This window comes from Phaethon aethereus (genome assembly GCF_964289735.1).
Source record: "Phaethon aethereus genome assembly, chromosome: 3".
NCBI classification, from domain to species: Eukaryota; Metazoa; Chordata; class Aves; order Phaethontiformes; family Phaethontidae; genus Phaethon; species Phaethon aethereus.
The window spans coordinates 119,180,407-119,324,585 of NC_138576.1; the positions used below are offsets into that span (position 1 = coordinate 119,180,407).

Below are 144,179 nucleotides of genomic sequence, written 5' to 3' on the forward strand. Positions count from 1 at the left end.
AAAACCAAAAGAGATCTCCCTGACAGCACAATGCCAGTAGAAATTTCCCCTCCATGCCTTTACTGTAGCCTAGAAAAAGCAAGTTGGCTGACTTGAATTCTCAGCCGCTTGGGATTCCCAGTAGGTTACCACAGCCCTCAGACTTTGCTGTCCTGCACGGGCTCGGCACAGCACTGTGGCTACGTCAGGGATGCCGACATGAACTCGATGCACCACGGTGTCAGTGGCATCTCTGTCAGGAGCAAGGGCCCAATGGTATGACCTTGCCTCTGCTCCCACCCGCTGTGCTGGGCATTCCCATTTGTTCTTGCTCCCGTAATTTTCTGTCTCGGGAAAATGCTTTTTCAAACCCAATTCTGCCTTTGCATAATTCCACCAACCACGGTGCCCACCACCTGATTCTGCCCAGTTGTGGTTTCTGAGCCAGGCTTTGAGGCAAGAAGGGCTGCGAACCCACTTCTTATAGGTTGGGGTTTGGCTGAGAGCTCAGGAAAGGGCAGAAAGTCACAGTTAAGGCTCCCACATCTATTTGTCTAACACCAGTTTGGAAGCCTTTTTATTTTTCTTTTGCTCTTGGGCAGTACAAGGCTATGGCAGGTGAAAGAAGGATGATGTCTATGGAACCAAGGGCTGTTCCACGCATGCTTGGCTTACGCTGGCTGATCACATTCAGAAGCAACTGCTGAACGCTTGTGTGCTGTAAGTCAGAGAAAGCTGAAGCCTTAAATGTTTCTGTTCAGTTGGACTTTGAGCCAAATCCAAATGTTTAAGATGGGACACTGTGCTGCCAAATTTATATCTGAATTTTTTGGTTTCCACAATTTGGGGATTATTCAGATCTTCATTTTGGATATAAGCCCTACCAGACCTGAAGTAAGACTATTTCCAAATTGGGCCAGGTTTTCAAAATGTTTTTCAGTAGGGACAAGTAGTCTCTGAGCTTTTTGGAAGCTGCAATTCTTCAGGACTAAGTGAGTGTGTGAACCAACTTCTGAAATCTGCTAGAATTTCTTAGTTGAACATTTCCGTGGTTTCCTCTGAATGAGGAAATGAAAGAAGCCTTGAATGGGTAAAAACCCATATGGAGTGGAATCCCTCAATTTAGCATAGCTTTATTTTTTCCAAAGAGGAAAAAGCAAAAAAAAAAAACAACCAAAAAAACACAACCAAATTAGTTATGTTTGGAATTGGCTGTGATAAAGCTGATTTAATTAAAAAAAAAAAGAGGTTATTGCCTATTCAGAAAAAGCCTTGAAATACTTCAGTATCTTGTGAGATAGTATGTGTCTAAACATATTTCACATAAACGCTTTTTCACAGCCAAGTTGTTAAAAATGTTACAAAATACCTTCTTTTTGTGTCACAATTAGAAATGTTTGCCCCACCTTGAAAGAACATTTTGTATTAAATATTCATATGTTGTCTATGTGAACTCGCACTAACATATATTATATTCTCCCTCCCCTCCTTGACTAGCTTGAGAAGAAATAGGCGTAATATTGCTAAACCGGTTGAATGTGACATCTGCTTGAGGCATAGCATCTTTCTCAAGGGCTGTTTTGAGTAAACAGCCTGAAAACCAAAGGGAGAGCCTGATTCACCATTCTGCTGTGCCAGCTTTCCACCCCTGTAACTCTCCTGCTGTGAGGCTGCGACTGAAGCCCTGAAATTTTCATGTAAGGGAGCAGCACTGAGATGTTTATCTTCTGGGATTTAAAACTATTCCCTGTGGAGGAAACAAGAACAGAGTAGCCACAGCGCTCTCAAGCTTGGTAGTAGTGTTGGGGTGGCAGGATGTGCTGTAGTCCTAACGGAGTGTGAGTTCAGAGGGAGGTAGTGGGCATTTCAGAGCCAGCCAAGAGCACAGGCTGTGGAGCTGCATGACAGTTTCCCAAGGATGGGCATTTGCCACATTGTTAGCCGCCACTTTCTGCAACCCCATGCCAGGAGACACGGCAAAAAACAGCACTGCTTACAAGTTTGGAAAGCATGAACAGGTTCATGTTCCTACCTGCCTTCTTTGAAAGAGGCTCCCAAATAAAAAATATGAATAGCCATGCCACTGAGGTATTTTTTTCCCCACAGACATTCAAGCAATGTATCTGATGTGGGGCTCATCTTGCATCCCATCCAGGAGAGGTGCTGCCTGCAGAAATCCAAAGCGCTGCTTTCCACACCACAGCTGGTTATAGTGACCTTTTAATGCAGAAAACTGCAGAAAACTGCAGAACTGCAATTCTGCTGAGCCAGTTAGTGGTGGCTCTAAGCAACCTCCCAGCACCCCTGGAATTGATGGGACCGTATGAGGAACAAGAGTCAGACTGAGGGCAGCCCTAAATACTCACTGTGATAAGCACCGAGTTAGGAAGAAAAGCTAGGAACAGTTGGTGACCTGGTGAGATTTTTTGTAATCGGGGTATTGTTCTGATTTTCTCAGGTGGATCAGAAAGCGTACAGGTAAAAGTCACTTTGCAATGAATGGTGTGTGGGGTTAGAACCAAGACCAACCCAAACAGGGAGAAAAAATGAGTTGCAGATGCTTTATCTGGCTTTGATACACCCTCCCAGCTCCTCCCCGCAATCACTGCTGTTATGAACATACACGATTACTACAACAAGGAGATTCAGCAGCATGTGCAAGATCAAAATAATAAACTCACACTTTGCCACAGGTCCTCCCTAGCTTCTGTTGCTAGACCTCTCCATCTGTCTGTCAAAAAGTAACTATACCCTGCTGCTTTTAAAATCCATGGCAAAAATCCCTTTGACTTTAATGGAAATAGGTCCATTAAAAAAAGGGGTATTTCTAGCTCTCCCTCTCCAGTTATTTTCAGCTGGGGCATACTCTAAAAATCTGTTCTTTCATTCTCGTGAATTTATTCTGAAGTATGAATAGGGGACTATTTCTGTCTGCATTATCCATTGGAGTAGAGTCAACAGAAAGCACAGCCTCTCTCTGCTGCAGTAACACTGGTTTCGCAGTTAGCTGATGAAATGTCTTCTATTTGTTACCTTCTGATTTTAAAAGTGAGGGTGTGCACAAAATGACGGGGAAGTAATAGCAATATGTATCATTCACCACAGATCTATTTTTATGTGCTGTGCCAATTTCATAATGAACTTTTAATAACAATAAAACGTGAAATCTTCACTAGGTTGTTCTGTCTTTTATCTGAATTATTAATGCTCATTACACACCCTTTTGACTTCTTTAACCTCTGGCTTCTGGCTTCTTTTATCTTCTGCCTGTTTTTCAGATGTAGCTAACTCTTGCCCTCATAAAACTGTAGTGTGAAATTTTGGAATGAGATGTGCAGCTTTGGCAGCAGCTTGTGCAAAACTCCTTTACAGTTTAAACATACTTTCCAGAACAATCAAATAACTTCATTACAGGAAAGAATAGCTTGCTTACTCATGCAAGACTCCAGCTGACATCACTGGGCAGTGTAAGCCTCAGAAGTTAACAGGCACGACTCAGACCTTACGGCTAGGATGTGAGACACCAATGGCTGATCACTTTTGCATAGGATAAAACAGCCCATCAGCAGTGTAACTCACACAGGCACAGGTGCTCAAATTCACTCCGGTGGGACTGGGTTCATGGGTGAGAGTTACGTGGTGAGTAGAACCACAAGATCAGCTCTAGATACATGTTATTATGAGATCCAGTGTTTCCCTTGTTGACATGATCCTAACTAAAGTTCATATTGACCTCAGGAAGCTTCTTCCAGTTAAAGCTATTGGAAGAATTCTGCATGACCCAAACGGGAAAGGGTTATGCCCTAAATCCAGTTGTGACTGTAAAAAATGAGTGAGGTTTCTGAGGGAAACCTCAAAATCCAAACAGTGCTGAAGCAGCAGATGAAGAGGATTTGAACACACCCAGTTCTGTGTGTTTTCTCCCAATAAAATGATAATTAATCAGATGTTCTCCACACAGTTCATACTACCTCTAAAGCATGGATCTGTGGCCATCCCTGCTCAAAGACACACTGAAATTGGCCCTTTGTTTTCTATACACAATCCTAAAAGGGGGTATGTTAAGACATTTAGAGATTCCTAGCTAAAACACAGAAATAAGTAACCTAGATGCAAAACAGAAGTGAGGAGGACAGAGGTAAATGCACACAACAGTCAGAAATGACAGTAAATGGTGTAAAGGCAGCATCTATTCCCCACCAAATGGCAAAACAACAGCAGCCGCATAACTACCTGGGGGGATTTTCAAAAGGGGGAATATATACATCCAATTTCACCACTTGCATCAGCTAACTCCAATAGAGGCCCTTGAAAAGCTCTTGTTTGACCTGCAACACTGAGTAAACTACAGGCATGAGTTTTTGGGGGGAAGGAAGGGAAGTGGTCACCCACCCCATTGAGACCATCTGATGTAGCAAGTACCATGTGTACATGTCTCCCATTCAGATCAGTACTACAGACGCCTCACAGCTGAGCCTTATTTTGGTGGAGTGTTTCTGAGCTTGAAGACAAGGCAATTCATGTTGAGGGATTTACTCAAGGAATACCATGAATATGACTTTCCTACCACTGCACTGGATCCTATTTTTAAATTATGACTTTCACCACTCTTCTAAGAATAGAGGCTGGCCCTGAAACATCACATTGGCTCCAGCATTCTCCAAAGGTTACACATTTCTCATCCTGTTCAGGTTTTAAGGCTTCAGCTTCCACACTAGCGCCTTGCTAGACCAGGGCTGTGATGCTGGGGGGTCATTCTGTGAAAGATCCTGAGAAGAAGGTGTCTTTCAGCAGCTCTCTTCCCAGCTGGCAGAAGACCTGCAAGTCTCCCTCAGCAGTCAGAAGCAACAGCAAAAACAGAGCTATGCTGACTCCTGGTTTGCAGAACAGGGCTTCCTTGCAACACTGAAAGGTAGGAAAAAAAGCCTGCTTAATTAGAAAAACTTCACTGAAGCTGAATGGTAAATCTCAGCAGCAAAGAGGAGGATTTCAGTACTAGGCAATCTGATACTAACAGCAGAGCCATGCTCCCGTGGTGACCAGAGGCTGTGGGCAGGTGTTGCTTCGATTGAACAGAGAGGCAGAGCTCCATGCCATGGAGCAGCCTGTTGCCAAGTGCTGATGGAGATGCTGGAGGCTTCCGAGTGGCTCTGCCTTTGCCTGGCTCCAAAAACCCTTGTGGTGGGAGAAAAGCCAGCACTGACAGTATTGTAATGTATGACAAGCTACAGTAGCAGCTCCACCACTGCATGCTCAAAGAGGCAAAGAGGATTCTTTCCTGGCTGCTCTCTAAGAAATTTTCTGTTCAATAGGAAAGATAACCACTGTCTAGAAGAGATCCAGACCAGAACTAAGGACAGAACATGGCTCTAGGTAGAAGAAACATTCTTGGGAAACCAACAGATTCACTACAACCTCCAGGGGAAAATTAAATATTTTAATTTAAAAGTACAAAAGCCACAACAAGGGTAGTGGGATTCCTTTTACACCCCAGCTTTGGAAGAAAGATACAATGAGCTGCAATGGCTAGAAACAGACTCTGAGGGGCAAAGCTGGGAGCAGCTGTGGATTATTGCATGGGTGCAGAATTCAGCTTCCACATCCACTCACCTCCATTTCCACTGCCTTTTCTCAGGGGTGGCAGGTCCTCTCCACAAGAGAGAACTGCTGCTGGAAACCTCACAGCCAGAGGAATTCTCCTGTTGCTTCAGAGCTTTCTGTGTCCTCTACAAACACCAACCAAGGTGTACTTTATTTAGCGCCACTCACTGAAGAACTTCAAAGCACTGACAAACTTTACAATTCATGTTAATTCATGAATGCTCCTTGCGACTTCTAGTACTAATGCTGTTATTCTATGGGCAGGGGAAGAACAGAGATGTAAGAACAGTTTCTCATGAATCAGTGCTGTAATTTGGAATATAGTGATTTGCACATGCCTAATGTCTCATCACTGTGACTTTTGGCTACAACATTGAAGCTCAGACTCCCAGGCCCCCTCTTTCATTCACCAGGCAGACATGTTGTTTTGGATCAGAATATCCAACAGTAAGATCGAGTAATGCCATACATTGTGAGTAGCTCCTCTGAGATCAGAGGGGCTATTTGTAATGCAAAATCCTTCCAAAATAGGATTTTTTAAATACTAAAAATTGAATGGCATTCTGTCATTTTTTTGCAGCCTTCACCGACTCACGGTGCTTTCACCTGCAATTTAAATAATGCAGAAGAGAAGCTGGAACATGGAGGATCAGGTTTCTTAGCAGGGAGTTGTTTGCTTCAATTCAAAATGCACACACATTTTCCTAGACAAAATACAGCAATCACATCCTGAGTGATGCAAACAGGTAGATCTCTCTCAATGTCAAGGTGGAAGTACACTGACTGATAGCAACTGAGACCTGCTGGAGTATGAACTGGCTTAGGGTTCCCATAATAAACCTAACCTCTTCGAGCTATTCAAAAGATGCTCTCAGGCAAAATAACGGGATTCTATTTAGCAAAGGGAAGCACATGATTGTTTAAATGCATTGTACAGCTGAAGCTGTGATAATGTAGGCGAAAAGATGATGTTTTTAAGTGAAAGGGAAATCAGTTGTAATGATAATTGCTGTTGTCTTTGTGTATTACCAGCTGTATTGATTACCTTCATCCTGTGTGTCGCTGGCAACTAGGGAACATGATATGTTATGCTAGTGCTGGAGAGCAGCAGAGATTGGTGTATTTTTAGAACCAAGATTCCCACAGTGTAATTGTAGCAACTGGATGATCGTACACATGCATATTAAAATGCCAACAGATGAATTCCTGGACAGTGTCAGCAAACATTTCACTGTTTGGGGTAGGAGGAAAGGGCAGGAATGAACAGCTCAGAAGTTCAACAACTGACAACCACAGCATTTTTAGCTCTAAGAGTGTCCTCCAAGAGCTGTGTGGCTCACATTGGCCAGCATGAAAGGGAAGCTGGTAAAAAGCAGAATCTCACTTTCCAGGATGAAGAGATAATGCACTTGCAGGTCAGAGTGTCCATATCTCTCTTGCCTTACCTGGTCCCATAACACATGAAATTACATCTCTGTACCAGTAAAGAGAACTGGTGGCCATCTATAGACATTCTTCAAGAGCTCCGTTCTGGGTCTCAGCTGCCAGCGGGCAGTGTTTGGAGTGCCTGTGTTGCACAACCGGGCATGGTGCAGATGTCCTGACTCACTAGATCTCATCAAGATTGCAGATACGAAAGGCTTACTGCTGGTCACAAAACTGTACAGATGTGGGCACACAGTTGGTAGGGACAAGTTGCCTTAAGCAAAGTCGACTGGGAGGTAACCAGGAGTTGCCTGTGCAGAGCAGATGTGCAGCGGCATTTGTTGGGAACTTATATATCTTGTAAAGCATCTATGTCTCGTAAAGCAGAAGATGTTGTTTCAGACTCTACGGGAATAATATCAGCCAGGTTAACAGTCCTGTCATAGGGCTGGTTTAGACAGGAGTTGTACAGGACCAGTCAAGGTCTGAACCTTTCCACTAAAAGCCAACCCAAGTTTCCGTAAGTGGAGCACAATATGGGTTCACCTGTAGCAGAAATAACCAATGTACACTTGAAGCTTTCAGCAGCCATTCAGGTAGGTGTCAGAACGCCAGATACCTTCCAGTAGACTGTTGCTGTATTCAATATAAATAAACTGATGATCACAGACCATCACAGGAGTATGATGACTATTACACTTGATAAAACTGGCAGTCCAAATAGTTCACAGTCTTTGGCTGTGCTAACTGAAGTGTGTTTTGGAGGACAGCACAAGGGATGCTGTGGCAGACAGGTATAGCATAGCCTGCCCCAGATAGATTTTTCTTTCAATTCTCTTTAAGTAGAATTGGCCTGAAACCTATTCAGTAGTCTTAAATTTTATGTATTTATCACTGCAATAGGACATGTTGTTGGACATTATTAAATGCCTAATCTTTTTCAGAATCCTGTTATGTTTACACATGCTGATATTGTTCATGGATGGTATACTCCATGCAAAGAAAATTCCTCTCTCTCTGCCTTCAATGTACCTTTCTTCTGTCTCATTATATCCCCTTTTATCCTTTGATAGGTGGATGAATTTGGGAAGGAGACCCTAAACTACCTTCGCAGTGTCCTTTAGCTTTCCATATACTTTCATCATGTTTATTATCACCTTCTTCAAGGTACACAGTCCTTTTCAACCTAACGATCAAATACCAGACTGGAAACTTTTCTAGAATGTTTTTGCACATGGCTTCAATCCAGACTGTAAGAATTAACAGTCACCACAGTCAAAGTAAATTGCAGGTGGTGGTACATTGCCTAACATCCTGATGTAAATGTAAGATAAATTGCACTACACCCTACTCCAGGGGGTGTAGTGCAACATGAAATCCAAGTGTACAGACTTTGTACATCAAGTTATATCTTCATTTCAGAAAGCCTCTAATTATGCTGAAATGTGCACTTTCAAATGTGTGCTACACCTGGCCTCCAGGACCTCCCCCCCGCCCGTTAACTGCAGGCAATGACTCCCTCCATGTCATTCTTTCCCCACAAAAGATTTTAGACGCTGAATCTACATAGCCACAGCACCAGACCAAACGGACCTCCATCTCCTCAGCCTGTTCCTGCCTGCCTCTGGCCAGCCTCCAAATAATTTTTGTAGCTTCCTTTATGTTCAAGCCATCTTTTTCTACTTGCAGTGCTGGAAGGGAGTAGCTAGATCTGGCCCCTCAGAGCATACCACTCCACAGGGAACATCTTGTTCTGGAGAGGGCATGGCAGGAAGAAACGTCCTTCACGGCATTCAGGGTGACATGAGCCAGGTTTCAACAGGAGGCCATAATTTTCACTGCCAAAGACTGCCACCCATCTCGGGCACATAGCAGCTCCACTTGCCCTCTTCTGAGCTGCTTGGTTTAGACCTCAAACAGATCCAAGGGGAAATTCTGGATACCTTCATAGGTGAACTTCCATATACGGCCATGAAGCCACAGGCTGTGACGGCTGGCATGCAGATACATATCAGCATGCCAAAACTTCCACAGCAACATGTAACTAGTATACACAAATACAATTACACACACATTTATTGGGAGAAGGTGGTAGAGTGACTCGAACATGTGTCAACAGCTTCCCAGGGTGAGGATTTAAAAGAGCTATTTGGTGCAATAAAGACTGATGCTTAATACACAATTTTCCGCAAAGACAGCTTTTTTTGCTTAGGCCAGCTGAGTGGCTACATTAATGGGAAAACTGGAAGCCTTTTAGTGGGTGAGTAGTAGCTGAAACTGCAGGGGTATTCATGCCACCTTCTGCAGCATCTAATTTCAGCTGTAGTAATTCAGTCTCGTCTCTGTGGGTTCCCTATATAGGCAGTGGAAAGAGAGACACTTCTCCAGAGGATGATTTAGCAGAGACAATTTTGATGCCCTGAATGGTCTTCCAGAGGCCTTAGCTCCAGTGTTTATAAAGGGACCTTGAGGACACTCACCTTCTCCCAAACACCCAAATGTAGATGCCTGATCTCCCCTTCACACACATACACACCCCAAACCACTGGCCACAGATAGGTGACTCCAGATGCTTCCTTAAGTGCCTGCTAATAGGAAGGAAACTACCACCCTAAGAAGGTGAAAAACAGCAAAGGTTTTCAGTGCTGAAGGCAGAGAGTTATGCATCACTCACACAACAAAGATGACACTTGCAATTCTGCTTCCACAGGGGTTCAGCTGTCTTGCCAGGCTTGAAAAAAAAAGCTCTGGAAGGAGATGAGGTACTTAGGGTAGCACCTGCACTACATCCATCCTCAGCATTGCACAGGTGATGCAAGTATCTTCTACGTGTAGGAGTATGAAACGCAATATACTCCATCAACTAGAAATGCTAAATGATGTGGAAGGGGCTCTATAAACATGTGACTTTCATTTATTTTTAATTACTTTCCATATTGCTGAAAGCATAGTTTCCCATTAGCCAGATCCAAAGTAATTATGGGAACTTTCAGTTGCTTTCAAGCAGGTCCTGCATTGCTAGAAACAGGTGGCAATAGGAAAACACCAAGTGCCTCTCCTTCCACCAAAAGTAAAACTACATAAAGCAGAATCGCATTTCAAGAGAGCAGATTTATCAATTTGCTTAGACTGAACAGGGTAATTTTTTTATCTCTGTCCTTTCTGAACTGTTCAGCACTGGCATGCAAAGGAAGATAGAGAACAGCGCCTTCTCAGAATCCAAGCTACCACATAGCTCTTGACCAGTGTGTTTCTTTGCAAACAGCACTGGGAATGTTAAATGTTTCAGTATTCAGCCTTCATTCTTTGGTGGTCTCCTACTCTTGAATGTAGAGGAAACAATGCTGGTACTCTACTGATGTCAAAGAGGTTACAGCAGCAAACAAATCTGACCTGAGCTGTTTTGGGTTGCCAGTTTTGTGCATAGCTTACATTTTATCACTCAGAAATGGCTGAATGCCAGAGATGGGTGAATGATCATAGGCTACACAAAGTCCAAGTCAGCCCGACAGGTGTTTTGGAGTGCTCTACCAAAAGGTAGGCATTAATAATTAAGTGACTGCCTCTGGGGGAATGGGACAGAAACAATTTGTTGAGCGCAGTCTCAGCTAGTGCCAACGCTATGATGCATGTGAATGTGCTCACCCTCCCATAAGGCTGCAACCTCTACAACAGAGGGGGAATGGGCAGAGCGCCTGAAAACAGAGAGGGAACAGGCCCGTGTCTCTGCACAGAGATAACAGCCCTCCAGCTGCTTATTTAGCTACAGTCAGAATGCATGCATTTTGTGAATCTGCCAGCACACTAGAAAAAAAAACACATGGGCATGAAACCCCTTGCTCAGCAGATGCAGGACACAGGCTTTTCATTTTCTAGGACAATATTATTTTTCTATGCAGTCTTAGCTAAACTCAGGAGTCCTGACGTGTTCTTACTCACTTCAAATTCCTTGTCTACTTTGCCCAACTAAAGACTGAGCAAAGATTTGGGGCTAAAGACTCTGATGGACTGCAGAAACAGAGGGACAATGATATGTTCACCTATTTTGTTAAACCCAAAGATTTCAGAGATACAAGATACTGCATTTACAGGCATTTTTTTATTGCCAGTGGGGTTCAAGGACAGTGAGGTCTTCGGAGCTTAGAGATTCAGAGTTTGAGTATTTTTTTTTTCCTTTTTACTTCTGCCTATTTTATACTCTTCATATCAGGATAATCCATTTTAATACGCCCCAAGGAAATGAGGAGAAAACCCTCAGATTCCTTTCTAGTTTAGGGCTATACTAAACCTTTCATGGGCAAAGATCTAGGCAAGGGTGGTCCTACTCTGACAGAGTTACAGCACTACAGATGTAATTTGAAAATAACAGAAGTCAAAGAAGGAGGTGACAAAAAAGGGCTGGCACAGCGTCTTCTAGGTTTTAATTGCAGCTGGTTCCTCTGGAGTATCCTCTGAAAGAATTTTACACAGGAGCAGCCCATCAGCTATAAAAGACCATGTACAAAAGCCTCAGATAAAACAATTTTCATGCAGACAAACAATATTAATCACCAAAAAAAGCAAGCATCACTTGCTTTGATTTTGTCCTTTGCAAGAAAAGTATAAATACATATAGGCAGTCACACACAGCTTTATTCCTGACCTTCAAATTGTTTTTAATGCCAATGAGTCCAAAGCCTACATAGGTGTGTTGGGTAGATATCACTGCAGCTCACTGCATTCTGCCAACAGAGCAACTTACCACCTATAATCTCTTGGGAGACTCCTTTCTTCTAGCAAACCATTGCCTTGGTAAAACAGTGATTCTGTTTTTTCATAGCTGAGCGATACCAATGCAATAGGAAATGCAAACAGCACAAAAGCGCACTGGAGAAGGTCGTGTAGTGGTGATGTTTGCTTCCTGGGATGCAAAATGGTTGAATTCAACATCAAGTTGTTAGATCAGCCAAAAAGAATCATGGGAATAAAACCAGTATTCAAACACTCACACAAATGCTTGTGTATTTTCCACACACTAGCACTAGCTGCCACAAAAGTAGAGATTATTTCCTGTTCTTCATGGGATTTATTCATCCACCACCATATTTACTTTCACCAAATTATGACTTCCAAGGGAAACTTACAGACTGCTGCACAGCCTTACCTAGGGCCAGCATTAGACTAGGGTCCAACACAGCTCTGACCTACTGCTTTCTGCCCTCTCATATCAGTCCCAGTGCAGAAAAAGAAACATTCATCTTTCAGCTCAGGATGTAACAGTCCAACCTATCCCACAGAAAGCAAGACTTGACATTTTTCACGCATGAAGCTTTCCCACAGGCAAGAATGAGCCTGGAGAAGCTGTAAAGATAAGTTTATAATGCAGTGATGACTCCTTCTACAGAATCAGGAGAGAAAAAACACACCACGGACACTTACTGCACCGGGCCCCAGGGCATGCTTGTAGCTGTGCAATGCTTCCAGAATACACATTAACAAACAGAGCAATAACAAGGTAATAATTGTGAAGGGAGAAGAAACCTATCTGATCCACTCTTGAACTGAATTAAAGGCACCACACTAGCTTGCATAAAACAGAATCTGACTTGGGAGAAACTGATCCAGCTCTGTAAAAGCAAACCACCCCCAAGGCAAACCTGAGCATGATATGACTCTGTTATGCTTTGTAGAGGGTTATCACCCTGGGTTTTTTTAGGCAGCACAGAGTTGTAGCTCTGTCTGCCTGCATCTCTATCAGATTGAGAAAGGGGGACTCTCCAGAGAAGTGGCCTAGCTAGTAACAGAATATAAATCGTCAGCCAAAACTAGAGATGTGTACGTCACACGGGCCTCTCTGAAGGCGCAGCTTGTAGGATAACTTAAGCATGTCTTGATGGCATAGAATTGCAGAGTGGAAAAAATTTTCTCAGTGTAACATGCTGTCAAACTGCATCTGAAGACATTTACACAGGAAAAAAAATCAGAAGACTCATGGCTCTGCAGCCACAAAGTAGATACACCATCCATCCCTGACTGGCTATCTACAAGGAAGAGAATAGGTCAGCTCGCAACAGCTTCTGCAGCCCGTTCAGTCTACATCTTCCTCATCCCTGAAGCCACTCTGCAAAGGGCCATCTGATAGCAATTGAGTTCCATCAGCACAATTCAGATAAAATGATCCCAGAAGGTACGAGAGGACCTGCTAGACGGGGGGCAGTCATGTGCTAAGATGCCTACATTATTTTTGAACAAAAGCTGGTTCACACCTCACCATCTCTTTGAATAAGAAGAACAAGCAGCTGACTGGTGAGAGATCTCTACAGTGCTCCTGAAACTCCCTCCTGCTCCACGTGATGATATGCACAGGAATCTTTGCTCCTCGAAAAATCCAGGCTATTACCAACAGGTTTTGTATCAAGAATTAGTTGCTGCTCAGAGAACTGTGAATGATCTCATAAGCTGCAACATTTCCTAAGTGAGACAAGCTGCTGAGGAGATAGAGACCTGATTTTGGGAGATAGCTGCATTACTAGCAAGGATCATGCATCTTGGCTACTCCACAGAGGAGAATTTGTTGGAAACTCCACCCAGCATAGAGTAAACACTGAGTTACTGAGGATATGCTCTCTGCCCATGGGATTTCTTGCCAAAGGAGACAAGCCCCTTTTCAGCAAAATATGGATAAATATGGATAAAATATGGAGTGTGGCCAAATTTGGAAATAATTATATCTGCTCTGCTCATATAACATTCCACAACTGGGCAATTGGCCCAATGCCATTTCCAGGCAAACCAATTACAAGTCATGATTTGTCTTTCGTTTAAATCCACTGAACTGCTGACTACATACATCTGACTGAGCAAATAGCAAGTATCCTGTGGCTTACAATAGAAACAAATCCATAAATGCAGGGAAATTGAGACAAAGTTGCCCCTTTGAAACATCTGGCAATCAGCTTGTGTTGGGAAGATGGGTCTTGGTGCTTTTGGTGCTGTTTGGAGCCATGTTTCCAACTCAGTAGCACTGCATACGTGGAAGAATGGGGGTATGAGAATTCCTCAACATCTAGGTTTGATCTCAGATCCCTCTTTGGCCAGTTGAGGGTACAGAGCCCAAGCTGGTGCTCTGAAAATAGCCCTCTCCGCTATGATGGGAATTGAGGCTCCTTGCAATAAGCACTGGACTCTCTAAATTGATAGGTTTATTGTGCTTATTAAACTTTTTTTCAGTTCAATGGTTAAGAACTGAAAACCATGAGCCAAATTCACAACTAATGCACACCCCTTGAGTTCAATAAGGTTCAATGAGGTGGCTGCAGCTCACTGCTAAGATGCACGTTATCTCTTTTGAAATGACACAGGCTGCGCTTAGACTCTATGGTTGGTGCAGGGAGATGCAGGGAATGGCAAGGTGAAGTGCTCCCTGGCAAGGGCTCCTGCAGAGCACATCGTAATATACCACGTAAACCTGCTTGGGATTGTATTTGCTTACTAGAACCAAGGAGCTAGCTCAGAGGCAGCACCCTTTCCCAGTGCTGAAACCCAGTTAGCCATGATTCAGACAGAGGGTCCTACTTAGAGCCTGGTGAATTTAAACAGATTTCTCAGGCACCTGGGTTTACCTAATCTCATCTTTTCTAGCTCTCCTTGTGGTAACAGAGCTGATTCAGCTGCTCTCAAGAGATCTCTGACTGACCCTGGATATTGAAGGGGTGGGGGTTGGACCTCATCTCTTCATTTCCCCCTCTGTCTTTGTGCTTGCCTTTGTCATCCTGCTGTTTCCCTCCCTGACCAGCTCTCCACACTCACTTCTGCTTGCTCCTTCCCACATTCTGCCTGTTCTTGGTACAAATGTCAGGGGTTCAGTCTTGCTCCTTTCTGCTTGTGAGACAACAGCAGGGGATCACATGGAGACCAACAGACCCCTCTGTCTGAGGGTCTCATCCTGACTGCTGGTACAGCCAAAGGCCATTGCACGCTAGACTCCAGGGTAGCTGGGGCAGATAGTACTTCTGTTAGCATTCAAAAACATTTTGGCTATTTGGAGCATGGTGTTTTCTCTCTAGGTTCTGTCTTGTTTATAATTTACCTATGACAACAACCCTGTCAGGTAGTTTAGGACCAGATATGCCCAATCTCACATATTTCTCCTATAAGAGCTTTCCAGAAAGCAATCCCATTTTTCTGAGATCTACTCTTGCTATGTGCCTACATTCCAGATGCTTTGCATCTCAATGAACATAGATCAAGGAAGCAAACACATTGTAGAAAAATATGACAGAGGATAAAGTTGACATATGTGGTATTGAAAACAAGCATCAGGTATGAGTCTGAAAGACAATGAGAAGGATTTTGACAAATACCTGCAAAAGGAACCACCGTCCCTTGCATGGCAGTTGCATTTGAGACAGAAGTTGCCATTAACCCAGAAAAACCTCAGCCATTTCCATTTTAAAGCCTGGAACTGAATCCTACTTTCACTTACATTTCATGGATATTTTGCCGTTCACTGTAAAGAGAAAAGGGCATGATCTTCAGAAAAAAAAATCTCAAATTATTTTTATTGATATGCGTCACTGCCAGACACACAACATTGGTTCATGAGGAGAACTTGTCCAAAACATCCAGACCAGGCACCTGAATTTCACTGACTGTGTGAAATGTGAAATAGATGTGAAATGAACTCAAGTGATTACAACAGGTCTTCATATCCTGGTCTTCAGGTGTTCATATCCATCAAGCAGGTCTTCATATATATATATATATATAAAAATAAACATATGTAGAGGTAAGTTTCAGTGTTCCTAAGCCTCAAAAAAACCCCAAAAAATCCAAACCACAACCCCCTTTGAAATGCCTTAAAAATTAACAAGCCTTAAAATAGATGTTAATAGAGATTACATATATTTTATGGGCATATATTTTATTACCCTGAACAGCTCAGGATGCAAGAGACTGCTGTAATAGTGCCCATCACATACACAGTTAGCAGTTTGTACCTCAGAATTTCCTACCAGCTGATCTACAAGAGAGTTTGGAGGGTCTGGACTCCTGTCATCAGAGAGAGGAGCTGACGCACATGGAAAAAGGATGGCTATGGAAATCAACTCACCTTTGTCCAATAAATAAATTGGATCTTTAAAAGACAATAATGGTCTTCACCCATTTTTAGCACTCTTCATCTTAAATGCACAAAACTCACAAGCCATGCCTCTTAAAGGCAAGGGACTGTCTTTAAATTAATAGTTTTAATATCTTTTCTTATTGGCTTTCTGCATTTAGAGCCTGTATTTAAAAAAAAAAATAAAACCCCCAATTAGTCACACTGGAAAGCTTTGCTCTGCTACCGAAAGAGCTAGAAATCTTGCTTTCCTGCTGACAGTTGAGGTACTCATGCAATATCATCTCCTAGGAGAAGGAAATATTGTCAGTCCTGGGAGGAAACAGTATGTGTTTGCCTGTACATCATTTTGGCTGTCCATAGCTATACTTGTCAGCTGTTTTTTCCTCGCAGCTTGCCTGAGTTACACAGTTAAATTAAAGCTGAAGTCAGATTGTTTTCAGTCTGCACTCATCTTAAAGTTTGTTATATCTCCTTCACACCTGAACATGCCAGCACTGCCAACAGCTTGCCATTTTTTGCCAGATACATTGGTTCGTCTATTGCCTCTTCTGACAAGTCTTACTGTCATTAAAATGTACATACACTAAAATACACTTTGCACACACTGCTGCTGAGTTACATATAAAAATATGTTGAAGCCAGGTGTACGCATAGTATAGCCACACTGAAGTCATTAACTTCTGACACTTCGAGGATGTGGTCTAGACCACATCAGGAAAAATGGGGCTGTTTTGACATTCATGAGCTGGTTAATCCACTGGGTAGCTCTCATATGGCAAGAATGTGAGCATGCGTGTTCATTAGAGGCTCCAAATCAGCTGCAAACATGGTTGAGACTCAGAAAGGAGTTCCTTAGAAGAAAAACAAACAAAACCAAAACACCCTCCCAACAAATAGTGTTGAGTGTCAGCAATCTTATCCTTGCCCAAATAAGCCTGAGCCAAAAATCAAAGAACCTGCCTGCTCTTCAGATGTAGATTTCTAAGACCCACCTAAAATAACTGCCATTTCATCTGTTTTCTGTAACTACATTAACTTTGTATTTAACACATTCGGGATTGTTTAAGGACAATTTTGGGATTTTTAACAGCTTGTGAATCACATGAGAATGGGCTGCTGATGCAGTAATGCCTTCTAGCTTTCCTAACTATGACTCCAGTAAAGACAGCTAGGGAGATTTGTATAAAACAGTAACAAACTTCTACTCCAAACAGAAGATCTATTTGTTGCATCTAAAACATATGTTACAATGTTTTATTTTTTTATATGCCATTACAACTAGAAGACATGAAGACAGTTCCTTCCTTGAAGAGCTGGGAAAAGCTAAGACACCTTTGCTGGACCCCCAAAACAAGAGAAACCAGTGCCTGGTCATTTTGCATGCCCAGAGATCAATGCTAATGGACATAGCAGAGATGCAGAAGATGTGGGCATTTAAGATGTTCAGAAGAGAACCTTAGTGTCTCTGAATAGATTTGAGAGGAAATGGGGATCACCACATAGGGCTTATCATAACAGTTAACACCTAGCATGGGGAGGCCAGGCTCAGCAAGTTCCTTTCATTGTCAGCAGAAAGACATATGAAAACCACAGAACAGGAATTAATTCAGATGCGGAGAATGGGGATCCTCAGGATCATTGCTGCACAGCCAGCTCACAGACCCAGATGGGCTCTTCAAAAGGGGGTGCCCAATGCGGCTGGGGAATGCCCTGGGGCCCAGAGGCACTCCTGGCTCCCTCAACTCTAACACAGATGAGAGCTCTGCAGAGTCCTGTGGAAGAGCCAGGCAGTCTGCACCGATTCTGGATGGAGCTCAGGGCACCAACCACTGCTCAAAGAAAAAAGCATCAGCTGCTCATAGATCTGTTTTACCACCTTGTGATGCCAAAGGACATATCAGCAGTGGAGTTTAGTTCATTCTTTGCCCAGCTGCAGCTTTGTTTAACTTAACTAAGAGTAACTGCATAATTTTTCTTTTACTAGCCCTTGCCCATTTAGAAGCCAGCGGAAAGCACATATTACTCATTCAGCCCACCTTATTTTGATAATGCCCACCTTATGAAACTACAGCCACAAACAATTTTCATGTAGAGCTTTTGAGGTTGATTGGTGAATTCAGTCAGACAAGCTCTTTCTGCATAATAATGCAGCAGTAGGGGTTATTTCAGCTGTAACGGTAGAAGATAAATGCACTTTTACCGAATTAAAAACACTTCAGGGAAATGTGCTAATTCAGTTTCGTGTCAGGATGGGAAAAATTCAAAACGTTCAGTGAAGATAAACTGCAATGGTTTTATTTCCTGTTTTCAATTTGCTTGATTTTTTTATACTTTATTTCCACAGAAAAATTTAAATTAGTTAGCATTGCATTGACAATAGCACAAATGAAAGCCTTTGGCATTAGTGAAATGAAATGATCTGGTAGGTCCAAAGACTAAATTGATTCTACGGATAATTTCAAATCTTGAAATGTCCGATTCAATTGTAAATTTAAAAAAAAAAAAAGGAAGAAAAATCAAGCATCACAATTTCTCAGGAAAGAGACTATCTAGTTTCTGATCAGCAGCGTTGCCAGACACAGCAGAGGGAAGCAGACTGCCTGAAGTTTGAAGATTTATCTAGTCTTTGATTACAGCAAGGCTATTCCCCATACACTGATCGGGGAAGCCAGAAAAAGCTTGCACTGCCAGGAGCCATGTTGTACTGTACATATTTTGGAAATTAAAAAAGGGAAAAAAGAAAAAGAACGGCACTATTCACTGCTAGCAATCAAACATCTTTCAGAAGATATTCTGCTTTACACTACACAATATATGGTACAGCTTATAGTATAACTAAAAGTTACATTCAGGAACCACGCTGTAAACTCCAAAATAAGAAATAAAAAGTTAAATTGTTTCCCTGTAAATACTCAATTTTCTTGAGAATTATGAATGACTAAGTTTTATGAAAGACATGGACCATAACAAGTTCTTCGTGCCATCCTCAACTCCCAAACCAGGAGAGTCTGAGCCTCCTGACCACGGGAGACAGCCTTTCTGAATTATCTTGACACACCACGATACCTTTCCATTCGAGACTTCTAGGAAGGCTGCGCCCTCTCCTGACAGATTAGGACTCGGCAGCAGTGACTCATAACAAGTCAAGGCTGGACCTCGGAGTTACCAGGACCAGTCCTGCTTGACTTAAAACCTCTATTGCACTATGCAGAGGGGCTTCACATTGAGAAGGATGGCTCAAAATTACAACGTTTTTTCATCATGCTGTAAGAAAAGAAATTTCTTGGAAGCATACACTTTAAAAACAAACAAACAAACAAACCACCCTATGTTTGAAAATGGATAGACCACCACTCTAGAGTCGTCTCCAAATAGCATACAGAATTTACAATCCATGCAATTCTGTAAAGGAAGCTTTCATATGTTGAAAATATAACCTTGAAATTAGTGTTGTAACCCAGGGCTTCCATTTCACAGAACTAATACATAATATGGCTAATGCTATTATAAAGAGTCAGTCTGCCTTCGTAAGCAAATGTAATCCCCTTCAACCAGCAAAGCTTATGCAGGAATGACTAAAGAAATCCCACACATCTTGCCTGTCATTCACGCTATGCCTAAGTGAAGATCATTTTTTTTATGTGGAACACTTCTCACCTGATCCTGCATTCAAGTTAAATGAATTTTACAGACTCACAACTGCATACTGATTAAAGTTTCTGGTCCTAGGAACTACTGAATACCACCAAGAAAGAGAAGGAAACTTCCCCCTGGTCAAACTGGCAGGGATCATTTGGAGGGATTTTCTGCCTTTCTTTGTAGCTTAGGATATGAGTCACTTCCTCAAATCATCTGGGAATTTTAATTAACAAATTTGCTTCTACTCTAGGACCTAATTACTGATACTGTCGATCGTTTGGCTATCTTCCTGTGGTACATTTTTAGGGTGCTGGGGGCTCAGGTTGCTCGCTGGGGAGTTTACGGGCAGTGTGTTTATTCCACATGTTCATTCAAATCCTTGATACCTCAGCTATATAAGAGAAGATAATTATTAAATTACCGCCTCTAATAATATTATTTACAATGCTGCTGTAAGGATGATTAACACTCACAGGCAGTGCCCATGAGCCCAACACCTGGTTTGAAAAACAGTTCTTCATGGACTAACACTACACACTGAGGTGTATTTTGGGCCCCTGGAACTTAACGGCTACTGCCAGATACCGGAGGAAACAATCTAGTATGTCTGCTGCTTTACAACAAAGTATTTCACTGCTTTTACAGATTGTTCTGTGCATGCTTACGATTTGTAAAACAAGTACATTGGGTGAAGATCAAAGATCTTTGACTGCTAAATTGCCCTACCTTCCAGTTCCCTCACTGCTGCTTCTGTCCTGCCAGGTCAGCACAAGCTTTACGCTGCATTTCTGACACTAAGCTGAAAAAAAGAAAACAGCCACCAGGCGGCGAAATGTAATACTCATACGACCTCATTAATGGTCACCTATGATTACCTTCAGCTACTCTAACAGGATTCCTAACATAACAGAAACATTGTATTAACAATGTAATTTCCCCGTGCTTCACAAAAGCCTTATATTTCTTATTAATTAGCAGATTAATTATAATTACTCTTAAATGCATTTGAGGCATTTTTACTCCACAAACCTCTCAGACATGAAAAGTTGTACGAATAGCCTTGTTTTAAGCCTTCCTCAGACAAACTACCATGTGTTTAAACATACGCTAAGCCTTTATAGGAACAAAGCTTTAATATTACACTTTGATCACTATTTTAGTATTGTAATTTGCCAACATGTTGTAACTGCTGTACAGTGTTCAGTTCACTACTGTGAAAGGACGCATGGCAGCCTTTGCATGTTATTTAAAACCATATTATGCATTTTTAAAGACCTAATGTGCTGGTAGTACTGACAATATTCACCAGTACAGTGTAAACAGGTATTAGAAAACAAAAAAATAAAAATATTTGAAAAACAGAAGCATGCACATGTTGTTATTTCTCATGATTTCATTTAGTAGTTTCGCTGTAAATGTTCTTTCACCTATGAGGTCAAACTATTGTCTACTTGTGCTCCTTGGGAAAAAGGGCAAATAAGATACATATAAAAATATTATTTTTTAAATAGAGTATGTATGCTTTTTTGACAGTCTTTCTACTCCTTTTTACAGAATTTGCACAACCAACAAACAAAACAATAAAAAGCCACTTCAGCTAAAGCGTGAATTGGCTGGTGTTGCACTTGCAACTAGCTTATATACATAGGTGCTATATGTGTCCTTATGAAGCACAGGCACGTATGTATCTCCTTCTCCAGAAACACATTTGTACCAAGCTACTATATCCGGCAGTCCCTGATGCTGAGGAGCCGAGGTTTCAGCGTGATGCACAGGCCCCCAGGGACTCGACATGGACTAAGCAGTTTGCAAACTCTGAAGTTGAAGGAACTTACCCCCTTGGTCACAACGAGACATAAAAGGTGGAATAGTGGTATGGCAGCCTGTTCCAGAGGTGGGTGGACAGATCATAACATACGGCATCAGACTACTCCTCCTAAACTTCAAAGGGGAGAAACTCTGTAGTAAACAATTCTCTATGCAGAAATGTTAGCCTCGCCCTCAAGACCTGGAAATGAAACCCTCCCACAATGTGGGCATAACCGCGATCGTGCTGCCGGCGGATCTTCTCCGCCGGAGTCCTCACCCTGGTACTAGCGGTACCACAGCACCGCTCCCACCCGCGGAGTGCGGTCCTTCGGCCGGCTCTTCTCCCACCGCCTCCCCGCGCCGCCGGCCAGTTGCGAGAAGGGATTCGCCTCACATTCCCCATTGCTATTTTGGATGAGTTTTTTTACGTCACCGCCTGTTTTCGGCGCCTCTCCGCAGGCAAGCAAACGCCCGCCCGGCCCTGCTCACGGGATCCCTGACAGGATCCCTGAGGGCACAGAGCGCAGGCAGCCCCACATCGGGGCTTCACCTGGCGCAGTTCACACGACACCCCTAGGGGAGAAGGAAAAAAAAAAATTGACAAAAAAAATTTAAAACACTTCATACTGCCTACGCCAGGGCACGAAAAACACCGCAACCCAGCACTACCCTCTTCCTCCCGAGCTCAACATGGCGGCCGCGGCGTCCCCCACGGCATCGTCTACACTCCTCGCCCAAGATGGCCGCCATGCCGCGGTGGAGGCGGCTTGCCAGCACTTAAGATGGCGGCTGCGCGGTGAAACCACTGCCTACCTTACCCGGCACGGGGTAGGTATCACCGCGGCAGCGTTAGTCCCTCGTTTGTTTATTTTTTTATTTATTTACGTGCCCGTCCCGCCGGCCGCTGCTGGAAGTGACGCGGCTGCGGGGGCGGCGGCGCGGTGCCTGCCGGGAGGCCAAGTGGGCGGTGGCGGGGCAGGAGGCGGTGGCCGCCGGGAGGGGGCCGGGCTGGAGCGACGCGGTTCCTGTCGCCGTGACATGGGTTCCCCCTCGATGGCGGTTGCCGCGGGAGGCCTCAGATAACCGGCCGCGTCTCCTCTCCCCTTCCCTCCCCCCTCCCCGCCCGCCACCATGCCTGCCCGGGCCCCACCGCCTCCCCCCGCTCAGCCCGCAGGTAAGTGACGGCGCCGTCGCTACCGCCGAGCGGGGGGTGGCTCATTTCCTCCGGGCCTGGCCGGGGAAGGGCATCCCCTGCCCCGTGGTGGCGGGCGGGGACCCCTCGGGGCTTCACCTGCGGGCCTGCAGCGGCCAGGGCCTGTCAGGGTATCGCGCTCTCCGTCCTTCCCCCTCCATCCTCGGGAGAGGGCGGCGGGGCCGGGCCGCCCTGCCGGGTGGGAGGGCTGGGCAGGGGGGTGAAGCCCCGCAGTGCTGCCCCTGTCTGAGGCGGCTCCCCCTCGGCTCGTCCCGCCGCGGCCGGAGTCAGGGGATGGGCCGCGGCAGGGCCGGCCTCGGAGCCGGGCGGCTTTGTCCTTCGGCGGCGGGCCCTGGGGGTCGAGAGCCGCTGTGCCGCTCCTCCCCGCGGGCAGTTTCCTGTAGCGGCTCCAGCCGGGGTGGCCCCCGCCTGGGGCGAGTGCCCTGCGTTTGTGTGGAGTTCAGTGGGGCCGCAGCTGACAGAGAGGGCACAGTGGCGTGGGACCCAAAGTTAAGCTGTCCTGCGTGTTTGGTTTTTCCTGATAAGCTTTCTTTTTTAAGGGGTATAAAGCGTGTCAGTTGCTAAATGCATCTGAAGATGACAGGATGAAGTAGAGTGATGATTTTATTTTCTTAGAAGTAATGCCATTCTAAAATGGGACAAAATTGCTGAAATGCTTATTAGGTGCTGGCATTTCAATTTGCTATTAGAAGTGTCTACCTGATGAACCAAAATATTCTTTTTCCTTAGAGAAGGCAGTTCCTTAAACCAAGGGTTAAACCTTGGGATTCCTGCAAAGAGTCAGTAAGTTGGCTTCTTGATGGTGACAGCCCCTTCCTTTCAGCTTCAGCATCGAAATTGAAACCTTCAGAAGTTCGATGCTCCTTTTAAAGCAAACATCTGTTCACAAGTGAAGGGAGTGAGTAAAAGCAGCATCGTTGACAAGAGCTGTACTGCATTGGTCAGCTGAGTTTTGGTTTTGTTTTCGTGCATGGTTTACAGCGTGATGTGCTTTGTTAGAACTGATTTCTTCAGCTGTTGAGTTCATGGTAAAGTGAGTTTGATGAATGCTGGTTTTTAACTGGGCTGGTCCTTTGAGGTTGAACAAAATTAAAAGTCTTTCTTGTTTTAGTCTCTGGACATAGGAGCTAGACTTGGAAAACCAATTAGCCTACTTTAAGCATGAAAACGTTAGGTTGTATTGTCAGCGCATGCAGAAGTTTGTGCGTGTGATAATGCATGGTGATTCCTTTTCCTGAATTTGGAGTTGTACCTGGGGGAATATAACAATTGGGGGAGCTGAGGGAAAAGGTGAAGTACCTGTGGCTACTGAGGGGTTGTTTGTTTTGGTTTGGTTTTGTGGGGTTTTTTTTAAACATTCCTTTCAAATCTGTGAAAACAAATAGCATAGATTTGAGGATATGAGAACTTAAACTTAAAATATGAATTAATTGTATAATAAAGGTATTTCAGAAAAGCTAATATGGCTATGGTTTCCATTCCACATGATGTTTGCATAAAGTACACGTTGTATGACCTTCTAAGGTCATGTGAAAGTATGACCTTTTCTTTTTACTTCCTTAATTTGTTTATAAGTAAGCAGTTGAAGGATCTTGGCCTCAATAGATCAGTTCATGCTGTCTGATTATTTTATTTTTTATTTACTTTATTTTTTGCTCAGATCATTGTTTTGTTTAGCAAAGAATTTAATAGTCTATAAAATTCAGAGTTGTACACAGTGAATCATACTTGTGTTACATATTTCTGTTGATGAAGGCAGTGCGTGATCTTACATTTATACGTAAAAATTTCTTCAGTGACTTACTAGGTTAATGCAAGCATTTTAACAATTTAACAATTACATTAAATAATACTCTGAAACTTTCAGTACTTTGAAAAGACTTGTCTTTCACAGTGAAAATAATAGAGCAGCTTAGATGGACTTCTGTCAAGTCTTTTCCCTTTCCTCTTGAAATATTCATAGCGCTCTCCTTGCAGAGATGTAGTGGTATCAGTTGGAAACCCAGCGGTAAAGAAATTGATGCTGGATCTGGTTGTTTTCACTATACTCAGTGGCATAATCTTCTTTCAGATACTCATCTCTTCCGACAAAATGTTCATTCCTTTCTGTGCTATTGTACTGTTTTACGACTTAAACTTCGTCTTTGTGAATGTTTCAGTGTAATGACATGCTAAACCTTTCATGGGGATATAAAACACTCATAACTTTTCTGGATAGTCCTCTTAAGAGAAGTGTCTTAGATCCTACTCATTGCTAGGTTTCAGAAGTTTTGCCTGTTAATTTTATTTTTCCTTTGTGCAGAAAACACACTGTGTAAGCTGCTCCTGTGCACACAAAAAAAGGTCTTGAAATGTGCCTTGTTTGAAAACTGACAGTCTGATTTCCAGTAGACTTTCTTCCATGCTAATATCTTTAGCAATTAAAGTTTTGGATTGATACTTCAAGGAGTGTTTCTGTATTGGTATCAGTTGCAAGGTGATGTAATGAGTCTGCTTCTGTAAGGGAAATAATTTGGGTTTTTCAAATCCAAAAGTCCTGTCTTGGAAGGGCAAATCTTGTCTTTGCTTTAATATGTTTGAAAGTAGGTACCGGGGGAAGGAAGTGTGAAACCTCAAGTTCATATGTCTATTGAAAAGTGATGTAAAATCGATTTTATTCTTTGGAGCATTAGGTGTCCCTCCTGTATTGTGTTTTTAGTATGAGATAACGTCTGTAGGTGGGGTAAATGATGAATAATGTAAGCCTGTTCTTGCGAAGTGTGTTTAACTTGTTGAAACATTTTGTTTGTTTGTTGAAACATTTCTCACCTACTTGTTCTCTGCATGTTTGAAGAAAATATTTGTTCACTTAAAAACAAGTAAAAGTTTGCAATAGTGGAAAGAAGACCTATGGTTGTTCTCCCTGTGCAACTGTTTATCCTCTGCCAAGCTGTGGGAGAACTTCTCAGATGAGTGCACCTCTGGGCAGTTGTAATCTGCTCTTTACTGTAGTCTGTGTGAAGCTTGAAGGGTTTATATGTGATGGAGAACATACCGCTATGTAAATAAATCTCAGAGAACAGTTGACCTTAGGTAATCTAGTTCTAATACTTTCTAATCCAGCATCTTTTTGTCTTAATTTAGAACAGGTTCTCAGCTAACATGTTTCAGGGTAACATCCAGAAATAGATTTTCTCACTGAGTTGACGACTGTTTTAAAAGGAATTTAAGAAATGTTAAGAATGAAAACATCCCAGTTATGTGTTACTCAAAACATCTGTCTTTACACATTGTATGCATGTGTGCTGTACATTGGGCACAAATACTGTGTTCCCACAGAGCCAGATCTTAAACCTGATTGACTTTCCCAGCCAGATGTGTTTGCCTATAGAAATTAAAAACATGCTTTTTCTTACAACATTTTTCCCCACTGTCTGTTCATAGATTTAGCGACAGTGTCTTTATCTGCAGTTGTTAAAGCAAGTCAGTAGATTTTGAAGTGAAACATTAACTTTTTTTGCGTGTAGTAACTTTGTAAAAATAGCCTGGTCTTTTGGTTTTGGGGAAGTGATACTATTCTTGGTTAAAAAGTTTTGTGAACTAACACAACATTTAGATTCATATTTTTCAAATGTTCCTCTGATTCCACAGTTAAGCCAAAATTAAGTGAAACAACACAACTACTGAAAGTATGTGTTTGATTGCTTCTTTATATAATCTAACAAGTAGGATTTAAAGGAAGACATCTTTGTCCAAGGTCTGTTTAAATTTCACACTTGTGCCACCTAACTTAGTCTTCCTCTATTGTCAATGACGAGAGGAAGAGGAGCACTGTCAGAGAGGTTTGAATCTTGTATAGGCTGGATTGTCTGAGGATGCCTGGTGTTTACTGCTGCCTGGGGAGGGCAGGAGGACAGGAAGACTGAGCTGCCTGAGATAAGTGCCTGAATCTTGATGGCAGTCTCCTGAGTTTTGTTACTTTAATGTTAGTTTTATATATAACGCTTTCTAACAGAAGGTGTCCAGCTTATTTGGTGTTTGTGGAAACCACAGTAATGTATAGTGGTATTGATTAATTCCAAATGGCAGGTAATGAGAAATAAGGCTTAGATAAATCAGCCTTATTGGAACTGGAGAACATTGTTTTCTTCAACTTATATATGACCAAGCAAAAAAAAGTGCTCTGAAATTCTTGCTTTGGGTAATGGATCTTCTGACTGTAACAGCATTAGATTCAAAATTGAAAACATTGATTTCTTGGAGGCTTTATGAAGTAAACATTTTCTTGCTGTATTTTGTTTAGTGGTAACTTATTCCAAAGATAAAAGTAAGCTTGTTAAACCAATTTAAGAACACACTGACTTCAACCTGGACAGTGACTCTCTCTAGAGTACACTTGGGTTGTAGAAATGCTATTTTAACAGAAGGGTTTTCTTCATTTACAATGGGCCTTCTAGAAATACTCTCTCAGATGCAGAAAGACTGTAAATCCATTTTCCATTGTTCATAAGACAATGAAAAGGCAAAGTTATAACAGAAGAGGGCAGCTTTTCCTACCGGAAGCCAATGTTTTGCTGTAATGAGAAGTCTAAATCTGGTCATTACTGTGGTATTTTTGGAATTCCTCAAGGAGATACCATTGCAGTAGAAGAGTTAAATGTTCTTGGAAAGATCAGATGCTAGCAGCTAATGACTTGAATCCATCTCCTTGCCATTGCAAGGCTTTTACTGTAGGGCATTTCAGTAACATTGTCATTTCTGTCATGGAGATTTTGATCATGCCATTTCTGATTATTTTGTTTTCTTTATGCTTTAACTGATGGGTTGCTTAACTCAGCTTTGCTTTCAGAATCATCCACAGTTGAGAGGTTATCCATTGCTTTGCTAATGTTCATCTTGAGTTAAAGGGAACGTTCTGCTCTACAAGGAGTTTCTTCTTTTGAATTTACATGTCTCAAATACTGCTTTAGAGACAGTCTTTGTGGCCTCCCAGTTTTTTAGGTCTTAGGTAAGAACCAAACATGCTATTTCAAGTTTTGCCTTAGAAGATACGCAGAGAAGGAACTATTTATACCTGCTTTTGTGTATTGTAATTACATTGTTCTCTTTGTTCCTATGTCTATGTTACTGTTGCTATTATTCTACAAAAAGGTAATGAACAAGGATGTGATCTGTGTAGGAGGAAAGCAGATATTGTTCCCTATTTACTGCGAGCAAATAATAAAATACCCTGATTTGATAGTAAATGTTTTAGAAATGTAGTGACTTGAGATAAAAGAAGGGTATGCACTTTGTCTTTCTGAATCCTTGCCCTATCAAAACTCAAGTCAACTACTACTCTTATCTTTTCCAGCAGTACTGATTTCTGTTTTATCTCTTCTTTTGAGCGTTTTGAATTAACCTGAGCTACATTCTTAAATTATTGTGACGTTAGAAAAAAGGTTTAAGCCAAGAGCTGCAGTAAAAGAATTTAATCTTACCAAATCAATTAGCAATTTTTTTTCTTCAAAGTAAAATGTCGATATTTACTCATAAGTGAATTGGTGAATTAAATTTATAGTATGACTTTAACAATGATCTTCTATTTATGATACTGAAATTTGTTTGTGAAATTCCTTCATAATGAATATCAAAGTATGAATATCAAAAACACATGGAAGCAAGAAGTTAACTAATGTTTTCAGCTTTTTTAAAAAAAAGACAGATAAAAGACTGCAGAAAATGCCATCTGAAAGAGAACACAATGCTTTAATGGTTTGGGGATTTTCTCTGGAAAATGTTGGGCAACTTGCATGTCATGAGGAATTGATGGAAATCCATCATCAGTCTAATATTAAACTATTGTGATCTGAAAAACTTGTTGACACTTGTCAGTATAAATCTGTGAGATTCTGTGATTGTGGCTAAAATAATCCAGTCTAAACACTAACACTTAAACTCTGCCAGATTCTTCAAGGTGTAAGGTCTGATGCCAGAAACCTCGGCTGTTGCGTATTACAAATAGTAGAGGTAGCTGCTCTATTGTGTGCAAGTAAAAACTGTTATAATTCCTTCAAAGAAAAATCCTTACTATATATAGTGTGCTGGAAAAATTGGTGGATTACATTTGTTTAAAATTTTTCAAGAATTTTTAAATGAACAAATAATTGCAAAAGTGCGTGTTAACTTCATAGCTGACTTAAATTTGGGAGCAAATTCCCCCAGAAATATGGGGAAGATAAATAATCTGCATATCAGTCATAAACTTGATCAAATTCTGCTTTGACTTAAATCACGTTTTGGGTTAATCACTTGAAATACCAGGTTTACAAAATTATATAGTCTAATGTCTTGCCCAAGAATATGTCTGAGTTGGGTATAAAGTACTACAAAAGATGAAGCCACAGTTCCAGCTCTTAGTCCCTATTTGAGATGCCAGACAAAGCAGGGATTAACTAAATGGATTAATGAACAAAGTTGTTGTTCTGTCAGACCTGTGGGTTTTCACCATGTTGATGTTCCAGTGGACAATAATGAATTTGGTTCAGTAGTTTATGGTTGGCAGGTAGAACACTTCTGGAAGTTGAGAAAGGGGATCATGATGAAATTCTTTCTGAAGAAAACTACATTAAGGCCAAAAATTCCTGTGCTGTTTTTTATGTTGCAAGGATAATTGAGATTATGTTCCATTTTAAAAAAAAACGTACTAATCAGTCAGTCAATGGGAGGGCGAACACTGGTATGACTTTTTTTCATTCTGTTTCACTTTGAGTATGATAGTCTTTTGAGTTCTGTAAACAACAATTAAATTGTGTTAACATAACAACCTTACACTCATACAGTTTCATACATTTTGGAGTTCTTTGGTTTTTAAAATGCTGCTATAACATAATTAGAAATAACCAACATTTAAAAAGAAAATACACAAGTTCATACATTTAATTATGCAGTTGGTTCTTATTGGTTAAACTGATTAAACATGTAGTAGACTATCAAACCTATGATCAGATTTTTAAATGCACAATTGATGCTCCTTGCAAATCCTGTTTTGGCAACTGTTATTGAAACATATCTGGAGGAGAGTGTTGTGCTACTGGACTGCTGCTGTGTAAATGATCCTTGTGATGTTTTAAAAGTGCTTTGAAATGAAAAATTGAAGGAAGTTTCTTCTTCGCTATGACAGAAATTGCAGGGGAGAAAATATTTAGGTAGTCAGAGATCTTCCTACATGTTTGATTGGGCTTTGTCAGTCTGCTTCACCTCCCATGCAGCCTTTTCATGTTACCTTTGTCCTGTGCCTGTTCCTACTATTCTTGTTCCTTCCCTCTTTTCATGTTAGCTGGAAAGAAAAGGAGTCTTGTAGGTAAATTCCTTTTGTCTGTGATGCTTGCTGCTCTCACGTTACTAATTTTGATTTCTGAATGCTGTGTCTCAGGGTTTGTTTGTTTTTTGGGCGTTTTTTTTAAGACCATCCTTGTCCCTAAGGATTTTCTCAACTCTATTATGATTTATTTTTAGCTGAGGTTAAGATAATAATACAGTAAATGGTCAACAACAAATGGACCATTGGTAGAGTTGTTATGATAGATAATATATGGAAGTATGTCCAGTGCAGGTTAAGAATTAATTTTTGTTGGCATTTCTTGCATGAGATCTTCTGATGTCAAGTGATGCAGCAGTTACTAATACAGAGCTGAATGTGATATTTCAGATAACTCAAGTGAAGATCGACTTATACAAGCCTATAAATCTGAAAAGACTTAAAAATAAAACAAAACGTGTCTTTTGATGAAACATACAGACAAATTTTCTTTTTAATGGGAAAGTTCAGAAGTTTTTTTCAAGGCGTCTGATTCATAGTGTTAGGATATATCTTTGAGATACAGTAAAAAAGAAAAACCTTTTTGGTTAGGCTTTGTTGTTTAGTCTGAGTCGTGATGATTACAATGTTGTCATTTATTGTTTAAGTAATATTGGCCTATATGATGCATAAATTAGGAGGCTCATCAGCATCCTCCTGCATCTATTTCCTACCCATAAAGCTATGATAATCTAGGTAGGCAACTGAGCTGGCAGCATTTTTTAGCCAAGGAAAAGAGTTGCAGCTGATCAAAGTACTTTACAAGGTTTTAGAAAACTTTAGGCTGTAGGAGTACAGTGTGGATTTGTTTTATTACTGAACCAGCAAAACTATACTTTAATGTCATTCTCTGTGTACAGGGCTGGAAGTTTATGTATTTGCCAGTTGGAAACAAATTTGAGAGAGCTTCTGTCTTCAGCTGTTTCTTCCCCTTCTCATGACTTTTCATCAGTAAAAACAAAGTTTCTGGCAGAGGGGAGGTTGGTCTACCTAGATTTAGTCTCCTTTTTACTTGAATATAATTGCTTGAATAACTTGATTATTCTAAAACCGTTTCAAAAGAAGAAAAAAATCTGATCTGTGCTCATTTGGAATTATTTTATATATAGTATACTTTTGTGTTAAACTTGATCTTTATCACTCATCCTGCACGGAAAGCTTCAAGGTTGGATCTTGTGGGCTTCAGAAATCTTGGTTTCAAACTAAAATGTGTTAAGTTCCTAGCTTTGACTTGTGTCAGCACGCAAGCATTTGACTTTCTTAAGCATGTTATGTTTTGTAGTCTACCTGTTTGAGAGTAACTGAAATATTAGGGATTTTAATTGGGTTTCTGCTTCAAATCTCTATATGGGTTTAGCTATATGGCTTTTTCTTTTCAATGTAAATCAACAAGCTGTAGAACTGTCATTTTCTATTTTAAAATCTTTTCTTTCTAAACAGCTTTAGAGGGGTGTTTTATAGGACCTGTACATCTCTGCCTAATAAAGAATAAAACATTTAATCATGTGATAAAGTTACTGTTGAGGTTGCAGTGGCTTCAATCATAGTACTTGGTCTTGGTCAAGGAGCTGCTTATCCCACCCTCCAGTACTATTGCCCAGAAGCTGATCAGGTGTGGTTTTTGAATGACTCTTGTTTTCATCTTCCTTCTTTCCAGCCATTTCATTGTTTCTGTTCAAGCTCCTTTTTCTTCTGGGGTGATGAAGGGTTATATCCTGTCAGTGCTGTCCTTGAAATGTTGTTGAGGGTTTTTTGTTTCTTTCACAAAATAGTTTCTTGGCTTTACAGTCTCTTCAGCTTTTGTCACATGGGGTAAGATAATAAACACAGTGTCGACTGAATTTTCCAAATAGGTGTAACAATTCCTGTTAAATTTCAGGAGGTTTAATAATAAGTTTATGCTACTGTCTACTAAGATTCATCTGGAGACTTGTGAACTCAAATTTAGTTACAAGAGATGATTTGTTATAACCAAATAAACCCACTTTTTTAATTTGAAGAAAGACACTAATAAATCCTTTCCCTTTTTGGGAAGGGGGGGGGTGGAGTTCCATCACAATTGAATCTATTTTCTTTGTGCTTTCTCTTAAATGTCATGTGTTAGTAAAGAGCTACTGATGCATGACACCAGGAGTCATGAATTCCACACTCAGTGCCATTCACTGTTTAACCAACTCTCCTCTAGCTTAAATAGTGCTATCCCCAGGATACGGTACCTTGAGATGAGCATAGCTAATGCATACCAATACCTACCTAACTGGTCTTTTTTCTATAAAAGAGCAACCAGCACTTCTACCTACCAGGGCATATCTTTGCATATAGCATATGGGTCATCTTCTGCAGTAAAACATTCAGAAAGCAGTTGTAGTCTGGATATATTGGGTGTTTAATCTTAGCGTTGGTGGTTGACTGCAGTAAATCTTGGAAATCTGGATATAAAGAAGGAATGGCTGCTCTGATAGTTACAAAGAAGGAACGCTAATATCATATTTAGTGGGTTAAAAACCCAGAAGCTTGGAAGGTAAACAGGGTGGAGTAATCTCAGTGGGAACTCGAAGTCGTATTTTACAGACATCTTGGAAAGGATCTTTACGTTCACGTATGATATGAAACAGCAATTGCTAGACCTTGATGTAAAAGGGAGAGTGCTCTTGAGAGTCGAGGCCTCTGAGATAAGAGTGACGCTCTTCTCTCAAATACCTTGTTAAGCAGCTGGTGCTGAGTAAGCCTATGTGGGAGCTTGTTGACAACTTACTCTTTATTCTAAACAAATTCCTTTGCAGTCATCTTCAGTTTGCATGTGATGTTACAAATTACTTCATGGTTTCATCTGATAAGCATGATGTTCTTTTATATCTGCAAAATATGCTTTTATTTAAAAAAAAAAAATTGTAGGTATGTTAGTCACCTTAAAGATGCCAGACTTCCCTGGCAGATATCAAGAGTTATTTGGCTCAAGTGCTGTGGTATGTTGTGCTTGAGAACTGCAGAGCTTCATTTGTGGTTGTTATATCCTTTGTGTGCTGTCGTTTGGGTGCACATACAAAGTTGTTTGCTAAAGACGTTGGAGTTAAGGATCATGTTTTATCTGTGTTTCAGAACTAGTATTGTTAAGTCTGCACTTACTCTGGTGGTTAGAAATTCAAATATTTTCTAATATGTATAGATTGTTTCCACTCTTTTTCTGCAGATAATGCTTAGTATGTTGTTACAGTTGGCAAGTGTTACATGGCAAGTGTCATTTGAAATGGAAAGAGCTCAGTTGTAGCACTCACTTTAAGCCTCTAAGGTATGAACTAGTTAAGTGATGTGTACAATTGTGAATCTAATAAATAGTAGCAGTTATTGCTTCATGAATTACACACAATATTGAAAAAAATGAAGATCACTCTTCAGGAAAGAAAATTCTCCATCCATACTTTGCTTTTATTGTAAAGGTTTGCAATGTTAAGATGGAGTCCTTAATCTGTTTCTATCTAGGCCATGGGAATACTTTCTTCTTTCTTTTTAGCCTTTGATTTGTGTTTAAATATTTTATGGGTAATCTTGTTCTGTTGTGCTTTTGGGAATAAGCTTTGAAGAAGTTTTGCTGTAGGCTTTGCTGGTGCCCATAATGGCATTTCCCAACTGGCAGTTCATAAGACAAAAGCAGGCTGGTGGCAGCAGCTGTGGAGACAGCGTGTTGGCTCACAGTTATGAAAACCAAAGAACAGGGAGACCTAACAGAAACCCTGAAAGAAACTTAAACAGTAGGGCAGGAGATCGTAGCTAGCAATTACAACAGCAGTTCCTTCCTCCACTCTTTCAGTTTCAAAACTTATGGAAAACTCTTTTGAAGTCTTTGGTGCTGCTGAAGGTGCCTTACCTACATGACTGTTGTGGCATAGTCCATCAAGTGTCTTAACTTCTGTCACACAGTCAGCTGAGCACACAAATGAGCCTGGCAAAAGATGGACCAGGGTCGTTGGCTATTTTATGAATTGTTGGTGATGGGAGGTAGAGAACTGACTGGTTAAAACGGAGTTTAGTTGTGTCAGTGTGTTGCACAACAGCTCAAGACAAATGTGTTTTGTGTTCTGTCTGCTGAGAATATGATCATGTAGTAGTTTGCAAGAGACTTGAACTGTCCCCAGTAGATTCTCTGTGACTTCTAAAACAAAAGAATTGGTTAGAAAATGGGTTTGGGGAATGTTCCTTTCTCATATCTAATATGGACATTGACCTATATGCACACTTTAAAAATAAAGCATGAAACAGTAGAAGTAAAAAATAAGAGGTGGCAAAAGCTAACCAATTTCTAATAGACTTCTTTTTTTCCCTATTATAGAAATACATTAACTTTGAAGTGGAACTAAACAATGGAACCAGATATTATTCGAATGTACTCCTCATCCCCTCCACCACTAGACAATGGAGCTGATGATGATGATGAAGATGAATTTGGAGAATTTGGAGGATTTTCTGGTGTAAGCACTGCTGGTGTAGCTTTTGCTGATTTTGATACACCGGACTACGGTCATACAAAGGAAGAGTTTATGCCCACAAATCATTTCATCCCACTTCATGATTATTCTGACAATGTAGCTAGCATTGCAACTTTCACATCTGTTAAAAATGTTAAAGATAAAGACTGCATTGCAGAGCTTCCTACTTTTACTAAGGAACTTTCTGATATGTCAGCTACTAGTACCAGCAAAGAAAAATCTAAGTTTAGAAGTTCAGGTACTGCTTTAGGAGATGTAAACAAAAAAGGGGAACAAAGAGACAACACTGGGAAATTGGAGGGTTTTTCTTCTCGTGTTGTTAAAACTGGTATAGCAGTTGAGAGCCAGGATGAGCAAATAGATGCTTGTAATGGTGAGAAAATTCCATGTCTAGAAATTCTAACAAATGGATTTGCAGCATTGGACCCTGTAAATCCTCAGGGAACAGAAGAACTAGACGGTATCAGTGACTCAAAGGGACTTAAAACTGTTAGCACCCATAGTACTGAGCAAAAATTGAACTCAATGCCTAGCTCAGGTGAAGACTTTGCAGATTTTGCTACATTCTCAAACAAAAAAACCATCCATTTAGAAGGAACAGGACCTACAATATGCAGTGTTCTTGATGAAAGAGACTTTCTGAGCATTCAGGAGAAGAACAGAATAAACAGAGTAACTCGTATCGAAGAAGAGGTTTGCATTTCAGAAATTAGTTTTGAACAGGGTCCCTCAGCACTGGAAGAAAATAAATTTACAGTTTCTAGTACATCTCAAACAACTGGAAGTTCAATATGCACTACTGAAAATGGAGAACACAGTGGGAGAAGACAACATGGCACGGAGAATGGCAAAGATTTTACTAGGCCTGATGACTCTTCAGAAACAGAGGACATCAAGCTTGATAAGACCCAAAGCCTAAGCTGTGATCTTGCAGGAGAAAAATTGTGTCATTCTGAAGATCTTAAGAATGGCGGAAGTAGTACTGAAGTTGTAGCTTGCAGTGACACACATGATGATGATTTTGGTGATTTTGGTTCAGTCAGCAGTGCATCTCCCACCTTCATTAATGCTCAAGAGTCGATAAATGCTTTAGATCTAGAAGGAACTTCCAAACAGCCCGCACAGATTAGCGAACGTAATGATGAATTTGGTGAATTCAGGGACACGAGTACTGTTTCTCAGCAGCCAGCAAGGTTGGATCAAGCTGAACTAAATCAGACTGCTGACACTTTAGAATGTGATACTACCAGTAACACTTCTGGCTTAGACTTCCAGCATACTACTGAGGTAGAAAATGGTGATGATAGTGAATTTGGAGACTTTGATTCGGTGCCAAAACCTCAAGATGAGAGTGTTGCTTTTCAGGACTCTGATGACTTTGCAGACTTCAGTTCAGCAGGTTGTAACCAGGCTACAGACTGGAATGCTTTTGAAGATGAACAAAAAGACAGCTGTTCTTGGGCTGCCTTTGGAGATGAGCAAGCTGGTGAATCTCATCACAGAAAAGAGTTGTGGCAGTCACATAGGACAGATGCATCTGCCAGGATTGATGGTCCAGTATTACACAAGACTGACAGTTCTGCTTTAGCATCTTTCCAAGGAACTACCAGTAAGCAATCTCAAGAGCCAGCACCTTCAGTTCAGGTAAGGGTGTTCTTGACTTTGTTCAGTCTTGTTCTGCTCTTGTGCATACAGCTCTTCCTGGTTCCTGCTTCTGTGTACAACAAATGTTTGAATAGTCCTTGTTTGTCTTGTGGGAGAGATTTAATTTGGTGGGTGAGATGGCCTGGTATGAAATAGTATGCTGTGTTTGCATCTTGTATCACTTGCGCTGTTCTTCCCACAGAAAAATGAGTGGGGTATACTGGAACTTGTTTTTGACAGTTATATGTGGTCCTTTACATAAACCGATCAAAGGAAAACATAAACATTTCAGAGCCTGTGATAGTTCTTCCTTTGCTTCATAGTTTACTGCCTTTGGTGATGGCACTGATGTTCCCTTTTCATAAAATAGTGGTGAGACTGGAAGCTGAGATTACTGGTTCCCAAAATTTTTCATCACCATTCTCTATCATGTTTTCAAAATCTGATTAAAAATGATGACTCTATTTGTAAATAGCTGTACTCATTTGCTTAGAGCAGAGAGCATGATAAAATATGACCTATAGAGTTCTGCCCCTGGTATTCCAACTCCTGGCAAGTTAACCATTTAAGATATTTAAAAATAAGTCTTTGTTATACATTAATTGTGGGAAGCACCATGTTATAGCAACATCACAAGTACAGGACTGATGATATCTTAAAGGTTCTGCTATTTCTAATTAGGGGTTTTGGGGAGGGTGAAATAGATGGGTTTATTTCTTACCCCCACCTCCTAGGTTTTCTGCCTTAGTTGCCAAGTATGTATTAATTCCTTCTTAAGTCTTTTTGCCAGTCATCTTTGTGATCTCTGCCTGTTCATACATAGATAATTTTTTACTAAGTATTTAGTTTTACAAAAATCAGAACAATTTGAGTTTAAAATAATCTTCAGTGCTTCTTTTTCATCATGTCATCCCATGTGAGTAGTTTAGAGTATGCTCTTTTTGAAGCATGCAGCAACACCAACAATGAAGGGTGTTAGTGGTAATATGTCTGAACGGTTTGGATCTTCTCTGACAATAAAAGGAAATGAGGTAAGTCAGGACCTTGCATAGGCTTTGTGACAGCCCTGCCTCTTTCCGTTTCCTACTGTGGCAGGTGAAGTGGCTTTTCAGAAGAAGGTTGTGCCAGCTGGCACTTTGCAGCAAATGGAATGGAGCTCTGGGGGTTTGGCGCTGATTTCTTGTCACGTTTAAAGGGTGTGAGCCTCAGCTCCTGATGCTTCCTTCTTGCTGTTTTGTGCAGTGACTAACACACCAAATTTCAAAGTGGCTTCATGAGCCAAAAAAAGTCTTGCATGTGAACCTGCAGGTGGATTTTTGTGCCTATGCAAAATGTTGCTCATCATCATCTGAATGTGTGCGTCCATTTCTCAAGTTGAAAGCACAAATCTATTGTTACCTATTCTGTTGGTCATTCACCCGTGAAATTGAAGAATGTTAAGGTCATTAGTGCGATTAATCTGAATTGTTCCTGTTGCCACTTGAAAGACTGTCCAGAATCTGACAAAGAAATGGGATGGGGAGAGGATTCTAGTAAATCATCTGTTTTTCTAGGTAATCTTGCTATTAAGGTATAGTCTGAAGGTTTAAAACTTTTACTTTTACTTGAATTTTCAGTAATTTTATGATGGAATTTCAATAGAAAACACTTCTGAATGTAGATGTTTATAAAAGCAGAACCTACAGAGGTTCTGTAATTTTTTTTCCCTCCCCAAGTCTGCTTTAACAAAAGGTAAAAGCCAAGTTACAGTGGAAGTTCTTCAGTGATCTGTCATGAAGTCATACAGTAGTTTGGTTAGATTGTAAAGCAGGTTTTAAGACTCCAAATATTTTTTTCCATTCCTTCTCTTTATACTACAGCCAGTTGTGACTGCTTGGATATAACCTGATGTTCTGCCTCCTCTGCCAATGAGGAAGTACAACCCAAAGAATGTTTTACACAAATAAGCTCTAGAGGAAATTGAGCTGGATATGTTTTCTCTGTTGCAATAGTTTCCTTAGCCTTGTAATGACTGCTACATTATTTTTTTTTCCCCAGTTAACTCTTAAAACAATAGTTACACGTTTTCAAAACTTACTTTGTATTTTGTAAGCGCTTTAAGTTTTTGAAGGATCTATTGAAACCTTTTTATATTTAGAAAAAAATGCTTTGTTTTAAGATTAAGTAGTAATTGTTTTTAATCCATTGAGCCACAGTTTAGTAAGTTGCAATTAGAAATACTGAGATAAGCTGAGTCAATGTCAGCCAGCAGACAGTCCCAGTACTTTGAGTGCAGAATCTTAGTAAAATTAATCTCAGATTTTGGTCGGCTTCCTTTTGCTTAAGAGGATATCACCGAAGTCAAACCACAGAATGTAACATTTTAAAGTACTTGCCGATCTTCTGTTTCCCATGTATTGAAGTGGAGTTCTGGAGCTGTTGGAGGCAAAAGCAGAAACACTTGCATGCAAAATAAAGCTAGGGAGAGGTAAGCGAACAAAGGGTTTTTATTACCCTAACCAAAGAAGGCTAGGGAGAAGTAAATCACTTGCATCAATGTATTGCTGGCAGACCTAAAAAGCACTTGCTGTAGCAACTTAAGGGGAGCAGGCTGTGCAAGAGAGAAGTACTACATTTTAGACACTTCAGATGTGAAAATTGAGACCACAGCATAGGCTAAAGGTGAACTGGGATCATTTAGAAGATACTGTATACACTTGATCTGTAATGTTGAGGCTAGGAGAGACACCATAATGTGGTGGTGAAATAATTTTGAATAGTGTATAAACAAAATAACCCTAATGTAATTCGTTACAGCTTTCTGCTTTTGTATAGTTAGCCAGCAGCATTACTGTTTAAATGTGGAAATGATGTGTATGGCAATATTCATCCATCCAGAATGCAGCATGAAAAGAACGTTATTTACCAGTAGTTCAAGTTCTCTTGCCAATGGTCTCTGTATGTTTTCCTTTCTGTTTGCTTAGTCTGTGTATTCTGGATGTGGAGGTGGCAGCAAAATTTTGTGCTTTCTGCACGTGGCCTTGATTGTAAGGTATATGTCAGGCAAACTGTTTTAAAGATTGTGGATTTGGTATAATGTTTAATTAAAAGTGACACTTTGCTTGAATTCAACCAATTAATCCAGTTTTTCTTAAAAAATACAGAATATAAAAGTAGTAAGGGGGGAAAAGTCAAAAAAACGATCTTATATAGTGACATGTAGTGGCAAAAAGATATTTATGTCTTTTCTCCTTTGCCTTTGGTCTTAGGCTCTCTGAATCCTGCACACTGAATCGTAAGATTTGTAACATGGTGACCTCTTCTTTTCAGCAGTGTTGGGTGGAGGGTAGAAGAAAAAGGGCATGGTATATAATATTCAGGTAAATTTACTGAAAGAATTTGTAATCCCTTAGAAGATGTTCCAGTTTCAAAGCCAGATGGACACAGGTACACAAACTGTTACTTGAAACCCATATTAATACTATCATATAACTTAATCATTTCATGTCTGTCTTCAGCTGAAAAATATGTAATAGTTGGTTTCAGTATAGCTGCAGGTTTGCGTTAGATATAGATGTCCCTTTGTGTTCACTAAAACTGATTTAGGATATAGTGGTGGGTGAACTGGTTGATCTAAGAAGTTTTGAGCAAACCTGCACTGTACCATGTGCATTAATCCCCTTATGTGGCCACAGCATGCTATTAAGTTATGCTTGTAAGGAATATAGCTCAGAGCACAGCTTTTTCCATGAGATAGTGTTGAACATTAGTCAGCTGAGGGGGTTACTCTGCTGTATTGTGCATTAAGAATGTATATAGGACTTGACTGCTCTTGTGCTTTGCCTATTACCTGTGGTAATCTTGTGGGTGGGTAATATGGCAGTGCATAGCTGTGTTCAAGGAGTATTGGCATCTCTAGAGGAGGAGGAGATGAGCAGTGGCTTGGTTGGAAGGCCAAAACTCTTACTTGATTTAGATGAGAGTTGACAAAACCTGGCAAGGGAGGAAGGGAAACCTGAACAGCCCTCCAAGTGGGTTTTAAGATCCTCTGCTTATTAGAAGGCCTGTACTTGCAGACTGCACCTCTTCAGGTTAATCAGACAGTTTGGGTGATGTGTAGTTACTAAGCCACAAGTATGCATCAAGACAAAGAAAACCCTGGATCCCTGACACTTAAGAGTACTTTGTCTTGGGCAATGAATGAAGTCATGCCCTTGGAAAAAAGTAATTATGACCATAAAGACTTCAGCCTCCCAGTTCACTAAGATAAATTAAGATAGTGTTGGCTAAATTAAGTTCAGACAGTTGGGTAATAACTTGCAGTGTAAATATATCTGTCTGGAAAGGTGTGGGTTTTTTTTTTTTTCAAGTCCATAGCACAGCTTTTAAGTATGTGCAGCCAAATAAGAATATTAAACAGACCATTAAAAGTAGCCCATAATTGCTGTATTTCAGAACAGGCTGGTTAAGGGGTTCTTATAGAATAGTTTGGGAGGGGGTTGTTTTAGTATTTCTGTTTATATATCACAGAACAAAATTATTTTCCATTTTGTACACATAAGTTTTGTCTACTGTACTTCTTCACAGAGCCTGACTGAAAAGTTAGTACAACACCACTTGGTAATAATTACATGACAGACTTTAAATTACTCTAGAAATTTTTACTCTTCATTTCTCATTAGTGAGGGCTTTTAGCTCTTGTGGCATCATAGTTTTTTGCATAACTACATAGCATCCTCTTGCTGGCTTGTAAATCTCAGTTTAGGACCAATGTTTCCTTTAAAAATTACCTGCAGGAATAAAAATGAAACAATTCACTTTTTTACCCCCAAGAAATTTATGTCACCATCTTAAATGTAACTGCTTGGGGCGGGCAGGGGAAGCCATCATATTTGGATCATGAGCAGTTAAACTAGTGTCTTTGTAAGCTTTGCTTCTCCTCTTTACTTGTGAGGTTTTCTGCCTTCAGCTCTTCCCCCATTGCTTCTGGGAAGGTGCTCTGTTTGCTAAGCAGAGCCTGCACAGCAGAGAAAGAAATAAATTGTTGCTATGCAGAAGGTAAACTGATTCTTGGTTTAAGCAGCCCATAAACCTTTCCAAAGGAAAAACTGCCCACATTTAACTAGTAACTTAGTGATTTGTTTGTGTGCATTAAGTTAACTGTTCAGATTTGTTTCTTCATGCTTGAGCACAAAAGATTTTTGAGACCCACTGAAGTTGATTAGTGTGTTCCGCATGGTGAGTTGTGTCCATTGAAATCAGTTTCTCAGCTCATCTATATTAACTGCATGGTAATGTAGTCTAGTTCTTAAAGAAACAACAAATGAAAAAGAACCAAACCCCCACGTGTGGTGAAGGTACAGGAGCATATGCTGACTTAGCTTCACACAGGCGAAGGTGTGGCTGGAAAATATGGTTTGGTTGTTAGAAAACGCAGCCAAGGGAGTTTCTCATTTAACCTCTGCTTTATTTTGTTAAAATGGTCATAAATACCTGTGTTAGGCACTGTCCAGAGCAGTGGGTTCATGATTTGAAATAAATAAAATCTGTCTGGTTAATCAGTTTCATTTCTTGGCTTCTATCCACTGAGCTTTGTTCTGCTGGTTTTTGAGAGCCTTCACTCAGCTTCTGAATTCTAACTAGAAGCCGATCATGTCCATATGGACTTTATTCCTTTCCTAAATTATACATTTAGCATCTTGGATCCTTCATATGCTCACTTCTGTCTCCTTCCTTATGTTTTTCTGTCGGATAAGACTTGAATATCTAAATATTCTCAATAATTTAACTGTTACACTGGTTTTATTTACACTTAGGTCTTCTAGTTTTGTGTTCAATAGATGCAAGCAGCCCAGAGCTTGAGTGCTGCTTCCTTCATAGCCTCTTTTCCTGGTAGCAGGAAAAAGGGGGGCTGAAGGTGACCTCTGCTTTTGACTCTCTCCCTTCTTAAGCCTCTGAAGGCTGCCAGAGCAGAGATGCTGAGCCTGTAAGTGAGAGTGGGATGGGGGAAATGAGGGATTGTGTTGAGGAATGGGGCTGGCCCCTGCAATGGAAAGTGGGGAGGAAGGAGGGACGAAGTGCCACTCCACTCTTGAGCTTCCAGCATGAGGAGAAGCTCACTGCATGAGCTTGTGTGTCTGCTCGGCAGCTCATGTGTGATTGGGACTGTGGAGAGAAGCAAGAAGTCTTTTTTTTTTCCCCCCCATTGCACACAGAGTTACCTGAAACTTGACCCAGAGAAGCTTTACAGCAGTCATAGAGTGAAAACTTCAATTCTTATCAACTATTTCTGTAGTGTAGCCCAAGTATGTTGTCTTTATGGCAAGTTTTAATATCTCCTTTTCATAGCTCTGAAGAGAGGCAGTGACCTGTCACCTGTTGAATTCATGTGGAGACAGCTGGAGAGGATTTAGTGTGCTGGATGGGCAGCATAGATCTGCTGTGTTGAAAGAGTTCATTGATTCTATAGTCTCCTGGTGGAGGAGAAAAACAAATTCTGCAAAGAAAGTACTTTGGCTTTTCAGCTCTGAGGGCTAGATCTTGCCCTCCATTTAAACAGCCAAGGAGATAAATTCTAATCCAGTGGTTATCATTCTCACTTGAAAGTCTGTTACATCTCTGATATTTTTGTTGTTTCAGGTGATGATTGCCGTGTATCTTAAGTGTTTATCAAAAACTTTATGCTTTCCCATAAACTATGGGGCTTTGAGTTTGTCACTGATTGGAGATTCACTGTTAATCTTTATTTAGAATGGCAGCTGTAGCTTCCTTTCACATCTTCAGTAAGTGCCTTTTAAAAATTACTCTTAAATGGCAGTTTAGAACACTCAGTTGTCAAATATTTTTAGTGACATGAAAAGTGGAGAAAAGTTCTTGTTTTCTTTTGTGCCTTTTTTATTTCCCCAGGATTTTTCACCCTGAAAGACATGACACTACTGTGTGTGATGGATGTAACATTTTCTTACAGTCTGTTTTGTACAAACAATAGATTAAGGTTTCTAACAGATGGGCATCTACACTGATTTTAAAAATCTTAGTAATGCCCTTTATACCTGGGAGATGTGACCATAGGATTTCATTACCAATTAGAAGAACAAGTTCAGCTGCTTCCTTTAGGGGCATTGCCACTGCCTGGGAGATGCGCGTTTGTACGCTCATCGCTGTGTCCGTTTGCACACAGAGAATTAATTACTCTGGTTTGCTATGGAAACCGTTCTTCTCTATCATATATAAATAAGGGCTAAGCATTTCTGGGAATTTAGAAAAGATGAAAGGAAGTGTAAAGAATGCTATAATTAAACTGTTCCTGAAATTTTGGCACAATTCTTAAGCTCAAATTTTAAATTGGATGCTAACTGAGATGCTGCTTGGTTCTTAGAGACTTTCTGTTAATTCTTTCATTGCCTGAGTGAGCATATTCTTAGTCACTAGCATGCTCTCAAATGTTGATCCTTTTCAAGAAACATGATGCCTTGCTGTTTTCATGATCCAGTGCCTTTTGTCTGCCTCTTCCTTTTCACTGGAGATATGTATTCCTGCTGTATTACAGAAATAAGTATCACCTGTTCATGTAAGATAAGGGCAAGTGATATATTGTAGGCGAAGTTAAGTTTTAAAACTTAAGTAGAGCATGGTTTTATATGCTGAAACGTTAGGGTAGAACCTGGAATACTGTTTAGTTTTACTTCCTAAAAATGTAAATTAGTGTCTTAGTTCTGGTCAACAAATACAAAACAGCCTACAAGTAATATGACAAGTATTGTGACTTACTGTATGGCCAAAATGATTGGGCATTAAGAGATGATTAAAAGGAAAATTAGATACTGTGGAACATGACTCTATGGTCAGAAGATACCAGTGAGGTAATGAAGAGGAAAAGAAAAAAAAAGTGTGAGTCCGGTATTCTGTGTAATTCAGATTCTTTGATAGTATGATAATTATGGCATTTTGACATTACATGCTTTGCAAATAAATGAACCTGTCAGACATTTATTTCACAGGTAGCAAAACTGAAGGGCTGATGTTCTAAGCAAGTTCGTTTTCCTGCTTTTTGCAGTTGGCAGCTGAATAGGGACAATCGAGTGAACAGACTTGGTACCCAGTTCCCAACACATCATCCTGACTCCAATACAGAATCAAGATACTCTGATAACATGGTGTTTGCCTCTGTTATGTTTCGTGTACTATGTTTGCTGATGTACATGGTCAGTGCTTTGCTTAATTGAGAGAATTCTGAGACGAGGCAAATTTTTAGGTAAAAATTCAAATGAGAAATGTTGTAGACAATTATTACAATTGTGAAGCAGATATTCTGGTGCATAAAGGTTGGTCCCAACTGTATTGGTTGGTCTAATTAAAATATGTAACTTCCACCTACCTGCCTTGCTTCTCTGAACCTTAAATCATTTCAGTTGTAACCAAAAACCTCTGTCTGAGGTTTATATTTGTAAATTCAGCATTGCTGCTGGAATATGCTGCATCTCCACAGGAGGGCTCTGCTGGCATAGCTATACTAGCACACACTGTGGGATGCTCATGGGACTTTCACCTACTCAGTTTCTTTTCCATTTCCCCAGTAGAAAAGCAGGTGTTGGAGTTGCTGGACGCTGCCCTGTGTGTGGTGCAGCAGAGCATTGGAAAGGTGGCTGCTGAAGAACTCCAAACTAGAAAGACAGAAGTCCTGCTTTTGTGCCAGGCTTGTGTCTCCTTCCTCTAGCAAGAAGAGAGATACAGGTGTTTCTGGTAAAAAATGAGTACATTAAAAAAGGCTTTAATTTCATTTTTATGAGCATGCCTTTCAATTGGTACTTTTTAATAAATGTTAAGAGCTTGCCAGTTACCTGTTTTTAATGGGTTGAACTGGGGCAAAAATATGTTCTATGTCAGTGGTACATCTGATGTCTGAGACAGTTCATAGAGCTATAATAAAGCTGAAATTCTGTGTCTATATGGAAATACAACAGAGAGAAGAGAGAGAAATGTAAGGCAAAAACTTAAAAAATAAGAAAGCATAGTATGGTTGTCAAAAAAAAGGGGGGGGGGGTTGGGGCAGGAGGTTGTTTGAGGGTGATTTTTTTTGTTTTGTTTTTTAATATTAAATCCATTTCCCAAGGCCCAGTGCACGCTGTGGAGTTAAAATGCCTTGAAACCATTAGTACCAATATGTGCTGTTTATGTTGCTGAGACCTTATGCTACCCAATAGCAACAATCATGGCACTGGTAGAGAAAAAAGCAAGAAACATTTGCTGTGTTGTGAAACTTAAGAACCCTGTCTGCCTCCCTAAGATGCTGAAGTTTCCTTTCTGCCAAGGGATGCTGAAGTAATGGTGACATCAAGGCACAGTTGCAACCACTTTGACAAACAGGAAATCCTGCCTAGTTTTTCAAAACCGTGGAATAGATCTGTAGGCCTCCTGCAAAACTTCTGAGCTTTGACACGGTACCCCACAACATCCGTGTCTCTAAATTGGAGAGATGGGGATTTGATGGGTGGATGGTCACATCCGAAGGGTAGTAGTTAACAGCTCAATGTCCAGATGGAGATCAGTGATGAGTGGTGTCCCTCAGCGGTCTGTATTGGGACCAGTACTGTTTAGTATCTTCATCAGTGACATAGACAGTGGGATTGAGTGCACCCTCAGCAAGGTTGCAGATGACACCAAGCTGAGGGGTGCGGTTGACACACTTGAGGGATGGGATGCCATCCAGAGGGCCCTCGACCAGCTTGAGGAATGGGCCTGTGTGAACCTCATGAGATTCAACAAGGCCAAGTGCAGGGTCTTGCACTTGGGTAGGAGCAGCCTCCAGTATGAATACAGGCTGGGGGGATGACGGGATCGAGAGCAGCCCTGCCAAGAAGGAGTCGGGGGTACTGGTGGATGAAAAGCTGGACATGAGCCGGCAATGTGCGCTCTCAGCCTAGAAGGCCAACTGTATCCTGGACCACATTCAAAGAAGTGTGTCCAGAAGGTTGAGGAAGGGGATTCTGCCCCTCTGCTCCACTCTGGTGAGGCCTGTGTCCAGCTCTGGAGCCCTCAGCACAAGACAGACCTGTTGGAGCAGGTCCAGAGGAGGGCCACCAAAATGATCAGAGGGATGGAACTCACCTCTGCTGTGAGGACAGGCTGAGAGAGTTTGAGGTTGTTCAGGCTGGAGAAGAGAAGGCTCCGGAGAGACCTTATTGCAGCCTTTCAGTACTTAAAGGGGGCTTATAAGAAAAACGGGGACAGACTTTTTAGCAGGGCCTGTAGTGATAGGACAAGGGGTAATGGTTTTAAACTAAGAGGGGGTAGATTCAGACTAGATCTAAGGAAGAAATTTTTCACAGTGAGGGTGGTGAAACACTGTCACAGGTTGCCCGGAGAGGTGGTGGATGCCCCATCCCTGGAAGGATTCAAGGTCAGGTTGGACAGGGCTCTGAGCAACCTGATCTAGTTGAAGATATCCCTCCTCATTGCAGGGGCTTGGACTAGATGACCTTCAAAGGTCCCTTCCAACCCAAACTATTCTATGATTTATACTTACATATTCTTGGTATGAGTTTATAATGTAAGGCAGCAGAAAGAAGGTCAGACGAGTAACATTGATAAAGTTGTGGTTATGCAAACCATGCTGCTATCTAGCTGGCTTCTTATGCAGCCGAAATAAAAGTTTTTGCAGTTCTTGGTTTTTTTTAAGGTATTTGGCTAGCATAGAAACACTCCCAAGGTTGGCTTTTAACCACTGAAGGATCACAGCATTCAGCATCAACTGTCTCACTCACGAATAGGGGAAAGGGAAATTGCTTGGAGGAAAGCCTATTTATGTAAGCAATCTATAATGTGTAAAACAGGCAAATAGGTTTTGGGGCAAGAAATTAAGGCATTAAGTAATTCATTTTCTTCTTTGTTTTTTTGGTCTGGAGAAGTACAAAACAAATCCTACAAATACTTTTTGATAAACAGTAAGTTTAAATGCCTTAGTCTTGGCTCTTCTACACTGTCACATGAACCATAGCAAATCAAGCTGGGGATTATAGCTTTCCTACGTCTGAGTCATTGATACTAACAGTTTTTTAGGAAGTGTGCAGTCTTTGGGCTATAAATAGTTTTTCTTTATCATTTTCAAAGTTGTTACCACACCATGAGCATGTTGCCATCAGGATAAGTTTTGTGAGACCTTTAATTGCATACGTCTTATAACAAGTGAAGCTGTCTTCTGAATCAATGTTATGTCTCAAATTTGGATTGAAGTGCATTGTCATTAAGTGAAATTATGTTGTTCAATACTAAGCTTGCTGAAAAAACATGTTCAGTAAAACCCTTAGGATGCGTAGATTTGGAGACTTTAACACATTAAGTAAGTATAGCATAATACTTGCACGTATTTTCTGCTAATTTATAAACAAAGAACAACTCTAGTAAGAACTGTTCAGGACTCTTCTGTAAGAACTCATTTCGCAAAGGGCAAGATCCTTACTGTTTCTGAGTAGCTAGCAGCCTGCATTTGGTGCTTATAAAAAGTCTTGTGATCCTCTGACAGTTAGATAATTTGTGGTAAGTGAAACTTTGTATCAGCTACGTGTTTCCCATCTTAACTTTTTTTATAATTTTGGACTCCTTTTCTTTAAAGCAGTTAACAAAACTTGACTTAAATATTTTCTCTTTGATATAGACAACATTGCTAAGTCGTCTGGAACGAGTATTTGAAGTCTGTTTTCCTTCCATGCCTGTTCTTGAAATTGAAGAAGAAATAAGTTCCTTGAATCATTTGTTGGAAGCAGGTGAAAAGCAGATGACAACTGAGGATAACTTAGCAAATACTGGGTAAGAAGTCACAATACAACAAAATTAAAATGAAGTAGAAGCATATCTTCTTTGGGAACTTAAAACATATAGCAAAAATTCAAAATTAGTTGTTTGCTTTAAGTGTTTTGAAAAACTATTGAGTAAATTTAGCTATCTAGCAGAATGCTTGTTTTCAGTGACTACATATACCAGGAGTATTTCACTTTAGCATATCAACTTAGTCAGCAACATATCATCTTCTTTTAAGTGATATCTCTGAGTTAATCAGAATATGTCCTATTAGTTACACTTGATACAAATTGCTGTATTTATTCATGTGATGATGAAGTCTAAGTAGGCCTTGTCCTGTCTGCTGTGGACATCATTTTCCAATAATAAGCCTGAACTATAATTGTTCTGAGAACACTGCAGTTTTAGTTCCCCTGGGTGTTGTGCTTGGGCGTAATTTTAATTGGAATGTATAATAAGTCACTTGCATTAAAAAATAGAATAAATATTCAAGGCTGCTAAGCTGTTATTCCTGTTGATAACTTGATTTATGATGGGTTGTTTAGGGAACTGATGAATGTGTGGACAGAGCTGCAGGATATCCATGATGCATATGGACTGAGATACCAGTGGGGTGGCTCCCACAGCAACAAAAAGCTTTTGTGCTCCCTGGGAATCGACACAAGAAATATTGTAAGTCTGTTGATAAAACTTGTTTTCTAGATAATGGAGCTGCTTTAAATGTAGAATCAGGTGGAAGTCTTTTTCTATGAATGCTTGTCTCTTAATTTCATAGCTGCACTGAACATGGCTTTTCATGACAGACCATTTGACAACTTTTTATAAGCCCTATTAATAATAAAAGTTGCATTAATTTTAACCATTGCATTATATTTAACATAATATTTACTCTTTGATATTAACCTTATTCAAGTTATATAACATTGCGAGAATATTATCATCACTGACACAGAAACTCTTAAGTAAATTTTTTTGTTGTTTTATCAGCTCTTTACAGGCAACAAGAAACAGCCTGTTATAGTACCCATGTATGCAGCAGGACTGGTAAGCTTTTTTTAGTGTTATTTTTTGTTGTAGTTCCAACAACATTATACAATGAAATACATTAAATGACATTAAGCACAAAGTATGCTGAAAGATATTTTTGTAAGCAGGGTTATGGCTTAGGCATCAGGATAAATGCTAGAAAAGAATCATCAAATACACAATTTTCATTATGTGTGCAAGAAGATAATTTATTTTAAATGAGAAAAGTATTGATTTATTCATTTCATAAAGCAAACTATTTATCTAATAAGGTGGGCTAACTAGTCTAAGCTCAGTTTGAGGCATTTTTCTAAAAAAAAAGAAAAAAATTGAAGTGTATTGATGTGTATGCAGCAATAAGAAGTTCTTTTTGAATTTTAACTATTAAATATAAGGTATAGATTAAAAATACCAACTAAAACTTGACACAAGAAACTAGATCATTACATAGTTGTCAAAAATGACAAAGGAACATCAAAATTAATCAAAACATCAGTTTGCATCGGCACTTGTGGGAAGCCTTGGCACTAAGACTGGATGCTTCAAAGGAAAGTTAAGAACTGCTGGATAGTTACAGTATTCCATGAAACATGTGTAGGATGTTTTCTCAGCTCTCTTGAGCATTCCTGTTTGTGCAACTGTTTCTGTGACAGATTGTTTATTAATTATTTGATTGTATCTCAATAACCCTAGGTAAAGAGAGATGCATGGTAATGCTTTGCAGTGTTATTGGCATATTAATAAAGGATTTACATATACATATTAGGCTATTTATGCGTACAAAAAGCATTGTATAGCCAGTATTGTTGTATTGCCCCAAGTGCTAGGTAAAAATAGCAAGCATAATTTAGATTTCTGTAGATGGAAGGAAACTCAAATAACCTAGTGCAGTAGGATCAACTGTTTTCACTTAAGCTGTTATTCTGTAATTCTTGTTTGGCATTTCAGACTCTGCAATGTCTGTAGTAGTAAAAACACTGAGAAGATAAGATTTGCCATTTTTGCTAGTCTGAGCAGAATAAATACGTTCTTTTTTTCTGGAAACCTACGTATATTTATACGCATACAAACACACATACACTTTTATATGGTCATTCACAAATTAAATGTAAAAGTATTACAGTTTTCTTTGGTATATATATTAAGCCAATTTAATCTGTATGTTAGTTTTGTAGAGTGACTTTTACAGTCAGCTTCTAGAGATGTTGTTTTGTGATGCATCAAGGTCAGCTCATGTGCTTCTCTGGATGTAAGCGTGGTATTCTGATTTAAAGAGATAAAAAGTCTCATACCAATTGCTGTTTTCTTCCTGTAACATATTTGTGAGCAGGGTTACGTTTGTATGCAACACATGAGTTATTTTTTTCAAACAGATTGTTGTTGCTGATTAATTATCTCCTAAATTTTTTTATATACTTGTGCACATAATAAGCTGGATAGAGATGATGGTACAAGTAAAGTGACGTGCTGCTTTCTGTTGCCGCACTGCTTCATGCATGTCTCTGCTTTCCAAAAGACTTGATTTAACTGGTGGTTAAATTTGAAACTCCTCTAACATGGTGTAGAAACATTTGTGGGACAGCTGATCTTGGTGGCTGACTTCCTGAAATTATTTTAAAATATGCTAGTTGTAAATGCAATGGTTTTATTTGGGGGTTTCTTTTCTCATACCTCATTGTCTGAGGTGGTTTGCATGTCTCGGTGTAAACTTTGGTCTTTCTGTAGATCTCTTTCTCACCCTCAGTTTTATTCAGAAACACCAGGGATTTCAGACATTTTTTCATAGCACTGTTTAGCTTTGAACAGTTTATTTAAAATTAAAAGTGTGGTTTTAATTATTTTCTTAATGCTTTTTAGTGCATTAATTTCCATGTCAATAATTACTGGGTTTGGTATAATTCTGCAAACTGATAATTTGACTTGTTTCTTCTGAATTACTTAATTGTTGAAATGGAATGAATGCACTTGAACCTTTCTGAGGGGCCATTTGGTATTTCTGGAATAGTCTACAAACAAGTGGGAGGAGAAGGTGCTACTTTAGCAAGTAACTGTTTCCTCCACCTTAAATTACATAATTGAAAGTTGAAAGCAAGCTCCAGCTTAGCACTTGGGATTTCTGTTATTGGCTCTAAAATGTTTCTTAGGCCTAAGGAACCAGGATGATTCTCTCCCCTGCCCATCTCCTTCTGCCCCCCACACTGAAAGTGTCCCAGAGATACATGGTTACTACGGAGCCTGTAGTTGAGGATAGTACTACCTAGTGTGTTTTCTATTTTTTTGCGTCTGCAGTTTTTGGAATATGTATAAAAATGTGTGTGTCTGTGTGCACATGTGATTTTTTTTTAATTGATTTCTTTATTTAGGGTATGTTAGAGCCTACCAAGGAACCTTTGAAACCAGTATCTGCAGCAGAAAAAATAGCTTCAATAGGACAGACGCCTCCTGTATCACCAGAGATGAACACATGTACATCTGATCAGTTCCAGGTAAAAAATAGAGAGAGAAGGGGGAGGAGAGGAAAAGAAAGAATGAGGAAAACCATGGGATGCCTTGCCTCTACCTTCATATTTAAAATACCTAGATGGTGTGTTCAAAGAGACCTGCATGTAAAGGGCAGGTGTTCCTTGTGTCAGACTGAAGTCCTGCTCTTGGATCTACTTTCCATGTGTGACTGGAAGGGAGTCCCTATGATAAGACTGTAGCAGTTGGTGGCCAGCATTTAAGAGTCCTGATGATAGCTGCAATTTGCTTTAAAAGGCAGTGGACAGTTACTTTGACAAATTATATGTAACTTTACAGTTGTCCTTCCTCTGGCTAATGTTTTTCATCTTTGCTTTTTCTGAAGCTTATTGTAGGAGTCTGATAGAAAATGAGTTCAGGGGAGTTTAGGACTGAGCTCTTGAATTCCATTAATTCTGTTTTGTTGTTGTTGTTTTGATATTATGATGTTAGAAAACCACTATAATGCCACGCATGTTGCAAAGTGTGTGGCTGGCAACTAGCTAATGGGATATGCAGAGACATTTCATTTTCAGTGTCACTACAGTGCTACTCGACACATATTCAGAGAGTCAGCTGTGTCCCTCCTTAGTGCAGGTCTTGTTTAAGCAGTCTAGCATCTTTTGTTACCTGTTGTGCTTGTGACTTCTGATTGAAGGCATTCCAAAATGAATTATCCTTGTGTTACACCTAGCCTTAACACTAGGTACTTCTGGGTACAGTGGTTTCCTTGTGCTCTGCCATAGTGCAGAGCTCTAACTGTGTCAAGCTTGTATCAGAGGAGAATTTTTTTCATTGTGGAATAGCAGTATGTTAGTGGGCTCAGAACTGAGGTTGTTTTATATAGTAATATACATGTTTGGTGATGCTTCCTCTGCTGCTTCTCACAAATACTGTAGTGGAACTGAGCAGCTGAACTGGATATTAGAAGAGGTAACAATAACGATTATTGCAACCAGTCTGAGCCGAAGAAATCACTTATGTGATTTCTATGTATGAAAAAAAAAGTAGGAGAATTTCACTGGCTTTCTGCAGCATTCAAAGTTCCCTTTTTTTTTTACAAGGGGGAAAACAGATGAAACCATACACTAAACATAGTGTAGAGAGCTGCAAGATCCTGACGTAGCAGCATTTCTGGCATGTGCCGTTTTCTCAGTTGCTCGGCAGTTGTAGTGCTGAGTTCTGAAAATAAGAACCTCTATTTATCAAAGTGTCCTATTTTTTTTTCCATGCTAATTATGAATTTGTACTTTTGGGTACTCCTGCAGCAGAATTTCCCATTATTTGTCACAGTTTGATAATCCCTTCCTATAGCTTGTTTTGACAAGGCCATCTCAGTTCAATAGTTGTGGTCCATAAGTACATAAGCTTCTATGCTGTCTGTCTGCACTGCTGGCCCTAGGTTATTTTTTCCAAAAATACAAATACTAAAATAACCTTTTGGGAAAGAGATGAGTTAGACCTCTAACCATTAAGAATGCTAAGAGGCCAGAGTTAAGTGACATTCAGAAAGTTTAAGGGCATGAACGATCAATTATCTACCACAGAGACCTTCTTTCTTTCTTGGTCTCATCTTCTGTTAATATTTGGTGGCTTCTGTTTGCTTTTGGGAAAATCCAGCTTCACTTCACACTGTGCACACTGCCTCTTAGGAATATACAAGATTGTAATGGTATTAAGATGATGTGCTCGAACTTTGTTAAACATTTCATTAGGAGCTGTGCTATAAACGTTGGTAAATATGCAATGGAAATATTATAGGCAATTTTAGTGGACCCTGAAACTTCTTATTCTAAACACAGGTAATTTAGGTACAACAACATAGGTATCTTTAAGCTTAACTAAGTAATTACACGTTAACTGGGTAAAACTACTAAATTCCTCCATTTTCAGATGGCAATTGACATGATTGGCCTTTCTTATATTCAGAAACTTCAGCATATTGGCTTTCTTGAAAAGAGAGGCTCTAGTTAATAGATTCTTATGCTTTCCTTAAGGAAAGGAGAAGAGTTTTCCTCTGGAAGCCTGGCATTTATGCCACTTGTATACAAATCGGTGTCTGTGTGTGCGCATGTATGATTTCCTGCTGAGAGAATAACATTTTGGAAGAAAGACTATGATGATGCAAAAATAGGAGTGGAAAGAACGTTTGTAAAAACACCTTAGTTTTTTGGTTGTGGGCGAATAGGGGAAAGCATGCAGAGATGTAAAATAGAGAGAATTAGAAATCAAAAAAAAGGAGGGAGGGGAAGCAGCAAATGAGCTGTAATAATTTTTCCTAGTTATTATATAAACTCTGTGTGTTTTGGCTTCCTTCCCTGCAGAGGATCTCACTGGGTTGGTTAAGCTATGGAAATACAGTGGACAAATTTCCATATGAGCTGTTTAAGCTGTAAGGACAAGGTTTTCAAAATTATGATTTCTCCTCTCAAGCAAGTTAAGTTACTGACTGATCTATCACATTAGTTTATTATATAAAGATGACTTTTGTAGACTTGTTCTGTTTTATGTTTGAAGGTAGCGTCTAAATTCTTCTTTGATCTGTTGTTTATCTCGACAATTGGAGGGCTTATTTCTCTGTTTCTCTGTGCTCAAAACTGTAAGGCGGTAAACAGAATATGAAATAATCCCCTGATTACTGTTGCCTGTATCTAAGTATGATGTCTCAAAGGCTTCACAGGTCTGAAGTAAAACACTCTATCAGGGCACATCAGGTGTAAGAAAGAGTGGCTGCTCAAACAGGCAACCTTTGCTTGTGAAACCTGAGATAGGTACCCTTCTCTTCCACTTTACAGCATCTGCTATATTGGGCTTCTACACCATGGCCAAGTCATCAGGAAGTGGGATTAAAATATATTCCAGTGCTTGTTAAAAAGATTGCTGTCTGGAGTTAATGTTGACTGCTTCCTCTTGATTTGATACTGTTCTCTGGCTACCATAGTTTAAAAGTTTATTTACGTTTTACTCTTTGGCTTTTTTTGCAAAAAAGTTCTCTAGATATTTCTGCTCTTTTGATATTCCTTCAAAGCATCCTCTTCTGTCTACTTGGGACTATGTTTCTTTGGTAGAGCCTAGTGGTAGCTTTGTCACAGCATGCAGGATAACTTTGGGATTTCTTACCTGCCTAGTTTTGCTTAGTAAGTTTTATATTGGAATAGAAATCTACAGTGACCCAGACCTTTCTAGAAGAAAACTGCCAGTAATTCTTTTCTGCGGGTGCCTTATTACGGCACATCTGCATGCATGTAAGGTACTGAATTAGAGATCAGGTTATAATAGAAATGTGTACCTTGCACTTGCTGGCTATTAGGGACTGAACCTTAATTAAACCCCATGGGGTGACAGTCTTTAAAAACACTTTTAATTACATAAGGGACCATCAGGACTTCTAACAATGACAGATGCAAACTACCATATTATTGGCCACCAGCCAAAGGCTCCATCATGGAACTGCTCTCCAGTTATACATACAAGAAAGATCCAAGAATATATGTAGCTTTGTTGACAGAGTAAGAGAGAAAGATTTGCAGGTAAGAGATATTGCAGAACTTGCTATTCTGTCAGATGTGGCGGTCGCTTAAAGGTGGTGTCCAAGAAAAAATAATTTTCAGAACTGTTGTAATTTTGCCAATTAATATATGCAATAAAATGTATTAATTACTTCCACATAAACCTTTTTCTGAAGTGTTTATGATGCTCACTTGTGGGATCTATCTAAATTTTGATATTATATTTGTATTACAGGCCCTTCTGTTTTTCCCCCAGCTTTAAGACAGCAAAATAATTCCTTTTTTTTTTTCTTTGTTTAATTTTCTTTGGGTAATTATTGGCACAGACACAAACATTTACATTTTACTGCTTTAGATTATAAAAGCTTTTATATAATACCATTCTAAAATTACTGTGTGAAAACATCTCTCACTTTTATCAAAGTGAAATACGATGCAGTAAAACCAGCAGGCCTTTTAGTGTCCTCTTTCTCACTTCCTTAACATTCAGAGTAGTACTCTGAGAGCTGAGTATACTTTTTCATTTCTGTACTGTATCCTGTAATCTAAGATGGAGGGAGGAGTGAGAGCAGTTTGCCCTGTTTCTCAATATCCTTTTAGACTGGGTGCTTTTCCTTAAAGCATGTTATTAAAATACTGGTTGTAAATGCAGTAGTCTAGAAACCTTGCAATCTCTGAAAGACAAAACACTATATTCCCATCTGCAGGGCACATTCCCATTGTCTGAGATTTCAATGCTGTGTTCGGGTGTCCCAGTATAGTTAGTTTTCTTAGAGCCAAAGTCACTAGAAACAGAAGACTTTTCCTTTCTGTTTAATTGTCTTTTGCCTTTGCTCTCTCCTTTCACTTTGCTGTTGCACAGAGCAGGGCTTACCAGGATCCTGTGCAGATGGGGACTGATTTACTTGCCACCCCTCTCTTCTGCAAGTGGTTGAAGTCAGCAGAATGGCCTCGTTGCACAGAGCAGACTAATATACTTAGTATACTCTTACTGACTTGGAGTCAGATTCACACACACACCATTTTAGGAAGAATTCATCGCATCCTTTGTCCTCTCCTTGGCAAATCTGAGAATCAAGTTGTCATTAAAGGGAAAAGCTTACCCAGCCATTGGTATCACCTTTTCCGTGTGATTCTGTCACACTCATCAGTCCTGATTCAGTCTTTTGACACAAAACGTTGTGGGCATTTTCCTCAGTAAGTGAGAGTTGGTTAGAAGGTACTTTGTTTCAATTTGAGTTATTTTCCTCAGGGCAGAAAGCTACTGCATTGTCATACTGGCCTCTTTTTTTTTTTTTTTTTTTGTTTACAAATCTTTTTTAATGTTAATATATATTTAGATGTGACAAACTTTAAACAAGCTACTGATGATAGCGATCATTACTTCATCGGGTGTAGCTTCCACACTGTTAACATTGTGCTTCCATGCAAATCATTTCAATGCCAGTAATTTCATTACCAAAGTAAAAAGTGTAGCATCAGCTCCTTAAGCTCCATGGAGTGAATACTGTTCTAGTTGTGCTCAGTATTGGAAATATTTCCAAGTCATTAGGTAGGAAAGATTTTTCTAGGCAAGGCATTTACTATAAGGAAATACAGAAGTCTCCATCTCCCTTCATTTTTCTTTCTGTAAACATCTATCACCTAGCAGAAGCCTCTTACAGTTAGCTTAATTGTACAAAGGTTGCTACAGTCTTGATTTATGAATCTGCATATTTCTTCAGTGTTGGATAGTTGAAAGTTCTAAAACAAAAAAATTGAAGTCTGACTTTCTACAAAAGCAAAGACAAGGTATGTCTTGGCCACTGGAAGCTTGACAACTAGTGATGCATTTTGAATAAAGCTGCAGAGAACTTCCGCTGCTTTTCTTCCAGAAGTGTGATTGCTCTGTTAGAAGCTGAAGGCACATCCTTTCCCTGTGCTTCTTGATAATTGACTTCACTGGGGAGAGAGCAGAAACGTAATGCACAGAAGTAGAAAGATCAACCTATTTCAGACATTTCTGATACTGTCCCATCACTTTGTGTCCTGAGGATACGGAAGGACAGCACTTGCAAGTTACATTGCACCTGAACACGCTCTCTCTATAAAGCATGGACCCTGCTGCTTGCTTGATTTACCTGTCTGTGTGCAAAAGACATATTAAGAGGAAATGAAAAGGCAGCAAGGATGGGCTCCCAGAAGGAGTCAACGTTTCCATGCTCCTCTTATTCAAGCATTGTTACCTATGGTTTGTTTATATATTGGAATAAGTTAATTGTTAAAGGGTAAGAAGTCACAGGATTATTTTTTAAAGGGAGTGGAGTGAAGAGGGTGTTGATAGATTGTCCCTCACATGTAGCGATTATGTCTCCTAAAAGCAAAACAAACCACAAGAATGATGGGCTCTTTGATGGTTAATAACTGATTTTTATATATAATCAGGACAAAGCATGGATGTACAGACAGCTTTCACTAATAATCCTATTCTCAATTTGCCCTATAACTATGTATACATAACTTTTTATGCAAAATGCCTCATCTTCCATGAGAGTAATAGTAGTTTAACTTTCAACTATGCCTTAAGGTTTTTTTATCCAATTGGTATGTTTTAGTTAATTTGCAAATCCTGTTTGAGTTAGAAGCTACCTAATCTGTACTGTTCAGAATTTAATGAGACTTCCTGTGGTAGAACAAATCTAGTTTGAATTTTTAGTGCATATTATGAAAATACACACCTCCCAAAAGTTGGGGCTTGCTCATTTAGTTGTCTTTTTAGTATTTAGATGCTAAAGAATCTGTTGTTTGAACTGCTTTGCATTGTTGTAACCTGAACTGACTATAAAATCTGATTTCTGACTTTTCAACTCTAGGAATCTCTACCACCTGTCCAGTTTGACTGGAGTAGCAGTGGCCTTACTAACCCTTTAGATGGTACGTCTCTCCGTAGAGCCTCTAGCACCAGAGCTAGAGATAAGAAAGCTACAAAGTTCAGACAAACATCTATCTGCTGATTTATTTATTTTTTAAATATATACACACACACACACATATATATCTATAAAAAAATATATATAGTATTTATTTCTTACTCCTAACTTTGGAAATTCAGGCTTTCTTTCTGATTAACTGTGCCCCTGAAGTATTATGTAGTCTGAAAAATACTAAGTTGTTTATTATTTTAGATTCCTGCCATATGCTAGTGACACAGTGGCAATATTAACACTTCATTATATACACAACTGCAGATTATAATGAAACTCTGAACAAATGAGCATTTTAGATTGACAAGTTTTACTTGTTAAAAGTATTTTTCACCAGTAAACTATCTCTTTACACATCCTTTGAATGACAAACTTGTGTATAGTGGCTACTTCAAAGCACAATATTTTAACCATAAACTGTTTGCAAAAGATACACTTCTTGAGCTGAAAGTTTTCAAATTTACAGATAATTTTATATTTCAAAATGTGACTTCATCTGTTATCACTTTTGCTTACACTACAAACTTATTTGTATCTGTAAGTGTATATCGTTACCACATGAAAGACCCTTCACCTATGTCTATTTTAATAGCAAAGTGAGTTGTGCCATCACCTCCAGTCTCAGAAATGTAAGTGCATGCAAAGGAAATAAAACAAGTTTTGGAAACTTGTTTGATTGACAGACTAGAAACCTGTAAAGAAACTGATACCTTTATGAGGAGCCTGCTAACAGCAATTAATTCAGGACACAAGTTGTTCAAAAGCAGGCTGAAATAAAGTGCATCTCTTACTGCACTGGTGTTGCCTCACGGTGTTGTTTCAGAACATGTGGGATGTAAGAGCTTGGATAGCAATATCATGGTGCTGAAGGAAAGCCTGGATGGACCCTCTTGCTGTTGTCTGGTGTCTAATTACTTCAGTCAATCATCATACTTTCTTTTTAACAAACAACTTTAAAATGTATCTTGGTTTGATTTCTGTTTTAGTACTAAAGGGGAACAGTATAATTTACCAGTGAGGAGCTGAATATAAGAGTGTTGTTTGTTACCCTGTGCTCACACTGCTTGAAGACAATGAAAATTAATAGCAGATAATGATAATTAATAGCTTAAAGCTGCTAAATAAAACTTTAAAGGTTTTTTTCATTCGTTGCTATTTGGGGATCTGCTAAGTTTTCCTGATGAAAGAATGGCTTTCAATTTCAGTGAGGGGAGAAAAAGCCCACTATATTCTAACTATCAATTGACCTATATATTGTTTCCCTTTAACTGATCACATCTTTCTCTCTGGGTCGTGCTGGTTCTCTTTCATTTTTAGATTGAAATAAATATATCTATTTTAAAGTTACTAGTGTTGATTTCCTTGCTGCATTGTACATGAGGAAATGTGCACTGAATTAAGCTGTTATTTTAGAAGGTACAAACTAATACTGTAAGCATTGTTTTCATGTCAATTTTAAATTGCGTACTGAGTACTAATTATAACTTGCATGTTCAAGTGTGTGTCTTACCCCTTTTTACACATAAACCCCTCCCTTGGCTTACCTTCTATATGGCTGCCTACCAACACGGTCACTGAATTTCAAGCTAGTGGAGGTTCCACTCTTCTGAACCTTGATTTCTTTGGGCCCGTGGATGACAGTAGCTCTAGCAGCACCACCACAATCCCAGGTCAGCAGAGTGTTAAAGCCACAAAAACTTACTAAAAGCATGAGCACATCACTTGACTTTCCTATAAACAAGGAGAAAATTTATGTTGCGTTTCTTTAAAATGTCTTTCTGCTGCATTTTTCCTTTAATCTGTGTTCTGTTTTCTGATGTTTTGTATTGAATGCAAAGTATTTAAAAGGTACTGTCAGCTCTGTATTTGTCACCTGCTGAAGGAATGAATGGCTCTTATGCTCTTGCAGATAGGATGTTAAAACACTTGTTTCAAATGAGAAATTTTGCAAGTTAACTTTTCTAAGCACTTAAGAAAAATCAAAAAATGTTGTAGATGTGATGATTCCCCAAAAATGAGGCTTGCTCTCTCTTCTGAATAAGTGTCTCCAAATTATGGGATTATGATGTTATTTGGAAGTTATGTGTGAATGTAAAGTTATGGGGCTTAACATATCGCAACCCTGCTGGTGTTTGCTGCTACCAGGAGGCTGTAAATTTTTTCGTGTGACCTACTAATATTAATGATAAAGTGAAAAAAGTGTTTTAACAACATTCATAATAAAAAACAAGGATAGTTGCATGTTTGTGGGACATCAGAAGTTCATGAATGTTAATTATAAAACCACAGCACTTTATCTGCAATTTAATCCCTTAGAAAGAGACGAAAACACCACTCTCTCCATTGAATAATACGTGAAAGTAATTGAATTCATTTATTGCATGGTTTTGACATTCTCTGAGTATTTTCACGAGCTTGTGAAAACCTACATTTTTAATAAATTTCTACAGGAATTTAAGGGAATATTTGGGGATTTATCCCAGTGCATAGGTTCAGCAGATAAGGCAAATACTCTTCAAGTGCAATGCCTGAAGCCATGATAATCACTTTCTTCATAGGAAGGGTTTTTTCCTCTTAGTGTTTTTAATTTAAAAAATCAATTTTTAAGAGGTTTGGGGTTTTCCCACATTTCAAATAAGTGCCTATAATTATTACTGTATTTTTTGTTTTTAAAAAACTGCTTTTTTGGTTTTGAAATCTGATCATTGAAGGTAATTTTATGGCATCACATTCCAAATTTCTTTTTATTCCACCCTTGAGAAATGTCATTATTAGATGAAAGATGGCAGTTTTGTCGTGGAAGTGATAGGTAGCAAATTCAAGATTCTCGAGTCTTACAGATTCTTTAGTAAGTGTGTGCAAGCGTATCGATGTAAAAGTCATCAGCACCCAGTACGTGTACTGCTCGTGCAGTTGGGTATGTTCTTGTGTTCTGGTGGTGTGCCCACTTGAAGTGATTACTGGACGGATATTCTTTTAGCCTTTAATTGCATTTTTTTTTTTACATCATTGTTGTTTGATCAAGTTACAGGTATTATCACCTACCCTGGTATGCCCTATAGTGCCTTTTTTTTTTTTTCTTGGTTTTGGCTTTTCTTTCCTCCTGACTTGTTTCTGGGAAAGTCATTTGTTTCTTGGCTTGCAGCTCGTGTGTTTGTGTGTGTGTTTAGGAGCTTTGTGTGGGGTTTGGTTGGCTAACTTTCCTTCAATATCTCATTAAGGTTTTGCAGTGCTTTCCTTAAATATTTGTAATCAGCTGAATAAAATGGAGAATATGCAACTCTTAAAAATAACTAAAATAATTGAAAGATAAATTGTTAGATCATTTGGCTTAAAGAGGAAACTTTTATCAGTAATAGAAGTTTGTTTGTTCCCTGAAGTCCTTAATTTTACTTAGGATAAATTTACGCTGTATTCCTCTCAGTCTGATTTCAACAGTAGCCAAAATCACTTTTTATTAAAATTTGCGATCTACGTCATGAACAGGGAGTTACTCGTTGCTAGTATGTTCCCACAGACTTAGTATATTGTTTTATTTTTCACGTTGATAGTTTAACATAAATGTAGCTGAGTATGAGGTGCCTAAAGAATTGAGCAGTGACATCGCACTACAATGAAAATTAATTCAGGACCATAAATGTGAATATCTAAATGATGTAACTTTTAAGGTTGCATTTAACATTTATTGCAGAGTTGCACGTCAAAGGACTCCTTGTTTCAATTAGTTTTACAATTTGTACCTTAATGGGATTTCACAGGCTTCTGCAAGTCAAAGTGTATTTCTTCAAGTTTTTCTCTCCCTGTTTGAAAGTGGATATTTTATGGAATAGCTGAGCTTTTTCCTATTTCCAAGTTCTGTAAACATCTGACAGTACTTAAAGTCTTGGTATACTGGTCTCAGGAGAGTACATATTTTGATGTTTTGCTTGAAACTGGATGAAATTAACTTTAAAAATCCAGACTTTAAAAATGTAGGTTGAAAGGATAATTGATTAATTTCTAATCAGCTCGTATTAAATGGAGCAAATCTTCCCCCCCCAGCTCCTGCAGCATAACCATATGATTTCCTTAATTTTTCCTTTTGGTCAGCTTATTTTCCTAACAATGAAAGAATACTTAACTTGTGCACAAATGATGAATGGCCAAGACATTGCTTGGGGAGAGTTCATGCAAAGCAGACATGAGGATTATTAACCTTATCTGTTTGTGCACATAGTACTGGAGTTACCGGGTGGAAAAGGCAGGACAGTAGGCACGGGCATTTTTTTAATTTATTTAGTAATCTTTTGGTATTTCAGGAGTACTTATAAAAGTGTCTTGATCTAGGTGAGGAAACTGGGTAAAATCATCAGCACACCAGTTTATAAATGCTATTTTTATATTGGGTAGCTACATGGGACCATCGTGTCCAAGTATTTGCAGTGTTTGTTCTGCAGTAGTATGAAATGCTTCTGTGTTGTCCAAACCAGCTGGAACTAGTGTTACACTTGTTTAGAATGCAGGTGTCTGTAGCACATGATGCTTCTGTACAAAAATTATATGCTGTTTTTGAAAAAGATTTATAATTGTGGATGGCAAATATGCAGACTTCATTTAAACCCATGAAGCATAAAATATCTGAAACTAACTAGAGGAGTATCACCAACTTAAATGCTTCTGAGCAACAAAATGTGTTGTAACAGTCTTTCCTCTTGATTTATTTTGATAATTCTAATTCCTAGAGACTTTTTTAAAGAAAATGTACTTAATATCTGGAAATTCTACAGCTACTTCCTACTGAAATGTGATGCTTGATATTAAACAGGTAGAATTTCATCCATACATATGTATTTTTTGGATGCAGGTTTGCATTGTTTTGCGTAGTTTTCAGAATGACCTCTGCTGATAAAATGTGAAATCCATTTGCAATGTAAGTGATGTCAAAATTCAGCATCTGACTTAAGATATCTGAAACTAGGAAATCAAGGCTGAAACATCCAAATACTTGAGGCTTTATAAATACTTGAAAAGGAAGCATAGACTAAAAGTTTTGGTAGCATTATACATATTAGTATGTAACTTCTTTAATGCCATTCCACTTGTATGTATCATAAAAGCTGGTTTTCCTCACACCTAAAAAAATTTTTAACACAACCTCTTGTGAAAAGCAAGATACTAAATGCACTCTTATGCATGCAAGTGTTGTGTGTAATCCCTCGTTAGAGAGTTGGTCCTTGTTAACATGCAGCATTCTTTTAATACAAGCAGTTGAGTTGAAGTAATTGAAACAATCTATTTTAACCCAGCTGACACTATTACAGGTGTTTCACTCTAAAAGATAAATTTGTTTTGTTTACTCTTAGACTGAGACCTTGTATGCCAGACTTGATCCAATGTGCATGTGTTTTGTAGTACAACTATAAAAAAACTACTGAAAAAGGGTGGGGAGGGAGGGTGGCGTTTTAGAGACACAGACGTGTTCTGTCATGTTCTTTTCATGTATCTTAATTATAAATAATTCAGATGTTTACAGAAAACTGTCTCTGGCAGGTTGGTTTGTGGCTAATTATGGCTATACTTGCCTCCAACCATCACTGATTATCATTTTATACTATAAGGTGTGGATCCTGAGTTGTATGAATTGACAACCTCAAAACTGGAAACTTCCAATGCAAGCAACAGAGTGACTGATGCGTTTGCAAGACTCATGTCCACAGTGGAGAAGGCAAGCACATCCACAAGGTAAATACTCTTTATTGGACTTTTTTCTTCGTTTTCTAAGGGTAACACGAAATGTGAGGAGTGAATGTGTGTGCCATTTTAGGTCAGAAGTTCTTGAATGATCAAAAGGCTTAAATTTAATAATTAAATTAAAATACAAAATTCATAGTACTGTAGATGATATTTCAAATTACCATAGAACTCTAAAATAAGATGGGAAATCATGAGCTGAAAGAAAAAGATCACCAGAATGTAAGTGGAAAACCTAGAGCTAAAGACGGAACTGGAAGAAGTGACTTGCTGAAGAACAGAGCTGACTCCTAAGAACAGAAGGGTAAACTGAACCATGCAGTTCAGTGACCTAGGACTTTGACAGAAGACTCTCCTCGGTCCTCTGTGTAATTTATAGATAAGAAATGTTCCACAAAGTAAAATGATAAAACTGACTAATAATTATGACAATATTTGTGCCTTCCCATAGATTTCCAGCACCTGTCAAAACTTCAGTGACCAAACATCAGATTCATTTTGCTGTTGCAAGTTTAGGAATGAGCCTGTAGTTGGTTTAGGATGTCCTTTTCTGCTTCATGGATCTCGTGTGAAGTTCTTCTCTACTTTTTTTTATAGGTAGAGTCTATATAAAAGGCTTTAGATGTCAAATGTCTTCCTCTAAGTCTGGCCTGTTGAATGGGTGCAGAATAGTCTTTCCACTTACAAGCTTCTATTCCTTGGGCTTATTTTTTGAATTGTGTATCTTAGCAGTAGGACCCTGGACTGTCTTAACATGTAGTTAATGTGTATGCCTATTAAAGAATCACTGAGGGATTCTTGCCAAATATTTCTGTTGTTGAGGAAGTGCGTGCCTCAACATGCAACAAATATTAGTTGCCTTGCAACTAAAAGATAGTTAACATAGCCTCACTCATAAGTGAGATTTAGGGTTTATTCAGCACTCTAAATAGATGCATTTCTATGCAGCATAGCACTTAGAGAGGAGGCATGGTTGAAGGGAGTTGTGGTAAATGTAGTGATTTGTAATGGTGGGACAGAGCTGGCTTTGACTAAAATTGTAGTTTTCAAGAGCGTTTTTAAAACATGCTCTTTCCTTGAGAAAACTGTCTTGATAGTTTTCCTGCAGTGAAAATGTTCAAAGTGAACACTGAATAAAAAAGATCAACAAGCCATGAAATTTTAAGGGAGAACCAGTAGAGGGAACTCCATGCTTCAATGCTGATTTTTGTGTCTTGGCTTCTGGATGGCCTATTTTTCTACGTGTGGAGTGCATAACCTCTTCAGAAGATACACTAGTGGGAAAGTTTGACTTTCACTAATTAGAAAATATAGTTACAGTAGAAATATTTTTGTAAGGTATTCTAAGTCTAATTCAAAAGTAACCACAAATTCACAGCAGGACATACAAACTCCAAATGTGTCTTAGTTATTTTATCTCCACTCATAGATTTGTACCTGCTTGCTTGCTTTAAGATATCTTTTTCTTTGGACACTGCAAAGGAACAGGGAAGTCTGCTTTGCTGAAATGAATGTTGACCTTCATTTTTGAGTATTGTTGGTTTTTTGATATGAGTTTGGCTTATTTCAGTACTTCCACAGTGCACTTGAAAGCTCTTACTTGCACTGTTAAAGCTCTCTCTATCCAATGTCAAAGTTCCGGAGAGCATTGCTTACTGATAGGAAGAGGTTCTAGATCTGTGTTGTAGTAATATGTCAGGCTGTAGGAGGCGGCTGGGGACCTCAGACTTGGTGATTAAGTTCGGGTACACACATGAATTAGCTGTTTTAAAGCGGCTTTTTTCAGTGTTCAATACATTTTGTATGTTCTTGTCAACTCTGACTTTTTTTTTTTTTTATTTCAAGTGTGTTTACTTTTTTGATTTCATGCTCTCCAAAAGAAAAACGGTCTGTTTTTCAAGCTAGAAGCCTTCAGAAATTTGAGACGGTCTTATCTCAGCAGTATGCCAAATATGTTGCAGTATGTTAGCTTTTTCTAATAAAATTGTTTTTCTTTTTTTATTATTCTTTCTTACTCAACTGGAGACTTTAAAATAGGAGTGACTGGGTACAGCCAGCTCAGCAAGGATGGCATTCATGCACCAACCTGGAAATATGGACTATTAGCCATTCATGATAACTGATTAGGGAAGATGTGGCCAGTGTCAACTTCAGGCTATCCCTGTCTGTCTAACTTGTCTGAACTCAGGATCTTTGAGGATAAAACTTAGAGTGAAAATACCATTGTTTAGCTGTAGGAAGCCATGTGAAGAGTTGACTTTGTCTGAAATAGCCCCGTCTTTTGCTTGCAAACCCATCTCTTGAAGCTGGAAAGTCAGTTTCTCAGAATAAAAGTGTTGGGAGAGGAAGGGAAACATCTCCCTTCAGCTTGAGCCTGAAACCTTGACGGCAGCAGTAAGCATTGAAGGTCAGGGATCCAGTACAACATTCCACTGAGACTCTGCAGCCTTGCCTGGTTCTATAGAACTGGCAGAGATCAAAAGTTTATCTGCTGTCTTTTTGAAGGAAAGCAGAGCACTGATACCTTTCCAAGAAATGGCCAAACCCCTCATTTAGACTGGAAATACTCTTTGTGGGCAGTGTTGGAAGGAGCAGGCTAACTCTTAATTACAGGATGATTTTAAAGTGCATTTCTCTAATCAACTCATTGTTGCTATTAGAGCCTGGCCTTGCTGGTGCTATCCACAAAACCCTTTGCAGACATGAGAGGTGACTGAAGTCCTGAAAGACTGAACGCTGCAGGAAGGGGCTGGAATGCAAAACAGAACAGTAAGGTGTGAGTGATGCATCACTAAAGCATTCCGTATTTCTTTCTAAATTTTCTTCCAGCAGCTTCCCTGCCTGTCTGGCTAATTTCTTGCAGCTTAGTGTTAACATGCCTTTGAAAAGGAAACTTTGTGCCAACAGGTAGAGGGACTTGCAATTACTTGCTTGGGTAAGGGCATCCCCTCTGTGTGGGGAGGAACTATAACCTAGTGCAAGAGGAGAGATGGAGGGGGGCAAAGTGTTCTGTAAAAGGTAGTTTTAATACCTGAATAGGCAGGGACCCTGTTTTGAGCCAGGACTGTGTCCTGTAATGGTTTAGTAATCAAAAGTTTTGGTTCCCAAGCAGACGGAGGTAGTACAGCTGCTGCAGACAATCCACTTAGGTGTCTGTTCTGTAAGCTACAGTAGCTAGAAGTTAAGAGTGCATGAGTAGAAGCTCTGCAAATGGCCCTCCACAGACCAAGGTTTAGCAAAAGAATCTCTTGACAGTGGGAACGTCTTCAGCAAAAGTGGTGACTGAAATTAATGGACGTGACATGGTTCTTTCTTTTGCCTCTCTCAAATGGCATCACAAGCTATTAGGCCATTTGGTAAGTTTTAAGGGTAAAAACAGTCTGCAGTGATGATGCTACTTTGTCTTTTAAGTTTAGAGAGTTAGTGAGTAATTCTTTAGGGTTTGCCCTGGTGATATTTGCTACCAAAGGTGCTGACTGTTACCCAGAAAGGGTACTTGCAGTGTCCAGTTTTATTGTCTTCTGGAGGAACCTGCCCCTCTCCATTGAGGAATGGAGACTTTAGGCTGTCTCATCCCTCTCTGCACTGAGATGATTTAAAAGAAGGGTTTTAAGCCTCATTACTATTTGATGGTATCTGTAGATGTAACTTGGTTGTTGTTAAATAACGTTTGCTGTGTGGTGTGTTAGCTTGTCATTCTTTATAGAGCACATTAAGTAGATAAATTATTGCAAAGGGTCTCCAGCCAGGCGGGGAGCATTCAGTAATCAGGTGAGATTCACATCTGACTGTGCTCACTGGCATGCAAGTTCTGTGGTGATGTTGCAGAGACCAGCTAGTACAGCAAGAACAATAGCATCATCCTGTGGTAAAGGTTCTCCATATGATCACCAAACAAAATGCAGCACTGCCTCAGAGACCCAGCAGTGCCATTTCTTAGCATGCCCCAGTTGAGCAGAGGAGGAAGAGGCATATAAATAGCAAGGAGTGTGTGAGCTCCATCTTGGTGCCTGATTAACAATTACAGGAACTCCTTCTAATGCAGATCTCTGATTCAGCCCTCTTCCTTTGGCTTCCTCTGTCAAACACTCCTTTGTTAGCTGTAAGTCCTTGATCACCAGGAGTTTGTACCTTTTAAGAGGTTTGTGGTAAGTGATTACTAATAGTGGCATCAGATACTGGTAACACAGTGGTGGGTGAGAACCGCATTTCAACAGCTCAGATATAGTCCTTCGAGTGCAAACAGAGCTGACTGTGAAGTTGTTAGAGAAGGAGGTACATATTGGCTCTCTCCTCCTTCCTTCAGTAAATCCAGCACACAGCTTTGTTTATCCTCCAGAATTTGGTAATCTGCCTAGTCAGTGGTTCATGAAATTCCACTGCAGGAGAGAGAAGAAAATATTGCTATTCTAGTGAAGGAAAGTCAGATTTAGTATCTAGGCTGCCTCATCTAGAGATCTTTCATCAAGTGGCGACTTCAAGTAGCAAACAAAAGTGATAGTTCAGTGTCAACACAATGATCAGTGATGTCAAGGATGAGTTTGACTCCAGCTTTTTTTTTCTTCTCGTCCTAGCAAAGAAATTCTGATACTGCTGCTGGAGCAAACACGTAGCCCCTTGCTTTCCCCCGATCTCTGATGAGCTCAGGAGACAATCCTGATGGGTGCTGACAAAAGAAAACATAAGTATATGCTGCTTTATGATCAGAGCGGTGATTGCCCTCTCATGGGCTCGATTTAAAGTTTATACCTAAGACAAGATAAAGGAAGGAAATTTCTGAAGTGTTCTAGGGAAAGGCAGTTATTTGGTTCGAGCCTTTTGTCTCAGATTTTTGCCCCAAATGGGGGCACTTATTTAGCTAGAATTTCTGGTGGTGTTACAGGGTGTAGCAGGTGCCTTTTTGGAACTAGAATAATGTTTGAAACTGGAATAATGTTTGATGGAAAACTAAGTCTTTCTAGTAATAGGCAGCGTTCTTCAAAGATGAGCCAGATGTCTGTAAAGTATGGATATTTGGTCAGGGGAGGGGGGTCTTCTGTAGCAGTCTGAGACAGGATTCGTTTTACTTAGGAAATGTGAGTGTTTTGCATAATAGTGAGAACTGAGCAACATGGGATTCAGACCTCCTTATTCATTTGTGCTCAATAACTCTTATGAATAATGCAAAAGGCAAAGTAAACACCAGTGATTCCCAAACAGCTGTATGTATCATTATGGCTACACATACTACGGCACTTCAAAGCAAGTAACTACACGTTGTGAGCCACCTTTTGCTGCTGATGAGCCCTAGGGGGGAAAAAAAGGGTTTGTGGATCATGATGTAGAGCAGTATCATGTATATTCTGAGTACGATCATGTCAGAAACACAGCATAAGTACCTTCTTTTTATTTTAAAAGTATTAAGAAGTAAGTTAGGAACTTCTTAATGTCCTTTCCAGATTTTTCCATTTTATTTTGAAAGATTATACTGGATATAGGTAGTTTAGAACTAATGCTTCTATTGTCTTATCCCTAGAATATGGGCATGTTTCTCTCCAAGTGAGTAGTCCCAGAGTGGCACACTGGAACCTGCCAAAAAAAACCCAAAAGTCATCTGAATGGGAAATCTTCCCCCGCCGCGCCCTCCCACCCACCCCCGCCCCCACCATATTGCAACAATATTTGGGAACATTTTGACGCTTTTCTATGTTAACATTTTGTTGGTAGGCAGGTAGGTATTATAACATTAGACTACCTTCAAGTATCTTACAGAAGTGGCTGTCAATGGGAGAAAAACTGCCAGAACATTGCTTCAGTCAGTGATTCCTTCAGTGATCCAAGGGATATCAGGTATTGGATTAATGCACTTTGTTCTTTTCTTTTCAACAGGAAGCCTAAAAAGGAAGAACATCTTAGTGAAGAGGCTGCCAAGGTGATTTCTAGCCTTCCTGACTTAACTTTCATGCATGCCAAGGTGTTGATGTTCCCAGCCACATTAACACCTTCAACAAGCTGCCAAGAAAAGGTAGACTAAAGTGATGTGAATTGGACGTTTTCTATTGATTTTTTTTTTTCTTCCCTCGGTGGGTCGTAAAAAGCAGTCTTGCTTTAATTAAAAAAAAAAATCAAGTTCAGATGATTTGTTGGTAAGCAGCACTAGAAAGGTATACATAGTAATGTATATTTATTTACATACTGGAGTCCTAAATTTATATTAGAGAAAAATGTAAATAATTGGGGGTAAATCTTTTTGAAGATCTATTCTTTTTGTTGTGCTGGGGTGTATACATTTATGTCTTTGTGAAATACACTGGTGGTGTCCTTCTTACAAAACTTTAAAAAGTTTTTAAAAAAAAATAAAATCCTAGAAACATAATGAAAACTTCAATCTTCACAATCTGTGAAGTCCCCCTTAAAGGTTTTCAGATTGCATTGAGCATTTTTTTCTTTCCTGCATATATTAAAATGTGTGTTGCTGAAGAAAAAAACAGAAGGTTACATTTGTCCCTTTTGTGGGTTTTCAGTTATTGTTGTTTCTTTAAAACCAAATCATTTCTTTTCTGTTTTAACAAGCTTAAGATGTGGTTTTTTCCTTTTCTCCCCCACCCCACCCCACCCCACCCCCCTCCTCCTGGTTGATTGGTTGCCTGATCAATTTTTATGTTCTTAAACATCAGTAGTATGGCTCTGTCACTACATAGCCTTTTGAAAGGTGTGCTGTCAGTAACTTCTTGTTTCAGTTATGGATCACTGTCTAAACACTTGATTTTTGGGGGTCATTAGAAGGTTGTCTGCTTTTAATCAGCTTGATTTGGAAAAGAAGGACCAAAACTATATGAATGTCTTACAATGAAATTTACCTGTCAAAATTTTTTTATGTTCTGTTGTACCACTATTTCTGTTTGATTTTGCACAGTGTAAAATGACATAATCATAGATTGCTATGGTTTTAGGCTGTATATACAGTAAAAACTATGGGTTGTAAATGTCTGGGAAAATTCCTATGGAAAAAAGAGCGCTATGTAGAAGAACCTCTAAAAAGGTCAATGTGCATGCCCAAGGTCTTTTGAGATTTAAGTGTGTAAATTTCCTTTTAGCTTACACAAAATAAAATAATTTAAAAGATACCGATGTATATAGTCTGCTCTCTTTTTATACAGAATGTGCACATTATTCATGTTTCTGTTGATGGTAAAAATCCATGTACTGCATTAACAGTAGAACCTTCTAATTTGTGTTGCACAGTCCCACAAAACACACCTGTCACGGACCTGCAGAAAGAGAAGCAGACTTCTCTTTAACTGTCTTCGCTCTTTGAACATGTTGTGATGTAGTCTTTTATTTCTGTGTCCAACTTGCTTTCTGGCTTGTAGGGTGATGTGGGTCAAGACATGTCAGCGTTTTGGGTTAGAGAGTTCTTCAAAGTGATTTGCAATAGTCAGCTGTAAGAAATACAAACTATGGTGAGGTGAGAAAGGACAACTAGTTTTGCCTATTTCTTAGCTAGAAATAAAAACGTAAACGTAGCATTTGCTTAACTTTCCTAACATGTTAGCTTGCACTGTAGCTCTTTCAGAAACATCTCTTCAGAGGGTATCAGTGGACTGTCTGCAGGTAAGGCATGCCCTGGGTGCTGATATTTCTTGAGGGTGCTTTGTGTGGGCATAGACGCTCCACATCTAACCTTTACTATGTGCACAGCTCACTTTACTATGTGCACAGCACACTTAAAAGTGTTCGGTGGTCACCTGTAGTTCATCAGTTAACATCTAGTTCTGAGAAATCTCCAATGCATTTTTCTTACTACTTCTTTGAATTCTTTATCGTCTAACAACACTTGGGTCAGAAAAGTTAGTGTTTCAGTTTGATGTCATTAGCGGGTAAAAGGAAATGTTGTCCTTGCAAAAGGAAGCTTTTTCCTCCTAGGTAGTCCTCTTGAAATGTCCTCAAGATGAGTGCTGGAGTTTCAGTACGTGGTGGCTGCTTAGAATTTGAGAGCGCTGCTCCTGCAGTTGTGATAAAGTTAATTTGTAAAGACTGAATCGGCCCCTTTGCCCTCTAATTAGTGTTGCAGTGTGCAATGCTGTGGTATCAAACTGCACCCTGTTGTAGCTGAAAAGGATTATGCAAAAGCCACCTGCTTTACTGTGTACCCCCAAAAACACTGCTGTGTGCACCTTCTGCAGATTTTCGTTACAGCACTGACTTCATGCCTGTTTCATGTCAAAATTAGCTTTGCTAATCTCCCAGGTTTAGCATAGCATTCTTTAGTGCATTGCTTATTGTATCGTTCAGTTCTGGTGTTGCGCTGCTGTAGGTTAAAATAGGTCCTTTTGTTTTCAGAACTATGGCATGTCCCTTGGAGCCAGAGTAGCAGTATAGCTGCAGCAGAGAGCTATAGCTATTGTTTCAAGGAGAATATGTTTAGGAGCTGACTCATGATCCTTGTCTGGCAGCAAGTGGACTGAAGTATTAAGGAGTGGTGGGGGTGGAAGTGCCAGCTGCAAGTTGATCTTTAGTCTCCTCACAATTGCCTCTAGAGGCAGCTGCCCATTTGTCTTCCAGTCTCCAAGTGCAGCCCTGGTGGCCCGCCGTAGATGGGGGAGGGGGAAGAAATGGCAGGGGGAAAAGGAGATTTCTATTGTGACTGATGTACCAATCTGAAACTTTGTGAAACCTGGTACTACCTAGACTGTGTTTATGGGGTTTTTATGTTCTTTCTGCCAAAAAAAAAAAAAAAATTGCATCCCACAGACCATCACACTGCTGAAAGACATAGATCTTCCATCTAAATTCAGCCTTTTGAGGTGGATTTTGCTTGCCTTAAAATGTAGCATTGCTTTTTGTCTCCTAGCTTAAGCCCCCTTCTTTCTTGTCAGTCGTAAGGTGGACAGACAGGCTCCACTACCAGGCTCCACTACCTCTCTCCTTCTGTCTTGTACAAGCAGCTTTTGTTCTTATGCAGAAAGTTTTGTCTGGCAGATCCAGCTGCATCGGGATTGTCCTTCCATGCTGTTCCCATTGGCACCGCATGCCTTATCTCGTTTGATCTTGCCAGTAGGTTTTTGGGCAGCATGGTAATTGATACTTTCTGCACATACGTGTTGCTGTGCATTGTCATCAGACGTGTCAACGTGCATAACATTCACTCGAGAACTAGTGTCATGTAATAGTGAGGCGCTTATGTGCTCATCCAACAGAAGCAGCAGAGGACATTCGGCTCAGATGCAATTGCCTGAGTTGGAACATAGCCACGAAGCAAAGTCCAAAACTCCCACTGTGAAGCAAGCTGCAGGCCCCTCAATGACTGCTAAGAAGAGCTGGACTCTGCTTGTATTATCCAAAGGACTGCGCTCGGATGCTCAGTGGTTTTCAATGCTGACTTACCAGGAGCATTACCACCTGCTGCAAGTGTTAGCAGTGCTTTACTTCCCACAGCACTTAAAGTTAAGACCTTCCCAGAATATCATTAGCTTGACAGATTCATTTTGAGATGCCAAAAGTAAAGCTTACAAATAATGTATGTAGGTGCCCTCAAATGCAATTGGCAGGTACTGATGAAGTTAATCCTTCATCACATTTGATTGTTGTACAGAATTTCACCTGGGACTGAAATTGGCATGTGGAAAGTTCCATTGTTGGACTGCAGGACCACTGCACTTCAGCTGAATATCTAGTAATCCTTACAGGATGCGATGGAGACGTAGCTCAGTGCGTGTAAGATGTATGGATCAGCCTTGGCCCAGCCGCTTACATCTAGGTGCAACTCTTTTGTGCCAGTTCTGCACCTCTGCATAGTTATCTTTTAAATTTCAGAGCAGTCTGAAAATACAGGATAGTTGCAAAATACACTTGAATATAATTTATAAAAGCATATGGCAGCTAATAACTGCATAGCACCTGCTAGGAGTGTCTGCTACAAAAGCAGAGAAGTTTTTCATAATCTGACCTCTGTGCTGAAGAGCACAGCCACTAAAGGCAGCAAGCAGCCTGGTCTGCTCCCTTAAATGAACCTGGAACATAAAAGGAGATGGGGAGAAACAACATATTCAAATTCAGAGGGCTAAAAACAGGGTGAGGAGGAGCTAGAAGAAAATATAAAGCGAGAGCTCAGGAGAAGCCCTGAGTAGGGGAAATAAGAAGGTGAAGGAGGACTCGGAGTGTAGGCAGCTGGGGTAGCTATAGGAAGAGCAGGTGGTGGAGAAAGTGGGATACAAGCATGAGGAGCAGGGGCATTTGGAGAGGAGAGAAAGCCTGGGATGGATTACAGGCACACACACTGTGCCCACTGGCTGCTTTTCTCCAAAATCTGGAACTAAGCCTCAGAGATCCAAGTCTCTGTGTTACTGTACTGCAGAGAAAATGTGTCAAACCCATTGGGTGAGTGTAAGTTGCATGCATCACAACAGCCCGATATTGCTATCACTTATTTTTGGTAGAGAGATGGACCGCAGGCATAAGGGTTTAAATGCAGCTGCTGGTGCATGTTTTAGCATTGATACAAGTCCACATGTTAAAGACCTTTTTTAAAAATTATTTTTGAAATAAGGAGCTACACTATAAATCCAGACTGTAGATATAGAATCAAATCCTCAACAGCTAAGCTCCGCTGCTGTGATTTGGAACTCCAGCTTCAGTCCTGTCACGCATCTGCAATGTGACAGTCGTTACTTACATATCATCCTGTCTTCACCTGATCCTTGCCTCATGCCCTGCATAAATTTATTCTTTGAATCAGTGTAGTGCGGTGAAACTCTTCTCTGCAGGGCCCCTGCTTCATGTAGGTAAAGAGAAAGGACGGCCTTACGTGGAGACTCCAGAGAAGGCACAGTGGAGTGTGGTGCTCTCCTGGCTTGAAGCAGGTGGCCATGCCAGCTTTTTTGCAGGAGGTCAGTTTTGCATTTCTGTCATTTGGTGCCCAGCATGAGTTGCCCGATTGGGATGTGCAGAAACGCTAATCGCTGTGTCCTGTAGCTTAAGCAGTTAGAAGCTTTGCTCATTTGATATACAATCAAGGCTCTGCGACACTAGGGGTGTGGTGAATGTCCTAAGCACCCAGAAGTGCTGGAGCTCTTGTTTTCATCTTGTCAACCTGTTCTTAAACTTGTAATATATGTTGTTATCCCTGCATTACAGCAGGGTTGTGAAGATCAATGCTGATTTGAAATGCTGTGCTCATGTTTGTAGTTTGTCAGGGACATCTGAGAAGCACTCAGCTGATACAGGTATCACTCATATCTGAAAGGCATAGGGGAATGCTCATGGTCTTACGTCTGGATTCGCTATATGGCCACCGATGAAAAGTATGTTCCTAGTTTAGGGGCTCTGAATCTTCCTCTGCAGATGTACTGATTTTGTCAGGATCCTACTTGCCTATTACCTAGAGCACATACCTGCAGAGGTTCCTAATAATCTAATTCCTATATGGAGTATAGTGTGTGCCTTAAATAAGGCTTGCGACTACTTGTGGAATGTGAAGGGGCAAAAAAAAATGGTTCTCATTGAACTAAAAGAGACTGTGATCCTGTGGAAAACAAAATAATGAGACTCTGTAACTAAAGACTAATTGAGAGGAGAGTAAAATTAAGGTATCAGATATTTTTGAATGTTTGCCTAAGCAGACTTAATGATCCCTTTTAGCATGGTTTTGCATGTGCTTAATGATCTTTTTGCCATAGTTTTGTGTGTTTAGAATATATGCCGATGTGTGCGATAAACTCAACTGAGGCATCAAAATGAAGCTGACCCTCTCGGGCTACATGCCCTAAGGTACTCTGCTGGGCTTCCACCTGGGTCTTTGCTGTTTGTGTGACCGAGGTGGCATTTGCTGCTGACCTGCTACACCTGTGTTAATGCTGGCAGTTCAGCTATTGTGACTGATCCTTACTTGTTAGAGCTGGACCATCGAGGGTTTATTAGTTCACATGCATGCGCAGTCCCATGCTGCAAGTCTTTGCAAGGTTGACACCAGGTCTAGCAAGCAAATCCCCTTGAATACAAGTAGGTTTCCTACTGGGATTGTTGTCATTGTGTGAGCCTTGCCTCCCATATTTAAAGCAATGAAGTTGTTAAATGGGGAGGGAGGGAGGGGAAGCAGAGGGGCAGTTTCAGCTCAGCAGCCTTGTCTGTGTTTCTATTTTTCCAATGAAATGTGCCTCAATTGTTTTTAAATCTTTAAGCGATAAAACACTTGGTGTTTGTTTCCCTCAGACAGCAAAGAACTGCAGTGAGGGCAGCTTACTGAAGCCAGGTGTGGTTTTCAAGACAGCCTTAATCTTATAAATGGCAGGAAGTGTTGTCTCGCCTGAGCTGGTGTTCAGAAGGCATTATACAAGGGGAGAAAAGCAAGTTTTTTGGATCAGACCTTAATCTGTTGACTGGCCTCCAGCTGCTCAGGAGGATGCCTCGTAGGAAAAGCTGTCCAGCATACCTCAGGCAGTTGTGGCCTTGTGCCATGATACAGAGAGCACCGCAAACCTTGCTGTGGTACAAGCCCCGAAGACCACTGTGGTGTTCAGCTCCGTCCTAACGAGCCGTGCTGTGTCGGAGCGGACCTGGCTTTGTGGGGGGGTAAGCCTTTTGGACTTATCTTTTGGGGAGAACAAGCCCTCCCATCCCACCCCAACCTCTTTTGGTGGCATTGTTACAGCACCTTGTGGCTCTTTGGGGAATATACCTGCAACGGAGTCCAGCTCTAGTAGTGAAAGAAACAGACACATTGGTTTCTCCAGTGCTAGTCCTGGTGATATTTCTAATTAACTGCAGCCTGTTTGTGAAAATACCCAAAAGAACATACTAATCGGGATCTGCCCAATTGCTTGGGACAGCGAGATGTCTTGGCCACAGTAATGTAGGGAAAGGGAGGGCAGTCCTGCTGCTCCTGCCACACAACTTCATCCCAGCACGCTTTTCCAAAGTCAGTGGACAGCTGTACGATCAGAGGGGCAGGTTGATGTACAGCGGGATGTGCAGAAGACATGTATGTGTGGTCATGGCAGAATTGGTTTTGTCTAGTGTCTGTTCTAGTGTCCCTTTGGGATGTCACTCAGGTCTGCAGAGCTGTGATATTGACTGAATTGTAATTTATGCTGTGGCTGGAGCTGGTTTTTTCAGTTCTTTTTCAGTTGAGGAAAAGAGGGTGTGAGGAGACTGCCTGGAAAGAGCAAGTGAACACTGGCAGCTGTGTGCAGACACTCCACGAACAGTTGGACTGCTGATTTTTCTTACTCCTTTATGCTCACCAGTCCAAGGAGTTTACAGAAGATGAGGCAACAAATTCTGCTGGATTTCTTCCTAAGGCCCTTCAGCTCCTCGCAGCAGCCTTGGAGAAGAGTCTGGGAGCAGCTGCCACAGGAGTTCAGAGCAGAGTGGAAAGTATCTAACAGACTCCTTCAAAAATGCAAAGGTTGGCTCAGAGTCCATAAGGCCTTTTTCTGATCACGTTTTGGCTTTTAAACTACAGGGAGCCTTACTGCAAATATAAAAGCTTGGCTGTTTTGGAAACAAATCAAAAGCAAACATGAAGTGTCCCCCGCACACACCTTCAAACCCTCCCTTTCCTCTCCCCTGCCAGCCCCAAATTTCATCAAATGTTTTGTCCCGATCTCAGCAACTTGGACCTGAAACCTGTTTGCACAAGAATTCTACTACCAAAAAGGGTTTTTTCATTGCTGTGTTATTTTACTGAGTGCAAGGACTGTGTTTTCATTAGGAGCACTAAAGGCTTTTGTCACTTAGTTAATGCTGAAGTGAGTTAAGAATCAACATGCAGCTGGCAGCGGGTGTTTTGCAGCTGTTAGGACTATTGCAGGTTACTCCACTTTTTCTTGGGCTGAGCTGCCTGCCTCTGACAATGGCAAAATGAGCGGTTGTATGGCTGCTTTGTGCTCTGAAGCGTACATTTTTTCCCTCCTTTCACCATTTTTTGAGGGGTATCCCCTCTCTTTCTCTCTCTCCTTGTACACCTAGATGAAGTCTGTTCTGGCAACTTTCCTCCTCCTTTGGCCAGGGAGGAGGAAGCAGGGTGGAAAGGAGGAACAAACAGCTGTCCTTTAGGTTTCAAATCAATGCAGCTCCTTAGCAGGCTGGCAGTGTGAGCTCAGTCATTAGGAAAGCTGCCCTTTCATTCAGGAGGCAGCCTGAGCCAATTCTCACCCAATCCAGGACCAAAGATGTAGGCAGTTTGGTCCTTTCCAGCTTGTAGGACCATTGCAGCTGGCACAGGCTCCTATTCCCAGTGTTTCATTCATGCAGTGCACTGGAGGACCATGTTGGCACTTTGGAGGTTAGCCTGTCTCAGGAAACTACTGAAATATTTCAGTGTGCGTGCTTGAATCCCCCTCTCTTCGTAAAAGTCACCTTCCCCTGAGACTGGGGAAGGAGATCTGGATTTTCCAGTTGAGCCCTGCTTGGGTTAAACCTCTGAGTTGAGCAGCTTTTAAGAAAACGAGATGGATGGGATCAGCCACTCAAGTGCTATTAGTACCGTAGTTCTCCTTGGGCTGCATGGGCAGTGCTGCATAGCAGCCAGGGCTCCTGCATGTAGGGATAGTGAATACCTGAAGCTCTGAGTGATTTCTGCAGGATTTGCAGACTTTATCTCAGTCCTGGTGAGAAAGATGGCATTTGCTGCCAAAATGTGTGCTGATCCCCTTGCAGTTTTTTCTGCATGTGGATCCTGGCTCTGCTAAGCTGGTGTGTTGCATGTTGGATTACATGATGTCCTTTAAACATGCAGGAAGATATACTGAACCCTCAGAAGAAAAATAGTCAGACCAGAGTTGGACTGATGCACACTTAGACTAGACCCTCACTAGCGCTGGTGAGGTTTAGCACTGCCCACGCCAGCCTAATGGCACTGCAGTGTTAGGGGAGATAGTTCAGGACTTGCTGTCAACCTGTTTCTGACCATTCTGATCTCTGAAGTGCGTTTTGATCTCAGGGATGTGAGTGGGGAGGATGACAGCTGAAATCTCACGAGCGAATAATAGGCGTTCTGTGCAGAAATCTGCCTCACTGACATCTTGATCTTATTCCACTGCTTCTGATCAGCACACTTGAAAATTCATTCTGGTTTTGGAAGTGTGAACACAATGTCACCGCCCTGGTTTGCAAGTGATGGTGTAAAGAGCTGCGGTATGCAGCAGCAAGGGGGATTTTAGCATGCTTACAGCAGGAATTTTACAGGTTTCCCAGTGTTGCTGTTAGAGAAGCTCATTTTTTGAGGGATACAGAAAGTGCTGTCTACAGCTATGGCATTTGAAAGATAAATATGCCCTTAGTAAGGCAGCAGATCCCATTTAGCTGCAGAAGGGTTGGTTAGTGGAAAAAAGTACTTCTTTCGTAGGTGCTCTGTTGTTTTCTCCATGAATTCAGGTGTCCCTTCTGCCACCTGGCATACTGCCAAGCAGTCCCTAAATCAGTAATGGTCCTCAAATCTGAGGGCTTGCAGGGTGATGACATCGCTACTGGCAACAGATGAAAAATGAAGTAATGTGATGCTATACTATGCTGTCCCAAATTAAATATTTCCACCTTCAAAAGACTAGTCCTACTCTCCACATTTTAAAGAAACCTTTCAAGATGCTGTTGTGCTGCAGGCAGGGACATAGTTGTGGTGTGTTCGAACAGCATGAGGCATGTGAGGAACTCTAGACCGTACCTTAGCACACGCGTTCCCAACGTAAAGCGGGAGGGAAGCTGTGCAACCATGGAATTTCATCACGTTATATATGTGCATGTGATTTTTCTGGCCTTGCAAGCCTCCAGGTCCTCTGCGCTTGGGAAGTTTACACTGCTGGAAGACAAGTAGCAATGGCAGCATTAGTTCCAGGTAGGCTTTGTTTGAATTTGCAGGGTTGTAAGTGAAGGTGGACTCTGCGGGCACTGAGATGAGCAGGGTGGTTCTGATTGCAAGGAACTCCTGTCAGCAGCTTTCCAGGAGTTTTTTGGGGTTTTTTTTTTAAAAGAAAAAAGGACCAAAATAAAAAAGGGGAGGGAGCCTTTTTTTTTCCTCTGTAGGGGCTGTCCTGCAGTGACAACGGTGTGACAGGCAGAAGACAGCAAAGATGCACTAAGGGATTCTCTCAGCCTGCTTCCCTGCAGCGAGCCTAGCACTGACTTCCTTGGAGCAGAAGCATTAGGATAAAGCTAAAGCATTGGGAGGCGGGGGAAGACTTTGATTTATGTATTAGTAAGGTCTGTTCAATCTTTGGTCTGCCTTGTTCTCTTATTTTCTGTCTGCGTTGCTTATTTTTGTCTCCCTGGGTACTTCTCCCAAGACTTCTTAGCTCATTTGTGTTTAATCTTCCCAATTTGTCTACAGCCTGGGTTGCTGTAATCTCTGCAGGTCACTGTGCAGTTTGCATCTTTGTTACTCCTTGGCTGTTTGCTGTGATCAGCACATTTGATCACAGTTGAATTTACATCAAAGAAAACACCTGACAAAGAAGCAGGCCTGATAATAGGCTCTAGTTTCTTCTCAGCAACCCAAACGGGTAGAGGCGGACAAGGGAACGCTGGTGGGATCACAAGGGAGTTCATGCTCTACTTCCAACACAGCGTGCTTTGCTCTCCTGCCTGACGGAGCACTGCAGACCCCGTTGCTTGCTGTAGGTTCCCCAAAAATAGAGCTACCGCTGGAAATTAGGAAAACAAGACAGAGGTAGGCCTTGCTCTTCTCCTGCAGAACAACCTGGGAAACTCTAATTAGCTAGAGAGGGGGAGGAAAAAGCACTCCTGCAGTTGCTGTTGTAGCTGCAGAAGTGCAGCTCACAAAGTACAGGTGCCCTTTCCCTGCAAAGAGAGTTGGCCCAAATGCCAGAGTCAAGAGAGATGCTGCAGTCGCAGTGAGATTGTTTCCTACTTCTTTGGAGTCGGTCAAAGAGGTGCTGATAAATTCAAGATAGGCTTCTCTAGCGAAACACTTCAGCTGAAGTGACTAAATAGGGATTTTTCATTTGCTTTTGTTCATATAATTTATGCTGCCCAGACCATTTTCCCTGTTTAGAGTTTGCTGTTAGGAGCTGATTTTATGTAATGGCTATATACAGTTATATATGGTTATACGCACACACATGCCATGATAGATACATGGAGATAGGTATAATTTGGTGCAGTTGGGATTGTTCTGTGAGGTACTGGATGGTGCCAGGGTCCAGTACAGATGCGACTCACGAGTGCACTGCGCAGGCTTTTGCAGCGCATGGGAGGTGCTCATCTTTGATGTTGAAATGGTGTTTGGGGCGCTTACAGAACCTCAGCCCTTCGTCCTGTGCTGAAAGGAAAACCAGTGGCACCACATCACGTCTCCTGCAGGTTTCACCTGGTGGTGTTCAGCTGCTACTCTCAAGGGCTGCAGTTCTCAAAGGAATGAGTCTCCAGACTCTGATCGATGCTGGGAGGCTGCGTGTGCTCGCCCTGGGCTGGAGGCCTCTGATAAGGGGAAAGCTCAGCTTCTGAAAGGCTGTGAGGGGAGGTTTGGAACAGGGGGGTGTCTTTATTCCTCCCGCACAGCGTACAGCAGCTTTAGGATAGGAGGTGTGAAACCAGGAATAAGTGCAAGCCACTCTGGAGGGTCAGAGGTGAGTGTGCCGGGAGCTCTCCACAGCTTGTCTCCTCTCCTGGGACATGGCCAAGGACCGCAGAGGTTCTGGTGTGCAGGTACCCCAGCTCTCCATGCTCTTCTGCACAGAACCAAGCTTGCTTATTCTTTCATTTAACTCAGGCTAGCGAGCCGCTGCGTAAAACCTGGGTGTTTTGTGGGATGCTGTAAACTGGAAGGGAGAAAAGATGAGATCCTGTCATCTTTGGCTGAAGAAGGGGTAGCTGGAGCTATCTGGTGCTAGAGCTCCCTGGGCTTCCACTCTTGAGTGCGCACGGCTAAAAGCAACATCCCCCTTGGAAGGATTTCCAGCTCCTTTCATTCGGAGCCGGTCGGAGATGGCTGGTTTCTCCCTGGTTGTGTTGGAAACACACATCTCTGGTGTGCTGTTTCCCAGGAGGGCTGAGGATGGATGAGCAGGACAGCCCTTCGCACCTCACCTGCTGGAAACACCATTGCCTGGTGGACCAGAGGTCCTGTGCCGCCCAGCTGCCCGCCTCTAGCCCCGCTGTGCCCCTCTAGCCAGCCGTTCGGGGATTAAAGGTGCTATTAAAAAAAAAAAATAACACTGCAGGCAGGTTTGATTTATTTATGTAGGGACTCCAGTATTCAAATGAACTCGTGATAAATGGAAATACTGGCTCATTAAATATTGCTTTGGAGTTTGCCCTTGGGAAGGCTATGGTTTCATAGCATAGTTGCGATTTGAGATGGTCCAAAATTCTGCCTTTTTTTTTTTTTTTCTTCCAAGGATTTCTCTGGGTTCAAAGACACTTTCAGTTGTGAGCTGTTAAAACAATTTCCAGCAAACTGTTGCTGCCCATCCATGTGTGTTTATGAGATAGGAAAACCACTTTTATTATATTTTCTGCTGTTTTAAAACCAGGCTTGGGTGTGACATTTGGAATATCTGCTCTTTGCTTTCTACCGTTTCCGCTGAGGAGCGTGGTGGGATGTCTGGAAGCTGTGAATTACGAAGGCAGGCTGTGCTAAAGCCCGGCTTAATTTAAAAATACAGCAGCTAGAAAAATGCATCGCCTCACTCCCACTTCTTCCCTGGCATGTGAAGAAACTGTATTCTCAATGAAAACAGGGATAAATCTGGATAAATCCCATGTATTTCTCTGGGCCCACATGAAGGGCACCGCTCCTGTCACGGCCGGCCAGCCTGCGTCCCCATTCGAGGCATCGGAGCCATCGCACAGTCTGTATGAAACTCCAGCAAAAGGCAAAACGGGAGGGGGGCGAGGCCATCCCGCTTTCTGGAGGTGCGTAAGGATGGATGCCTTCTCTTCTGTATCCCAAGGATTTAACTCCTCGCTGCCCCAGCTCTCTGTGTATGCCTGCCGCAGAAGTGGGTGCACCTACAGGGCACAAATAAACAGAGACTTCAAATGAAACAAGTCAGGAAATGAAATGAGAGTCTCACTGTGGCGAGGCATTAAGTCCTTGAATTGCAATAGTCTGAGTGGAAAGTCAGAAACCTGCATCCCGAGATTAAAAATAACACTGCCTTTATGAGAGCAGCGAGGATGCCCGCTAATTGTTGATTTACAGGAGAAAAGCAGAAATGCGACGAAGAATTGGCTCACAATAGCAGTTGCTGTATCATAATCTCCTGGTTCCTTTCTTGCCTTGCTAATAAGAACTAAGACTAATTTAATTTTTACAACGTCCCAAATCTGTGGCTATACGATTCAGAGACTTAATAAGATTCTCCTGCCGAGCCAAGAAAAGCTTAGTGGTTTTTAGTTTACTTTCTTCTTCTGGGTTTCAGTTTCGGGACATTTGTGCAGTGGCTGAGACTTTATTTTAAAGCCTGTATTTCATCAGGATTACTGATGTCTCTGTTTAAGTTGTTATAGGTGTAAATTGGTTGTGCTGGAGCCGGGTAAAATCTTGAAGAGGAAAAAAAAAGCAAATTTTGGCAAAATGAAAACATTTTATGAGTTGTTTTCGTTTGCCAAACGTTATTTCTGGAGAGTAAAAGAAAAAAAAAAGCAGACTTTTTTTTTCCCTCAGCATTTTCCAAAGGAGAGGCTTTGAGATTTTTCTCTTTGAAGCAACTTTTCATTTTGAATGATCTTTGGCGCTAACTTTTGTAAAGGGATGAAGAGTCAAAGTGAAACATTTGTTTCAGTCGACCCCAAATGAATTTTTTTGCACTTTTTTTGGTTTTTTTTCAGGATTGCCAGCGAACCGAAAAATCAGTTATTCACCCAGCTTTCTATACCATATACCGACAGAAACTTCAGAGCACCCCAGTGACTGTTTACGTAGTGCAGCTGCCGCTAAGCCCTCCATTTCCATGTTGGTAAATTATTATGCTTCTCAGGGTTGCGCAAGACGGTAAACCCTCGGCGAGCGCCTGGTTTTTCTCCCTTGGCTTACAGGGAGAAAAAGGTTTTACAAAATATGTTTCTAACTTTTATTCTCGTTGCGTGGCAGGTACTAACTTTGCTGGCTGATGCACGGTTGCAGGACCTGCTTTATGCAGAAGGTGCACGTTAACCTCTTTGGAGACCCGGCTGCGTTAGGAGAAGGCGTCGCGTTAGGAGCTGTTTTAAAGCAGCGGAGCTGAGCTCGGCTTTGGGGATAGCGGTACTTCAAAAAGATGAGTGCAATAATGGAGAAAAGATAAAATCCCTAATTTCAGGGTTAACCACAGTCAAAACCCACATTTAAAATGTGCTTTTCCTATGGTTACTCTGGGTGATAGATTTTATATACGTATATTATAACATGAAGCTATTTATTTAGAACAGGTTGTTTTAACCCTTTTCAGCAGGGCACGTTTTCCCCGTATAAAGAGTCATGTGCAGATGGCACAGGGCGTTCTGGAACAACAGGGCCAAATTGCCTGCTTTAATGAAACCGATGGAAAAAAGTTTAGATTCATTCTGGCAGAACAGATGCCGTAACCAGAAATTGTTGGTCCTGCTCGCCAGGTCTGCTGGAGAGAAAAGAGTCGGGCCAAATAGGTTTGTTCCTCCTGTTTATCTTCAACACGTAGAGCCGGGTTTGCCTGGGCGCGGGTGCTAGGCAGGCTGGAGCCACCGTGCACGCTCTGAACCTGGCGAGCAGGGCCAGGAAGGCACCGGTTGGGCTGGCATTAACTGGAGAGGGGTATTCTTTGTTTTTAAATGTTTATTTTTTTACCTTTTTTTATCCTCACCTTTGGAGAGCGCTGACCCTGGCTCATGTTGAGGCATGAAATGAAGTTAGTCAGAGCCAAGCGGATTCGCTGTCTCCCAGGAGCAGCCCATGGACTGTGGAAAGGTCAGTTTTTTTCCCATCCCTTCCGAGGGCGCTTCAGTTCAGCAAGTCCCATGCCCTTGGAGCCCTGCTCCTTCCCCGGCCTCATTCACTTCATCCCCTGCGCCTCCACTCCCCGCGGGGACCTGTTTTCTAGGCTCCCGTTTGATCTCCGGGTGCCAACTCCTGCCTGGAGGGAGTAGCCGTGCTGGGAGTAAGGTCGCGGCAGGAGCACGGAGAGCGGGCGGGAAGGCAGGAATAAGAGTTTCTGGCAGCATGGAGCAAGCTGGGACTCGCCGCCTTTCCGAGCTCATCCCCTGGGCCACGCCGGAGAGCCGTCCCTCCTGCCCGGCACGTTTCTCTCCCTTTCTCCCCCACTCCTTTGCCTGGGATTACACAGTCCCAGGTTGTCTTTTGCTTTTGGGTGTGGGACTTTAAACTGGTTGAACCAATTCATAGTGGATGACTCACTGGACGTGTTTCAGCCCTCGCTTTGATCCCGCAGCATCTGTCAGCAGCTTGCAATTTTTACAGACGTGCTAGATGTCGTTCTGTATCGCTGCCATCCCGGGAGCCCCTGCCATGCGCCCGGCGCTGCCCCGTCACGCAGCGGGGATGCACAAATCATAATCCTCCTCCTTTCTGCAAGTAATTCTGGGTGTCCTGGTGTCCTGCTGATTCCTGACCCATTAAGTCGAGGCTTTTCAGTAACCCAATTTGAGTGGCAGAGGTGATTAGGTGGGTTTAGGGTGGTTTTGGTTTGGTTTTGGTTGCATTAGGGTTATTCACTTAGATTGCACACACGTAACCATCCAGAATTAGGTTTGTAGTAATAAGCAGTGGGACTGGCGAGGCCACATGGTGTTTGCGGAGTAATCTGGAGGGATGGAGGTGGTGTCTTGAACTCTGCTGAGAGCTGCTTCTGCTCTAGTTGAGGCTGTTGCTAAATGGTGGTGGGAGTCATCCAAACAGGGGTGGCCTCGCAGCCAGCATCGCTTCTGCCAGAGCTGTCGCCTGCACCCAGGCTGTCAAAGAGCAGACTGCAAGCTCAGCTCTTCCCCAGTGCCCCTGCCCTATTGCTTCCCCGAGCCCTTTTTCTTTGCAAGGTGGGAGCATCTTGGCTCCTGGAGCAGCAAAATCCAGTTTTCCCTCCCCAGCTAAGGCAGCTGTGAGTCAGCGTGCTTGTGAGGCTCGTCAGCAGGAGGAACTGGTCTGAAGAACCGTGACCGTGATGCCATTGGAGCATGGCCAGCTCGGGTCTGTGCTGATGGCGTACCCTGGGCTTTGCTTTCTACCTTTTTGACAGCGTCGGAGGGCAGGAGACAGAGCAGCTGCTGCTTGTGGAGGCCACTGGGATCCACAGGTAACCCCCGAAGGCTTTTGAGATCCTGGAGCTGGGCTGTTCCTGTCCCGACCTCCAAGCCCCTCCTTGGATGAAAGCTGCTTAGTTGGGATCAAATCTTGCTGCTGAAGCTGGATTATCTCCGGGCTGTGCTGGCCAGCCCCTGCGTGGTTTTTGGGTATTGCTGGTGTTTCTATTTGTCCACGTTTCCTCCTGGTACATATGATCTGGGTCCAGACCCGGCTCTTGCTTTCGTTCAGTGAAAGCTGAGGTCTGGCAGCTCAGCTCACCGGACCTTCCTTAAACCCTGGTGTAGCCCAAAGCTGTGTCCGTGCAGCTGGACTCACAGAGGTCCATGCCTGTAGCCTGGAGGTAAGAAAGATGTTCTGATGTACACGCACCAGGTGATCTCCTGCTTTAAAAATGGAGTTACAGGACAGGTCTTCTCCAAACTGAGAAAAGGTGCTCCTCAGCCCTGAAACGAGAGCATTGACTTGTCTGTATTCTCTGTTTGGGGGCAGCCACCAGTGACCCTCAGTCCCATTCAGAGCAGCAGAAGCGGCTTCTTTACATTTGCTGGAGGCAGGAGGTGCGAAAGCTGCAGGCCGGGCATCGGCTGATGCCACCGTTACAGGCAAGACCTGCCTGCGGCGGGCAGCCCTCCTGGCAGCCGCCGCCGGCCCTTTCCTGACTCGCTCCCAGCCCTGCGGAGGGCTGCGCTTAAAAATGGCTGTCTTGAAATCGATACCCCCTTGTGTTGGTGTTCTGAGCCAGCTGCCTGGCCTCGCTGGAAAATGCTGCTGCGTCTGCTAAAACAGTCAGGACTCGAAGCCCCCTCATCCGTACCCCCAGCCCCCTGCGTTTGTGGCCTGAAATTCCCCGCATGATTCTTCCCAGTGGGGTCTCCTGCCTTCCCCTCCCCCCCCCCACCCCCTTAATTTAAGGTCATGGTAGGCAGATCTGCTTCACCAAGCTTTCCCACCCAGCAGGGCGGGGGAAGAGATGGAGGCCACTTGGAGTGACAATGCTGAAGGATTTGGAGGAAACCTTTGACCGTGGTAAGGTGTCACCCCGGCCGCAAGGATATTAACCCCGGCAGGCCTGAGGCAGGAAAAAGGCGGCGGTGGGCGATGACATGAGAGCGGAGGGAAGGGGGTTTCGTCTCTCCGTGCCTCCCACCCCAGTGCAGGAGCAGGCAGCGGGAGCTGCCTGGCCACGTCGGTGCCGCCGAGGGATTGCGAGCAATACAGCCCGGATAATCCCTTCCCCGTGCGAGCTGTAAGGCAGCGTGCAGAGAAAGCAAGACTGACGTTACCCCGCCCGAGTATTGTCTTCTAGCAAACTTCCAGGGGTTTGTGGCTTCTCCCACCCCCTAATAAATGCGGCGCTTGGCACAAGCACAAAATCCATGTCATCCCCGCTCGCAGCAGGAGGGGAGACGTAAAGGCAGCAAGTAATGAAGGCTGTAGGCCAAACTGCGCAGGGGAGAGAAAGCAAGGGGAGGAACGGGGAGGGGGAGGAAGCCCAGTGAATAGGGGGAAAAGGAAAGGAAACGGGAGAGGAAATAGTCCGGGGAGAGTAGCGTGAGGTGGGTAAGGCTGGGCCAGAAGAATGGAAGGAAATCCTCGCAGAAATGGGCGATTTAAAACACGTTCCTTAAGTGCCCCGTGGTGTGCCTTCCCCCGGCAGATGCTCTAGATGTGGAGATCTTTGGGGAAGAATCAGATGGGTTTTGGGGACATGTCAGCTGGAAAAGGGAGAGGGAAGGAAGGACCAGAAAGAAACCACCCTGCCCATGAACCCGGAGCACCTGGTGTACCTTGAGCATCAGTCCCTGAGGATGAGTTTTGGAAGCCGGTAGGTGTGCCCAGCCCACTGCCACACGCGGGGCACGAGGTCTTAACGGTTCCTTTCCCCCTCCCTGGCCATCTCGTGATCTGGAGGAGAGGTGGGGTGGGAGAAAGAAACCCCGTGGCTTTGCTGGCCTGCTGCCAGTCGCTATGGCAGTCTCTTCAGAAGGGAGAGGAGCTGTGGGAGGGGGGAGCTGCCTGGAGAGGAGGCGGATGATGCACGTGAGGAGGACCAGGCGGAGAGAGGAGCCTGCAGCCACCCGCGATGGAGGTAAGTGGGACCACAGGCTCCGGGGCAGCTGAAGTGAAGGAGGCCAGAGGAGAGGGGCAGGGGGGGACCAGGGAGAAACAGCTCCTTGCACAGCTCAGCCGTGGAGCTGGCATCCCTACGGACCTGTCTCAGCTGATCGGTTAGCTGCGGTTCAGAGCAGCTCTAGGACGCGTTGCCTGTGGCTGGAGGGTTTGGTTGGTTGGTTCCTCGCCCCCCGTCCCGCTTTTTCCCTCTGTGGTTTTTCTGGTGAGTACGAGATGCGTGTGGTCCAGGGAAGCCAGCTCTGCTACGTGGGCAGGGCCGGGAGCGGGGCTCGCTGCTGTCGTCAACAAGGGGAGGAACGTGCGTCCCCTGGGCCCAGGTCGGACGTGCGGGTTAGCGGCAGGGAGCGTTACCCCTCCCCGGCGAGGGCACCAAGAGCACGGTGGGACACGGGTGCCTTTGCTGTCCCCTCCTTCCCTCGGTGCTGCGTTTTGAGTGTATTTCTGTCCACGTGGCATACGCTTGAGCAAGGTTTGTGAAAGCTGGTGACTGCCTGGCCACAACACCCCAATCTTCCAATTATTTGGGCCCAGAGAGGTGCTTAGGGGCTGGTGTCAGCCGTGGAGTCTGCCCTGGCTCGTGGCAAAACCGAGCAGCAGCAGAGCTGAATGCCGACCTGGGCCAGCTCCAGGCCATCGCTGCTGGCAAGGAGCCGCTGCTCTGCGCTGAGGGGTGGCTCCTCTACCTGGAAACCCCACTCCTGGGGCCCATCAGCAGATGCATCTCGGGGGGGGGGGGGGTGGGACTGTCTTCCAGTCCTGAGGGCACCCCAGATCCTGTCACCCCGAGAAACAAGGTAAGTGCCGTTCTCCTCCCATGTGGTGTCAGTGGGAGACACCTCAGACCTGAACCTCGTCCACCGCAGGTCAGTGCTTGTGCTGAACCTCAAACCTGCTTTCTCCTGCCCCCCGCGTGGGCCAGCTCGGAGCAAGGGCTGGTTGCGGACAAATGCTGGCAGCTGCCCTCTGGTTGGGGCAGACACTAGAGGGGGATGCAGCTCACTGGCTCCCCGCACGGGTACCCCATTTTACAAGCCCAGAGCGGTGGCTTGCCCTTGCTGAGCTGGAAAGCTGGAGAGTTGGAGCGGGTGGGAAGGGGTAGGTAGGGCTCTGTGTGCAGCCTTGGTGTTCTGGGCTGGAGGCATCTCTTAACGACAGTCACAAGTGAGAAAACAAGGTCTTAAAGGTAAGTGGCAACAAAACCAGAGCAACCTTCGGGAACGCAACTGTGGCATCTCCACGTGTCCTGCATCGTGTCGACGCACTGACAAGTGGAAATGCCCGTATGGGAGCCGGCAGTCTGTCAGTGCGGGGTGAGCACCGCTGTAGCCTGGAAGGAAGCGGAGCCACTGGGGAAAGCGTTCGCACCATAGTCCTGGGTGCGTTTCACCCCTTTGAGCACGGTGCTCGCAAGAGCAGACAGGCCTTCGGTCCCTGGGTTGGCTTTAATTCTTCCACTTCTCCTTTCTTTGCGTTTCTCGTGCCCTGCATAGGTCCCCGAGTGGCAGCTGGTGCGCAGGGCCCGGTGCCCCGTGCTGCCGCTGCTGGCTGCCGCGCTGGTAACGTGAGCCAGTTCGCCGCAGCCGAGATGCTATGTGCGGCATGTCGGGACGAGGAAAACTTGCAGCTTTTCTGTCTGGTTTTTGGTTCGCTGTAAATCCAAAATGGAGCAGTCATGTTTCCGTGGGTGTGAGAGGCCGGGCGGGAAGCGCACGCTGGGAGCGGGGGGGCGGGGGGTGACTCACCCCTGTGTGCGGCAGCCAGGGCCAGCCCCGACAGCGCTCCTGGGCTGCGCTCCTGGGCTGCTTCCTTGCCACAAAAGGCTTGAGCCAAAGACAGGGGCAAGATCTCCCTCCTGGCTGGCCCTGAGAGCAAACGCCAGTCACCTGGGGTGGGGGGAAGAGGGCAGTGATAAATGAAGCGGGGGCTTAAGGTATGGGATGTTCCCTGTTGGGATTTAATGCCCCGAAGGACAGTGCATTTATGTATTAAAACTGGATGCAGTTTTTATTACAGCTGGGCCCTGGTAAGCGGCAGGCAGCGCCCAGCCCAGCTCGGGGCTGCAGCTCAGGCCACAGGAGAGCCGAGCATCCCTCGGCGCTCGTAGTCTGGCCACGGCCACCGGAGGCCACCGAGGGCAGGTCTCTGGGCTGGGGAGAAGAGCCTGGCGCCAAGAGCAGGCCTCATGCAAAGCGGCTTTTCCCTTGTTCCGTGGGACTGGGCTGTCCCTCCCTGGTCCCCTGCCACCTCCCGTGCGGCAGGCGAGACCCTCTCCCCCCCCCGCCCTCTTTCCCCGAGGGACAGAACGAAGCCAGGTTTTATTTTAATCGTTTATTGTATAATATAAAACTACAAAAGTAAGACTGCTCATTTCCATGTACATTTGTCCAATTGTTTTTTTGATTACAGCCCATACCTACATGTGAATACAGTAATCTGGTTTCAGATGTATATGTCTGTAATATTGCATAGAAAAGGCACAGCTCTAAGGTCTGTGGGAGGGGAAGGGGAAATACAGCTTTTTCTTTTTTTTTTCTTTTTTTCTTTTTTTTTTTTTTGACAATAACAAGCCCTGTTCAAACAACCATGCACTGAACATGTCACACTATTTACACCTTTTCCAGAATCCTGGCCTTTACAGGCGCTAGTATGGATTACGCTCAGAACTAGACAGGAGTCAAGGCTGGGGTTTTTGTCTGCAATTTGTGTTTTTAAAGAGGTTCCAAAACTTGTATTAGGCTTACTTTCAGGAAAAGAAAAAGTGCTTAAAAAAAGAACTAATTTATTTTAAAATGTTCAGTCTCATTAGTTAATAGAAGCATTGAAAGCAACTTGCACAGAAGCAGGATACTGAAACCTGGTGGGGAAAAATAAAAAGCAAACCCAAGAGAAGCCCTGTAACAAGAACAAAAAGTTCACAATATGCCAGAGTGAATTAAACCGTTTGTCAGACAGGGCCCACTACCATTTACTCAATTTAATGGTGATAAAAGTGTAAACTTTGGATTCAAAACATTGGTTTTAAACAACGCAGGCTATTACCCCACAGCATGGAGGGAAAAACCAAATTACCTTTCACAAGGTCCAAATTTATTCTTGCAGCGATTGCTTCAGACGGCGGCTTTACTGACTTGCTGTTCCTTGCTGGCTGCAAGGAAGGTGCCAGACTGACGCATCAAAACGTGACACTGCTCAAAGGGAAGTTCCCCTTCCTTCGCGTACAGGGCTGCGCCGTCCCCTCGGGCTCTGGCAGGGACCGGTGGTGTCTGAGGCTGGGCTGGTCAGACGCAGAGAGCGCTGCGGGTAGGTTGAACTCCAGCACCAAATCCTCCGCTGCACCCGCGGTGGGTGGTCGGGACTTCTCCTCTGGCCTCACCTTCTGGCAAATGAGGTGGCGTCAGCTCTGTTGCAACTTCAAGAGCTGGAGGTGACGTCCCGCAACTTCATTCAGCCCAGGACTTCAGCTGGGCTTCCCGTGTTTTTAAAAAAAAAAACCATCACCTTTTTCAAACATTTACCAGACCCGTGTGATGGAGGCAATGGCGTTTGCTCCTGGCTCCCGTTGCAGATTCCAGCAGAGCACCGGGGGAGGCCTGTCTGGAGAAGCTGACGGGGTAGGAGCCTGACTAGGACTAATTTTGAACATAAAACGGTCCCTCATCCATACCTTTTTTGCATATTTCAAACAACCAGACCCATATTAGAAAAAGAATGGAAAAAATTTAAAAAAAAAAAGTCATGTGAACCATGCATATCCTGACTGGAACTCAATTCATTTTCTCTGAATCTGGCTTCCATACCCTTTTTCACACAGATTTACATTCCTACAAGAGAATACATTCCTACCATACATTCTGTATATGTTACAATCCAGATGTTGTTAGCTTCACAATAAAATAAATATATTTACAGAAGGAAAAAAAAAAAGAATAAATAATTTATGAAAAACGAAACAAAACAAAAAATCACTTCAAATCCAAAGCTCTCTTATTCTGCTCCCGTCTTGTCACTTCATTGCACATTAATGTCAATCTCCATCCCTGGTGTAGGTCTCAAGAGACATTCCACGTGTGGCCGGACCACGGCAAAGGCCACGCTAGAGACAGTAAATGACCATGCAGGGAGAAAGCCACAGCTGGCCCTTCCCTCCGCAGCCTGCTGCTGTTACAGACCAGCACCAGCCTCGCTAACTTTTTGCCTGGCCCCATAAGTCAGGTACGTTTATGTCCTATGGGATTCTTCTGCCATAGGATGTGCACTTCAGCACCAAGGATACACAGACATCGCCTTCTGAGTGGTAAAGTGGATTTAGAGCTTGTCTCCTGTTCTGCAGATTCAAAAACTTCAGCTAATCCCATGTAAACAGCAGCACAGCTCTCCAAAAATGGCCTTGATGTGAACTTTTGCCTAGCATGTGGCATTTGTTTAAATGTGTAAGTAATCCCACAAAAACAGGCAGCTCCAGCATACTGTAAATTGGTTTTTCACCACGGTAAGGCAGGTGCTTACCGAGTCACGGTGTGAAACTGTAGCTGTTACCGCCTGCCTACAGGCTTGTGCAGCCAGATGCACAACCCTTGCGCAGCTGAAGTCTTCCCAGTTATAAGAGGCGCAGATCCGACAGGGCTCTTTTCCTACAAGGGCCGAGGACTGGGGCTGAGCAAGGTCCGGTCCCTGCTGGGTGTGAGACAGAGCCATCCCCCCATCCTTCCCCACCCCCTCGCTTCCGCTGGTCCCTAAAGCTATGCTTGGTCAATGGTTTTCTGTTTAAAGCAATAACTTTTTTTTTTTTTTTTAGTCCATGCAAGGAAACGACTGCAAATCCATCGGCCTCCCATTGCTTCACTGAGTTCCTTTCACTTGGAAAAAACAGAAGAAAGCAAACCCACCCCCTCAGCCAGTTCCCCCCAGCCCCACGTCTCACCCTGGCAGATGAATTAGGAGCCAGAAGCGCGTTTCGTAATTGTACATGACGCATTTCATTTTGATTAGGAGTTCCTTCATTGCAAAATGTATTTGCTTTTATGCTGTGTCTGTGTGCATATCTATGTTACATCTATCTATCTATATACTAATAAATATATATGGCCTGTTTTAAAGTGCCAATTTATAAAAAGGTGCCTCCTTAAAAGGCAGTCAAGACCCAATTTCATCCATGACAAGAAGGGAGCAGAATTGACTGAATATTGCCAAATGACATAAAACATAATTTAAAATTTCTTAAATAAATATAAAAGTTATTCCTAAAGAAGCCATAGGCATGTCAACAATATAGGTTGTAACCGGTGCTCAACAGCTAAAGTACCATTGAAAAACTAAAATGCCATAGCAACTTCAGCAATAGGCATGATACATTGCAAACATTTTTTTGTTTGTTTTTTTTTAAATTAAATGTACACCACAAGGAACTTAAAAGATGCTACCGGTGCAGTAATGAGAAGACTTTTGCAGGTGTTAGGGGGAACGGGACCATGCATAGAAAGCTGTGTCTCTATATTAGTTGTAAAACAGGTCTATAAAGTGTAAAGCAGGTAACACAGTTGACACAAGAAACCAACCCTATACGAGATGCCAAGTGATGTAACACGACTGGCTCCAGTTTCAACAGCAATGGATATTGAAGCAAGTCCATCCAGTGCAGGTAAGAGATGAGCTTCACTGCAGTAATACTGAAGTTGCCTTTTTCAGCACTTAGCACAGTGAGGTGGGGAGAGGGAAGAAGAAATGCTCCAAGAAAGGGCGAGTGGACACTGTCAACACCAGTCTTCTGCCCGCTCCGCACGCACGCCCGTCGGTCAGGAAGATTGCCGTGACAGGTTGGCTCTCAGTGAGCAACGGGCACGCTCCCCCTCAAAACCATTCCCAGGAGCTTCGGGTGAGGAAATGCTGATCTGCTGCCGTGTTAAGGCGCTCCATGTCAGGCGCCATGGACGCCCCAGCAAGGGGACACAGGCGGGCCTGGGGGCACCGGCCCGGCGCTGGGGCAGGGAGGCTGCAGCTGCGGTGGTGCTCAGGACCTCTTCGGGTGAAGTTCCGCAACTGTTTCCTGCCAACTGCTTCACATACGTGTTGGAAAAGGACATGGCTCTAAGTTTTAGGAATCACAGTAGTGCGCAGTGGGTACAGCAGGGAGCAAACACTTGTGAAACTCCTACAGAAGCAGCTCCCAGCCCTTTCTTAAAGCACTTTTTTGTTTGCATTCAGGGAAACCGACTGCAGGCTTATTTGATCCAATTTTCTCTTTGCACCATACACATATAAAACATTACAACTCTGTATAAAAGTACAAGTGGTTCTTGTACATCTGAATTATGCAGGAACTATGTGAGCAAATCCTATCAAAATAGCTATTTTTTTTGTGTGTATAAACAGCATTTGTTTTTAGAAAAAACAATATCATAAACTGCAGAATCTGTACAAAAATATAAAATAAATTTGGGCAGCAGTTTCTAAACAGCCATGTAAATGCAACACTTAAAGAGGAGTAGGTTAATGCCTCCAAAAGGCTGAATTGCTAAGTCAACCTATACAGGGCTAAAATGGTATTGAGATTATCTAAATAATAAAATTTTTTACCTCTTGCAATAAAACTTATAGAAAAAATAGACAAATATGCACATGCAATTTACAGCTTTCCCCAACATAATCCTTGTGCTTAGCTTTTACAATTTTTTTCTTTTTTTTTTTTTTAGTAACATAACATTGTCTACAATACATATTCTTCCTATACCAGGATATTCGGTCTTCCTTGAGGAACCACTTTAAAAAAAATACATTAGAAGTGGTCATACATGGATGAAGGCACTCCAACTCTGCTTGAAGCAAAAACTAGTGTGATCCTTTTCTTTTCAAAAAAGGCAAGCAAGGACGCATGCACAGTGCTGTGGGAGGGACTATGGAAATACTACCAAGTGTATATACTGGTACTTAAAAAAAAAATTTTTGCTGTATTTCTATATTTTAAGACCCAACGAGCACCTCCATGATGTGATCCAGTTCTGTGAGGTCCATTTTGAAAGGCTGATTTGGAGTTACTGGTTGACTGCTGTATGGAGCGAGAGTTTTTAGGAGCTCATCTGCAGAGACAGGAGCCATTTTTGAGGCAGCCCCCGTGGCAGACGTGCAGGGGTCAAAATCATACATGGACGTATCAATGTCAGCGAACAGAATATCATCCAGGGTCAAGTCTGTGAGGAAACCTGTGGAAGTTGTTATCTCAAAGTTGCCAGGTAGCGAGTCCATGAGTTTCGATTCGGCCGTTCTGCTCTCCGGGAGGCCCTCGGGCTTTTGAACGCTGGACTCGCTGGGGTGGTCTTTAGAGTCATCGGCTGCTATTTCGGCTGCTACTGCCTCTGTGGAGGTAGGTGCTGGACAAAGCTCCTCGATTTCATCCAAGGCTGAGGAGAAGCTGTCCTTTACTGGTTGGAGAGCAGGAGGAGGTGGTTTTGTCGGACCATCGTGCTGGACAGTCGGGGAAGTGCAAAAAGTGTCATCCTCGAGCAAAGAGGCTGGGGTGAGGCAAGACTCCAGGGGTGTAGTGCTTACGAAGTCAGTGGGGAGAAGGGGCTGGGAGGCGAGATGGCTGAACGCTGGCTGGGCCTCACGGAAGTTGTCGCTGAGAGGGTCAGCAGGTTGCGAAGCAGTCATGAACACGGGCCTCAAGCTGCCTTCTTGTTTGAGTTCTTCCTGGATTCGCCTCAACATGTTGTTAATTAAAACTGTCTTTTGCAAGCTTGGCTCCGTTAATGGCCTGTGGTTATAAAGTTTCATAAGGGAAATGTTGAAGATAGTCTGACGCTGTAAGGTGTAAGACACCTTAGAGGGACCGTCAGTAGGAGAAACCACTTTGCCTTCCAACCCATCTTCATGCTCGTCAAACTTCCGCTTTCCTCCTTTCCCCAACATATATCTGAAAGCAAAGAGAAGCGACTGATGAAGCCAGCAAAGCTTGAAGCCTGTTCTTCCTGCCCGAATCACGACCCCAGTCCATCTACTCTCTTGCACACACGGTGCGGACAGATTGGCCACCCTGTCCCCTCCTCACTTACCCCTCAGTCACGAGTGGAAATCTGTCCACATAAACAACTCTCTCTTGGCCCACAGCAGCATGATGAGGAAGCAGAAGCCACCTTAATGCAGTGTTCTAGTCTATCAATCACGTTTAAGCACAGCTACGCTGGTAAATTCCAAGCAGGAATTCAAACAGCATCTATAAAATTCAAGCCCTTGTGCATTTGCCAGCAAATTTCACTCTTGCATATGTTAAGCTTATGGTCCCCAAATACCTGTTCATAGGTGCACAAGCTACAGATACTATATTGAACGTTCCTTTAAACCTCCTGACTGATACAGTACTATGTCTGGGAATACAAACATAATCCACCGAGGTTGTTACAATGAATTTCCCTTTTTATTCAAAAGTGTGTTCATGGTGGGGAAGGGGAGCGAGGCTCAAGCAACTGTACACTGAGAGAAACCTTCCCAGTGAAGTCAGGAGATCCAAACCTTTGGCACACCAGGATATATGCATATCTGACCTCATGGGTTTATTTAATTGATCGTGTAAGGACTAAACTACTAGAGCAGGAAATGTAGTTCTTACACTCAGAATCACATAAATTACAGATGAAGACGATGATCTATCAGGTCAATCGGTCTGATCCCCAAGACCATTCTCTGCGCTATGCTCTGTTGCCGCAGCCAGGGCCTTCAATCCTCACAGTGCCTGGGTCCCAGTGCCTGGGTCCCAGTTTGAGGACAGGGGCATCTGTCTGGGAAAGCTTCAGAGGAGTTTGGTGTCTGCTGAAACGTTGAGGCACGCCCCTCCAGGAACCAGGCCCTGAGGAGCACCCCTGGTCCCACACTCTGAATCCACGTGGGAGAGGGAGTCCTGCCTGCCCCCTTGCGCTGGGGGGGGATGCACTGTGTCCCCACCTGCACATGAAGCAATAGCAGCTCTGACACAAGGGCTGGGGTGGGCCGCGCTCTCACCCCCTGCTCTTCTGGGTACGGGAAGCCTTTTCACGCAGTGGTGTTTGAAATCCTTTCCTCAGCTTCTGCCTGGCTAAGGAGATGCCAGCAGCCTTTGCTTCTGCTGGTAAGACTTTCAGGAACTTGCTAGCCATGGACAGAATAGCTTTGGCACCAGAGCAAGGATGCATTGCTCCAGATACACCATTTGTCTTCACTTCTCCCTCATCGAACATCCTCACTCAGGACTACATCCATGTCAGGTTTCGTTTGAGAACAAAAGAATGCCATAGGGCTTTCTAAAGAACAAAAATCAGCATAAATGCATGTGCTTTCCTCTTGGTCAGATGGCAGATTTTGAAGAAGGAAACCAAGGGAATTGTACCAAACTTGCCCCACATCATAAATCATTTCTGAGCTCAGAGTAAGTAGGGCAGTTCAATCCCCAGTGCTGTCTCTTCCAGGATGTTTCAGAGCACCTGGAAACGCTCCTCTACACAGCACAGTCCCAGCCCCATTGCCACCATTATTTTTGTGACATGAAGGTCCCCTCAAACGCAAAGGAACGAAGGAATTGCTGTGCACAACCTAAAGTTACACGTCTGAACAGAGAGGGCTTTAGGGTCAGCAACCCTCTGCCCCACACCACTACCCATCTTCAGTGAGTAGCCAGGGTTTGATTTCTTGAAATACCAGTGATTACTTGGGTGAAACAGCACGGTCCCTGTGACAGGCACTTTTTTCAGCCCTTGTGAGATGGCAGGTTCCCTCTGACTCTCTCCCCCACTACCTGCATGGACTGAGTTGACCAGACAAGGTGTTTTACCATGTCTAAATCCAACCTAGAAGGAGCAGAAGCCATCGCACTTCTTTACTTGCCCATCCCATGGGCTGCATCAAATCAGCAGAGGAGAAGTCCTGCAGAGACGGGCTAGGATCTGCAGGAGCCTAGGTTGCAGAGCAACACCCCACGCTCAGCCTGCTTCTGCATCTTAGGGCAAACGTTTGGCTTTCCTCTCTCATTTTCCTGGGGGGTGTTGGAGCACGAACCCACTTGCCCTTTTAGCAGAATCACAAACCGCCCCCTGTTCGTCCCGGCATCCTTCCCTCCATTTAAAAAAACGCTAATAAAATGGCATGAAGATCTCTGCCTCATTTAAAAAAAAAAAAAAAAGAAAAAAGGAAGATGCTTTCCAGCCCCAGCTACCCAGCTAGAGAGAAGTTGCAACAGGCATATAAATAGATTTTTAACCCCAAACCTGACTCCTCTCATATGAGCTTTATTATGCAGCTATTGCCTAGCTATCGTCTAGGAGACAAAACTCGCCTTCCTTATTTGAGTACAATTCCCAGTTCCCCCAACGGGATCCATGCCTGCGAAATGACTGCACCAGGCAGGTCTAACACCAATTTGATCATCATGCACTGGTCCTGCAGTAGCTAAAGACTTGCAAATGTCCCCAGGAAAGGCTGACAAACATTTAAAAGCAAAGAGCCCTTGCAAAGTAGAAGAGGGGGAAGAAGTCAGTGTTTAAATGCAAAAAGAGTGTCAGAAAGCGTTTGCTGGAGGCTAAATCCAAAAATCGGATTGGGTGAAGCGAGCCTCTTCTGGTTAAAAATAAGTCCCAAATCCAGATCATTTTCTAGCATATTATGCAATTAAAAAAAGAAAGGCAAGGGGGAGGGAGCAAGCTGAGCGGAGCTGAGGAACGGGTAGGCTGCCATCCAAGCTCCTTGGCCAGCTACCAGCGATCCCCGCGCCTGGAATCTCGGGTGAACAAAACCTCTGAAATTTAGCACTACTGCCGAAGTCTGGTTTTTCTCTGCTCCCTAGTGTCACTTCCATGGACTACTCCAGAGCTGTGCACGTGGAGGGGGGGGGGGGGCCCTTGCTGTTCAAATGTTCAAGACGGACGCGCTTCCTCCCACTTCGGACAGATAAAGCAAGAAAGGGAGGACAGGGCTAGGAACAATCGAAACCCCTGTCCAAGTCCAGCACATTTTCAAAGCAGCAATGGGTTAGGAGGAGAGCTAGCAGCTTTCCATCTTCCTACTACCTCCTCCCCCTGAAAAAAGACAAACTCTGTCCTAAAGACATACCAATGCTCTATTTAAAGGAGAAAATTTTACGTGGCTTGGGGACTATGAGAGTTTTTAAGTTTGTCAGGCTCTGCCAGGAATTTACAAAAATATTCACAGTACAAAGCAAACCTTTTTCCCCATGATAAAGAAAACAGACCCTTTGGATGGCCATGCTCCATTCCCTGCGCTTGATTATTAATTATTATTGTCAGGGGATGCCAGCAAGCATTTCAAATGAACCCAGTTGAGCCCATTTGCAATCCAAGATTGAGATGCTGGTAGTTAAGACATTTTTTTAAGCCGATCAGTAAGAACTACGGAATCATCATTAGTAAACACAACGATAACCTCACTACGTCATTTTCCAGGAAGCTTAGAAATGATTCAAGGTTTCCTGTATGTATGACTGTCACGCTTTCACATCTCACTCCATTTTCATGTAGCTAGGTTCAGAACTTGTCCTTTTAAAAGACAAAATAGATCAGGCAACTCCCAATTTCACCTACTAGCTTTTCAGCACAGCTTTCAGTTTCCTTTTCCTCAATAATGCTCTCTGAAGCGCTTTTCACCATTAAAGCAGCAAAGCAGGATGCCAGCCTAAGCAAAGGGGGTTTTATTCCTCCAAACAGGGGGCTCAAATGAGCACCACTAGACTCTCAGCTTTATAGTTTTATTTTATTCCCTTCTCCTCTGGCATGCAAATGGGAATTGTAAAAACATTTTCCTCCAGTTTCTATAAAATACTTTATACATTCTAAGCAAAGCAAGCAGGTGGTATCATTTTAGACCAACTGATACAGTTGGTAAAAACAGACATGTTTTCAGTCTTGCAAGCCTTTCTCTGGATGTCCATAAAGGAATTTTATAGTTTCTGACCACCACAGCTTAAGACAATGTTGCCTGTTTGTTCTTTACAGTTCAAACCATCTCTTCGCTCCTGCAACCAACAGTTTCATGCCTACATTAAAGAGATCAATGTTGTACATCTTAAGACACTGAACATTAAAAAAAGGCAAGCTGTACAATGCCAACATTTGATCTGGTTCAGTTCTGTTCATCTCAAAAACTTTGCTCCTATCCCTTCCAGCCAAAGCTCCTGCTGGGAAAATGAAAACGCCAAACTTACAGATCAGGTTGGCCAAAGATCAGTACAAAATGAGATATACCCACACTCTCCCAAGTGTCAGAAGACAAGAGCTGGCCTACCAAGTCCTGTGACCATAATGGGGGCAGCCAGACAACAGCAACCCACCAGAAGGCAAGACTGGACAGGCAGTGACAAAAGGGTCACATCCATGGAGGGTCTTTCATGCATCTGTTTTGGCTGAGCAGCAATCCCAGCCAGACGTATTTCTGCTGCATTTTCATCCATCTGCCAGCAAATGTCATTTTGGGGCCAAGCATTAAGAGTTGAGACAGGATGTTGCTTTGTTGTTTTAATAAAGAGGTTTGGTATGCAAGTTAGTTTTCAATGTTACTTAGGTATGTGGAACCAGAAAGCTGAAGAAAGGCAATGGAAAAACTGCATTTACTCAGGGATTGAGGTGGGGGAGTTACTTGGAGATCTTCCCCAATATTATCCACCAGTTGGCTCCAGCTCTGGGAGACCCAGACCCAAAAGCTGAACCATTGTCGCTGAGAAAGATTCAACTTGCTTTTTTGCCCATTTAGGGCGATTGCACGCGCCTCAGAGCCAAAGAAACCCTAGCATTGTTTGGGAGTTGGCTTTTCTTAATTGAAAAACAAAAGTAATATATATTTTTTTCATTTGCATGTCATTTAGCTTCCTTTTATTGGCTCTGCATGCTCTTCAGACAGAGCTGGAAAAAAATGCAGTTGGGGCTCAGTGGAAGAGATAATCAGCCTGGAGCGGGTGGTTCTCTGGAGTCAACCATCATCGATTAAACACAGAAAAGCTTGTGCAATACCTGACTATGTCTCTGAGCCCACTTAGTGACGAATCCTTCACTCTCCAGAGGACAGAGGTATGTGCACATTGTGAGAGAAGTATTGTATTTATCGATTGTACTTAGGACGTTATACCTTGTCACTGCTGGACTACTGCTGAAGTCTTTAACAATTGGGAGTTTGGCATAGGGAAGCACTGGATATGTAAAAATGGAGAGGAGTAAGTGATTTGGTTATCTCACCAATAATAAAAATACCCTTTAATGTTAATTCTCAAAGGCTTTTAACAGCTTAGTTTAAAATGTCTCTCAAGACTGAAGGCTTTTCTTGGAAATCAATTCCACAACCCACTAGTCCCTCCCCACTCATCAAGGCAGACAGGAAGGAAAAAAAGAAAGAGGAACTGAACACCAAAAGGGATGGCAGAAAAGAATCTTTAAGAAGTCACATTTCCACTCACATATTTACGCCACCCTATCAGTCAGTCTAGAGGACGAACAGCTTAATACAGCGAGGTTCACTTTTAGAACGAACACCACGTTGCTCAAAAAGGTAAAAGCACCAGACCCCAGAGTCCACAGGCAACCATTCTTCCCCACGCAGCCAAAAGCCGAAGGAGATGTGAGCAGCAAGGGCTCGCAAAAAGCAGAGTTTAAAGCAAGACCAGTTACTTTCTGAAATCTTGGGTAATTAAAACCACAGTGGGGGGGGGGAAGGGGGGGGATGTGGAGGAGAAGGAAAAAAAAAAGGCAACTTGGGGGAATTAAAATAAAACCCTACTTCACACACACACATGTGCAGAAAAAACAACACAAAAGCACCCTATAAAACTCCCCCCCCAAGCGCAAAGAGAGTACTGAATTTGCACATTTCATTCCCAAAACAAAGTTTCCCAAACCTCAGGTGCAAACGAACCTCACCGGGGTTTCTTGGAAACTCTATCCTGCGTAAATTACGCAAGCGCTTTCTGTGTCACTTCTGGCACATGAAATATTATTTCCCTCTCCTCCATCCCTCACTCCTCATCCTTGAGGGTTGCATTAGCTGTATGCTGGCCCAACAGTAGTCAATGAGTGTTTTGTTACTGACTTCAGCAGGATCAGGATTTGGCATAGATAGCTGCAGGACCAAAATAAAAAGGCCTTTTGTGCCAACTGGGTTCAAACTGGCAAGTCGAGGGCTAGATCCTCCGAGCTAGCAGAGGTGGGCTGGGCTGCCGCAAGGCATTTCAGTGCTGCTGGATCCAGCCTGAGGGACCACCTGAACTTGTAAGCAGTCCCCACAACTTCAAAGCATCTGTCCCCTAGAGCTATGGAGGCAAACAGGTAAAACTCTCTCTCCCTGTCCCTGTTTCTACATCCCCAAGGCCACGCAGAGAGAGGGAGAGCGGCTGCCTCTCAGGAAGACCCCCTCGGGGCAAGACCACAGGCTCACCCACCACAGAGCGATGCTCCTTGGCCTGTAGGATCTTGGCAAAGTGGAGCAAACCTGCTCAGGCAGCTGGGAGCCAGCCTGCCCTCTGAGAGTGCAGGCATCCTCCTCCCATTCAAAGTTGGAAAGGAAGGGAAACAGTCAAGGGGAACGCCAGTATAAATCTGGCACCCTCTCCCAGCCTCACTAAAAACAAGGAAGAAAGTCGTACAGCCCAGGTGTTGAGGTTCAACTCCAGGACTGAAGCAAATAAGTAACATGGACTTTCAGAGCCAGCAGCCACCGTGTGATGAAAATCACCCCCTTGAAGATTTCATCTGTTGACACCGGGGTCTTTAAATCCTGGCACAGCAGCATCCCTGGGAGCTAGTACAGCATGTACCATGCAGTAACGCACGGCTACATTCAATATACTGCAGCTGGCTCGCAATTTGCACACTGACGGGTGGTGTGGGGTTTTTTTGGTTTGGTTCTGTTTTTGGATGGGTTTTTTGTTGTTGTTTTTGGGTTTGGTTTTTTTTTTGCAAGGCTGCTTCTCAGGATTTGATGCAGATTCTACTTGCTTGAGTGTAATGCGTACATGTTGCCTGGCTAGAGAGGACTGCTGACAACCGCTGCCTGGTAAGAATTGGATCTCATGTCACATGCAAGCTAGAAAACAAAAACCCCAACCCTGGACAAGAGGTACAGGGAATGGAGCTGAGGTTTCTGTCCTCTCAAGACCTGGTGCTCAGACTTTCCCCATTTACAAAGTTTGTTTTCCCCAACACTTACATTTTACATTAATTTTGGCTTTTTTTTTTTTTTTTAAACTGAGCGAGGTTTAATAAGTACTTACAAAACTCTCCTTTAGAGCTATATCCAAAAATTGGCCTCCTGGGTAGCTCTGTGCTTCCACAGAGTACAGGGAATTGTTTTTATGTTTGCAAGCCTTCACCGCAAGGCTGTTGGTATTTCTCACATCTATTTTATAGAGACCTACTCTTGCCATCTCCTGTGGTGGATGGGTGAACCTCCGCTCTTCCAGAAGCGGCAGAGGCACAAGCAAAGCTGCTCAGCACCCCGGTGGGATGCACCCCACTCCTGCATTTGGCAAGAAAGGCAGCTTCCCTCTCCCTACAGAAATGCAGCCTTAAGCCCTCCGCTTTAGGCACCTACAAATGAAGATTGGGGGAGAGCAATTAACAAGCTGAGTGACAGTAGTCTTTTCTAGTCTCAAGTTAAATTTGAAATAAGAGGGGAAACCATAGTGGGTGACTCTCAGAGGCTAACCTAAGCAGGAATTAGCTAGGAGCTGCACAAGGAAACCTCCTGGCAAACAAGAGACATCGGAAGAAGCTCACACTCTCATTTCAGGAGCATCTGAAGCCACACAGCTCTCGTGGGGTTTGACTTTGGTACTCGGAGCCTGGACTCCCCAGGCCCCCAACGGAGCGTCCATGTTAATCAGAAAGTAAGGTGAAGCCTTCCCTAGCAAATAAGCAATGCAATTATAAAGTCAGTCAATAGTGTAACACCAGCCAACGTGTTCCAGTGATATTTTGAAACTGTAATCTGATCCTACTGTTTCCATCCTCGTGCCTTGCCTGCTCTCCCTTGTTGCATACTGTACTATTTGAGGCCCAGAGGGCAAAGCAAGCTCTTGCTGTTTGTTAATGATCAGAAACTGCATTTCGAGCGAGAGCTCTACGTGCACCGCCCACACTACTTTCTTGATAGTTTCTTAAACTTGCAGCCCGTCAAAGCGCTGCTAGAAGGCTCTCTGAAAAACAAAAGTGAGCAAAACAACAAAAAACATGATTATAAACTCCACTTCTGCCTTCAGTTTTCAGCTCCTTTTTACCAAGCTAAAAAAAGGCAAAGCCGCAGTCTAAGGCAATCTCCAACTCTGTAGTGTGTTAAGTCTTGCAGGAAACATATGCTTCTATTAAATTGGAAACAGTTTCTAATGCTGTCAGTTTGCTAAATGTAACATGTTCCCTTGGAAGAAGTGGAGCAGTTTTAATGTTTTTGACTAACTGCACACACCAAACAGAGTATGTCTGATAAAGCTGGAATGGGCTCCAATGAATATATAGCTTAGAATAAATTACTGCCTCATTAAGTAATTGTTTGGAAAAAGGAGAGCAGGTTTTCTAGATTATAGCTGTGTTATTAAGGGTGTTTATAATACTAGGAATTCTATCAGGGTAGCAGAACATAATGCAAGTTTAAATCAGATGAGCACTTGCTAGCTCGTTAGAACATTAGAGACTACCCTGGCAGAATTAGGAGGTGAGCAAGACCGCACAAGGTTTGTGTGAGGAAAGCCAGCCAGGCGTATTTCAAACCAGCTGCGAGGCTGAAGTCAAGAGCAAAATCTCTGAGCAACTCTGACAACTTCTTTTCAGTTTGAAGCAAGGGAGGTGGGGGGATATAACAGACCGGGGCTAGGAAACATTTATTCAAAATAGGTTTTATTCACGTACAGAAAGGCAGTTGCCTTTACTGCAAAAAAGAACAGGTTTGGATTGCCCAGCAGAAGTAATTTCTATCTCAAAGGTCTCACACAGCCAAAATGTCAATTCTCACACGTTCGGCTTCAGACAGGACGTCCCATCAGCATCCTTACAACAGTGCCCAGCAGATGCAAACAAAACCTCAGCCTGTCCTTTTTTGGTCTTGTCCTTAACTGGAAGTTTTATGAAACAACCTTTCTATGATTGCTAATGCCGCCTCAGCCCTTCGCAGGCCTGGTGCAGATACGGCCCTGCTGGCCAGCAGCCCCAGCTTTGAGCCAGACTGGGGTGGAGGATTCCCCCGGTGTTGTGTTAGGGTTTAGTCACTGGGAGGAGAGAGATTTTCAGCAAGCTGGCAAAGCTGCCCCCGTCCTCGGGTCCCCTCTGTGCCGAATCTGCCTTCTGCAGCCACGCACTGGCTTCTCAAAACAGCGACAGTGCCCACGCCGCCACACGGGAGCTTCCTCACCTGGGATCAGCTTGGCTGAGACTCTGTGCTTCAACAAGCCACCCAAAAGAGCTGGAACGAGGTTATTCTGAAATTCGGGTCTCCACGTGGCAGCGTTAGGGAAGCAGCCAGGCCTGCCAAGCATGAATCCAATTATACTGCGCTGTGTACACACGGGCTGAGCAACTCTGCTGCCAATATCAAAAGCTCAAGGACTAGAAGCTGCATTAAACACCTGGGCATCAGTAGTAGGAAATCAGAGCTGCAGTAAATAAAACCAGCCACAGCACTAGGCCAGCTCCTCAGACTTTGCTGAATAATCAGCTAATCATGTAGTAGAGTCTGCTTGTTGTCACCCAAAAAATATGCAAGGGCTTCTACACACAAGCCTGCCGGGATCAGACAAGAAGCTCCCCCTGCTCCACATCACAGTTTTTTTTCACAAGTCCGGCACTCTGGGCCTCCTTGCCTGGAAGCAGAAGATGCCAGTCCCAAAAGCAGGACTGCGGCACAACGAAACCTCCCCACCAGTGGGCAAGGTGCCACACAGGAGCCAGTGCACACAGCTCCGCGCTGGGAGAACCCGGGCTATAATCTCTTCAAGTGGTGGAGCAGTAGCAATTAAGACGGCTGTGTACCGCTTCAGGGCCCAATTCAGCCCAGGGCCGACTGCCTTCCATTTCTTCCCACTGCAGAGACAGCAGACATCGGCACAGCAAAAGTGCTGGCTAAAAAGAGGCACCTGACTTGTAAATTAAATCCAAAACGATCTGAAAGAGCTAGCACCGCCACCAGAAAGCGGCACAGACTAGCAAACACATGCTCCCTTTTCACTGCTAAAATTACATGCCTGTAACAACAAGATGCTACTGGTCAGACTCTAAGGGAGAATGATGAAATAGCAAGACTGGCTATACATCCCTCCTCCCCTGCAACGATGCTCTGAACAACAGGTTACAGCAACGTTGTGTTGTGATAGATTGTACAAGACATTTCTATTGGCACACGCATGTCACAGTCTATCTGATATTTCTGGCGTACGTAGGGACTGAGTATTGTAGACCCATCTTCACTGGATGTGTATAATTCCTACAAAGGTTAATGAGAATTGTGCGTGCATCCAAGAGAGATGAGACCCCTTTGTGTATAATAAGTTTTTCTCGCATACGTATAATTACCTGGATTGAATCCTTGCTTTCAAGTGTACCATAGCATCTTTTCCCCAAAGATACCTTGTTTTTCCCCCTTGTTGTAGACCCTTAATAAACCCATGGGGGAAAAAAAATACCCACTCTACCGTGGAAAGAACCGAATGGTTTGACAAAAAGTAGGTTATTGCTCTGAAAACAGTGTTGAATAAATTATCACAGTCAAACAGCGAATGGCAGGGGGGGAAGAAGGAGAGAGAAAAAAAAAACCCTCTAAAGAAATATATAGTACAAAATGTAACATACATCCCTGCAATGACAAGTCATTTTCGTTTCTGGCTTGCAGGTTTTATTTGCTAACCAGTTTCTCGCTACTGAAAGTAAAAAGAGGAGAAAAGAAAAAAGGTGTTTCCCTGGCATTTTTAAAAGCAGCTATACAGCATGAGTAGTTTTCAATGTTTTTGCTTAAATGAAATGAACACAACCCTGCAAACAAGTATATTCTGTGAAAAAGCACCCACCCACCCCCAAGTTTCTCTTACAGAGGTCAAAAAGCTGTTGGACATTTCTCTGCCACCAGTGAAAACAAACAAACAAACAAACAAAAAAAGGTAGTTAAAGTTTGACATGAAAGTTTGCTAAGACAGTGTTAAGTGATGTTAGACAAGATGGTAACTGTTAACTGTTAGCCTTTCAGTCATAGTAAAGCTCTTGCGTTTGTTGAAATACAGCATGTGTTTTCACATCCAGGGAAGGAGCCTTCTGAAAACTGATAAAGGGAACTTTGGCCAGCTTTGAACTATTCTCAACCTGTAACAGCTATGAGTTACAGATGAAAGAGATCCCATTTTTCGTGGCACCTGCTTGATTTCACAATAAAAACTACTACACCAAAGCGATACCCTTTAAAACAGCCACCATGGGATTCACATAACTTTTATGTATAGTAATTCAAACATTCTCAAATAAATCATTTAAACCTATACGGGGACACCCTTTTAACAACATATTTTAACAACATGTGTATTAAACCTGTATTTCGAATCAGGCTTAGCACAGGTCAATTAACATGGAAAAAACAAACTTAACCACAAACTAAGTCTTTGGAAATTGGGAGTGGAAAATACAGAAGGAGAAGAGATCAGGAAACTGAAACTAAATGTCCTAAGCCTTATTTCATATTCAGTCAGGCACAACCCTTCACCTCACCCAAGACAGTATTACACTGATTTTCCCCATAATTTGAAAAAAAAAAAAACACAACAAAAACAAAACCACAATGCATCAGAGCTCACATGTATCACATATGTTCCACTGCTGGCCACGGGAAGCACAGCAGCAATAGGAAGCTTTACACTGTATGTTACACACACAGAAAATATTCCCTCTCTTCTATTCATTCGCAAGTTATTTGTGGAATACTTTAGTTAGGTGAGGAAAGGGGAAGGGTTGTTTAGAAAAGCCAATTTTGCCAAACAGATGGAGTAGGAGGGTAAGGCAGACCATGGGCTAGATCACTGGAGGGTAACCGAAGCAGGTTATTGTACCCCTGGGACAGCCAGCATGAAAGTACCCTGGTCAAAATCCCTCCGACTGCAGCACAGACCAATAAAGGGACAGGCAAAGGCACAAGAACCGACTGGCAACAAATCATGCTAGGCCAAAAAAAGGCTTAAATACAGCGGCTTCTCTCTCACATGCACACACACATGCACAGAGCAGTAAGAAAGCAAAATGTTACCACTGTTTAAAAAAAAAACCACTGTGGTTTGTGCATGAACTCCAGTCTCCTATCTTGATGAAATGGGTATTTTTAAAATATGCAAATGATATGCATGCACGTGTACGTGTATCTATTAAACACTTCTTCCAAGGGAGAAAGAGGGCCTGTAAAAACACATGAAAAGTAAAGAGTTTTTGGAGGCACCGGAAGATGATGATGTATTTCTGAATTAGGTTTTAAAACTTCATTTTGCAGCTACCTGAAGTTAAGACAAAGCTGCCTTTAGGCATCTCAAACTAGTCAGACCTGCTGTAGCAGTTGCACAGTGTGCTTCAAATATGCCCTCCACGCTCCTTTCAACCTCCACCCCAACATATATCCGCATAGTTTACCTCCAATCATGGGTGGTTCTTTTCTATAGTGCAGTTCACTCAACCTTATTGCCTGCCTGGCACAACAGGAGTTTTTAAGGGACTAATGCTACTATTAGAAACTGTAAGAAAATAGCCAGTAATTGTCACATTTCCATTAAAGGCAAGTGTGGTGCAAATAGCAGAAGGGCTTCCTGGAGGGATTGAAAATCTGGGATCAAAACACAGTTTTATTCATTACAGATCATCCGAGCAAGTTTCAGGGTGAGTTTAGATCTTTCCACCAACTCACGGTTCCTTTGAAAAGGGAACTTCTTTCTTCTGCTACTTCCATATACCACCCAGTTTTAAAAATAACATTAAAAAAAACAACCCACATTTGCACTTTTGTCTTTGTATCCTACGATACCAAGAATACAATTTTTATTCTAACTTCACTGGAAGCAGAAGCTGTCAGATGAAATCCAATACATCTTACTGGTGTGAAAGTAAAGTAAACAGGCTTTGGCTCCTAATAATTACACAGACTGAGCCTCATGTCATTCATCGCCACTTAAAACTCAATTCCAGAGTGATATTAATGAGAAATTCCTCTTTAAGCCCACTGCTCCTCAAAACACTTATCGTGTTATATAGGTTGGGAATTTCAGACGGTTATACGTCAACACCTACAGTTTTATGTACCAAGCAGAGCAGAATACCGAACCCGGCCCCTTATTTGGAAGAATAATGGTTTGAACTCACCTAACGCAGGACTCTAAGAGTGGTTTTAGTATCACTGCAGCAGCCTGAATCCACAGTCACTCTGATGTGGTGGTGGCTGCTGTCTCACTTAAGCTGGCTAAGCCTCCACCCTCAAAGAAGGGACACATGAAAACCAAAAACTCGCTCTCTGGTGACTCGACAGCTTCTTCAGTCCTTTCAAACCACCTTGCTCCTCATCATGACAAAGCCATTTCTGAAGACCAATGAGGCTTTTCTGCCAGCTGCCCAAAGGCCCTGGAGATCAGCCCCACTCTCACTTGGAAATGCCCCTCAGATCAGGTATTCCCCACCCAGGAACTCCCCTTTGCGCCAAAGGAATCTCCCAGCTGCAGGTCTAGCATGTCTTCACAGCTCCTCCTGGCCACTTTGCAATGACACCGAGCATCTGACACATTCATCAAGAGCCATCAGTGAAGCAAACATCGCACCGTTCAATACAGCCATGTATTAATACGTTTAATACATAATAATTTAATATGTTTAGTACAGCCATGAGACGAAGGGCAGGGACCCTGCTGTGATCGGTGCTGTACAGACGCAGGATATGCAGGCCTACTTCTTCCACAAAACCTCTGCCACCTCCCAGAAACACATCTACTTTGGACTCTGTTTTGCCCAACTTCAGCTGAGCTCAGTTCAGAACACCAACGGCAAAGTTAGCACTGCACTTACAGGGCTTTTTTTCCCCACTTGTGTTGAACAGTCAGCATTGCTATCTTATTTTTTGTTATAATGTTTGCACTGGTAATGCTGAACAAACCTGAAGCCTTCACTACAGCAAACAGAAAAATTGACTTTGTTTATAAAAGAATTAACAAACTAACACATGTTGAGGTCTCTCCATTTACAGAATACAGGCACTTCTTCAAGACAGCACAGTTTCTCTGACTGATGGAAGTTTAGAAATGAAACAAGCAGCAGAAAACATGCAATTATATCCTCCCCGAAGAAAATGAGCACTGTTCTCAGACTGGCAAATTCCATTTTCTACAAACTATTAATTAGCAAAAGATTCCTCTACACTAAAGATGTGTGCTTACTGCCAACCTGCTTACATTTAAGCTGGACCTTGCTCTCTCCTTTGGAACACTCCTGATCTTTGGACTTGGTAACTGAAAGCTGCCGTTTCTGGCACCGATTTGTGTGCGTGTGCATGTTAAGGAACCGTTGCAACTGGGGCTGTCTCCTCATGAGCCAGTTAGACACATAAAGCTGAGTTAAAAGAAGGTATCTCTCTTGCTATCCAGCCCTTATAAAAAGTAGATCACCAGAAGACTCCTTACACTTTCAAAGTACTGCATTCTCCTTGCTTGACAGATTACACTTTAAGATGTTACATAAAAGCAAAAATAGTCACAAGTATTTTGGATCACCTGTCTAGTGTTAGCACTGCCGGAGATGAACTGTGCCAGGAGTGTTTTACATCAGTGTGAAAAAAGTCAGAGTTCCTAAAAAAATTTTTTTCCCTATGAATTATTTATTGGAAAAATAAGAGCAGCTTGTGTAAATGATAGCAAAATCCTTCAAACTACATATTGCATAAGATCTGTGGTACTTCATGGAAGCTAAAAAAAAAAAAATTTAGAATATGAAATTTGAGGTTTTCCTTGATATTAGGACATTATCTCAAATTCCCTGATGCCTCTCAGGCAGACAATTCGAGTGCTTGGTTTATTTATATTATTTCCACCAAAACACTAAGAAGCTGTCATTATTTCATCTTTCCCATTAAAAAGAGCAGGTGTATAAAGGAATACAATTACAACTCTTAATAAAACAGCACCTACAGACGTATTTAATGCTCTTTAAGACTGCTTCATCTACAGACAAAACCTGAAGTACCTATGGCTAGCAAGTTTCTTTTTGTTTGTTTTTAATCAGCTTCAGAGAAAAAGAAATCAGCTTGACACAAAAATCAAAGCGGAGTTTTAATATGCACAAAGTCTAGCTTCATTCGTTAGCAGTCCAATCCAGTTCCTGCAGAAAAGGAGTGGGTGGTTTTTGCTACCAACTTAAATGGAAGTAGGATCAGTCAGGAAGGAGCAAGATCTACAGCTGTTACGTTAGATGCTGTTAGATGCTGCAATACTTGCCTGGACAATGGAAGTATTCCCTAGGACACACTCTCAGATACCTGTCTGGCAGCACAAACTGCTAATCCTCCTCCTATCTCTACCACCACCACTAGCTCATTATGTTAAATTAGATTCCAAAGATACCATCTTATTATGCAAAAATGTATGCATTTTAACTATGCAGAAAGGGCTACTTTCAATTTACCCTCCTTAATCAACTGCTTAATTTCTACAGCAACAGGAATACAAGCAGCAGCAACTTTTAAGAAAACACAATTCACTTCTACAGCTCGTTTTACCATGTGAAAGCTTCCTGTGCACTTAGATGGAAACTGAGGTGCCTCTGACAATTTTGTACCCTGTGAGAAGCCCGTAAGACGCAGGCACCTTCATCTGTGCAGGTGAATCCCTAAAAAAAAAATCAGAACACAAAAAAGTAGCAAGTGTCATTTCAACTCATGCAAACAGAAACTGTTTACTCCATTTGAGAGACACAAGCATAAAACCGATGTTAGGGGGCGGCCAAGCCCTCTACCACCATTGTTTGAGCAATAGCACATTCTATGGTGGCCAAATCCAGCACCCACTGACGGCAGCGAGAGTCACCCTGCTGACTTCACCGGGCACTAGCTGAAACAGCCTGGACTTTCCTGATCCCCAGAGTCTTTCGACTTGTCTGAGCACAGACTGCCACACGCAACTGCTCTGGCACGCTGTGCTGAAGTTGGGTAAAGGGGCTGACAGCCCCCCCCCTCCGATGGAAATGAAATAGGCAGATTCAGTTCATTTTAGACCGGCAGCTGACCCCGAGCTGTACATCAGCCACCGAGGGTCCCAGGGGACAGCAGGCAGACCCGTCCATGGATTTTCACCAGAAGTGGCCCTAGGTTTTCCAGCTGTGCTTCACAAAATGCAAGAAATGACAGCAGGTAACTGCACTCCTATTTTCACGCTTAAGGAGAACTTACCCTTCCAGATCCCGACACACTGACATGAGTAAAGCAGCAAACGCTCTAAATGAAAGTGGCAGCGCAAAAGGATTTTTTTTTTTTTTTTGGTCAAGCGTTCCCCCACCCTGAGGGAAAACCCAATAACCAGTATTTTCGCCATCTCTTCCAAAAGATGAACCACCCTGCTCACAAAAGCTCCCCCAGACGCCCGTCTCTGCCTGCTGGCGGTGCTCCCAAGGAAGACCCAAGTGTGTTGCTGCTCACGGAACAGCAAGGCTAATCCCCTGCCCTGCTGCCGCCCCAGCACCAACCCCTGGAAAGGTCCAGCCAGCGGGTCCTGCCCAGCCATATGTCAGCTTTGCTTCAGCGCAGTGAAAGTCTCCTCCGGGCCCTTTTAGCTCTCCTGGCCACCACCACACGCACTTTTGGGGATACCCTTAAGTCCCCGCTCTTGCCAGGAAAACGGAGCCAAGGTTTGTAGGCTCACGGGGCTCCCCGGTGCACACGCTGACTTACCGGGGTAAAGCCGGTTTCTTCGCGTCGGATGTGGCACGGCTCTCGAGAGCACAACCGCCTGCACTATCGGAGCCGCCACATCAGTCCCGATAAAAAGTGTATTCCAACTACACGCACGCACCTGCTTCGGCCCGGGATCCCCGTGCACCAGCGGGGGGGGGTAGTATTTTAAGAGCAACTCCGCCGCTCTCCCTCCTCTGCTCATCTCAGCACGATCCCCCCTCCCCTTCCCCGGAGAAGAGGACACCCGCCCCAAGCTCCTCCGCTCGGGCACAAATTTAAAGAAAGAGATAAAAAAAGCTCCGATGACTCGCAAAGCCGGGGGAAGGGGGGGGGGGGGGAGTGTCGCGGCCCCCGCTCCCACCGAGCCGCACAGCGCTGCCCCGCTGCCCCCCAGTCCCACTCACCACATGCAGCTCCACCTGAGAACTAACGCATGGAGGGCGGGGGGGGGGAGGTCGCAAACTCTCGCCCTAGAGCAGCTCCATATGTCGCTCCCTCGCCGCGCCGCTCCGGGGAGGGGCCGGGTGGGATGCGGAGGAGGAAGAGGAGGAGGAGGAGGCAGGCGCAGGCGGCGTGAGGATTTAAGCCTCCGCTCTGCCCCGGCGGCTGCGATCACGCAGCATTATACAATGGAGGAGGAGAGGGAGGAGGCACCAGCCCCGGCTCCCAGCACTTGCCGCCAGCACTGACGACAGGGGCGGCTCCGGCGAGCTCCTCGCCCTCCGGCCCGCGTCAAAGCTCCGCCTCGGCCTTCCTCCCCGCCCCCCCTCCCCCCCCGCCGCCGCCGCTGCTCCTCCTTCCCCCCGGCCGCCGGCGCGGCTCTCCGCGCTGCCCACGCGTGCCTCTGCCCCGGGCGGGCGGCGCGGCCCCCGCAGCTCGGCCGCCGCCGCCGGGGGTTCCCCGGGGAGTGCCGGGCCGGGACAAAGGCGGGTGCCAACGCGCCCCCGACCGCAAATATGACAAGTATCCCTGCGACGGGGACCCGTCCGGGGGACGTGGGGCTGCCCCCCGCCAGCCCTGCTCCTCCTGCCCCGGGGCGGCCCCCTCACCCCGGTCAGCCCTCGGCCGGGGCAAGCAGAGCCGGGGGGGCAGGAGAAAATCCGGAGCGATGCCGGCTGGCCCCCGCCCCAGGAGCTCACCTGGGAGCGGAGGGAGGCGGCAGGCCCCCTTCCTGGGAGCCTTGGCTGCTAATTTGGGCTGTGCGGATACCACCGAAGCACAAAAATGAAATGAGGCCAAACGGAGATGTTCGAGCGCACGAAGACTTGGGGGAAGGCGGGGGGGTGGGAGAGCTCTCGGCACCAGGCGCTATCTGGAAAGACGACGATTATTTTAAGTTACCTCAATGACTGCGTTTCGAAAGGGGCTGCAAGCCCAGCCGGCGCTGTAAAAGGCGATTCAAACACCTCACAGTTTTGGCTGCAGCCCCAGCGGCATCTCGGATCATTCCGGGCTTTCACGTTCCACTAAACCGGTTGTACTTTGGGACAATAAAGCTTTAAGACCTAACATAAAGACGATTATTAGTCGTTAATATCACGACTCGTTTTAAGTATTATGCTCAAAATGGTCTGTAATGATTTATGATCAATCAAGCTGATGGTCTTGTTAGAAATTAAGTTCCATTTTCAGCTAGAAAACCGAAAAGAAGGACACTTTCAGCGGGAAGATTTCTTTAACCTGGAAATTGTATCTGTCAAAAACCCACAAAGGGAAAAAAACCTCACGATTAGAATAGTGAATCTGCCAAAACAGAAAGAGCTTAAGTGATGATTTTATGGATTCTTAAAATTATAATCAAAAACACCCCATCTAATGGAGGTTTAAACACCAGGACTGGTATTTCAGATAATACTCTGCTGAAGTCACTGATATGGGAGGAAAAGGCATCAGATCTAGAAAGTGCCATTTGACTTTGCCAGCTCTGGAGGCCTAGGCACACCTTTCCCCTTCCACCCATGCTCTCAGCCAGTCCTCTGAGGGGATCCAAAACTCTCTCATCCTGTCTGCGATACAGAGGTAGCCCTGAAGCAGATCTGCAAAGCAATTCACGGACCGTTTGCTGAATTTTGACAAGTGACTTGCGAATTGCTCAGGAGCTGGCAAAAATTAAAACCAGAATTTCCCCTGGCTGGATACTTTCCAGCAGCAAGGCGCTGAAATTTGGTCCTTCTAATTGAGGAAACAAGTCTCTTCTTGAAACTTACAAAAGTCATAGTAAAAATCACTAAACAAAAGGAAAAGATTAATTTTCTTTAGGGCCTGAGTGGAATGGTACCGGTTCAGTGGGCTTCAGCCTGCTCAGAAGCCAGACAGTATATTTGGAATACTTGTACATTTTTGACTGGGGTGCTTTTTGCATGCCAGATCTGCTGAATTTCAGGGCCACATTCGGCCCTCCTTTACACCAGATTTGTAAAACAGCAGGATCTGGCCTTGCGTAATTGCGCCGTGGATGCACCCAGCCGAGCAGTGCGTGCCTTCCAGAGCTCAAAGTCCGCAGCAGGTTTACAGTCCCTGTGCCTGGGTGTGTGCACACTATCACCGGCACCATAGGCATAACCACAAACATTTGCTAAATAAGCAGCTGGGCTCCAGTCTGATATCCACGGTCCTGATCTTGCCATGTTATACTCAGCAGTAAAAGGCCTGAGCCTATATCGTTGCAGTTTTAAATGCTTCTGACTTTGTTAGGTTGCTCCAATTCTGCACTAGCATCAGAGAAAACTCACCGCCCTTTCTGTTTCCTACTGTAACTCCCCTGTGCCTTTCTTGGCAGGAGTTTATAGTCACGCTGTAACTCAGATTGTTCCTCTAAACACAACTAGTACAACCTGCATCCACACTCAGGAGCACTCTCAACTGAGCATAGGTCACAATACAAATCGATACGAGTAGAGCTCCTTCCTACGCTTCGCACACAACTGAGGCTCCATCGTGGCGGGACAAGGTTAAGCTACGCAAGGTGAATAATCCTACCACCGACTGTTCCTCACGCTGCCTTGCACTTGATTTAATGAGACCTTTCTGGCCCAGAAACTCTGCTCTGCAGCTCCAGAGCAATCTGACCAGAAGGTGTCTGCAAGGCCCAAACGGAGTTTGCCCGAACATGTTAGTAAGCGTGGAGAAACAGCCTGCAACTGAGCCACAAAATGCTGTACAAGGAAGTGCGTCGGCAGAGGCTTCCAGAGCTTGCAGGAGCAGAGGGAAAAGTCTGCGTGTCTGCAAGGAGGAGCAACTCAAAACGCATCCCATTTTGGAACGGTGCACGCAAGTTCTTCCCAAGAAGCACTGGCACAGATGTAATTGTGCAGTCGTAGCCTTGATGCAGGCCCTTGAACTGCTCACATATGAAGATGATGCGCTAAAAGAGAAGGAACCAAATTGCATTTTTCTACAGTGGTACTGACCTGATGTACGCCACAGGCATAGTCTAAGCGCAGCCTTGTCTTTGAGCAAGAATGGTCAAAGCTTGCCTGAATGAGGCCAAGTCTCCTGTAGATCACTCAAAAACCCTCCTGTGTTAAAGATAAATAAATTAACAAACAAATCAAAGATTGGAAAGATTGGGAGGGAAGAAAACAGACACCAGACTTCATAGGGCAATTCATTAGAAATACTACAGACTGACAGATAATCTCTGCCTATCAACACGTGTGCTAATTAGGAAAGAGCAGCAATGTTTGGTGTGCTGGAACATCGGCATCCCTCACCTTTTTCAAAAAAAGAGGCAGTGAACTGCTTCCTATGTTTCTAATTGCATCCTTGGCCTTTTTCTTTCTAATTGCAGTACACGGCAATACTGTGAGATTTCATCAGGTAATTGTACAACACATCTTCATTTTCTCCCTGAATGTTTTTGCTTCAGTGCATGCAGGAGCTGACAAGCAAATACCTAATACTGCCCACAGAGCAGACAGCTTTTTGCAAATAAAGACCCCATCAGCACCAATAACTTGGGAAAAGCTAAACGAAGGGCCTGTCTACAGCCAAGGATGTTCATTCCACTAGAGCAGCACTCCCCACCAAGCAACATCAGTCTCATGGGTAAGACGCAAGCACACTACAAGAAAAGGTGTGATTAAACACTGCTAAGACCTCATGCCATCCCTGTTCAGGCCAGCTCCGGGGTCAACACTGACCTTCCAGAGTGGGGCCCTTCTCATGAGCGGCTCAGCCACAAATAAAAACAAGCTCCTCAGAAAAAATTGGGGTGCTGCATTACTGTAGTCTGCACCTGTACATTAGCAGGAAGGGAGCTGCACCTGTGAGCTGGGCTGCTTTCCTTGAGATTTCAAATTGCTTTTTTGCTGGTGCAAATCTTCCACTGTAACAAGGCTGCCCCACATGTCCCAAGGCGCAGAGTAGTCAGTTAAAAACAAAAGAAGGAATGCTCCCCCTGGTTCTCATTCCAATTTTAGCTCTTTTTTCCTTCATTTTCTGCTTTAGTTCATGTTTCTCTCCTTTAATGTTTTTGTGGCAGTAGGAGAAACACCGTTCCCTAGAATGCATAATATGCTTAATTATAATTCTCCGTTAGTTCTCTAGGAAAAAAAAAACCACTACAGGAGAAATCAGTTTAATTAATGAGTATGACCAAATGCAGCCTTAGTTCTAATGCAGCATCATATATTATATGTCCAGTTGGGCAGTTGATCTTACTTGGGTAAAATGAAGAGAGATGCAAAAAACCATGGAGCTCATGAATCAATATTCTGAGTGCAACTACCCCCTTTTGTATAGTTATTCTAAGCCTTCCTACAGATTTCGATGCCAACGTCTGTTCCCAAATACTGCTTTTGGCTTCAGTAATGCAGGATCAGGCCCATACAGTCTAGCAATAGAAAGCTGTTGCTTGGCAGTACCAAGGGTTGTGCCACATGGTAAATTCATTAAGTAATTAAGAAAAAAACCCGTAACTCCAAGATAGCACTCAAATAGTCATACCAGTTAAAAATCCCTGGTGCCTGTCAAGGACAAGGGTGGCAAAGTTTCATCTGACAGTAAGACTTGATGATTTAGATGCTTTTCAAAAGGGCTACTCTTCACATATTAAATTATTAAGGAAATATTATGGAACAGGATTATCAGGAAAGAAAAAAACGCAGTGTGCATTAGCTGGCTTAGTCAGAGGAGGTTTTGCTGCATTCCTCATGCACAGAGATTACTCCCTCCCTCTGTAATTCCCTGTGCACTCCCAGTCCTCTGGAGACTGCTGGTGTGCATCATCCTCACTCCAGCTGAAACACTCTGTCCTCTGACAGAGGTTCAGGCTGCCTACCATTGCTGTGTATCTTCTCACATCTTTTTGCCTTTTCATAAACATCCGTGTTCTTCCCCAAACCCCACTCAGGCTGTATCACCTGCAAGATGTGCTTTATTTTTGACCCAGGCCAGACTGTTCACACAGATGCCATCTGTACGGCACAGAGGCTCCTAAAACAGTCTCCCCTTCCCACTCTTGCTTGTCAAGACACAGTGGACTGTACTTTGCATTGAGCTGAGTTTTAAACAATTTTAGGCTGCTTTTCTTTTGCTTTCAGTGCTCACTCTGCTGTCTCTATCAAAAGCACAAGCCATTCTTTTCTGGAACACTTAGTTACTTTTTTGAAGAGAGACTACATATATATTCTGATATTCATCTCATACTGGGGCCAGTGGATTAAGAAGGAAAAAAAAAAAATCTACAGATAAAACCAAAGGCTCTGTTTTACAACTGAGGAGGGAATACTTTTAATAAAGAAAACCACAGAAACGGTGGGGAAAAATACAGAGAGATGGCCAGTCTTCAGGCCTAATTAACCACTGGTGTAAACAGATGTCGCTGCAATCAAGCCAGAAGACTTCGGCCACCCACTAGCCTTGAGCACAAACCCAACATGAGCCTGAAAATCTTAACAGCGTGGGGCTGTCAAACATGTGAGCCACACACACGCTTCAACACGAAGGTCATTACCATTTCCCTTACGCTGATGGACTACCTGCTCCCAGTTCACCAACGGAGAGCAGCTCTACTGAGCTGGCTTACCGCCTGTGCTACACATATTACAGCCCTTTTCTAAAGCAAAGCAACTCCAAGAGCTCTACGTGAAGCCATACATTTCTGGAGTGCAGATGCCCCTCACACTCTTCTTAAACACATTTGAAACCTGGAAGAGGCCTGGCTGCACAGGCAAGTTGGAATATGTTTAGCACTGCTCAACCCTGCTGAAATGCCAAAGGCTTGATAGACCAAATGGGGCCACCAGCGGGGTGACTAAAGGCTTCTAGAAGTGGATGTTCCTGCTCAGATTTGTCACATTAAACCACTGTACAACAGTAGCAAAATGGTGTCATGGCTACAGTGTTGATGTAGGGTATTATATAGCATTGCAGTATGTTATATAGCACTTAAAACCATGTCACTTGTGTTTTAATGTGTTCATGCATTACCAGGGGAGTGGTGTGGGGGTGCCAAAAAGAAACTATTTCAATCCTTATTTACATGAAAACATGAGTTCATACATTGACATCCAAATGAATTAAGCCACCTCTAGACGCTTCTGCTGTCTAGAATACAGCCTGTAGAGCATATTCAAGCTCCTACACCGTTTTGGGGGCTTGGGCATTTTGTTTGAAACTAGTTCTGCAGCATCTTAGAGCCACCAGATTCATGCAGTGCTTACAAAGTAAGATAGAGGCATTTTCAAGGTAATTCAAATTTGCAATGATAAATGTTTCCCCTGATCATCCCAGGTGCAAAATTCTTTACAGACTGTTTATCTGTACTTCTGTCATACAGACAGAGGTTTCTGAGGGTCTAATTTTAAGTAAACAGTGAATGACCTACACAACTTCTTAAAAAAGCCAAACAAACAAACCCCAATAAGACAGAAGTTGAATCTGCAGGGCCAAATTTAGAAGAGGAAAAAAAAAATGGAGCTGGCAAAAAACCTAGCACAAGAACATCAAATGTAGCATAAACTCCCACTGCCGTTCTGTTCCACTACAAATAAATGAAGATCATATAGAACTGAACTCATTGAGGCAATGCAGTGAATGCATAAGTCTTTCCATTTTAACCCTTCACAAAGTGTGTGATTTCTTAATTATGTGCAAAGAAGAGATAAAAAAAAAGAGGGAATGAGTACATTTGATGCTTTTACTGACTATGCTTGTGGTAATGATTCATTTTGCCTCTCTACATTCCCTCATGCGAGCACAGCTAAGAGTCAGCAAAAGCTCATACTATATAAGCAGGTAAACAGACTGTGGGTGAAGTATGTATTTCTTCACTCTACCTAAAACCACTCCTGTAACGGTCAGAAAGGCATCTTAGCCTTCTGAAGAAAAAGGGAACTGCACAAATTAATTTAGCTGGAGAACTAACCTTTTTTATGCTCTCTCTTTAAAGGAAGCTGTTCATTTATAGTGACTATTAGCCAAAGGCTAAAAGAGGTTTACACCTAATCAGTATTCCCAAGCAAAAATGAAACACTAAATCACTGCAAACCCACCCAGTATTTAGGATGTACCACCAGGACAAAGAATAAAGCTGAGAATCCACCTTTTATCATCACGGTCCATCTTTCCCTTCCTTTCACACCTCTTACACTCTCTTTCTTCCTCCCACAGTGGCTTTAAGGTGCTAATGTCCTTGAAATGTGGCAGGGAGTCTGGAAGACTCTCCTGCCTGGTCACCCCCATCTCTCTTGCACCACAGCATGTGTCAGAATTTGCAGGGGCAGGGGAAAAAAAAAAAATGTTGTCAGCAGGATGGCACAGAGCTAGAGAAAGAGATGCTGCATGTGGCATACTGCTCCCTAAAGCCAGCAGTGGCTTTCTGAGAGAGCCGTAAGCAGCTCTCTCAAACAGTAATAATTGTCCCTTTTTTAAATTTCAGCCTTGATGGAGGAGCAAAGTGGAGACATGATGGGAGTATAGGAGGGAACAGGCCAAGGGAAATGAGTAGACCCAAGAAACAAGGGGGAAGAACCGCATCCCCATCAACACTGCTGCTACCAAGTCCAGGGTGTTCTCTGGCTTGACCTCTGGACAGCAGTAGCAGAAGAAAATACCACGAGGAATATCACTGAGGCCCTCCTTGCTTCTTCTCCCAACCACAGGCCTTCCCAACACAAAGGGATGGGCAGAAGTCTCCCAAACCCCTCTTTCTTTTACCGAGAGCTCCATTTTCCTGCAGAGATCCAGCTTTACAAACTAACTTCTATCAGTTTTATTTGTAGAAGAAAAATGTGAATGGCTGTCTTGAGCCGTAACTCTTGTTCCACAACCTGCCCGCAAGAGCAGCCAGCAGCCCAGTACTTCACAGAAAGGCACCAGCCTATTTGCAAGAGCTGGGCAGAGACAGGCACCCTCTGGGAGAGGCTCACAGCCAGGGGCCAGCCAAGTCAAGGAGGGATGAATGCCCACCGCAGGGCATTTCTAATCATCCACATCCAGGGGACATTCCTACTGTGATTCCTGATAAGCAAAAAAGTCCTAATAAACCCTGGTTACTTTGCTTGCTTACCTACATCTATTGTCCAGTAGTGTTAACCTTCAGGTTAAATCTTTTTTTTTTTTTCCTACCCAACCTTCTCTTCTGCTAAATTTCCTCCACTCTTAACTGGATGCTCAGCTATAAAAGCAAAAGAAGTTAATCAGATGTCAAAGTGCTGATAATTTGACTCCATACACATACCCAAATACTATTCCCATGCAGGTCAGCAGACAGAAACCTCTTTTTGCTGGCACCACTCTTCAGAGGAAACTCGTTCTCATCTGAGCAGCTAGGGAAGTGCAAGTGCCCACTCCTACTCTAGTTGTGGGGTTCGTAGAAAGAGCTGCCCCCCCAAAGAACACTAGTACATTACTCTTACCGGCAAGAAGGGAGACCTGGCATTCAATGGGTTTGTTTTCATTTTTAAAGAGAACAACCTAAAACAAACCACCTCTGTTAGAGAAACGCTGTCTTCCATGAGACGTTCAGGTGAAAGACCTCAGATGCCCAACATATTTTTGCTAGCTGTCATGGCTGATGTGGGCGAAATCATGAGACGGTAATGCATTTGTCATTTTGAACTTTTTTTCTTTCATTTAGCAAAGATTCCCCTTAAATAATTGGAAGTGCGGAGATGTTGAAATAAGCCCTAGCAAGTTTTAATCACACTTTTTCTTCTTGCAAGCAAGCGAGCCATCATTCAGTAGCTAGGTGGTTCTAAATAAAGAACTCTAGTCAACAACAGGAAATAACTCCCACAGAAAAAAAAGGGCAGAATACAAACTCTCAGCAACTCGTACATAGCTCACAACGGCCTTTTGTTCCATGCACATTAAGTCTAAAATTTTCACTTTTCAGAATATGTTCTTGCTCTAAGTAATTAAAACATTTTTTCTTGTCACAAGTAGGGAACCCTTCCTTGCCGTTCTCCCAAAACAGTCACATCTCAGAGTCAGAAAATCACAAGCTATTCCCATTTCATTTAATAAGTAAGGACATTCTAGGAACTCCACATGATGACCAGGATTTTCAAAAGTTACTTATGGTGTTTTTTTCCCTGTGGTCCTCCCCCCCCCCCTTCTTTCTTTTTTTGGCAGGGGGGAGGTGCACCATTGTGTCCTCAGCTGCGAACAGTTTACTTCCTTCTTAACGTTCAGAAACCACCTTGTGTTCAGAAAATACAGAGCACCTGGTCTGTGGGGAGGGGGATAAAGGAGAAACCACACATCTCCAGCTACTTTTTAAAAACTCATGTTAGCGTCTAGAATCATCAGGTTTTAAATTATACAAGATATCATGGGCCAATGCCTGCAAACTTTACCAGCAATGATGACCTCTCTTCTCCTGCTCATAGTCTTCCCAAATTCAGCACAGGAGCCTAGCACTGGGATCTGACCTGGCTGTAAGACAAATGCCACATACGGGAAGCACTGGCTGTACTTTGCAGAGGAAACATTTTCAACCACGACCCCCGGATTTCTGGAGTTTTGACAGTTCAAATTAACCCACCTGGCTGATGGGCTACTCCTGCCCTCACTGCACAGGTTAGGCAGATAGGACAACAGCATCCCCACTGATCCCCACATCTCCTCCATTCTCTTCCTCCTCCCAGCCTGTGGTTCATCCTCTCAGTAGGAAAACAGCAATAGTGCCCGGCTATGGGAGAGAGCTGAGTTGTTAGCAAAGCTGGTTGGAGCTGAATGTGTTCAGCCTCTTCAAGGCATTAGAGTACAAGAAGATGCACCTTGTTCTGCCCAAGACAAGGTGCTTTGACAGGCTCTAGGAGGAAATCCTATCTAGTATGGACTCAGGCAGAAGGGTGAGTAGGATAAAAGCCTTTACGAGATATTGGAAAGCAGGCTGGGGACAAAACCAGCACAGAGCAACCAGGAACAGAACATAAAACTTCAATTAACAAGAAACTTTGCCATACCAGTACTCAATGGATGAAATATCAAGGGAATATAAACAGGAGGAGCGGAAAAAAACCCAAAACACAAACCACAGAACACAAGAGTTTGTTCTGGTTAAACTTTAGGCTGTGAAATAGCATCTAAGCTGTATTCATGGGAGCCTGTCTAGCCTATAGTGCTCACAATAGCTACACAAACAGTTCGATAGTCTTGTAACAGGGCTTTCAGGAAAACCTATGTTAACAATCTGTTGGTTTTGTTGGCTTTTTATTTTGTTTTCTTTTTTTTAATTCCTTAAAGTTTTCACTTGTAGCCTGGTACTGTCAACAACCAAGCTCTTCTATTAGGTGGGAACATACATCACTCCTACCATAGCTTCCAGCTTATGCTGAGCAAAGATGATCCCAGGTTTCAGGAAGGGGGATAAATTCCCCTTTTCAAACTCAAAGAAACTTAATCTGCAATCCCTCTTAGAGAGGTAAGATTGCCCCCTCACTGGAGAAGTACAGCTCCAAAATACACATATTGGAGACTTGGGCCGGATTCTCTCATCTCTATTAGGACACAGCAGACACGCTTTAGTTTATGAGAAACGGGAGGAGATTATCACCATACAAAACGGGCAGTATCGGACCAGAAGACAGAAGCACCTGGCAATCTGACCAATAGTCCACAAACAGGTCCCTTTGCTTTGCTGGAAAAGTAACAGGGTTAGGGCTTGTGAAAAAATGTAGATTGCAGGACTGAGCACAACATACAGAAATGCACAACCAAAATCCCTGAAGAATACACTGGTTGACTCCACCCGGCTTCGAAAAAACGTGGTTTTGGTGTGCCGGGGAGGAATTTTAAGATGGCTGCTGCTTGTTAGCTGCCACGGATAGGTCTCTGCAGGAGGTGGGAGAGCTTCTTTAGGAACGTTGCTGTCATTTGTAGCAAGTGTCTTCTGGAGTACAAACATGTACATAGCAGATTTTAGTGGTCAGCTGATTCTAGGATCTCTCCTTCAAATCACCTGATGTGGCTCTGTCACACTATAACCTAACTGTAAAACCAATATCCATTTTAGAAGTTGTGTTTGAGTTATAGAGTTGCAAGAGTCAAGGTTACGGATCCAGACTGGATTTTTGTAGCTGGAATGTGTGAACTAGCTCAGTGTGCACATGTGTGTACCTTGTGTGTTTGTGTGCACATGCACCAGCGAAAGTTTACAGATAGAGCAAATCAAATTTGCTTCCTAATGCAAAATGAGCACGCAGCCTGAAGCAACTCCACATTCAAATCTAGCCCTGAGTAAGTCTTGGTGGTTGTATTATGAAGTCCTCGAGAGTGGGTTCAAACCTGAACTTGCAATTACAGCCTTTTCTGGTTTAGAAAATAGATGTCACTGATGAGAGTTCCAGACTCCTCTTGAACTTTCAGAAAGGAGGGGGGAAAAAAAAAAAAATCAACATAGCAAAGTATCCTAGAGTAGCTGTCCCACCATCTCCCAGCTCTCACACATTAGGTTAAATACTACAATGATTTCAGTGGGACCAGCACACTTTTAAATGATGTACTCTCTCTTTTTCTCTCTCTCACTGAATGATATTTCTGCCCACATGCACTGACACATACAGTGTCTAACAAGGCTGTGATTCATTTTCAGTTCTAGTCATGCTCACAAGTGATGTAGCACGCTTGCTGTGCCTTCAGGATCTGCGTAATTTAGCTTCATTTTCTCTGCCCCCATCCTGCACTAAGTGAAGTTCCAACAAAGCCAAATCATCTCCCACCAACTCACCCTCCCACCCGCTTGGGGGATGTGTACAGCAGGAGTCTGAATAATAATAATAATAATAATGATAATAAAATTAAATTAATGTTAGAAAGAAAAAAGAGAGAGCAGGGGATGAGAGCTTCAGAGATGCCATGAATTGTTAGAAAGCTTTCTAACATCTACAGGGAGTGAATAGTAACAATAATGCGATGTGTACCACCAGGTCACTAAGGAAGCTGTATCGGTCCTGAATCATCTCCCTTAATGTGTTAAAAGCAGCAATGTGTTTTGCATCATGAATATCATTCATGTTCATGCTAAAAAATGATTGACATGAATTCAGAATCCCTGATTTACAAAGGCAAACATCTCCTCAGCCTCTCCCACAGAAACCTCATAGTGACCATTCACTTTTCCCCTGTCCTGTTGCAGTGACTTTGGCCAAGCGCAAATGTCAGCGAAAGCCGTTAGCACGTCCCAACTGCAAACCTCTCATATCCAGTGGCTACCATCCGTCATGAATTACACGCAGTGGTTTTGTGATACAAATTACAAGCTGCTTCTGAGCTACACTCCATGTATTTGAGGCATGAGGCCAAGCCTGAACAAAGTGAAAGACGGGCTTTTTATTTGATAAATCTCATTATCTCACTGGCATTCAAAATTCATCTTAGACACAGAAATGCATCACAAAGTAGTTCTCTAGTTACTTGGAGGAGCCAAGATGCTTTAACATGTAAGTTAAAAGGTATTTACACCCCCATCACACTAACATTTCTAGCTCCCCCCACCTTCAGCCTGGGTCTATGTTTTGATGGAATAGAAATCTTGATTTTTGAAAGAACAACAACTGCATTTCTTCAGCAAATGTCCCCAGACAAAAGTGAGTCACTGCAGACTCCTTCAAGCAGATCTTAGTGATCTGCATGATTTCCTTAATCCCTAACCAATGACACAGGGAAAGAAAAATTAGCACCAAAAACTACTTCAACATTACAGATACAACGCTGAGAGGGTCGCTGTCACCTCAGAGCTACAGCTAACTAGGAGGACACATATGGTCTTTCTTCCTTTAACATGAAACACGTATGCAAGGCTCCCCACCCTGTAAGACACACCCACCCCCCAGCTAAGCAGCCTCTCCTGCTGCTGACCCCCATTCATGACCAACACAAGCAAGCCAGAGCAGAGATTAAATTCCCTACTTGCTGTAGGGGCCCATCTCCTCCTCTTCCTCACTCACTAAATACTCACTAAGTTTGGCCATGCAGCTCACCAGCCCACTTACTAGCATGTCCCCAGTTCAGGCACACTTAACCATGCTGTAAAGGCAGATCCCAAGAGGACACCAGAGTTTTGGGCCACTCCAGGCTTGTCTCCCCCACCTAATGGTTTGGAGAGGTGGAGTTCCTCCCTCTGCCTCCCACCAACCTCCTCTCTTCTGCCAGGACAAGCCTGGGCTGATCAGGAGCTGAAGAAATACACTGAAATTTCCTCATGGTCATTTGTTGCTGATCCCTTCTCCTCCTCAGAAGTTCTCAACTCCATCAAAGATATGGAGGAGTGATCACAGCCAGGAAAGGGTTGATGTACCTTTCTGATGTATACCACACACGACTGGGAAGGAACTGGATCATCCCATGAGGCTGGTATTATGAAGGACTCTAGCAGCACTGAAACATTCAGAGGAGGGTAATTCCTGGGACTGGATACTCGTTGGGAGTAACGGGCCAGGCAAAGGCGGCAGCGGACTGTCATTTCATCAGATGGGCCACTGCCTCATTTTGCAAATTGAAGAAATGAAGCACAGGGAAACTACAGGATGGCTTATTGTGGAAATGAAAGTCAAGCTCGTGTGTTTTGATTTCCAGAGCACTCAACACAAGTCCAGCCTTCCTCATCCACGAAGTCACATTGTAAACATCCTCAGGGCAGGGCCTGCACCTCTCATTTGCTTTACGTCTGTGGCTTCCCATCTTTCCTGGTTTGCAGATCCCTTCACACTTTCCAATAGGGCTGTGCATTTAAACCTGCTGACAATAGGCTTGCTTTCCTGCACATCTTACACGTAGCCTGTGGATCCTTGTGAGACAAAAACCAGCCTGCTCTCCTTTGCTGTAGATTCCCGTGTGTCCCTCTCTTCCCACCGATTCCTACAACACTACAAGAGTCAGCAGCAGACATTTTCAAAGTAGCCCTAACTCAGTCTAGTTGCCCTAATTCAAGACAAAAGCGCAGAGCTTCCTTGTCATTTCAGTGTTTCCCATCTCAAGGTACAGGAGCTGTTGATCTCCCACATGAAAATGCATTATGCTGTCAGCCCTGCCTAAGGGCTGTTATTTAATTTACTTGAAGAGGTAAGTGAAAGCCCCTTCATGCAAATGCTTACAATGTGATCTGGGAAACAGCAGGCGTAATTAGATAAAATGGCAGCAAAGCCCACCAGGGAAATAATGTTAATTCATGAGGATTTTCCTCTCCACCTCTCTCAGCAAGATTTGAAGCCAAAGAAGAAAAAAAAAAAGAAAGAAAGAAGGAAAAAAAACAAAAAAAAAGGAAAAAATTCAGAATGCACCTCAATGCTCTCTCTCTTGGTGAAGTAGAAAAACAGGACAGCAACCAGCGGGGTCATCTAAAAGATGCCTCAGCACGGCACCTCTGGCAGGATTGGCTGCCCATGCTCCTAAGCAATGAAGCACTGAAAGCAAAAATTGCTCTGTCACTGTCATAAGTTATTCCGAGTAGAGACATAACGAGCCAACATCCCTAAACTTCACACCATCTCCTGACCAAGGCCTAACCAGGCGACGGAGAAGATTACTCAGATGATAACATCATCACTGCAACCCCCTACTCCCAGTAATAGTAATAAAACCATAGGTCTTCTGCAAGTCTTGAGAGCAGATCTGGCATTTCCAACCAACTCACAAATTCTTTTCCTCAAAAACATCCAGGAAGGGGTTTTGACCAAACCGTGTCACAGCATCATTGGTAAAGGAGAGTGCTAGGGCACTGCGCTCTCTGTGCGTGGGGCACAATCCGAACAGCAGCGATGCTGTCGCAGCGGCCTCAGGAAGCCATAGCTCTGTGTTTCAGTCTCTGCCGGCTTCTCCCTCCCACCTAGAAGCCAGCCAGGAATGTCACCTCCTGATTGCTGACCTGCCACTACCAAAATGGATTCCAATTAGCCAACTCACTCACGGCTATTAGGAAAGAGAGACATTTTTTGTTGTTGAGTAATTACTCCTCATGAAATGGCTTACATCCCTAGTTGATTAGGTCACAACACACTGTGAACAAACTGATCTAACAGAGATATCTTTAACCTGCTAAATTGAGGCATACTTTCTTGATATAGAAAGCTTAATTGAAGCCATGCATGGAGTACTTACTGAAGGCATCTTAGACGCAGAATTGTAACATTCAGAAACAAACAACAGTTGGGACTGAAAGACAACCCATACACATCCAGCTTGCATATTAATTGGGAGAAAAAAAAAAAAGCTGGTTTGTTTGCTTACTGTGAGGACAGTAAATGACTCAAAGTGAACAGAGTAGTTTGACATCAGCAGTTAAATATGTAATGGCAATATTCAGGTGGCACGTATGGAAGAGATTTTGTTTGTTTGTTTCCCTATATATTTTCCTCTAACTAACCGAATGAAAACCTCTTCTTCTAGTCAGGCATTTACTTGTTAAAGCAATCAGAAATACACAAAGTTTTTTTATACAAAGCCCAAATAACCACACAGTAAGTGCCAGCCCTGCCACAGCAAGGGTTCCCAAAACAGAGCCAGTGAAGCCCACCAGAAGAATCTTTAACCACAGTCAGCCTGGGTTATGCAAATAAGTTTGATTACATTTTTTCTCTCTTCACAAAATCCCAACCTTTAGCATCCCTCCACAAAGTTCAGCAGCCTGGAGAACAGCAGCTCCACCACCACTTCTATCAAGTCATCCATTGTAGTACACTGATTTACTTAAAACCAAACCCAATTCCCAAACCCGTAAATACCGATGACTTCCTGATTTTTGGACATGCCCATCTATTAAAAAGGAAGCCGTTCGCTTTACGGGCTGTGGCCCTAATCTTTCAAACAGTTATGCCTGTGCTTAGCAGGAGCACGCGAGCACTTCAGTCCAATGTAAGCATTTGTCGGAGCGAGGTCAATATTTCCTGTTGCAGTTAAAAACACAGTTAAGATGGAAAAATATGACTGCAACACAAAATCAACCCTTCTCTTCCCATTTCAGGGTGGGGGGGTCGGGGAAGCACTCGCAATGTAAATATATGTCACAGGGGCCTGGATAGTGTGAGTGCCATGAACAGCTCTATACCATGTTGACTTTCTAAGTCAGGAAACCGACTGGGTGTCATTTAATCTCCTAGATTAAAATCACTTAGCGAATATTGTATTGTTTCACTGTTCTCACTGTCATTTCAGCGTTCAGGGCCTCACCGGAGCTCTGCTGCTGGCTAACTCGCCGCTAATGAAACCTTGCGCAGGAGCAGCTGCCGGAATCTGTGTCAAACTGCATCTGGCACCCATCTATCTTCCAGCCATCTAAATTCACCTCTGAAATCATACAAAAGCAGCCGCAGAGCTCCCTGCAGCCACTCCAACACACCAGTCTTTGTCTCATCAAGCCTGTTAAGCAATTTAAAGCAATTTATTTTTTTTAATTTGCCTCTTATTTTACAGCAGCAGCTTTTTTCAAAAGAATCGAAGAAGTTAAGAAAATTGGTGGCAGGGGGAGAGGGGAAAAAAAGTGTCTTTTTTTTTTTAAAAAGCCTGTCAAGCTCTCAGTAGACTATCATTAAACCAGTTTTGGCTGAAACTGTATGTTTAGGGGTTTTCCAATGGAGACACTCTGGTGCCTGCAACACTCAGACAGGGAGGGGAGGCTGCTATACAATTGTTGAATTGTTGTCATGGCTATTAAATATGCTGTAGCACAAATACCCAACAGGGCTGAAGGTTTGCAGTGTATTGGCTCTGGAGAGGTATCAAAAATACTGGTATTAAGTAGCAGATAACTGAGTTATACAAACACTGAATAAAAGATTAAGTCAAAAGTTGTAAAAGGTTTATTCACTTCAATCCTTTCCTCCCTTCCTCCCCCTCGTCCCCCACTTAGGGCTTAACGTGCCCTGTAAATTCAAAATATTTGACATTTACTGTAGGGTTAATTTGACCCAGTCTCCTCTAACATTTGGGGTGAAACTGCCTCTTCTCTCTTTGCATTTTCTGCAGAGGACAGGACTTTTGCTCCACCATCTCGTTAGGCTTACAAGCGGCAGTTTGAGAGAGTGGCACAGTAAAGCCATGACTTGCTGACTAAAACAGGTTAATGAAAAACAGGCTAGTGACTGAAATTGAAACTTCTCATTTCTCTCAAGAAAAGGGTGTATTGTCAAGATAAAGTAGAGCCTAGCGTGTCTATTAAGCAGCTTTCAGAGAAGTGCTGCTCAAAACAGCAGCACCACAAGCTCCACAGTGTGAGAGGAGGGGACACAGCCCCTGGCACAGGCACAGGCACAGCCCCAGTGCTTGGCCAGGCCATGCCGGGAGAGATGTCCTCTCCACACCAAAACCCAGCCAGCCACCGGGAAGAAACATTAAAGAACATGGTGTGCAGAGGGCATGGGATGTGCTGGGCTCCCCTCCCACAGTGAAGTTGTTCATCCAGCCAAACAGGTCACAGGCCAGGTCTCGGTGACATCCAGCTGTACGGCACGGAGGATTCCAGGTGAATGTGCCAGGCCTACTGTAAGGGCACTGGTCAGTGAATTCAGGAGGCGTTTCCTAGACTGAACGCTGCTAACTGCAGAAGGAGCAGGAGAAACAGGATCTGTCAACCCACCTAATTAAGGTGCGTTTTCCCCACGCAGACTCATACACGTCTCTCCAGGCTATAGGGCCCTCAACCCAAAACAGATGGAATGTATTTTGCATTTCTATGACAGTTTGTTCTCAGCACTTCTCAGGAAGAAGAAGCACAACCTACAAGTCCTAAGAAAATGTTTGAACGCTTGCAGACACCTCTGTCTCCGCTGCTAATTGTGTTGTGTCCATCCCCCTTGCAGCTAATCTGTTGCAGCAACTGTCCCCATTCCTCCATGCTAACCCCATTCGGGGGGGAAAAAAAAAAAAAAAAAGAAAGCGCGCTCCTCTCCCGAAAGCTTCCCAAAGTAACCACCTCGATGAGAAATCATGTTCTTGTGCAAAAGCTCAGGTCTGGCCACTGGCGTTCCTGCTCTTTAACCCACTAAGTAAAAAGAAGATTTGTTTATGTCCTGCGTAGGGTCACATTATAAGGATGCCTAAAATGAAATCACCAGCGCTGAGAGGCCAAGTGAATACCCCAGGCAGGCCCTCCAGCCCCCAGTTGAGCTCTGCAGTAGGACTGACGACAGCTCTAGTACCGTGGCCACTAGGAAAGGCAACATAGATCAACAACTCATTTTTTACAGGCCAATGGGTTGACCCCTGGGCAGCATTAGAACAAGTCAGCATAAAGGTGACAAAGCTCTGTATACCATTATAAATCATCCAAACCAACCAGCAGAAAATCCATGCACTTATGGAGTTAGCTTATACTTTTTTCTGTTTTTTTCCCCTTTGTAAACAGAGTTTCCCTCCCCACACCCCATCTCCAAATGCCCATATGGCAGGTGTCACAAGAGGCGTTCTCACATCCTGCTCTCCGAGGAAGCCGTCCCTGCTAACTGAGCACTTGCACAGCGCGCTCTACGTTTCACTGGACATCACACCAACAGATGATGCAAGCAATGCCCATTGTCCAGGTGGTGGTGTGTGACCTATTTCTGGGCTACAGAAGTTTGGTTTGGGAGGAACGTGCAACCTACTGACAGAGTGGGGAGGAGGAGCAAATCATTGTAAGCAAGTCAGGAATGAATCCTAAATCCTATGTATTGGCTCTGAGTTTTCAGAGGGAAGTAAGAGGCCAAAACAAAAGTACAGTGTCACAGCCACAGGACCCCGCCATCAATCTGGAGTGGAAGCAAGGATGAGACAGCATCCCCTTTGTGGGAAGTAGAAACTTCTGCTGCTTACAGAACTCGGGTCCCCCAGGTCTGGTTTTCTTACCAGCACATGGCATCAAGAAGGAGAAATACTTTGAAGACAGACAGGCAATTCTCTCCTCCCCTGCCTTCCAACAAGCCAATTAATTCAAAAACAATCTGTGTCCCTACTTGACCATTAACAGACAGTACTGGCTCAGCACCACTACCAGGTGCCTCAGGTTTTATGCATGTATAAGTTGTCCTGTAACAGGGGCAAATGTATTCTCTGTTCATTTACCAGGTGGAGTGTTTCTTCAATCATTTCCCTCTCACATGATATACACAACCAAATGAGCTCCGAAGCAACAGGGTAAATTTTCACAGCTAACATTCCCTCTTGCGGGATTTTCTTTGGCATTGCCTGAAACATCATTGGTTTTCTTGTCACTTGACAATTTTGCCATATTCTAGAGCAGCTCCTCTGACCCATAAGGAAACACAGAATCATAGAAGGAGTCCAGCACTCTCCTACACACAATGAACAGTATTTCAAAACTTACACCATTGCCCTCAAGTCACAATCAAGAGAAGTTGGGAAGAAAAGGAAAGCAAAATATGTTGATTTGCACAAGGCATAGCTCTTCTTTAATTAAAGGGGACTACTGGTTGGTCTGCAGGTACTTTCTTGAAATTTTGGGGCCTTCCAAAGCTCCCAACCTGCTGGTCTCTTCAGCCTTGGGGAAGTCTCTGCAGATCCCTGTAGATAAGCTGTCCTGGCACTTGAGTCTGCATATACAACCCCTACAGAACTGTGGTTAGTTTGTATTATGTAGCATGTGCACACTGCCTATCCAGGAAAAAATGATCCAACAACAACAACAAGAACAAACACACCTCTCCAAAATACCCCATTCCATTCTATTGATTATGGAAATCTCCCGATTTCCAACTTCCAAGAATACCCGGAAAAGCAGGCAAGCCTTTTGTGTCTACATCTCCTACAATATCATTTGAGGGAAATTATAGCTTAAATAATAAAGGGAACCTTTTTTTGATGGGGAAAACCAGAAAACTGAATAGAGCTGGTTTTGTATCAGATGCTGGGTTCATTTCATGAGGTTTTCTACAGTGTAATAGTTTTCAAAACAGGACAGCCAAGAATTCCCTTCTCCAGTTATCTATAAATCAGGACTGGAGAGAGAAGAAACAGTCCCAGAGTGTGGTATGCATCAGCCTGAGCAAACGCTCCAAGAGGTCATGCAGGTAAACAGCTACACAGCCTCAATTAGCAAAAAAAGGCTCATCTACAAATCAAGTACAGGAAAAAAGCTTATAACTCCGCCAACCAGCCACATTTATCTGTTTAAAGAGGGGAAAAGGCAGCTACCTCTCCCCCAGCTGACACTGCCCAAGACAGCAGAGAGAGCAGGTTCGACTTTTAGGAGTTTCAATTACAGAAAAGAGCACCAGACACGGGGACAAAACCATTTAGCAAGGCAGTCATCGTGTCCTGACCACACTCCTCTGTGAGCTGTGCGAACAAGCTGTGCAAATGCTCTGGCTGACAGGCAGAAGGGCAGTCACAGGGCCAGTAAACTTAATGGTATGCTTGAGCTATACCTCAAATTGTAGGGGTCACCAGAAGACAGCACAGAAGTCAGAGCACAGAGCAGTATGGACAGAGTAAGGGAGGAAAGCACCTGTATAGAGATGGAAATAAGGGCTAGAAATTGAGCGGGGGACTTGCAGACAAATATGAGATAAAATAAATATATGTATACATACAACTGCAAACTGGTGCAGGAAGAGCTCCAAAGGAAGGAGATGGGGAGGGAAAGGTAAAGGGAAGAGGGGGATCTGGACCTGACTACGGCAGCAGGAAACAGTTTTGGCACTCCTCCCCCCCGGCCCACAATTCATTTGGATAAAAAAAATAAGGACTGAGGTGTTAGTCCAAGAAGCCAAGGATAGGAAAATTTGCTAAACTAGAAGCAAAAGATGACCCACTTCGGACAAGAGGTTTAAGCAGAGGGAAATCAAGAGGAGAGAAGGAAGTTTTGAAACTTGTGTGGAGAAGATAACGGCAGGCTTTAGCAACTGTAAGGAATGGGAAGGGGGATGGGTAAGGAGAGGGGAGTTAAAAACAAGGGGAGCAAGATATGTTTCATGGCACTAATTCAGCAAAGAAACAGCCTCAAATGGATGTAAACAATGGACTATTCATTAGGGGTTTAATTCCCTGCAACCCAGCAAACTATTGTCTACACGTTTTAAATACTCCCTTCACACACACACACACACACAAAAAGTGAAACATCAGATAATCTCAACAACTTGCCTCGAAGTCACTGCCCTCAAGCATGCACCATGCTTGGCAGGCTCTTCTTCCGACCATCTGCCAGCACGTGTAGGAAAATAGATTATTAGGGCCCCAACGCAGCAGTTCTGTAAGTGTCTGAAAGTAAAAACCACTCCACAAACATCTGAACATTGCATATAACATTTGTGAATCTGAAAATGCAATTCTGCTCTTGCCTGCTCCCATCCATCTCTCCCTCACGTTTAAAGTAGGAGGTGGCTGTTCTGTGTGTCCCATCTGATGGCCACAACACTGCCAGCGATCTTTTCAGGGCCAGAGCCAGTCGACCTCCCACAGCTGTGCCCTACCTGCCCTCATGCCATCTCTAGCACAGCTAATCAGTCTCCTAAGTGCCATACTTTGCTTTCACACAGCCTAAAATACTGGGGCCAACAGGGAGCTAAACCTGGCTTGCAAAATCCACAAGCCAAGCTCAGGGCTAAAGATGCTACTGTGCTTAGGCAGCTGATGGTTGCTTATAGCAGCTGACACTTTGTAAGTAGTTAGGATCAGGGTTTTAAGCTTTTAAGCCAAGTACTGGTGGTGCAGAAATCATCAAGAGGTAGCGCTGAGGAAATTGATGGTGCTGTTTCCATTTGGCTGTGACAAGGCAAGCCTTGTGCATCTGAGGTCAGAGTGCAAACTACAGCAGCTGGCCTGAAACTCATCACAGAATCACTAAGGTTGGAAAAGGCCTTTAAGATCATCAAGTCCAACCATCAACCCAACACCACCATGCCCAATAAGCCATGACCCAAAGTGCCATGTCCACATTTTTTTGAATACTTACAGTGATGGTGACTCCACCACCTCCCTGAGCAGCCTGTTCCAATGTTTGACCACTCTCTCAGTAAAGAAATTTTTCCTAATATCCAGTCTAAACTGGATATAATCACCCCTGGCACAACTTGAGGCCATTTCTTCTCTGTCTATCACTAGTCATGCCCAGCTTTGCATTAGTAAAGGACAGGCAGTGACTAACGGCACAGGTAGATGAGCTCTGCAGAGCCTTTTTAAGCTATCCCACCTCAAGCGTCCTTTCCACCTTGCAGCAGGAGCCTCCCACACTGACAGAAGATGATGCGTGCTTGTATCTCACACTACCCACCTGACACAGCAGCTAAACCAGCAATTCAGAGTTTGGGGCTACATTTTCAGTTTCAGAAGGTACAGATGCACATTTCCTTCTGATGCCTCTGTTACGGTAAGGGACAGCTTGGATAGCTAGCGAATACATTTGACATCCGTGTTTGCCTATCTGAGCTTAGTCTGTTAGAGCTCTAGTAATATCCCTTCCTGAGCACTGGGTGCATGGCAGGGCATGCCAGTACTATCCGTATATCCTCCTCTTGTTCTCAAAGGTGACTTGGCTTTTTGGGCTGCCCTACCTAGTGCAAGCACTCACCGTCTCTGATCCACAGCCCCTTGGAGGGAAGGGTCTTCTGCTTCCCAGCAAAGGGCTAGTAACTGTGGGAGGCACTTCTAGGGCAAGATGGAAGAGGCAGGTTTCTTGGGCTTCCTTTTTCCTCACCTGTATGAGGGCACCTGCATCACAGGGTGTCCTTCCTGTATTCATGGGCAAAGGCTCAAAGGACCTATCTAGTCTGCAGACCTGCAGAGCACAGGCTGTACAGCCTCACTCAGTGTCTCTCATGTTTGACAGGATATGACCTGTCCTTCAGGAATATAGCCAGCCTGTCTGCAGGACTGCAGGGAAAAGCTCCCGACAAGAGTCTGTCTCTCAGCATTTCTTCCTCTTGCCCGGCTCCACACTGACACGAGCACAGTGCCTCTGCTCAGTGTTACGTCATATTGCTCCCACCATGAATTACACAGACGTAAGAACAACTTTGACTCCCTTGAGGTTTTCACTCAACTTATTCAAAGTCTGACTCCTTGTGCTGAAGGTCTGTGGAGAGGAGGGAGGGAAGAGACAAGAAATCTTTTCTTATCCTTAATCTCGGGCATATGGGTAACAGCAAAGCACCTAATTCTGTTTTGTCTGTTATCCAGAAGTGCTGCATGTTTCATTGAGCCCTGGGAGCACACAAGCAACACAGAGCCCACACAGGAAAAAACTGGCCTGGAAAAGTGGCAGGAGGAGGGGAAGAGCTCAAGAGTTTTAATTTAACTTATGTCTTTAATATTGCATGGATGCTCTTTGTTCGTGTTACGCAGTGCACAAGTGGCACACGCAACAAATCACTGTCCGCTACATTGGGAAAAATAAAGACACATAAGCTGAAAATACACAGATTCATGTATGTTTCTCCTCTCATCACAGTATGCTTTTACGTATTTGGGTCACATTTAGGGTTCACATAGTTCACGGAGTACCTCAAAACAGCAATCATACACTGACAACTACTATGGTTTAGGGACACCTTTGCAACTGCCACATAAGCAGCAGGAAACAAAGTGCTTGCGTACGACACTGAAATTCCCCTTTTCAGCTCTCTGAAAAGCCCCCGAGTTGAGTATAAGGCGGCCTTTGGGGCTGTAGGAGACTAGTCACAGAGCTTCTGAAGTGTTTTAGTTTTAACCTAAGCTTTCAGTGTGGAAAGGAACACAATTTCTACCTCTTTTCACAGTGAAGATAGCCACCAAAATGTGAACTTAAGGTTGAGCAGAAAAAAACGAGGAAGCGCAGAGCGGGTCTTGTTAAGTCACATGTGGTCTCCAGCATATGGGTAACAGTCACATTTAAATAAGGAAATCAAATGTCAGTCCACTACTACCCTTTCCAAAATGAATCTTTCTACTGACTCCCAGGAATATCCAGCTTCAAAGGCTGAGTGTCTGCTTGCAGGAACAGGCAGACAGTAAAAAACACACACAGGGACGTAACTTGAGTTTTCTCTCATCCTCTCTCAGCCAAAGTCCTTTTCATTAAGCGTTTTTCACCGAGCTGTACAAGAAAGAGAAGCAGGAGAGGAAGGGGGCGGTGGGAGGAGGGAAGGGGGAAATACGGCATTTCCCATCAGCTCTACCAGAGGAAAGACACAGTGAGGAAACAGTAGAGGACCTGGCTAGAGATCTCTTCCAGCCAGAAAAGTGCAACCAAGGAACGAAAAGGAGTAACATATGGAGAACACGGGAAGGAAAACCAGTATGCAGGGGAAAGACCAAGAGAATACATAGGAATGGAAAAGAATGTGAGGAGGCTCTGTGTTTTGATGGGACAAAGTACTGAGGAAACAGCCAAACACATATACCAGTTTAAGAATCAAAGAGAAGAAGCTGAAGGTTTGAAGAAATCATCCAAACACAGAAGAGAATAGGCTCTGTCTGAGGAAAAACCACAGCCTGGAAAACATCAAGGGAAATAAACACTAGCAAGGAGGTGAAAAAAGGTAATGAGAAGGGAAGAAACGGAATACGGGGGTTTGGCTTTCTTTTACACATTGAAATCTTTGCTCAAGTTCACATCTTAATTCTTAAGACGAGAGTCTCAAATCCCAAGTTTCAGCAGAAAAGATCCAAGTTTGAATTAGTCAGCCCATAAAGGCTATTTCACCATCACCTCTAATCAGCCTCCTGTCACAACCAAGGACATGCCAAATATCTTAAGTAGACTTGGTTTAAAAGCTAAAACAGTACCAGTAATAGTAACAATTCCTGGCTGAGTCACATTTTCATTTTAAGCTACACACATTACCCATTCAAAGGATTTAATTTGAAAATTGTTATTGTTGAAACTTGTTAGTTTTTTTTTTTTAGTAGCTCGGATGAGTAGGAACAACATTTCCTGTACTATGGGTGAGAAGCTCTTTTGAACATTACAGGGTTTTTCCTTACTCCTTTTCCCAGCCCTCACACACCTCTATTGGTGGGAACTTTCCTTCCAGACACTGTCCTTCCCAAGGACTGACTTAGAGAAAAGACGATTTCCCTTACATAGTTTTAACATTGACTTGGGGGCTGGTGAAAATGGTCGCTTGGGCTGTGTGAGCTGATGAAGCTGCAACCACATGTCTTCACTCTTTCTCTTGTAATTTGATACCTGGCTTTAGTGATCCCTCCAGCTCTTGAATTAGGAATGGAAAATATGAGAGCTCTGTTTCGCAGCAAAGGTTTAGAGATGGGGGAAAAAAAACAAAAAAAAAAAAAAGAAAAAAGACATCTTGGGGCTACTTGCAAATGGTATTTGCTTTACACTGGACTTTAACACCTGACAGGAACAATCCATGTAGGCTCTGTGTACCCACACATACCTACCTGTGTCCATGCTAGAAAGCACTGCTCAGCCCTGTCAGAGCTGGTTGTTTGAAGCTTGAACCCGAATCAGGCCGAAAGTCTGATTTTTAAAGCCATTCCCTTTACTTTGTACCTCTCGGCTCCAACTGTTGTGGGTGCAAATAGTGACATTTAAAAGCAAACAGCTATCACTAGCTGCTGAGGGAATGAGACATTAAAAATGCCAATAGCTGCTTTCTGCATAACTGCAGTTCGTTGCAAGAGTAAAACAGGATGCCAGGCTGAAGGCTTTATTAAAAATGTTGTCCCTAATCATCACACTCATTTTCCAAGTCCTTTGAAAAATATTTTTAAAGCATCTCTCTAGTTATATGTCTTGTTATGTGTTCTCAGCCACACAACCGGCAAATTCCAAATCCCAAAACAGAGTACGAGAAACTCCACATAAACACAGCACTCACAGCAGTTTATAGAATCATAGAATCATTAAGGTTGGAAAAAACCTTTAAGATCATCAAGTCCAACTGTCAGTTTGCAGCATAACCAGCGTTCCCGGACTGCCCTCGTGCATCAGGGAAGGGTACAGTGCATTCACAGGCTCACAAGACAAAACCTCCTCCCTGAGCACTGTGGCTCAGCCATTTCAGTGACACAATTACAGCATTTGCCAAGTAGCTTGCATCATGTAACATGCTGTGAGGCTTTTCACGGCAACACGACTCACAAGCTTCCCTTCGGGGGCCCATCCCCAAAAGCCCTGCTGTAAAGCATTGTAACTCCCGACACCCGTGAGCTTCCCGCGCCTCTGTGTGAACAGTAGCGGGAATCCTGCACCTCTTTTGCGGCTTTCTGTAGGAGGGTCAGCCCTGCTGAGCTCAGTTTAACACTGGCTCCCAGTGTTTACAGGGAAAGATAACTGTCACCTTTCAGAACATCACCCTGAGTCATCTTCCCAAGAAGGTTTTGATGTAAATCAGGTGGGAAAGCAACAGGGTACCAGCGAAAATACTTTTGCTGTCTTCTCAGGAATATGAATTTGTGGTAACACTGGTTGTTTGACAGAGGTCAAATTTTAGTTAATGCAGGACTAAATCCTGTCCTTATAGCCATATAATGATACCGGCAGGAAATGTTGAAGATCCAGGTGGAAACAGAGATTAATTTTGCCTTCTTCCATGATAGCATGAGAGACATATTTTTACAGACTGGCTACAAGATTTCTAAAACAATGTGTTATAGCTATGAGATAGCATGTATCAATAAAGCCATAGCTTTGTCGGGATGGTGAGAAACGAGCAGTGTGCAGTGCAAACTAAATAGTACAAAAACACAGCAAATTAAGCAGTTGGTTCCCGAGCTGAGGTTTGTAGAGATCTGGTGAGCTGCAGGATATTGGCTCTCCATCTTGCTTCCAGCTGCTTCTACAGATGTCCGGGCTCCTCATTGCCAAGAAGAGCTAGGAGGCTAGTGAAAGCAGCTGGAAGAGAAGGAGGTGGAGGAGGAGTCAGGCTTGCTGCCTCTGGGGAGGGCCCAAAGAGGAGGAGACGGAAGCAGGCACTGCCCACACGTGCTCCACAACTTTGTCTGAAGATTCTGACCACTAGGAAAAGGCACAATGTCCAGGGAGAGGGGAATGAGGCACTGGACACTTTGGAGTATTTTTTCCTTTTTTTTAAGGGAGCTAGGGGAGAGAAGCAGGTCATTGGGTAGCATCTCTGCAAGAAGCTGAAAGCAAGGAGGGCAGAGACTCAAGAAAGAACCAACAAGGAGAGGGAAGAGAGAGAGAAATAAAGTGATCAAATATTAGTCGTGTATGCAAGAGCAAGAATCACTGAGCAGATGGGAGGAGGGAAGAAGAAATGATTAATAGAGAGTGTGAGGCCCTTCCCCCTCCCTCAAGCAGGACTAATCACATGGAAGACAGCTAAAATGTTACTTCCTAATATTGCTTCCCTGCAGTAGCTGCCACATGATAGAGGAGAGACAGCCCGTCCCCAAGACAAAAATCTCCTTAAAAGATGGGAACAAACCCCTCGCAGCAATGCAACCACCACCTTTTGACTGCTGGTGCTGAAGAGTAGTCTGTCAGGATGCATCCGTCATACCCTGAAAGCTTATATCTGTGTGCTCCTACCACCAAGTCCTGCGGCAAGTCTAAAGCAGCATTCTTGCTTTCTCCCTGGTCACCTCCCCTGCCTTCAGACTCCAGATAAAAATGACTGGCCTTCTTGTGCAAGCCAAATCCCAATGTTCAACCTCCCTGCATCAGACGCCAAAAAAATCTCATCGCCTAATGTCAGAGCATACCTTTGACCAAGCATTTGTGGAGCCGCACCTGGATACTAATCCGCTGCCTTCTCACCCCCAAAGCACAGGGTGAGCTTTGCCATTACACGTATTGATCAGAGGTGCAGGTCAGCTCTGCAGCCGGCCTGTTATCCTCAGCTCACAGGATGAGAGACAGCTCTCCTGCAACTGGAAACACAGGCTTCCCTTGCACCACGCGTTCCTCAGGCTGGCCGCCATGAAACAGGAGAGAAGGGACATCGCCACAGAAACACAGACCCAGACAAATACATTTGCTAAAAAAAAAAAAGAGAGGCTCCCGTAGATTTCTGGTAGCAACTTGCCACCAAGACTGCCCTGCACTTAGCTCCCATGAGACAAGCATACAGTCCTGTTCCCGAGGTACGTCCGTCCATCCTCTCAGTTTTTTCTTCCATAGACTGAACAACCCCAATACCGTAATTTTCTCCTCATAGGTTGTATCTGCTAAATCATCCATTTGTGCTATTTTCCTCTAGATTTTTTTCCCCCCACTTTTGAGTTGTTTTGCTGGTTTTGAAGGCTGTGAGGAAAAAACTGGTTCAAGACTCCAGATGAGACCTCATCAAGCTGAGTTGAGTGGAAGGATCGCTGCACCCTCCTACTTATAAACCCCAAGCTTGCCTTTTCCACAACTGTACGAGCCCAGTGACTCACGGTCAGCCTGGAATCCACCATCAACTCCAGCCCCCTTCTGCAGAGCCGCTGCTGAGCCAAGCCATCTCCCATTTTGTATCTGAGCGGTCCATTATTCTCACCTAAGTTTACAACTTCTGCTCATTCTTTTCTGAATCGCCTCTTATTTCTTCCAGGTGCTTTCTCCACTTGGTCAACATTTTGAATCCTAACGCTGTTCTCCAGAAAGCTCAGAGCTTCTCCCATGTCGGTATAATTTGCAAGTGTAATTAGCATCCACAGCAGAAAAATCCCCACTGTATGTCACTTCTGGGAAGGATAGGCAGGAATTGACCACTGTGGACACAGACTGGTCCTAGTGCATCCATGACACTGCACCCCACAACAGCCAGTCCCTGGGAGTAACCCGAGAGCCACAATAAAGCATGGAAGAAGGCAGTGTCAAGGGTATCGTGCAAATATGCTCTGCTCACGACTGGATCAGTGTGCTCTGCCACAGAACATAACAAAAATAAATCAGATCAAGTGCCATGCTGCAATTCAACCCAGTGTGAGGGAGATAACCACAGGTGATTAAAAAAGAGGTGCAAAAGACTCAGCAAGACAAAAATGAAAAGGAGGATTTGCCTGATCATGATGGCACAGCATCCAAGAACTCCTGCCACAAAACAGGCAGGGTCCCCTAAAATCTTTCACCAGCAAGTATCACTCCTTCCGCAGTATTCATCAAAGCCAGTTAAATCCACACAGGACATCTTTTCCACCAGGTATTGTTTCCCTCCAGGGCTTTGACACTGCACTATGAAGGCGCTTATCTTTAGACTGATACAAAGTGAGCAAAAATTCAACTGTGGCTAAAGGCGAGGAGGCAGAGGTAGGCAGAAGGGATGTCTATGTTTGCATCTGACAACTGATCTGGAAGAAAGGACCTGGGGGCATCTCACACACAAGCTACCCCACTCAAGCCTTCCTCTCCTCCCTGTGAAAGAGCAGCAAACATGCCCTGGGCTGCAAGAGCATCTGGTCACCATCCATAGCTCACAGGCAATATGGCAGAAGGGCACTTTGATCCCAAGCAGTGTTTCAGGGCAGCAAATGGCAGGTGTCCTACAGGACACTGCTTATTACTCCTGTAGTACATAGTACTGGGCTATAAATTCCATCAATTGCCCACTGTTTAAGTAAATTAGTTTTCTTATGAACAGAAGCATGCTGGGACCAGTTATAAACACATCTGACTCAAACCCGTCTGATCCCTATCCCAGTTATGCAGCTGGAAAGACTTTGACTTTATGCTGGGAAAAACGATGCTTAAAATTTGACATGTCCTTTTACTCCCAGTGCTCATGCTTAACAGAAAAGCAAAGAACAGAACCTAGCCTGTGTCTACTTTTATGATTTGAATCAGCAGGCACATGGGACAAGCCCAAATGCCAGAAAACTAAGGAAATCCTGCATCTTAGGGACCTCCAGCAGAAAAGTAGCCGGTCATAATGCCAGTGGGGGCTCCAACTTCTTCGAGTAAAAAAAACCAAACCTCAGTTAGCATGGTGTATGTCAGTAAGATTGCCAAGAGATTACCATAATCACCAGCACTGCAAACCTTTGCCTTGGATAGTTTCAGTCCCAGGATGACCAACTCCCACCTCTGAAGCCAGACAGTATGACCACTGGCAAACTAAACACTGCCCACGGCATTTTGTAAGATGATGATGACAGTCTAGAAAGGCACCAGCAGTGGAACACTTAATGCAATAAGAATGTATTTTACTTATTCCTTTATGCCAGATCATTTTAAAATCGCTGCAGGAGATAGCAGTAGAGACAAACGAAGATTTTTGTTTGTTTCTACTTAGGGTAGAGCAGCCTCACCAATGAAGTTTACACAGTATGGGAAGACAAAAAAAGAAAGAAAAAAGTGAGTTCAATACTCTTAATTATTTTATTAGGATTTCTTTCCCAAGCTCAACAAGGCTTTGTAGTTTTTCTAGCTCCATACACCGTACAAGTCCCCCGATCAACATGATTAACTGCATTCGGAAGTCCTGGGTGGAGTGCTCCAGCAGAACTGGACCACTGCTACAGAAGGATTTAAAATAAAAGTGATGTCAGGAAATGGGTGGGGGCAGGGAAGGGGAGCACAGAAAGTGACATAGCCCATGATCAGGAAACTCACTTGGCAAGATTTGTGGAAAACCGGAGGTATACAGGAGTAAAGCCCCATAAAGCAGTGCTCTGGCTGCTCCCACTGCTAATCTGTTCCCGTTATCAGAGCTCAAAGAAAAAAGGACAGTTGCCAGCTCTGGAGAATCGGGAACGGTGCCAGCTGACGACACGCTGTGATAGGCAGTCGCTCGGGTCTGGTTGAGGCCTGCTATCATGTGATGTGTGCTTGATAGCGAGGGAGCAGGGGAGGAAAGCACCAACTACAGAAAGCACCTACTGTCTAGTGATTGAATAAAGGTGAGAAAAATGCAGCAGGAGGAAAAGAAAAAAAAAAAAAAAGAAAGCATCCTGCAGCTGTAAGTCAGTT

General features: G+C 43.1%; 2 protein-coding genes across 2 annotated transcripts; one reads left to right on the forward strand and one right to left on the reverse strand.

Moving 5' to 3' along the window:
* Positions 1-34,445: 34,445 nt before the first annotated feature.
* Positions 34,446-69,795, forward strand: AFTPH (aftiphilin; the record flags this gene model as incomplete). Its single annotated transcript, XM_081997301.1, has 9 exons — positions 34,446-36,215; positions 47,848-47,999; positions 48,536-48,662; positions 48,978-49,034; positions 51,380-51,502; positions 57,877-57,937; positions 59,574-59,657; positions 63,585-63,708; positions 69,586-69,795. The coding sequence occupies 9 exons, from the start codon at positions 34,446-34,448 to the stop codon at positions 69,728-69,730; spliced, it is 2,643 nt and encodes an 880-aa protein (XP_081853427.1). The 3' UTR covers positions 69,731-69,795.
* Positions 69,796-95,017: 25,222 nt separating this feature from the next.
* On the reverse strand, positions 95,018-95,962 carry SERTAD2 (SERTA domain containing 2; the record flags this gene model as incomplete). Its single annotated transcript, XM_081997226.1, has 1 exon — positions 95,018-95,962. The coding sequence occupies one exon, from the start codon at positions 95,960-95,962 to the stop codon at positions 95,018-95,020; it is 945 nt and encodes a 314-aa protein (XP_081853352.1).
* Positions 95,963-144,179: the final 48,217 nt, after the last annotated feature.